Source organism: Cornus florida, unplaced genomic scaffold (genome assembly GCF_030987335.1).
Source record: "Cornus florida cultivar Cherokee Brave unplaced genomic scaffold, ASM3098733v1 CherokeeBrave_3.0.0_Hap2_Chr06, whole genome shotgun sequence".
In the NCBI taxonomy this organism is placed as follows: Eukaryota; Viridiplantae; Streptophyta; class Magnoliopsida; order Cornales; family Cornaceae; genus Cornus; species Cornus florida.
The window spans coordinates 88,143,424-88,287,078 of record NW_026775576.1 but is presented as its reverse complement, the minus strand read 5'-3'; the positions used below and the strand labels follow the sequence as shown (position 1 = coordinate 88,287,078).

At 34.3% G+C, this 143,655-nt stretch overlaps 11 protein-coding genes, 3 non-coding genes and 1 pseudogene across 23 annotated transcripts; 6 read left to right on the top strand and 9 right to left on the bottom strand.

The window, feature by feature from the left end:
* Positions 1-15,573: 15,573 nt before the first annotated feature.
* Positions 15,574-16,197, bottom strand: LOC132312668 (calcium-binding protein CML39-like; annotated as a pseudogene).
* An 11,988-nt stretch (positions 16,198-28,185) lies between these two features.
* Positions 28,186-33,033, top strand: LOC132312667 (protein DETOXIFICATION 35). Its single transcript, XM_059811130.1, has 7 exons — positions 28,186-28,732; positions 29,947-30,572; positions 30,898-30,954; positions 31,113-31,351; positions 31,469-31,587; positions 32,157-32,243; positions 32,676-33,033. Exons 1-7 carry the CDS (start codon positions 28,454-28,456, stop codon positions 32,751-32,753), a joined length of 1,485 nt encoding a protein of 494 aa, XP_059667113.1. The 5' UTR covers positions 28,186-28,453; the 3' UTR covers positions 32,754-33,033.
* An 859-nt stretch (positions 33,034-33,892) lies between these two features.
* TRNAL-CAA (transfer RNA leucine (anticodon CAA)) lies at positions 33,893-33,976 on the top strand. Its single transcript has one exon. It is a non-coding gene; the product is annotated as a tRNA-Leu (tRNA).
* A 3,265-nt stretch (positions 33,977-37,241) lies between these two features.
* Positions 37,242-43,280, bottom strand: LOC132312665 (rRNA 2'-O-methyltransferase fibrillarin 1-like). Its single transcript, XM_059811129.1, has 7 exons — positions 43,126-43,280; positions 42,611-42,939; positions 41,364-41,459; positions 41,136-41,213; positions 40,870-41,046; positions 37,861-37,929; positions 37,242-37,590 (listed from the first exon to the last, which is right to left on the bottom strand). Exons 1-7 carry the CDS (start codon positions 43,148-43,150, stop codon positions 37,414-37,416), a joined length of 951 nt encoding a protein of 316 aa, XP_059667112.1. The 5' UTR covers positions 43,151-43,280; the 3' UTR covers positions 37,242-37,413.
* On the bottom strand, positions 39,869-39,940 carry LOC132315489 (small nucleolar RNA snoR60). Its single transcript, XR_009483676.1, has one exon. It is a non-coding gene; the product is annotated as a small nucleolar RNA snoR60 (small nucleolar RNA).
* On the bottom strand, positions 40,155-40,225 carry LOC132315488 (small nucleolar RNA snoR60). Its single transcript, XR_009483675.1, has one exon. It is a non-coding gene; the product is annotated as a small nucleolar RNA snoR60 (small nucleolar RNA).
* A 1,167-nt stretch (positions 43,281-44,447) lies between the features above and the next one.
* LOC132312664 (small ribosomal subunit protein uS9m) lies at positions 44,448-50,536 on the bottom strand. The gene is made up of 4 exons (XM_059811128.1): positions 49,762-50,536; positions 47,790-48,230; positions 45,336-45,416; positions 44,448-44,999 (listed from the first exon to the last, which is right to left on the bottom strand). The coding sequence occupies exons 1-4, from the start codon at positions 50,444-50,446 to the stop codon at positions 44,908-44,910; spliced, it is 1,299 nt and encodes a 432-aa protein (XP_059667111.1). The 5' UTR covers positions 50,447-50,536; the 3' UTR covers positions 44,448-44,907.
* An 8,627-nt stretch (positions 50,537-59,163) lies between these two features.
* On the top strand, positions 59,164-62,598 carry LOC132312663 (BAHD acyltransferase DCR). Its single transcript, XM_059811127.1, has 2 exons — positions 59,164-59,731; positions 61,408-62,598. The coding sequence occupies exons 1-2, from the start codon at positions 59,294-59,296 to the stop codon at positions 62,302-62,304; spliced, it is 1,335 nt and encodes a 444-aa protein (XP_059667110.1). The 5' UTR covers positions 59,164-59,293; the 3' UTR covers positions 62,305-62,598.
* A 2,048-nt stretch (positions 62,599-64,646) lies between these two features.
* On the top strand, positions 64,647-73,653 carry LOC132312662 (uncharacterized). 4 transcript variants are annotated; one of them, XM_059811126.1, is made up of 10 exons: positions 64,647-64,848; positions 67,474-67,634; positions 67,977-68,113; positions 68,299-68,343; positions 68,420-68,473; positions 69,083-69,187; positions 69,331-69,537; positions 69,913-69,998; positions 71,880-72,901; positions 73,005-73,653. In XM_059811126.1, exons 2-10 carry the CDS (start codon positions 67,496-67,498, stop codon positions 73,277-73,279), a joined length of 2,070 nt encoding a protein of 689 aa, XP_059667109.1. In that variant the 5' UTR covers positions 64,647-64,848; positions 67,474-67,495; the 3' UTR covers positions 73,280-73,653. The 4 variants fall into 4 exon arrangements, with proteins under 4 accessions (XP_059667109.1, XP_059667108.1, XP_059667107.1 ...); XM_059811125.1 differs by having other exon boundaries at positions 67,461-67,634; XM_059811124.1 differs by having other exon boundaries at positions 67,454-67,634.
* Positions 73,654-76,177: 2,524 nt separating this feature from the next.
* LOC132312660 (SKP1-like protein 21) lies at positions 76,178-84,375 on the bottom strand. 3 transcript variants are annotated; one of them, XM_059811121.1, is made up of 10 exons: positions 84,182-84,372; positions 82,570-82,812; positions 81,678-81,893; positions 81,224-81,415; positions 81,033-81,143; positions 80,762-80,840; positions 79,035-79,138; positions 78,745-78,890; positions 77,021-77,154; positions 76,178-76,474 (listed from the first exon to the last, which is right to left on the bottom strand). In XM_059811121.1, exons 2-10 carry the CDS (start codon positions 82,603-82,605, stop codon positions 76,458-76,460), a joined length of 1,035 nt encoding a protein of 344 aa, XP_059667104.1. In that variant the 5' UTR covers positions 82,606-82,812; positions 84,182-84,372; the 3' UTR covers positions 76,178-76,457. The 3 variants fall into 3 exon arrangements, 2 of the variants coding, with proteins under 2 accessions (XP_059667104.1, XP_059667105.1); XR_009483309.1 differs by lacking the exon at positions 76,178-76,474 and adding an exon at positions 77,486-77,615 and having other exon boundaries at positions 77,024-77,154; positions 84,182-84,375; XM_059811122.1 differs by lacking the exon at positions 81,678-81,893 and having other exon boundaries at positions 84,182-84,370.
* Positions 84,376-85,982: 1,607 nt separating this feature from the next.
* LOC132312659 (U-box domain-containing protein 32) lies at positions 85,983-94,975 on the bottom strand. Of its 2 annotated transcripts, none has more exons than XM_059811119.1 (9): positions 94,402-94,975; positions 93,377-93,498; positions 92,860-92,981; positions 92,097-92,201; positions 90,646-90,943; positions 90,193-90,342; positions 89,019-89,546; positions 86,983-87,732; positions 85,983-86,475 (listed from the first exon to the last, which is right to left on the bottom strand). In XM_059811119.1, the coding sequence occupies exons 1-9, from the start codon at positions 94,583-94,585 to the stop codon at positions 86,293-86,295; spliced, it is 2,442 nt and encodes an 813-aa protein (XP_059667102.1). In that variant the 5' UTR covers positions 94,586-94,975; the 3' UTR covers positions 85,983-86,292. The 2 variants fall into 2 exon arrangements, with proteins under 2 accessions (XP_059667102.1, XP_059667103.1); XM_059811120.1 differs by having other exon boundaries at positions 93,383-93,498.
* A 15,858-nt stretch (positions 94,976-110,833) lies between these two features.
* LOC132312658 (uncharacterized protein At3g49055) lies at positions 110,834-117,952 on the top strand. Its single transcript, XM_059811118.1, has 5 exons — positions 110,834-112,186; positions 113,144-113,220; positions 113,437-113,548; positions 113,660-113,776; positions 117,498-117,952. Exons 1-5 carry the CDS (start codon positions 110,987-110,989, stop codon positions 117,849-117,851), a joined length of 1,860 nt encoding a protein of 619 aa, XP_059667101.1. The 5' UTR covers positions 110,834-110,986; the 3' UTR covers positions 117,852-117,952.
* A 1,743-nt stretch (positions 117,953-119,695) lies between these two features.
* LOC132312657 (gibberellin 20-oxidase-like protein) lies at positions 119,696-124,347 on the top strand. 2 transcript variants are annotated; one of them, XM_059811117.1, is made up of 3 exons: positions 119,696-119,861; positions 119,990-122,965; positions 123,505-124,347. In XM_059811117.1, exons 2-3 carry the CDS (start codon positions 122,610-122,612, stop codon positions 124,100-124,102), a joined length of 954 nt encoding a protein of 317 aa, XP_059667100.1. In that variant the 5' UTR covers positions 119,696-119,861; positions 119,990-122,609; the 3' UTR covers positions 124,103-124,347. The 2 variants fall into 2 exon arrangements, 1 of the variants encoding a protein (XP_059667100.1); XR_009483308.1 differs by lacking the exon at positions 123,505-124,347 and having other exon boundaries at positions 119,710-119,861; positions 119,990-121,091; positions 121,190-122,569.
* Positions 124,348-130,436: 6,089 nt separating this feature from the next.
* LOC132312656 (probable prolyl 4-hydroxylase 12) lies at positions 130,437-134,111 on the bottom strand. Of its 3 annotated transcripts, none has more exons than XM_059811115.1 (7): positions 133,874-134,110; positions 132,282-132,430; positions 131,944-132,001; positions 131,814-131,867; positions 131,308-131,365; positions 131,023-131,195; positions 130,437-130,912 (listed from the first exon to the last, which is right to left on the bottom strand). In XM_059811115.1, the coding sequence occupies exons 2-7, from the start codon at positions 132,419-132,421 to the stop codon at positions 130,565-130,567; spliced, it is 831 nt and encodes a 276-aa protein (XP_059667098.1). In that variant the 5' UTR covers positions 132,422-132,430; positions 133,874-134,110; the 3' UTR covers positions 130,437-130,564. The 3 variants fall into 3 exon arrangements, with proteins under 3 accessions (XP_059667098.1, XP_059667096.1, XP_059667099.1); XM_059811113.1 differs by having other exon boundaries at positions 132,282-132,398; XM_059811116.1 differs by lacking the exon at positions 131,814-131,867 and having other exon boundaries at positions 132,282-132,398; positions 133,874-134,111.
* A 980-nt stretch (positions 134,112-135,091) lies between these two features.
* LOC132312655 (uncharacterized) lies at positions 135,092-143,410 on the bottom strand. The gene is made up of 5 exons (XM_059811112.1): positions 141,781-143,410; positions 138,978-139,036; positions 138,372-138,500; positions 137,442-137,577; positions 135,092-135,625 (listed from the first exon to the last, which is right to left on the bottom strand). The coding sequence occupies exons 1-5, from the start codon at positions 142,483-142,485 to the stop codon at positions 135,302-135,304; spliced, it is 1,353 nt and encodes a 450-aa protein (XP_059667095.1). The 5' UTR covers positions 142,486-143,410; the 3' UTR covers positions 135,092-135,301.
* Positions 143,411-143,655: the final 245 nt, after the last annotated feature.

Genomic DNA, 143,655 nt, shown 5'->3' with positions numbered 1-143,655 from the left:
ATATGCAGAATCCACCAGTCCTGTCAGCCCCGGATCCAGAAGAAAAGTTATTTCTATATCTTGGAGTATCTAGTGTTGCGACAAGTGCCGTTCTGATTCGTTGCAAGGAAGGGGTGCAACACCCGGTATTTTATGTCAGTAAAACACTAACCGAGGCAGAACGAAGATACTCGAAGGCTGAACGGGTGATACTTTCACTTGTAAACGCAAAAAGAAAGTTGAGGCATTATTTCGAATCCCACCCTATAGCTGTTCTAACAACTTTTCCAATCAAAGTGCTTATGCACAAGCCAGAACTCTCGGGCAGAATGACAAAGTGGGCCATAGAGTTAAGTTCATTTGACATAACGTATGAGCCGAGAACAGCTGTCAAAGGACAAGCGGTAGCCGATTTCCTGCTAGAATGTGACTCTGAGGATACGGAAGAAGACCTTAGGTGCGGCTCTTGGAAACTTTATGTGGATGGCTCCTCTAACCAGATGGGGGCTGGAATTGGGATTAAACTGCAAACCCCAGAGGGTACTTCTTTGAGTCAAGCACTCAGACTTGAGTTTCGAGCCACCAATAATGAAGCGGAATACGAGGCGTTGCTGAATGGGTTAAAGTTGGCCAGAGAGCTACAGGTCAGAAGTTTGACTGTTTATAGTGACTCACAGTTGATTGTTCGGCAGGTAAATGGTGAGTACGCGACCAAGGATGACACGATGGAGGCATATCGTTCTGCCGTTCTGCATAAAGCCAAGGACTTTGCAAAGATTGAATTCATACAGTTACCGAGGGAACAGAATGCAGATGCGGACCGGTTAGCATGTAGTGCTTCGAGTTCTGGTGAAACATTGGCGAGGGTGATTCCAATAGGAATATTGACCCAGCCATCTATTTTCGAAGAACCTTTGGACTCTGACCCTTGGCAAGTCAATGTCATACCGTATGAACCGAGTTGGATTGATCCCATCATCACCTATATTCGAGATGACGTTTTGCCTATGCAAAAGGATGAAGCTAGGAAAATCAAAAAGAATGCTGCAAAATACGCCATGGTGCATAACCAGCTGTACAGAAGGTCCTACTCTGGCCCATACTTGAAGTGTGTCACCCCCGCAGAGTCGCAGCAAGTGTTGCGAGCTATTCATGAAGGCGTATGTGGCAATCATTCTGGGGGAAGATCGTTAGCGCATAAAGCAATGACACAAGGGTATTTCTGGCCGAACATGTCAAGAGATACGGAGGAGTTCTCTCGAAGGTGCGATAAATGCCAACGATATGGACCATTGATCCACCAACCACCTGAGGAATTGCATGTAATGGCCTCGCCATGGCCTTTCGCGCAATGGGGGATGGATGTGGTTGGTCCTCTGCCAACGGCAAGAGCTCAGAACAAGTATGTGTTACTGGCCACGGATTACTTCACTAAGTGGGTGGAAGCAGAACCATATTCAAGCGTGACTCAGACTCATGTGAAACGATTTATTTGGAGCAATATTATCTGCCGTTTCGGCGTTCCAAGGTCAATAGTCATGGATAATGGCACGAACCTCGACAGCAAGCAAGTAAGAGAGCTGCTGGAGGAATATGGAATTAATCAGAAGTTGGCTGCAGTAAGTCATCCTCAAGCCAATAGACAAGCAGAAATTACAAACAGAACAATTTTCGCCTGCATTAAGAAGAAGCTGGAGGACCATAAAGGGAAGTGGTTGGATGAGCTCCCGAACGTCCTATGGGCTTACAGAACCACCCCAAGGCGGCCGACTGGGGAGAGCCCGTTTGCAATGGCATATGGTACCGAGGCGGTTATACCGGTTGAGCACTTGGTCCCAACTATCAGAAGCTTAGCATGGAGTCGAGATCAGAACGACAGAATGTTAAGATTGAACCTCGATACGATAGACGAAAAGAGGGATGCTGCAGCAATAAGGTTAGCATCATACCAGCAAGTATTGGCGAATAGTCACAACAAAAGAGTGAAACACAGAGATTTTGCCCCTGGTGATCTGGTTCTGAAAAGAAAGGTGGGGATAGTCAAAAAAATGATGCCACCATGGGAAGGCCCATACAGAATTGCAGAAGTCATAGGGAAGGGAGCATATACGTTAGAGACCATGGCGGGAAGGTTGGTCAGCAAGCCCTGGAATGCCACGTCTTGGAAGAGGTACTACCAATAAAAGCTAAGTTTCGGCTTTATTGGGTGTTGTTTGTTGTCAATCAAGTACGTATGAATGTGCAAATTCCTGAAATTTATAAAAATAACTTTCCTTTTCAATGGGTTTTAAAAAAAAAAAAATGAAAAGCCAAGTGGCAAGTGGCGTTCTAGCCGAGCGCCAGGCACTTAAGCAAGATAAGTGGCAGCTGGCACCATAAGCCGAACGCCAGGCACTTGCTAAAAAATAAAAAGCCAAGTGGCAAGTGGCGTTCTAGCCAAGCGCCAGGCACTTAAGCAAGATAAGTGGCAGCTGGCACAATAAGCCGAACGCCAGGCACTTGCTAAAAAATAAAAAGCCAAGTGGCAAGTGGCGTTCTAGCCGAGCGCCAGGCACTTAAGCAAGATAAGTGGCAGCTGGCACCATAAGCCGAATGCCAGGCACTTGCTAAAAAATAAAAAGCCAAGTGGCAAGTGGCATTCTAGCCGAGCGCCAGGCACTTAAGCAAGATAAGTGGCAGCTGGCACCATAAGCCGAACGCCAAGCACTTGCTAAAAAATGAAAAGCCAAGTGGCAAGTGGCATTCTAGTCGAGCGCCAGGCACTTAAGCAAGATAAGTGGCAGCTGGCACCATAAGCCGAACGCCAGGCACTTGCTAAAAAATAAAAAGCCAAGTGGCAAGTGGCATTCTAGCCGAGCGCCAGGCACTTAAGCAAGATAAGTGGCAGCTGGCACCATAAGCCGAACGCCAGGCACTTGCTAAAAAATGAAAAGCCAAGTGGCAAATGGCATTCTAGCCGAGCGCCAGGCACTTAAGCAAGATAAGTGGCAGCTGGCACCATAAGCCGAACGCCAGGCACTTGCTAAAAAATAAAAAGCCAAGTGGCAAGTGGCATTCTAGCCGAGCGCCAGGCACTTAAGCAAGATAAGTGGCAGCTGGCACCATAAGCCGAACGCCAGGCACTTGCCAAAAACACGCACACGACAAAGTTAATATAAAAAAAAAAAAAAAAAGGTATATGTATATATTGAAAATGGGTTTGAACAGAGCGTAACACAAAGAAAAAAGAGAAAAAAGAGTTCTGTCATCTCATTCATGATAAGCATTGGAGTTACAAAAAATGAAGTATTCAAGTCACATTGTTACAAAAAAGTATGGAATCGAAGAGTCTGGAGGAGTCCTAGCTAGCTGCCTCAGTACCGACAGCCTCCTGGTTGTGCCGATCCGCCTCCTCGGTCCCGTCAGCCATCTCACCCTCACGAGGTGGGGAATCAAGATGAATAACAGAGTCATTCTGCTGGGGGCCAACGTCAGCAGTGACTATGGGAGATACCACAGTTGACGAATGAGGAGCGGTTAGAGGCTGAACGGTAGGAGGAGCTGTAGTGATCCTAGAGGAAGCAATCTCCTGACATTCATCAAATATGTGCTCCGCTTCGGTGGGTTCTGGGTCAACATAGACCCCCAGAGGATCAATCCCTAAATCCTTATCAATCTCATCTGGAGTTGAGCTGGTCTGTCCCTCAGCCGGAACTCGGTCGGAGAAACCATCTCGGAATCCCTGAGCATATCTAAGAGCTCCGACTCTTGAGAACCAAGCATGAAGAGCTAGCATTCCACCGTTCACTCTGCTGATGGTGTCAATCAGAGCATTGTGCTCGTCCAGAGCTCTTTTCTCAAAAGCCATCCGAGCAGACTGTTCATCAGCCAGAAGGCACTGGAGCTCTGCCTTTTCGTCTCTGATTGAATCACGTTCAGTCTGCCAGACACTCTTCTCAAGCTGGAGGGCATCCTTCTCATCCTGAAAAGAGTCGTTTTCCTTCTTCAGGACATCTCTTTCTTTTTTGGTTTTTTCAAGCCGAGCCAATACCTCGGTATTCTTGCTGGCGAGAAGGTCGTTTTCCTTATTGGCCACCTCCAGGCTATCAGAGAACTTATGGGCCCTGGCGTTCCCTATTTCCACCTGCTTCTGCATAGCTATCATACCGAACAAAGTCTGCATAGATATACATGAATAATGGTTAAACCGATAGCCTGGTCGGACGAAGGCAAGACCAAATAGTATGAGAGGATTCATGAGTTAGAAAATAAAAGTCACCTCCATGGCAGATTGGGGAAAGCGGCTGAACACATCCTTTTGGGATAGACCTTTCGCCGCCTCAAGGTCTTTCGGAGTCCACATGCTCCTATAATACGCCATGGCAGTCTGGCCATCCTTTAACATGGTCTCATTCGGCTTCACGAACGTCCAATCCGTTCAGGTGTACCGAGGAGCCCATGGTGGTAAAACGGGAAGAGAAGGAGAAGCTGAAGCAGAAGCAGAGGCACCAACTGCAACAGGCCCGGAGGGGGCAGGAGCTCTGACTGGGCGATACAAGAGAGCACTCGGCCCAGAGACTCGGGTCCTTCTTATAAGAGGTTCCTCCTCAGGGTCGACTCCACCGTCAGGATGAGGCCTTTTGCCTCGTTCTTTGTCCCGAGCGCCCCCAGCGACAGCAGGGGTAGTAATGATTTGTGGAGACGCGCTCGGGTTGGTAGCTGGGGTGCTGACAACAGGATCAATAGCCACCGTACTCGGGTTGGTGTCAGAGATGGTGGCTGAGGAAGAGGCTGATGCAGGAGAGGAGGTTGCTCCAGCAGCAGAAGTGGCTGGGGGAGTATTTTCCTCCTACTAAAGGATGGAATCTGAAGCCTGCTCATGGTATAGCCGAGGGATGAGAGCGCTAGAAGGTTGTCTGAAGTGAGGAGGTCTGAGCAAGAAGGAATATCGTTCAGAACGTATTTCTTCAAGTAATTACTCCTATCCCTGCAAACACTGTAGCTCAAGTCATCACAAGGTATGCCTAAGGAGCGACATAAGAAAGTACAAAAGCGAGGAACACATGTTTCGCAGGGACAATCGTTTTTATGAGATTTGAATTTCTTATATGAGGAAACAGAACAGACGCCAAAGGCGCTCGGGATTGGATAATCCTCTGCAGCCGGCGAAGACCAGGCCCCACTAATGCCCACAATGTTATCCCTCCAACCCTTTTCAAATTTGATTGTATCCGTACATATGGACATCTTGTCGATCGGGTAGAGATGGTAGAATGGCTCGTTAGTTCGGATCTTACTGACCTTATAACACAGAAGAAGATCTATGAGGTCAAGGTCCAGACTTCTGTCACGAATCAGCAGTAGCATAACGGATATGATTCTAAAGAAATTGGGGTTTACCTGCAGGGGGGATATCCCCAGTCTATTGAAGACATAATTAAAGAAAGGGTGCAGAGGGAACCTAATGACATTCAGTTGAATGTTTGAAAATAAAACTTCGCTGGGAAGAAGGCCGGCACCGGTCATAATATTAACATCCTTAGGGTAAACCCTAACTTGGATGTTGTCAGGAAGTCTAAGTCTCATACGAAGAACATCTAGATCTACAACCATAGTGGAAGCGATTGAAGGATCTAAAAGGGTAAAAAGAAGCCTGCCGAAAGTAAAAAGGAACAAAACTAACCTCTGAGGTAGAAAGCAACAAAGAGCACTGCAAGATCGCTGGAAGAATGACTCTTGAAGGATTTCACCAGAAGAAATTTAGCACTGTTCTAAAAAGATGAACGAGAGATTTGACTGATGATGGAGACGGTAAAAAGGCATGAAGTGGTATTCTAGAGCCTTATAAAGGCGAGGGGGACCCGAGGGCCGAAGCGTCAGGAAGGCGAGAAAGTCATCGAGCCCCGGAACATTGATTTCGGATCTGACCGTCCGCTCCCCCATATGGGTTTCTCGAGCCGTCAACGTCATGATGAGACGCCTTCAATAATTACCCCCTTATTAAACAAGGGGTAATTATGGGGGCAGTTGAGGAGGCCCAAAGTGACATGGGCCGGATATGACCTGCAAACGCGACATCCGGTCCGTACAGATGGGTCAGGCCCATAGAAAGACACTGTCATATGGGCCGAACGCGAATAGCCCATCAAAGATGACCAAAACTCATAGAGGAACGGGCCTAGATCCAGCAGTCCATCAACATTTGTAAGTATCTATAAATAGGAGAAGTAATGGATAGAGGGAGGGAGATATTTTTTTGGTTGAAATGTAAGAATTCTAGAAAGAGAAAGAAAGGAGGAATTTCTTACATCTTCAATAAGGAATGAAATAACATCACCAATAATGGATGATACATGTGATAACAATTGTTGACCACATGAAATGATATATTGTGATCATCATTGTATCAATCTTCTTAGATTGAAAGACACACCATTAGTTTATATAATTAATCTTCTTTTGCTTTTTAGTTACTATATTCGATCTATTATTATTTATCATCAATGGTAAGCTTTTTATTTTTATTATTATTATTTTCTGGTAAGTATCAATGGTTAGAATTGAACTCTTAATCGCACCCTTTCTTGAATACCTTAGTACCAATATTTTTCACTGCACTAGAATGTCATGTACTGTTTAGTTATATTTTCATTATATTAATATTGTTTCACTTGGATGTTTTTAATTCTTTTTTTTTTTTTTCCTGTTTTCACTTGGATGTTTATGAGTCAAATTGTGTTAACAAACCACCCTTTTTTAAAAAATAAAAAATAAATAAAATCAGAAAAAAATAGTTTGTTACCTATGGGTTTTGTTTGGGTTTCTTTAGCCCAAATGTGATCTTACATATGATTGGGAATGAAAAGCCAGAGTAGCCTGTTTTTTGAATATACCTAAGAGTTGTGTGGGCTTTTCTTTACAGTATGGGCCTGGAATTTTCTGCCAAAATTTGGAAGCAAGAGGTAAAACTATGTGAGCCCAAAATCTGTTGGGTTTTTAAGGACCCCCGCGGATGCAAACTAAGATGCATCAAGTTTATTTCTCTCATCTATATCTCTCTACTCCCATTGAAAGTTTATAGATTTTGTGGTTCATATACATTTTCTTTTTATAATTTTTTGCAAGAAGTTGAATAGCCTAATATTTACAATTGTTGTACAAATAATTACACTTTTGCACCTCTTAGAATTGCCTAACAAAAAATTATTATATAGTTCAGGATTACATGGTCTCGGTCAATTACAACTCGACAAACAAATGTATAAATTTAATTTAATTTTTTATATACGTATTAAGTTGTGATTGGTAAAGATTACATAATTTATACTCTTGTGAATGATGTCTTCCTCTCTCTCTATCTATTGATATCATTTTAGTAGTGAATATTTTTATTTTCTCTTAAAAAAATTTCCCTTTTGAAGTTCCTACTTGCATAATCATATTTTTCTATTCTTGCTTTAGAAAGAAAAGAAACCCGAAAGGAATCATGGCGTGATAACAACTTTGTTCTGGATAAAAATCCCAATTTCTTCTATTTCTCATTCATATGCACATGACATATCTGTGTGTGTGTGTGTCAGTCTTCTTTGTACTTATGTGTGTATACGTGGTATTCTTACAGAGATAAGGTTGTTGCCCATTTGGTGTTGTTGGTAGATAAAAAACGCGATTTTGTCATTAGAGCTGTCAAAAAATTTAGTGAAAAATATGTTATGTTAGGTGTTTGCTGGTATATTATAATAAGTATTTTTTATAATTAACTTATTTTTAAATTAATTTGTTAACAATATTTTTTTTATAGCACTTTTAATGATAATTTTACAATAATAGCATTTAATATAATGTTACTATATTTGATAATAGCAACTTTATAATAGAAGGGTTGAGATTGTCTTTACAAAAAATAAAAAAGAATAAAATTGTCTAAGGTAAAAAATATTTACGTAAAATATACTACACATCTGGTTTAGAAAGGCTTCAAATTCTAACTTCATTCAAAAGCTCTGCTAAACTAAAATTGGTAACTAATAAAAGTGTTTTTAATGATCACCAAACACACACCTAAACACAATTTTTTATAATAAAAGCATTTTTAAGTAGTTGCAAAGCAATCCAAAAAGGGCTCTCAATAGAATTGGCTAGAAGTGTTACAGGCCTTAAAATATTTAATTTTGTATGTAGAATGCCTTTATGTTGAGTTTGGAAGTACATCAATGTTTTTGGAATTAAAATTGGAGAAAATTTAGTTTAATTTTTGAACTAAAATTCTTTAATTTTAACTCCAAAATATTGAGAGAGTATTTTTTAGAGTGAAGTGCATAAAACACTCATATACTATGCTTACAATGCATATTACACCCTTCACGTGCACAAAACACCCTCAAAGTATTGATTTGGTGCAAATAAGTCCCCTGGCACATTTAAGTTAGAATTTGCCTAAATTGCCCTTTATGAGACATTTTATAAATTATTTTAAAATACATTATTTTGTAAAATTGCAGAGAAGGACACAAAAATGAAAAGGACTACTCCATTAGCCCACGTGATAGCAACTTGAGTTTTTTTTTTTTTTTACTGGGGCCTCCTTCTCTCTCCCCTTTCTTGCTCTCTCTAAACCGACGGTGAGTGAAGGAATACTCCGGCAACAACAATGAGACAGTGAAGAAGGGGACAACAGCACTGAAGATGGCAGGATCTGAATATGGACACGCTGAATGGGGTGAGGAATGCTTGACTGTCTTATCACAACTTGGTATTTGAAGAGTTTGGTAGAGTGAAAAATGGATCTTTGAGGAAGATTTTGTTCCCTACGGCAATGTATTGGACTTGATCGGTGACGACGTGGGAAAAATGTTAGATTGAAGCCATTGTAGCGAGGTGCTCACAGTGGGAATCGAATCGGGATTGGTCAAAGACAATCTGGGTCAGTTCGTTGGTGAGTTGAGAATTGGGTTCGATATCGAGTTTGTTTCGATTCATACCTTTGAATTCTTATCGTTCAAAGTCATCGGACTCATAGATGGTGAGAAAACAGTCTTTATTTTTTCTCCGACAATCCAATCAACTGTCGGCGCCGGAATTTTGACTGATATCCAGCGAATTTCACCATTCGTGGTGGTGTACGAGGACAACGAAGGATTAATAGATGGCGGGGTGTTATCGTTCCATAACTGAGTCATAAATAGGCTTGAGTTGTGTTGGGAGTCTCTTAATGGCGGAGGCGGCGGCGACGATCTGGTTAGAAGGATTGAGACGTTTCTGCTGCATCCGAAGATTTTCTCGGCGTGGAGATGGCTGTGAGAAGTAATGCGACGCCGTGGAGGGAGGTGTTTGTCGGCCCGAGAATGAGGCCAGTGGTGTTGGGTCAGTTTCCGGCGACTGTGGTCGCCGGACCTTGATGTGAGAGAGGGAGGGCTCTCTGGTTCGCAAAACAGTTCCCATCTCATGTGGTGAGCCCACTTTGATCTGGGTTTGACCCAGATTGAAATGGGCCAACCCATCAAGATAAAAAAAAATATATACACAACTTTTTTAGGTATTTTTGGAAAATTAAAAGGGCAAAATGGGCATTACAATATAATTTTAGGTCAGATTTTTATTTGAGGGGTGTTTTCGCACAATGTTAAAAAATTAAGGGTGTTATTTGCACACTTTTTCAAATAAGGGATAAAAGTGCTACTAGAAGTATACATTAGGGGTGTTTTTTGCTCTTTACCCTATTTCTTACAAAAAAAAAAAACATGAAAAATACTTTAATGCTTCTAGTATATATTGATGACATGGTATCAACAAATGATTTTTTGTTAAAATGTCAGTGAAATAAATGCATTTTTATTTATGTGACATAATATAATTGATTGATGACATCAATGAGTATGCAATATGGCATCTGATTGCAATGCTAAAATCAGGATATAAATGTGCGTGTAATAACATTTTATTGCCGTATCCCTCTATTCCATATTAGGGCATCTCCAACCAACTGGTGTGTATATTTTTTTGTAGATTTACACAAATTTTAGATTATTTATTTTTAATTCCAGCGATTGTTTTAAACCTTTTGTATAAAAATATATTCCCCAATAATAACCAACTAGTGTCATGATTGGATCCCACAAATTTTTTACAAATTTACTTAATATATGGTTGATTTGTTAATGGATTGAGAAAGATGGAGGAAAAATAAAATATGATGATGTTGCTATGTAAAAATGTTGTATAAAATATATTACACATTGGTGACGTGGCAGTGGAGATAAAAAAAATTTACACATCATACAGTTGTTTGCTAAATTTTTTTTTTATGTAAATTGGATGTGTCAGAGTAGATTTACACAAAAAATTTGTACTAACTATTTTTAGCTCCAGCGGGTGTTTCATACCTTTTTGTGTAAAAAACTATACCCCAATAACAACCAACCATATGTCATACCCAAGGCCCTACATAACTTTTACAAACCTACAGTTTACTTTTTGGCCATTAAACTTTGTCCCAATCCTCCTCAATTAGGAAAAAAATAATAATTTCCTCCTATATTTCACTTTCCCATCTCGCCAATAGCAAACATTTTACGTCATCGCCACTGGAATTCTAACTTATAACAAATAATAAAATAAGGTTTAAGTACGTAGAAAATATGTGATTAAAATATATATCTAATATTTGGTTAGTACATATTTATTTCATTAAAATAGAATGTAAAAGGATAAAAAAAATCTAAAAAAAATCCTATTATTTACAGTATGATTGCAGAAGATAAGATCAAACGAAAGTGATGAATCAAACTATATTTATTGAAAATAAAAAATAAAAGATGGTCGAGCAGTTCTTACCTTGCCGCCAGTTACGAATTATTCTTTATTCTACTCTAGAAAAGTGGGAAACAAAGAGGTGTAAAGAAATGAGAGAGAAAAAAGAGAATTGCGAGTGGGAAAAGAGGGGAGAGAGAAAATATGCTTACATGGCAGTGTAAAATACACAACCCTTTTACACATTAGTGATGTAGCAGTGTATTTTAACAGACTGCTAGAGATGAAATTTTTTTACAAATCACATGTGGCAGTGTATATTTTACACAAAAGTGTTTTTTAACAAACCGCTGGAGATGCTCTAACATACATACTGGTGGAGATATTCTTACTTGTTAACATTTTTCATACTAGGATTTTTAAGGAGACATAAAATTAATACATTTCCCCCTTTTAAAATTATTGAAACGTCCTTTAATATGTACTTATATTACTTGGTGTTATGATTTTGAAAATTTAGATGGTTATTATGGAAAGTAGTGATTTAGGGTCTGAGTTCAACAGTTATCAAATTCAATTGAATTTCGTAACTGACAAATTAGGTCTTAAATCATTATTTATCACGAGGATAAATTGATTTCCGTAACTGTTAAATTCGGTCTTTAAATCATTATTTATTTTGGAAAGATAACATTTGTTTTGCTTTGACTTTTTAAATGAAAAATTAATTTGGACACTCTTAAAAGGAAATGGGGCTACTAATACGGCATCTAGGGAGTAAATAATTGTTTTGCACATTTATGTGGATAGAGATATATTTCAAAATTTGCACATTTATGTAGAGAGAATATTCCACAATGATAAAGTTAATACTCCCCCAAACTCATATTAATTGTCCACTTTTTTTATTAAGACATTTTAATGGGACATGTAACTAATGTATTGTTGTTTAAAACTACCAAATTATCATTTTAAGTTTTAATAGTTATATTATTAGGTTTTGAGATTTTTGAAAACTTAATGGGTAATTATATAAAGATAGCATTATTTTGGACAACTAATCTGGAACATCCCTTGGTGGAAAGATGGACTACTTATTAATTTGAAATGGAGGGAGTATGAATTGCTTATAAATTTAAGAATAAGAATAGTGTTATTGCGCCTCTCGCAAAAAGTCTAATGAGCTCGCGCTTATAAGCCACACTATTTCTATTTTTAGGTATTTGGAAAAGATAGTTAATTAAGAAAGAATCATTTGCAAGTAAAGAAACAAATCAAAGTTTTTTTTCTCTCTTCTCTCCACATTCTCTCTTTCTCTCTCTTGGTTAACCCTAAACCAATCTGTCTGTCTCTCTCTTGGTTAACTCTCAAAGAATCTTTCTTTTTTTCTCTCAAAGTTAACCCTGTCTTTTGATCAAAGAGTCTCTCCACCTCCACCTGCATTAAACAGAATCGTTTCCATTATCTCTTAATGAAGATGAAATTAATATATATATGAAGGAGGGCTGGAGGGGTAGAATGGTGTTTGAATTGTCTTCTTTTGAAATTATTGTCTAAGAATGCTATTTGGGTAAATAATTTAATTAACATAAATTTCTACTATTTGGGTAAATAATTGTATTGCCACATTTATTTATTTACATATATACTTCAAAATTTAGTACTGTATCTGGAAAGAATACTCCGCCAACATTAAATTAACATTGTCTTATAAATTTAGCATAGAGTCTCATTGTTGGAGTATAAAGAGAGAATCATAGATCCCAATCATATCTTACCATTGCAACACTACCAAGACTATGAAGAAAACTTCACCCAAATTGGCTTTCTTTGTGGCAGTCTTGTTTGCTGCATTCGGTAATCTCTTTCCTCCTCTCTCTATATGGATTATAGATATATAGATAAAATGTTGAACATTATACAATAATTGAGTTTCTCATCAACATCATCATCATTTTCTTTTATCTCTTGTTAATTTACTTTTAGAAAAAAATATTCTCACATTTTATACAAACTAATTTTCACGATTATACATGTATATGTCGCCACCTAAACTCACATTTATGTGTCAAGGTCGAGTTACTGATTTTAACTGTCTTTGTGTGATGAAAATTAGCAGTTTTTGGTTTGGAAGCTGAAACAAGAAAGCTAAAAGTGGAGCAATGGGGCCACCCAAACCCATCCAAGTTTGCGGGCTACCCAGCCAAAATCGGACCCTTACCAGACTGTGTGTTTGGGTGGCAATGTGATAATTATTATTGGAGCCATTGTGATCCTAAGAAGTGCATTTCCGTTATTTGTATACAAGGCAAATGCACGTGTAATTGTGTGGAACAAAAATATGTTGGATCACCTGTTATTCTGAATTAAATTTCAGAATAACTGTATAATTAATAAAAGAATGGTCATTAACCAATGATATAATGAGATTAGTGTGTTTGATATTCGTTCATTAAGTTGTGAAATGTATAAAAACATTTTCAGGACTATTTATTTTGTTTAAGAACACTGAATAATCAAGATTAAAAAATAAAAAAATTGTTATCTGGAGACACACCTGTCCTATGGGTTTTGTTTGGGCTTCTTTAGCCCAAATGTGATCTTATATATATAATCGGGAACGAGAAGCCCGAGTAGCCTGTTTTTTGAATCTACCTAGGAGTTGCGTGGGCTGTTCTTTACAGTATGGCCCTGGAATGTTCTGCAAAAATTTGGAAGCAAGAGGTAACAACTATATGAGCCCAAAATCTGTTGGGTTTTTAAGGACGCCTAAGATGCGTCAAATTTATTTTTATTATTTTATATCTATATCTATATTTATCTCTCTACTACTATTAAAAGTTTATAGATTTTGTAGTTTATATACATTTTTTAAAATAATTTTTACAAGTTGAATTGCCTAATATTTACTATTGCTGTATTATAATTACCCTTTTGCATCTTTTAAAATTGCCTAATGAGCAATTATAATATGGTTCAAGATTACATGGTCTCGGTCAATTACAACTCGATATGAAAGTAAATGTATAAAATTTTATTTAATTTTTTACTTATATATTAAATTGTGATAGATCGAGACTGTGTATTTACACTCTAATGAAGAATGTCTTCCTTTCTCGCGTTTTCTATATATCTATATTGTTTTTAGTAGTGAATATTTTTGTGTTTCTCTTTGTTTGAAGTTCCCACTTGCCTAATCACATTTGTCTACTATTGCCTTATGGTGTTTTTGTAGTGATTGGGTTCCTTGGTAGAATTGGCTAAGTGTTATACACCTTTTCAATTTTGTATGTAGAAATTCTTATGTTGGGTTTGGAATCACTAATTCCTGTTTTAGAATTGGAATTGGAAAAAATTCAATTAAAAATTTCTACAAATTCAAGATGTGGATATGATACTGTCAAACATAACTATAATAAAACTTAGTTAAAATTAATGTTCAACTTTTTTTTTTCTTTTCAGTTTCATGCTAAGAATTAAGTTGTTAATTTCTTCTTTTATTTTTGTTATTATTATTTCTACAAAAAAACACTAAAAAATTGTTAAATACGAACCAATCCACAAATTTTAAACTCCACGACAATAAATGAAACTTAGTTTTTTATGTTCAAAGGCGCTTTTAGCTCAAATAGCTAAATGAATTCAATTATATATACGTAGTCGATAATGTATTTGGTTTTTTTGAAAGGTGTTGGAAAAGGAAAGAAATCGGAATTCTTTGTCCTTAAACAATACTTAGTTATTCCTAATTCTTCTTTTGATTACTAAGAAAATGTACAAACATAGAAAAAAATACAACATCGAGCAATTATGGTGAGCTTGGGTAGAATTGTCTTTTGAAGAACTGTTTTTATAGTAATCTTTTTAAAAATAAAAGAAAATAAAAGAATATGGATATTTTCCCATTATTATTAATTTGATATATTTTACTATTGATTAAATTATAAACCAAAACATATTTGAGAAAACCAAATTCATAAAAGGGAACTACGAATATATACTTGTATTTGTTTTTGATTTTTGTAATTTTTTAATAACGATCATACAAAGAGTTTAGTTTTGTAATTTTTAATTAATTTTTTATACCAAATACAATTAAATGAAGAATTTTACTTTCTTATTTATTATATAATTAATTAATTAAAAAAATATATACAAAAATTATTTCTCATATTTTAAACCAGACCTATTCTATTAAATCTTCCTAGTTTATTACCGAATAATTTTTAATTTTTTTTTTTTTGTTATTCGAAATCCAACAACCAGATCATGGAATCGTACACAATTTATCTTCAAAGCATAAAAACAAAAAACAAAAAACAAAAAGACGTGAATTTTAAAAGGTTCATAACTACTCACCCAAAGAAAGAAGAAAGTTACCCGTGATGCATCGAAAAGGACAAGACATAAATCAACCATGTTCAGCTTTTTCCATTACGTCTCTTCTATTTCTATGGACCACAATAACTTCTCTCTCTCTCTCTCTCTCTCTCTCTCTCTATATATATATATATATATATATATTTATTTATTGACTTAAGTCGTACAACTCTCAATATTATTTTATTTTAAGGATTAAATCAAAAAGTTCCTACTACTTTCAAATCATTAAACTCCCAATTTAAAAAAATCTTAGCAATATTATAGATTTGTCATTTTATTCTAAATCTATCAATCAACCATTAAAAGTATATAAAATGATTAAATTATTCTTATGATATTTTATTTTATTTTATTTAAAAATTTAAAAAATTATATTTTTTAAATTACAATAAAATCTTCTTGATTTGGTTTAATTCAGTTGTGTAATTAACAATTATAATTAATAGCTAAAAATAATAATAAATAAAGGCAACTGGGCCCAAAAGCATGATTTTCCAGTAAAATTACAAATAAATGAATGTATTTAGAAGAATCAAAAGTAGAGTACACCTATATATGTGCAAATTATGGTGATTGATGGATCGGTGTATAATGATGGTGAATTCCTCAAAGTTAAGGACACCATCACCATTGATATCAAACATACTGATCATAGCCTTACAATTTTCCACAGTGGATGACTTCCCGAGTCGACTCAGCATCCTCTTCAAGCTCTTGGGTGTAATACACCCAGTGTCATACATCTTAAAGGCCTCTCTCAGCTCCTCCTTCCTCTCATCCTCTCCACCATTCTCCATCAGACTCCTGAAGTCCTCCAACCCCAGCATCCCGTCTCCATCTGAATCCGATGACCGGACAGCCATCTTAGCCTCTTCATCCTACAGCTCCCCTCCCACCGTCCTCACGCAGCTCTGCAACTCCTCCGGTGAGATCTTGTCGTCCCTTTCTCGTCAAAGTACATGAATACCCTTTGCATCTCATGACTGCATTCATCCTCATCATTAGCACCAAAAGTAGTACTGTTTGGGGTATTTTCGAAATAACACATAAATGTACATCACTTGTATGACTTATGTTACACCAGGGTATTTTCATCGTAAAAGTAACATTGGCAAAGCAATTGTTAAGAACCAAAGGGCGTTTGGCCCAATGATATAACCTCCTCATCTTTTAAAAAAAAGGAAAGGGTTCGAATTTGGGCGTAGGCAAAAAAGTGTGTGTGTTTGTTTTATCATCCAAAAAAAAAAAAATAACCATGCACTGACGTTATAATATTGTTGGGGTTTTTTTCAAACGGTATGGTTTAATGATCATTTTTTTAAAGTAGTGGGGGGTTTTTTGATTTAAATCGTTTTTTTTTTTTTTTTTTTTTTTTTTTTTTTATCTTTGAAAAAATCTTAATAGTATTATAAAGTTATCGCTTTATCCCAATTCTTAGTTTGGGATGTTAACCTAGCATGTAATCTTCACATGTATTGACAATCAAATTTTAACGACAAAATTACTTTCAAAATTTTATCATAAAACCTCAACCTATTTTTAAAAACCCCAACACTATTACAAAGTTATCACATTCCCTAATTCTGTCAATGAACAGTTAAAGGCTTGTTAAATGGTTAAGAGCATCTCCAATGCTAAAATGCCAAATTCGGATGTCAAATCTATATTTTGATAGTGCTATAATGTTAAAATGCTACATTTTAGTAATTCTGCTCCAATGATGAAAATGCTATTTTTTAATACAACCACTATTCTTTTTCAACTATTATTCCCACCATCATATTTGCATCAGTAATGTTAATGTTAGGTACATTCTAAGTCAAATTGTAGACATTAGAAGGAAACTAAAATTAAACTTAATTAAAAATAATCAAATATCTAAAATATCTGGTCAAAAAAGGACCAATATATATATATATATATATATATATATATATATATATATTTGATTTTGATTATATTAATATTAAAAATATATATATATTTAGGGCAAATCATTTCAGCCTCACAAATCGTCTCCATCTCTATTCACTCGTTCTCAACTCTGAAATTGCGCCTCTCTCTCTCTGCAACTGCAAACTACAAAATCAACAAGAATCAGAAGTTCAAAACCCAAATCTTTCAGTTTCCATCGCCTACAAGGATTTCCGTATATGGTTTAGGCTGACTGGTGAATGCTGGAAAAGAGATTTGCACATTCCTTATGGCTTCGGATCTTCTCTGAAGTTAGAGATAGAAGTCAACCCTTGGATTCTTACTTTCACTACCGACTGTAAATAAGGCTCTCCTTTGCGCGTTGAGTTTCGGGTTGTACAAGGGTTCATGTTACCTGCAATCGAACACGGCTGCTATGGCCGATTCTCTCTCTTTCCCTGCAATTGCTAACTTGTACGTATGGGTTTTGTCTTAATTTTGTTTTCTAAATCAACTAATCAAGGTCTGTAATTCTTGTTTTGCAAACTAAATCCTATTTGGTGATTTTTAAAGATATGATATATATCTGAACCCATATCGGCATATCATTTCAGATTGTTAAAAATATCAAACCCCCCCCCCCCCCCCCCCCCCCCCTCTCTCTCTCCTGAAATAGCAGTAACTATTTCTTGTGCTAGATTTGGCAAAAAAAATGGCAATTGCTAATTTTGACGGGTAATATAGCTTGACGGGTAATATAGCAGGTGATTGGAGACCACAATTTTAACCCACCTGCTATATTTTGAATTGGCAGCTCAAATGGCAGGTGGGTCGGAGATGCTCTAAATTACCATAATGATATACCACTTTATTTAAAAAAGGAAATTTTGATATTTTACAAATTAAAAAATTACCCTCCGCAAATATTGTAATTTAGTTCAAGTTAAATAAAAAAATCTTTTGTAGAATTCATAATTTGGTAAACAAAAACTAAATAAGTCATTAAAATATCATTATTAATTTTATATTTTTTTAAAATTGAATCATTTTCACACCTAAAAAACATTAACTAATTAATACACAATTTAAATAAAAAATTGACAGCAATTAGGATAGCTAAAATATTTTTTCAAATATTTTTAAATGGCAAACTAATAGATTTTGGATAACCACTAAATTTTGAATAAAACTCTAATTACAAAAGTTTAAATCTTATTTTGAAAAATGATATAAATAAAAAAACGATTGATTCAAAACTCAATTGGAAGAAGATTTTTAATGCTAGATTTATTGTATTTCTAAAAAATAAATAAAAAGAAGACACATATTTTTGCAAGGGTAATTTTGTCACTAAAAATATTTTGCCAATATAAGTGAGTACTTTAACGTCACAAACTAATAGAATTGGGATAATGTGATAACTTTGTAATAGTGTTAGGGTTTTTAGAAATGTTTTATGATCAAAAATTGAAAGTGATGGGGTTTTTATGATTTTAGCCATTTATTTTTTAACATATTATAAAGGTAATTTAGTCATTTAACAAGTTCTTAATGATTTATTGACAGAACTAGGACAAAGTGATAACTTTGTAATACTGTTATACTGCGTTTGGTGTGCAAGAATGAAATGCCCATTCCAACCATTCATTTGTTTGGTATGTAATTTAAAGTGAGAATGGTCATTCCATTAGAATAAAAATCCATTCCACAACTAAACCTATGGAATAACCATTCCATTCCCAGGTAAATTTTTTTTAAAAAATCAACTTCCCAAAAACCCTCATGTCTAAGTCCAAAACCCACCGTTACCTTCCACCACAACCACCTCCGCCTTTCACCACCACCAACACTGATTTCCACCATCGTCGCCGCCTTCCACCACTATCGCCGCCCACTGTTTTCCACCACCACCGCCATCACCTTTCAGTCTTTCACCATAGTCACAACCTTCCACACCACCACTACCACCTTCCATCACCGCCACCGCTTTTCGCCACCGCTTTTCACCACCACTACCACCTTCCATCACCACCACCGCCGTCGTTTATCACCACTACCACGGCTTTCCACCGCCACCGTCTTCCACCATTACCACCACCATTACCGCCTTCCACCGCCGCCGCTGCCATCGTCTTTCACCACCATAGCTGCCACTGCCACTGTCTTCCACCACTACCATCACCGCCTCCCACCACTGCCACCGCCACCGCCACCGCCTTTTACGACCACCACCGCTATCGCATTTCACCACCACTACAACCAATGCCTTCCACCATCGCCATCGCTACCGTCTTCCACCATCGCCACCATCCACCACCTCTACCTCCACCCCTTCTACCACCGCCACCTCCACTGTCTTCCACCACCACCACCGTCACTGTCTTTCACTACCACCACCTCCACTGCCTTCCACAACCACCACAATCACTTATATTGGCTTCCACCACCGTCACCTACACTACTATCTCCTTCTACCACTACCATCACACTATTGCCATCGCCTTCCACCGCCGCCGCCTTCCAACACCACTACCACTTCCCACCTCCACTACCATAGTCACCACCATCCATTACAGCCACTACCACCATTTATTTTAAAAAAATTATACAAAAATGTCATTTTGTTAATTTAATTTATTTGTTACAAAGAGGGATATTTTGGAAAACTCAATTTGAAATTTATTCCATTTTAAATTTTAAATTGGTCCAACCAAACACTAAAATGGTTATTATCGTTTCATTCCTACACATTTCATATTTACAACCAAACAATAGAATAAGAATGACCATTCCATTCCATTCATGCACACCAAACGTAGCATTAGGGTTTTTACAAATAAGTTGGGATTTTATGATATAAAAAATGATAATATTAGAGGTTTTATGATTTAAGTCCATATTTTTTTCTTAGAGTACAATATCACTTCCAGAAAATACGCAACATTTAAGTTAGGAATGCGATTCAAAAGTAAGACATCAAAAACTTACCTTCTGAATCTCTACTATGGTCGTTATGCCCCTAGACCCTGCTAATATATTAGGAACTAAACTTTCTTCAAACATTATCACCCACAATATCATACTTACGTGAACATATATATTATACCAATGATTTGTAAATGTCCAGATCTGATTATTCACCTTGAAATGCCCACATACTTTTGAAATGGTGGAAGAATCAACCATATCATAATCTACGTGGTGGTCAACATAATAATTATGGCGATCATGATGATACAACATTCTACATCATTCTACACATTTTATGTTGACCACTAATTACTAACATCAAATTGCCTAATGTTATTATCCGTTATTTCAAGGAATTGAATTTACTTTTTTATTTTGGCATAAACTTATTAAAGTTTAGGGTAAAGTACATTGACACCCCTTGAGATTTGTCAAAAGGACACTCAGATGAAAGTTGGCCTGTTTTGGGACAATGACACCCCCTCAAGTTTGATATAGCTACCAAAGACACCCCAATGATAATTAATTGACATTTTTGCCTTTTGACTTTTATATTAACCAGTTTAAATGTTGAAATGACAATTATAACCTCATACTCTTAACCATTTGTTTTCTTTTCCTCTGTTATCTCTTCCTCCCAACACCAACACACATATATTGTTACACAGATACACATATACAGATACGTATATATATACACACAAAGCTGATCTTGCTTTTTATAGAGCAGTGAATCCATCATCGCCGAATTTTTCTCTCTGACCGTACTTACTCGCCAGCCACCATCATCCAAAGCTGATCTCGTCGTCGCCACCATCCACGGCAGAGCCATGACAGCACCGTCTTCAGCCTTGCACATCACTGAGCTTGCTACCGCTTCCATTATAGCCGACATCATTCAAGCTGAAGCTCTCCGCCGTCACCCTCATTTGTGCCGCCACCGATTCATTTCTGCCATCACCCATTAGAAGAGGCAAAGTTGGCTTTGGAGCCGAGGATAATAACGATGAACTTGTATCTGCCAGATCCGTCGGGACCCACCTGTTGAAGAAACCGGCGGCGCCTGTCCCCGCCGGCACAGCTCCGGTTCTGCCTATATTCAACTCGATGGCTTCAAAACCGTCCCTAACTCCGGTGCTTGCCCCTGGACCGGGAGGACCTCACAACACTTCACCGCTGATTTTCTTGTCTTCTTCATCGACGGCGTCTTCGATCCGTCGCCGATCTGCTTGTCTTTGATCTACCGGAGATGGTGGCCTTCTTTGAGTTCCCGGCTGTGAAGAAAGAGTTAAGGAAACTCACAATCCTGCTGCCTTGTGTGTGTATATATATATGTGTGTATCTGTATATACATATATATATGTGTGTGTGTGGTTGTGTGTATGCGTGTGTGTATATATATATGTATTTGTATATGTGTATCTATGTAACAATATGTGTGTGTTGGTGTTGGGAGGAAGAGATAACAGAGAGAAGAAGGAAACAAATGGTTAAGGGTGTGAGGTTATAATTGTCATTTCAACATTTAAGTTGGTCAATATAAAAGTCAAAGGGCAAAAATGTCAATTTATTAACATTGGGATGTCTTTGGTAGCTATATCAAACTTGAGGGGGTGTCATTGTCCCAAAATAGGCCAACTTTCATCTGAGTGTCCTTTTGGCAAACCTCAGGGGGTGTCAATGTACTTTACCCTAAAGTTTATGTACTTTAACTTTTGCGGTTATTTGTTTGGTTCAATTTTTTAATCACACACACACACACACACACATATATATAGGCTGACTTGGCCCAAGACATGACCCATAGTTTCAATTGCGGACCCGATAAAAGTGTAACAGTATTGAAATTGACATTATTTAACAAAATCAGAATTTCAATTAGGGTGAACTACATCAAACTCCCTTTTTCTATCTGTGTTTTTCACTAAACCCTCATTTTCTATTTTTTTTTTTTGTCAAAAAACCCCCCTCAACTATTAGAGGGGGGTAATTTAACTAACTTCCGTTAACTAACTATTAGAGGGGGGTGATTTAATTCTCAAATATATATATATATATATATATATATAGCAAATAAATTTTAAGAAAAAAAACTTAGATTTGTATTGGCAAAAAAAAATAAATTAGGCATTATTTCTGGTAGTGTCCCTTTAATAAATCTATATAAAATAAAAATCAATAAAAACCAAATAAATGAACGCACAATATAATTCTCAAATATATATATATAGCAAATAAATTTCAAGAAAAAAACCTAGATTTATATTGGGAAAAAAAAAATTCTCATCATTATAATATTATATATAATTTATATCATAATATAATAGTATATATAATATGTATCATTAAATATTATTTAAATATATTTTCATTTCCATCTAACCTTCAGATCAATATAAATGTAGATTTTTTTTATGCTTTTTTATTTAGGAAAATATATCTTAAAATTTATATATTTGAGAACTATATTGTGCATTCATTTATTTGGTTTTTATTGATTTTCATTTTATATAGATTTATTAAAAGGACACTACCAGAAATAATGCCTAATTATTTTTTTTTCCAATATATATCTAGATTTTTTTTTTCTGAAATTTATTTGCTATATATAGATTTAACTAACTATTAGAGGGCGGTGATTTAATTCTCAAATATATATGGGTGATTTAACTAACTATCAGAGAATTAAATATATATATATATATATATATATATATATATATATATATATATATATATTTAATTCTCTGATAGTTAGTTAAATCACCCCCCCCCTAATGGTTGAGAGGGATTTTTTGACAAAAAAAATAGAAAAAAGGGATTTAATGAAAAACACAGATAGAAAAGAGGGGTTTAATGTAGTTCACCCTTTCAATTATAATTAACAAAATTAGTATCAGAGTTGTATTTCTTTTTGGACCTCCAAGTATGTCAAAAATGCATCAATATACTACTTTTTTTAACCTAATTCAACAAAAGTAAGATTTTAGCGAATTTAATTTGTTGAAAAAAAAAAAAAAATTGCTTCAATAGAGTCCAAATACAATAAATATTATTGTTGGAGTAATATTAACACCTAGTAATATTAAAAAAAACTTCAACTTGGCCATTCACTAATTTGAACTTGCAGACAGCCTCATCAAAAAATATGTTGAGAATATTTTAATAAAAACCTTTTTTTTTTTTTAATTATGGTTCATTATATTTAATTAGTCATTTTCTTAGTATTTTATTACCTATATTATTAGTGAGTTAATTATATCATGATGTGATCAATGGCCGGTACAAGTTGTACAACTATAATATATATACACGTGGTCAATGTGAGATAGAAAAGTACTACGTAACTCTATATTTCTCATTCTCTTTCTCTTCTCTTCTCTTCTCTCTCTTGGGTATTAAGGTGGACGAGTTTATGCATATAATTGAGGTTTATACGTGAGGAAGTATCAACTTTAAAATATTGCATAGCAAGCCTTTGAATGTCAAAGAACAATTTTTCTTACTCTTATTTAATTTAATTTTACTTTATTTATATATAATCATAATCCATTATTTATCATATTTAAATTCAATTTCAGTTTACTTGTATCATTGTTGATCAAATAATATTTAGTGCAAAACTTTATTATTTTTTATTATTATTGTAAAATTGATCTTCATTATATTTGTTATTATTGCTGTATAATTAGTTAAGATTTGAGATAATATTGTATGAGTTATGTATTTTCATTATCTCAATTTATAAATGAGAATTTTTTTTATATATCATCGTGTATGAATGTATGTAACGTATGTTTACAAAATCCGCAACCTAAAACAAGTAATCATTGTTATTGTTGTATAATTAATTAAGATTTGAGATAATATTGTGAGTTATGTATTTTCATTATCTCAATTTATAAATGAGAATTTCTTTTATTTGTATCATTGTGTATGAGTGAATATGTACGTTTACAAAATCCGCAACAAAATATTTACCTAGAGCAACGAATCTGCCTCATGAATTAAAAAAAGTGAATGAAGCTTACACCACTCGAAATCATGTAATAAAACCACGTGAGTGGTCAACCTAAAACTTAGGCTAAAAGTGATTAAAGCAATAAGTATCTATGTTTGCTATGATTTAAGTATCATGAAGAATGGATTAACGACACCACAGCACCCTACGCACTTTAATCCTCACATCAAATTGCCTAATGTTATCCATTATTTTTATTTTTTTTTAACTCCACGGAGTGAATTCACTTTTTTTTTTATTTAGTTTATGCACTTTGATTTTTGTATTTATTTGTTTAGGTAAACTTGACTCACGCCGTCATCTATAGTTTTTAATTATTGATGCGACGAAGTGTATCGGAATTGAGATTAATATTCTGTAACGGATTCGAAATCCCAGTTATAATTAACGAAATCAGTATCCCAATTATAATTTTTTTTTTTTGGACCTCCAAAGTATGTCCAAAATGCATCAATTTGCTACTTTTTCCGGCATAATTCAACAAAAGTAAATTTATAGTGAATTTTATTGAAAAAATAAAAGAATTGCTTCAACAGAGCCCAAATACAATAATATAATATTAATTTTTTTCGGAATATAATAATATAATATTATTGTTGGAGGAATATTAACACCCAGCTAAGCACTTGAAGAGTACAACAAGATGTGATATCGATTTCACGTTTAAGTGGCAAATAACATGTGAGTCCCATTGTGAGATACAAAAATACAAAACTTTTATAGTTTAATTTGTTTTTTTCCCTGGAAGAGCTTTTTTCAGTCATTTTCTTACGATGTTGGATTTTTGACTTTTCTCCAACATATATGTAGGGATGTGTACTTTTCCATTTTTTTCCCTGGTAGAGCTTTTTTCAGTCATTTTACTATATTTTCATTATTTATTTTTTCGTTGAAGTTTTCTATCTCCATTGTGTGTGGCCAAATGGTACAGTTGAAACAACTGACCGATATAATCAGATATGCCAAAGAAAATTAGGGCAAAGATTAAAGTAGAGTTTGAAGGGCCAATACGAGAGATATATTAGTTAGGTGAGATTGCGACGCTGCCGCTTTTACATTCTTCATAAATATGAATAATTAGAATTCTTATTGTATTTTTTTTTATTTAGACATAATAATTGATTTATGTTTTGTTTGATAGGACGAAAGGAAGAAGGATGAAAGGAAAATAAGAGGGAATGAACAAAGTTCCTTCATTTGGTAGGAAGGAGCCAGGGAGAGAAAGGATAATAGGAGGGACCCTCCTCCTCTATAAATTTTAATCTGTCCAAATGTGAGCGGAAGACACAAGAAAAAATAAGTAAAGTTGTTATAAAAATATTAAATTACAATATTATCCTTCAAAATCCCTACACATCTCATCTTGCGCAAAATCTTTCTATCTTGCTCTTGCTACATACATATATAGATTGATTCATGTGTTACAAACTTATTTGATTAATTTGTTATGTATATGTGTATATATATATATATATGTATATGTATGTATATATATATATGTGTGTATATATATATATATGTGTGTGTGTCTGTGTGTGGATTGTTTGTTTTATAATTGCCTTAGTAGTATAAAAAAGGATCAGAGGAAAAAAGTGTAATTATTATTGCTCCTTGACTACTCACCCCATTGTTAATCTGATGACAATGTCTTTCACATTCTCATAAAAATATGATGTCAAGCTAAATTCATATTGGTTAAAATTATCGGAAATAAAATAGGGATAGTGGTCCTTGGAATGCTAGATTTTGTTTTCAATTTAATGTTATATATATATATAAAAGAGGCAAACAACAAATTAGAGTGAAATTAGAGATAAAAAAAATACTGATGGGTATAAGGATAAAAATAATATAAAATTATCATTTCCCCTGTCTCCTAACGAACAAAGGAAGTTGTCAATTTTTTCTCTTCACTTCCACCCAACAAAACAAAAAGAGGGAAATTCATATTCTCTTCTCTAGGGATGTCTCATTTTTCCCTTCTTCCCTTCCTTCCATCCAATTTTTTTCCGTCCTACCGAACGAAGCATTAGTGTAACGTGTGGACTTTTATTTATTTTTTAAAAAATTTAAGTTATTGGGGTAACGCAATATACTCACCTATTTATATTAATTCATTTTTTTATCCGAATTCGAATTAAACGCGGAAAAACTCTCCCTTATAACATTTATTTCGTTAATTTTTTTGATTAATTTATTATTTTTATTTGGACACGGTTATATTTAGACGCAAATTATATCTTTAGTGTGTGTGTATATATATATATATATTTCTCACAGCTTCCACCGAAGCTTGAATCTCTGATCACTCTTTGAAAAGTAAGTGTTTAAAATTGCTAGGTCACTGACCCATTGATTTGGATCTTTAGTACGAAGAATGGGATATGAAAAGTATGACAAATAATAAATTAATAATTGCATCCAACGTTCAAAACTTACTTACAAAATAATATTTAGATAATCTCTTTAAATATTTCCATAAATATATCTTTGAATTTCCTTTTCTTTTTTTTTTTTTTTGGTGAACTTAGTCAAGCCAACAAAGCTGGAGAACCTTCGAAGTCCCCCTATTCCAATCTCATTTTAAATAATTATTGCACTGAAATTTCACAACACAGTTGTCTGTCCTCTCTCTCTCTCCACAATTAAGTCCAACCATTTTTCATGAAATGGACAAACTATTCTTCAACAATAAAGTAGGTATCAACTATCAAGTATAAGCATGCCATCTAACGTTCCTTTTTTCCCTTAATGAATGCCAATTAAAATTTGATACAAAGAATTCGGATCCCTTTTATAGAGAGAATTATATGTCGTGTTCGGTATCAATAATGTAACGTACGTATTACATTATAGTGCAATAATTTTACGAAAGAAAATAATGAAACGATATAGGAAATGACCGGGATGGTGAGTTTTAATTTTTTGTAATTTAATAACGTCGCCTTCGTCGGTGAGAAAACTCAAAACGCGGGCATCTCTAGCCCACTCAGCCTACCAAACTCATTCCATGTCAGTACGTGGACCAAGAAAGCCTTCTGTTCTCAGCCTTTTCTGCCACCTACCTCTCTCTATTGGCCATTGATTGGTAGGAAATATGATCCTTTCATAAACTTGCATGCTACAAAAACTAGTTGTTACAATTTCAATGAATTATAATAAATAACTTTTATTTGCTTAAGAAAATATGTTCTTTTTCTACACACGAAAGAGAAAAACAAAAGTTTCACGATTTTTAAGCTCATCATACTTTTAAAAAGAACTAGAATAAGTCCAACGAAATTGTATATAATTAAGTGACACCGACAATTCTCTAATATATATATATATATATATTGGGCATATTTTTGTCTATGTGCCATCGTCCACTTTAAATCCATGTTGCAATATACATCACTTATGCAACACACTATATTATATATTATAAATGTAAGTGTAATTAAAGATTTGTAAAGAATTTCACATCTAAGGTTCCGGTTATTTAGATGTAAATATATATATATATATATATATATATAATGGTGTTTGATTATTATAAAATATTTACAAAAAAAAATATATAAAAATAATTTATTCATTAATTTTCGATAACTTATTTTACATATCACATTTGATGAACTCGACCTCAATTTCAATCTAAATATTAGTCAAACACCGAAAGATAAAAATAAAATAAATATTTTACCTAAAAAATTCAAAAAAAGATTTAAAAATAATAATAATAATAATTACGATAAAATAAACCTAGTGTAGGTTGAGAATGAAACAACCACAACGTTATGTACCAAGATAAAACTCACTAGATGTAACACTTGCACAACACTTGCATGTCATATAATTAAATTATAATACTCCAATGTTGTTAAATCGAGAATGTAATACAAAGTAATAAATTTATATCGTTGTTGCTTTCAATAATAAAAAATACTTAATTAAATGAATTATAATAATTACATAATATCACTAATTTATTAAATATTGACAACAATTAAAAATTTTTTTTGGAGTAATAACGAGGGGCAACTCCTAATCATACGAGATACAACGCATTTGCTTTTGCACAAGACACTCACCGAGGGGAAAGTTGATTGGTAGTTAGGTGTACAAATCGAAAAACATGACAAACATTGAATTATTTAAATTTTCCAACATGGCACGTATAAATATATACATTATATAACAAATCAAATATACATACAGACTCTTTATAAAATAGTAGTAGACTGAAACACGAAACATTCATGCTCACAACCGCTCTCAAGAAAAGAGCGGAATAGCCAGCCAGTCAACAAACTGAGCTGAGGTGAGATAAGATTACACAAAAATGATGGGATATTATTACTAGTTGCCAAAACGCCGTCGTAGCAGCAGCGTCTTTTCGTCTCCGGTTCACTCCTGCGCCGACGACGCCGACAACCGGAAGCGATCCGGACTGGAGACGTGTCATTTGGCGGGAGAATGGAGACGCCGCTGCTTAACGGCTCCTCCGGTGACACCGACCTGATCGGCGACGACGGAGACTACCGGCCGGTGAAAGGCTACAGACAGATGAGGAGGGTGTTCTGGATTGAGACGGTGAAGCTGTGGAAGATCGCCGGTCCGATAGTGTTCAATATACTTTGTCAGTACGGAACTAACTCAGTGACTACCATATTTGTGGGCCATCTCGGAAATATTGAGCTGTCGTCCGTAGCTATTGCTCTCTCTGTCATCGGTACCTTCTCCTTCGGTTTTCTGGTTAGCAGCCCACCTCTCTCTCTCTCTACCTTCTCTCTCTGCACATTAATACATGCAAACTACTACTTGATGTGATTGATCTTCTTTGTAGTTTGGTTCTTTGTTGGTTTATGTGTTATTTTCTTGGAGTTAATCCCTCTCTCCAACTCTTTCTTAATGACCTGTGTATTTTTATTTCGCCTTTTTAGTTTTATGAGAACAGTTTTCATTTTTAGAAAGCTTAATATAAAAAATCCTACAAAATTATGCTGACAATTTTAGAAAAGTGAAAAACTCAATTAAAAATAGGGCTCTTTTCACATGAGTGCCTTTTATAGTTTGCTTTCTTAAATCTAAGTTCACACCCTTTTTAGAATATTGATTTAATTAATTTCTTATTTACTATTTGGTTGACGTCATATTTGTTGAAATATCTCCATCTTGCTTTTTATAGCAAAAATCAGAGAAGTCTCGTTCTCCAAATCAAGATGTGAAATTTGCAAATTGTTATGCAAAAGGTATCTGAAATACTTAATTTTTCTTTCAAATCTTTATGATGCTTGTTCATATATATATATATATATATATATATTGAACTTGCTTGGTTTGTCTCATAAAAATAATTTATAATAACTAAGAGAGAGAAAAGAAAAAAAAAAAAAAAAACAACCAATTTTCAAATAAGGACAATACTTGAATCCTCACCGGTTGGTACCTACATTACACTGTAAAAGACATTCTTTAAAAATATGTATTTTTTTTTTTTTTAGTGAATTTTTAAAAAATTGAATCAAGTGCGATATAATTCTGAACCGCGCGAGACACTCACAAATTGAAGAGTTGCGGTTCTCTAAAAGAGACACTTTTAAAGAGTCGCTTTTGGAGAACTCCGACTTTTCAATACTCTCAAAAAGAGTGTCTCTTTTGGAGAACCGTAACTCTTCAATTTGTGAGAGTCGTGGTTCCTCAAAAGATAGACTTTTTTTGAAACTGATGAGTATTTTGAATTATCTTATCTACTCATTCTCAAAAAAAGTGTCTCCTTAAAAAAGTCGCGACTCTTCAATTTGTGAGGGTCTCGGTTCCCCCAAAAGGGAGACTTTTTTTTTTTTGAAACAGAGGAGTACTAATTTATGAATAATTTATGAAGCATGCCAGTATTGCATTCAATATCATATAATTTGTGATGGAAATGAATTAACGAGGCTGATTTCCATTTTGCAATGTTGTTGTAGCTTGGCATGGGGAGTGCACTTGAGACACTATGTGGTCAAGCATTTGGCGCCGGACAAGTTTACTTGCTTGGCGTTTACATGCAACGCTCATGGATTATCCTCTGGGTCACCTGCATCATTCTCTTGCCCATCTACTTCTTCACTACCCCAATACTAAAGCTCCTCGGTCAAGAAGATGATATTGCCGATCTTGCCGGAACCTTCACCATCAAAATCATCCCCCAATTGTTCGCACTTGCTATCATTTTCCCCGCCCAAAAGTTCCTTCAGGCACAGAGCAAAGTTAGTGTGATTGCGTGGATCGGTTTTGTGGCACTGCTCATACATGTTGGATTCCTTTGGCTATTCATTTATGTAATAGGCTGGGGTACTAATGGTGCTGCTCTGGCATTCGACCTCTCGAGTTGGATAACTGCAATATCTCAAGTTATTTACGTTGTAGGTTGGTGCAATGAAGGGTGGAAAGGACTGTCATGGTTGGCATTCAAGGAGATATGGTCTTTTGTTCGGCTTTCCCTCGAATCGGCTATAATGCTGTGCCTAGAGGTGTGGTATATGATGAGTATAATTATCCTTACCGGCCATCTTGAGAATCCAGTGATTGCAGTTGGATCCCTTTCTATTTGGTAATATTATTAGCTTTCTTCTACGCATCATTTCTATACAATTCATTGTGTGTTACTATGCAGCAGTATTCACATGGTTTTAGAGCAGGCAAGGTCATGAATTCAAATTTCATCGTCATTGTAATAATTATAAACAGGAATAGGTTAACATTGCCTGAGAATTTTTTGGACCATGCTGTGATTTTTAACAGCATGAGTTGTGGATAATATATGCCCTGTCAATTTATTCATTAATTTGATCTGGAATGTTGTGTTCTTGTTTAATTTACTAGCTATTTTAATGTTTCCTGAGCTGTTTACATATTCTTTTGGTTTTATATTTCAGCATGAACCTTAATGGGTGGGAATTCATGGTGTTCCTTGGAATAAATGCTGCTATAAGGTAAATGGGACTCTGTGTACTCTTGTTTATGATTTTGTTTCCTTCTTCTTTTTGAATATAATTGAAGAATCTTGTCAAAATGGTGTGGTCACGGTTAGCTTTAAGCCAAACTATATCGGATTGATTTCCTTTTAACATTTCGGTTCTTTTCACTCCAGTGTTCGGGTTTCCAATGAGCTTGGATTGGGACATTCTAGAGCCGTCAAATACTCTGTCTATGTCACAATCGTCCAGTCTCTCCTCATTGGGCTAGTCTGCATGGTTGTTGTCATGGGCGCTAGAGACTATTTTGCCATCATTTTCACAAGCAGCAAGGTCCTGCAACAAGCAGTTGCTAAACTTGCATACCTTCTTGGCATCACTATGGTTGTCAACAGTGTCCAGCCAGTGATCTCAGGTATCCTGTTGATTTGCACTTCAAATTACATCTACCTTGTACAATGGATCCCGAGAGCCTCTTCTTAATTTCCTCCTTCCCCTCTCTTTAAATTTGTTTTTTGCATCGATTTTGCAGGCGTTGCTGTTGGAGGTGGATGGCAAGCTTTGGTGGCTTATATAAACTTGGGATGTTATTACGTTTTTGGGCTCCCTCTAGGATTCCTTCTCGGTTACAAAGCAGATATGGGAGTGATGGTAAATATCTATTTTCTAAGTTTGCATAACAAAATTTGATTTATGATTATAAACCTGTCTAATATACATTACAAATTTGGCTCTGTGTTGGTTCTCAGAAGCATTGACCACATTTCCTAATTTTTCAAAGTTACCTTGTTTGGCTTTAGTTTCAAATAGAGTCCTAGCATTCAAATGGTTTGTGGAGTTCAAACCTTCTAATAATTTACTTAGTTGGTGTGCTAGCGCTGTCATTATGTGGTATTGGTGAAGAAATTGAATCATTTACGGGTTAGAATTTGCATTATGTTATATACTCACTTAACTAGTTTTAGTCTCTCCGGTAGATTGGTTAGTGTAAAGATTAGAGTAGAAAGTAGAAGGCCATTTTTATGTCTTCCTGCTGTTTAGAGAAGATTATGGTGTTTGTTTATATTGAAAGACTTTCTTTATCGCCAGCATTTCCAATTTTCCGGATGCTACTTGCTTTTATATCATACGAATATTAGCTGATCTACTTCAAATCTCCATCAGACCTGTTATTTTTTCTTTTCGCGCTAGCTCTTGTTCTGATGGGCTCACATTTGTAGGGAATTTGGCTGGGCATGATATCGGGAACTGCTCTGCAGACAGTGTTCCTTCTGATTATAGTTTACAAAACCAACTGGAACAAGGAGGTATGTAATTTGTCATTAGCAAGTATGTCATTCTTTACGTGGCCTCAATGATATTTGATGTAATGATTGATTAGATGGTGTGATTGGGGTTTTAAATTGTGGTTTTCACATTTCACAATCCTGATTTCGTTGAAACCAGAATTTGGATGAAAAACCAAAATATTTGAAAATCTCCTAAAGCCTTAAAAAGCCTCCTACTGGATTCTCTCTGTACCAACAAACATAAGTTTGAAACTAATGCAATCCTTGGGACATATTTTTTGAACTGAAAAAAAAAATATTCTTGGTAAAACAAACTACATTTCCCTTTTGAAGTCTTGGTCGATAAATTGACAATGTTTGTTTGTGGATGCATTAAAACTTGATAATGACTTTTGCTTTGTGAAAAAGTACAAAAAGTGGTTGTAAATATATTGAGAAATCGGATTGCAGGTGGAGCAGACGACAGATAGGATGAGAAAATGGGGAGGGCAAGACATTGAAACCGAGAAGATAGCCGATAATATATGAAAGGAGGGAGAGTGGAAGACAATGCAACTAAGAAGTGTAGCTGATAAAGAGGAAATCAGCTTTTGATGGCAAATCCTTACAATTTTCATTGTCTTTCTGGTTTTTGTTTCCTCGTGTAATGCTTTTGTATGCCATTGTACTTTTTGCATTTTCAACTAGTTGGCAATTTTGAGCTAACCTTCCTTAGAAACCTCTGGTTCTTCTTTGATTCTCTTGCAACTATAAATAATGGGTGAGGCTTGATTTATAATATAAATTAATAGATTATTAGTTTTTCTCATATTTTCTCTCCCAATAATATATGACTTTTTGAGATTATATTTGGCGTGATGTATTAATATAACATTCAATGTGAGGTAGAGATTGCCCCCAACCCACCCCTCCAAGCGAACCAAAATGCTCTCCGGTACACTTCTTGCGGAATATTGCAGTGCAAATTGAATGATACATCACCCACTTATAAAAATAAATACATGCTATAATTTGAACTTTAGTATTATAATTGTCGCGACCTTGTGGGCGGGTGCAAAGTATTGACAGGCTATCACACTGGACGAGTTACAGGTGCATATTCCCACATCGCCTGGGTATGGGAAAGGTGGTGGAGTGGGTCGTTACAAATATTGTCTCACCTAGCTAGAAGTGTGGTTAACGAGGACGATGGGCCCAAAAGGGATGATTGTGGCAACCTTATGGACGGATACAAGTTATTGGCAAGTTACCACATTGGGTGAGTTATGAGTGCACAATCCGGCATCGCTTATATGCGGTGATGTCATCTCTAATTGGTATACTTTTTGGGATAAAGTCCAAAAGCAAAACTTTGTGGGCTTAGATCCAAAACGACCAATAACATACTATATGATAGAGTGAGTTTTTACAATAGTAGTGGTCCACCACTATACTCCTAAAATTTCAAAGTAAATGTATGAAATTTTGCATCACAGAGAATCAGAGAAAAAGTTTATACAAGTAATTGGCTTTGCCACCAGAAATAAGATTATTATTATTATTATTTTGATATACTGAAATTGTGCATAAACCTGCCGTTTTAGGTGGAGACCTTGTATCATTTATACAGATTCTGAGGTTTGGTCCCATTAAAGTACTTCACTAACAACTATAAACTTGTAACAACTGTCAGGATGGCCGAGTGGTCTAAGGCGCCAGACTCAAGTTCTGGTCTTCAAGAGAGGGCGTGGGTTCAAATCCCACGTCTGACATTTTAAACTTACATATAGAAACAAAAACTATGGACCTTTTTTCAGTAAAGCCAAATCTATGTTTTTCAGAGGAGATTGCTTCTCTTTTCTCTTGTGTTCTGGTTTGCTTGTTGATAAAAGTTTGCTTAGGAAGTTTTTTTTTAAAAAAAAGAAATAAACACCCAGTCTGGCTGTTGAAGCTTATAGACCACAAGGTTTTGGCTCAAATAATTCCCATTTATAAACAAATGAATTTTTTTGTGAGGAGTTTAACTAGCAGCCGCCAATGTGGGCAAACCAGATGCATTTGTCATTAAAGACGCCACTTGTCATTAAGGCTGCCTAAAATATTTTTCTTGGAAAATATATATATATATTTTTTATGTTAGAAATTTGTCTTAAATTCATTTATGACATGACAAAAAAATTTTGGCTAAAAAAGTATGATGGTGAAGCTCCCAAATTAGCTTCGGAAGGAAGCTTTGAAATTCTTGGGCAGCAAGAATTATTCTTGGGCAACAAATGTTATTTGGCTTCCAAAGTAAGCTTTGTAATATACTTGGACACCAAGTATATTTTTGGCTATAAGTAGTCTTGCACTCATTCGATGAAAAGCATCCGAGAGGCATCTAAGAGTAAGATACTATTCGGATCAAGAGAGTATATTGGTTTTGTGTGTGTGAGAAAATCCTTTTGTGTGTACAATCTTCAAGAGAGAGTTGAAGTTTGTATTTGGGTGGGTTTTTTCTCTTTGTATAAACCATATACTATTTGGGGTATTTCTTGTGTTTTGAGTGAGTCTTCTTTGTTGGTAAGTGAGTGAGTGGTGTGAGAAAAGAGATTATTGTGAGGAAGAACCAAAACGTTCTTCAATTTGTAATCTTCTTCTTTATAGTGATACGAATCATCATCGCCCGTGGACGTAACCCTATTTGTGAGGGTGAATCACGTATAAATCATTGTCTCGTTTGTGTGTGCCTATTTATTTTCTTGACATTATTTTTCTCTTATTTTTATAAACTCCTATTCGATCATTATTTCATAACAAATTGGTATCAGAGCTTGTGGGGGAGTTTTTTGAGATGTCGACAAAATTAGAGATTGAGAAATTTGAGAGCAAGATTAGTTTCAGTCTTTGGCGCATTAAGATGTAAGCCCTGCTCACTTAACAAGGTTTTGGTAAAGGAAAAGTTAAAAAGGGGAGTTACGATCCTAATTCTCACAAGGGTTGTGAGGGGACTACACAACATGGTGGGAGAATGAAATCCGTTTTCAGATGGCAACCGAAATTGCAGCAGTCCTTACAGGGAGACAGACCCATTAGGACAGGTGTAATTTTGACTTACAATAATCTTGGTGGCAATGAGATAGTCCATTTGAGTGCCATTAAGATGTATAGGAGGCAAGTAGTTGGTCACAATAGAAATACAAAGAAAAGTCAAGGACGTCCTATTTTCCACAAGAGTGAGAATATGACTTTTCATTACCAACCGGTGGTTAGTGGGCGGTTGGAGAAGGTTGCTGAAGGAGATGTCAAACTTGAAATTTCTGAGGGTGTCTTTGATAAGTGTTTAGAGTTTAACAGAAATACTGAAGGTATGCTTGTGGCTGCACAAGGTATGCATGGGTTGAAGAATGTGAGCCTGGTGGTTAAGTTTGAGGATGACTCAAACTTAACTAAAATTCTTTATTAATTTGTTTTGTGTAGAAGATGATGATGGCGTTATTTTTATTACTCACATTGTGTTGAAGAAAGACTCTTTATGATGTTATCTTATCATTTCTGCTAACGCGAAGAAATTTTTGCTAAGGATGGAGTTTTGTGGCTCATTCGAAATTTTTGCCAAGATGAAGAATTTTAGTCAAGGTGGAGATTCTGTCAGAGAATCTCCACCTTGACTAAAAATAAATGACAAGAAAATAAAAATAGTGCACACACAAATGAGATAAGGATTTGCGTGATTCGGCTGTGCCTACATCCACGGAGAAAAAACAGAGCAATATTTCACTATAGAAATATAGAGATACAAGGCTAAGTGTCTCACACTAAAAACAAAACCCAATTACATCCAAAATTCTCTCACACTTTGTTTTTCTTTACTAAGCAAACTCACTCAATTGTTGAATGCTTTGAACCATGGAGATCAAGGCTATTTATAGCCAAAATATCATCACTATTCATAGACTTGGAGACCAAGCATGGGGATGCTTGCTGGGCACACATTCTTTGAGGCCAAGAATAAACCTTGTTGAACACATATACTTAGAGGCCAAGAAGATGATGTCATGGATGATGATTGAGCCAAAAAATCAACATTTTAGGCAAAAAAATTTATTTTATTTTTATTTTTATTTTTTGGTGTTTGGCAAGGATTTAGGTCAATGTTGAGTCCTTTGGGTGGAACATATAAAATAACTTGTCGAAAATTAATGAATAAAATATTTATTTTAGATTTTAATATATTTTTTTTTTGTAAATATTTTATGAGAAACGAATACCAAAAAATATTTTTTAAAAAAATATTTTATGCATAACCAATTTTTGACAGTTTAAATATCCATTAATCCTTTATTCATTCAGATAGAGAATCAATACCGTGAAATAGACTTTTAATAGTACCAGTGAAATAGCAAAGTTGTACCCGTGAAATGGTAGAAGCGCAGGTCACTCGGGTAATGCTTTGTGCTTTTGTTTTGACCCAATATAGAAGTAATGTTTTTGCTTTAGAGTGTGTTCAACATTATTTAGAAGCTTGTTTGATACAATCTTCAATTTGAAATCGATTCACAACAATTCTTTGATTTTTCATATAAAAAAATAAAGATTCATGTCTTTGATATAATATTTCAGTGAATTTTTTTGCAAACAAAAGCATCATTTTGGGGTTTCCGATTTTGGCCTCAATTTTGAAAGTGCGCGTGCATTTGTTTCGCTACAATTAACTAGCAAAAGCAAAAAAATATTAACCAAACAGGCCCGTAATAATTGAGAAATGCTAATAAGGCCCGGGAGAAAAACAATATTAACATTGAGGATCACACAATAAATTTTTTTAATTTTATTTTTTGCCTAAATCAAGATTGAATTCGAATCCATTGTATAAAATAATTTATAAAAAATTGTGATGAGTAGATTATTTAAGTTAAAATTTAATATTTTTACAATTAAAAACACCAAAAATAAAAATAAAAATAAAAATAAAAATATTTTACCACCAAACAATGGTATCCTGAACAGGTGTAAAATCAAGTTAACACAAACATGTACTTCACAAACTCGTTCAAGTGGCCGACAATAAAACTAATTAATTAAAAATCAAGTTTGACAATACAAATTTCTAAATATTCCAGTCGAGCAAAATAAAAAAGACAAAAAGTAATGTTGACTGATTATTTCCCAAGGATTTATGGCCTCCTTCCTTCCCATGAGCTTCCTCGAGGCAAGTAAAAGTTATTGGCTAAGCAGCAGCTTTTTGTTTCTTCGGCACGCGATATGCACCCACAACACAAGCATGGTCACGTTCAAAAGGTTCCAGAGTGACCTGCTCACTGGGCTTGAACTGGTCTGCCTGCAGCTTCTTAACTTCCTGGGCAAATACTGCCTCTGCGGGAACAGTTGAATCTATGCAGTTTGCCTGAAAAGTAGAACATTATACATTAGCTTCGACAAATTCATTGGGTGTGGCAACAAGGAAAACACAAAAACACCTTTCATAAAGCTGAGGACTACATTACAAATTCATACACTACATAGTTCCACTAGTAGTTTCCACTAATCACAGAAACTAGCTCTTTTTCATTTTAATTATCTACCAATTCATTTGTGATTATTACCAACACCCCTTCAAATTCTTAGTTCATTCGGTCATGTCTACATATAGCAACTACAAATCCACCACACATACCTTGATTGATATAACAAAATGGCCACCAGCTTTCAGGAAATATGAAGCATTCAATGCTAAAATCCTAGCCTGAGAAGTGAGAAGTGCAATCAAATTTCAGAAATTACATCAAACAAAAATGGCTAGTACAAGAAAAGATGCACCATTACATAAATACCGTATTCAATAACAGCAATAATCCACCTCTGGAGAACAGATTCTCAACCAGGAATCACTACATCTACGTAGAAAGGCATATTGCTAACATGAAAAACTTTGAAGAAAATAGCAGCAAAAACTGAGTTGATGGCATATGAACTAAGTTTTTTCTTCATATCAGTAATTAATTTATAATTTCTATGCTAAAGTTAAATAAGTTCGAAGCTGAAGCTATTCAAATATAAAAAAGAATATATTAGATTATATATGATATTACTACTCTATCTCGTCAAAGCAGCAAGTTGAATCAACTGCGTATTAGATTAATGATCAATTGTAACAGAAAGTAAAACATAGGTGTCTAATACTAAAAATAGCTGACCAATGTTTTGCTTTCTGTTACAATAATAGTCCATACCCAAAAACCCATTTCAGAACAACTAACAGTTGGCAATAAACAATACTAGTACGTAAAGTTTGCATTGAAATTTGATCTAAGCCAGCCATGCAATGAATAACCTAACAGTTGGGTGATGCATGACTAATTTAGAACGTAGTTGATTCAAGACATCATGAATTTTTAAAATATCTAGCTTTTATACCAAGAATCAAATGAAGGATTTTGTAAATGGAAGTCAATGAGAAAAATTAATGTTTTTATAAAACTAGAAATCAATAAATTTTCAGGTTCTCCATGATCGTTGGGTACAAGAGGTTAAAACACAAAAATTGTGGACAAAATATGGCAAAGAGCTGGGAAGTAACGAAAAACTACTGAGGAAAATGAATCCAAATCCATTCAGCATCTAGCTAAAAAACCTTCATGAGGATCTAATAATAGAACCTTAGATGATTTAGAAAATTATAAAGATATGCAAAATGACAGGTAATGAACCAGTTAAAAAGTAACTAAAAAGCAAAGAGAGAATGATTTTTAAGGTTTTATTACAAGTTGGCAACCTTATTTTTGGTTTGTGATTGAAGTGCATGGTGTACAGTCTTTTTGACATCAATCCTCAAGGCCTAACCTTGAAATTTTTTATAGATGTTAGGGCGAGTTATAGACACAAGGTAAAATAATAAATGATGTCTGGAACTGGACTGATTATGTGGAGAGGAGCCTTGACAAATTGTATATCAAAAGCACAAAGTCCTGCATTGAAATTTGATCTAAACCAGCCATGCAACGAATAACCTAACAGTTGGCAATCATTTTACTGAAGGATGCGATAGCACTGTCACATGCTAAAAAAACTAGAGTATACATGATCAGTACAAGCATTAAAGTGAACTCAACCATGCATAATCAAGAACTACACATTAAGCTAAAACACAGATGAGCACACAATTATAGTAACCAAGCCCAAGCTCAATACAGTCAACAAGTCCACACCCACAAAAATAATAGAATAAAATAAAATAAACAGCCTAAATCGTTGGGAATAAATGCACAATCAACCAAGGAGTATAAATTTTTGAAGAATCACAAAAATTTCCTCCACAAATGCAATCCCAACTTTTTCAGTACATTATAAAAATTTGATTTAAAAAAAAAATGGGAAATCAAATTTGAAACACAGCAATTAAACACAGGCAACCCTGTGAAACATTTTGCGAATTTTATGGCATGCTCAAGGCTAATCACTAAACAAACGAAATATATATAAATAAATAAATAAAAAATAAAAAGCATGGTAATAAAATTGGGTTCCTCTATGCCATTTCCAGCTTTGACAAATTCATCATAAGAATGAGAAAGAAAAGAGAAGTGTGTGTGTGTGGGTTGGGGGGGTGTGGGGGGGTGTTTACAAAAACTAAGCAATATACATGTCAAATAAATACAAAGAAGCAGCTATAAACAATTTGGAATTGCATCAGAAAACTCGGGTTTGCATCACCCATGATGTCTTGAAGGGGAATCCGAGTAAATCATCATATGCTTGTTTATAAGGCCAAGTCCATGCTAAATTTGTAAAAGCAAAGGAAGAGAGAGAAATAAAATAAAATTGTAAAAGCAAAGGAAGAGAGAAATAAAATTTACTAAACTTCAAAACTTGTAGTCCAAAAGAAAGGAAGTAACATCACACAGGGAACTGCAAACACTGGGTGAGATGTGTCAAATAAATACAGAGAAGTAACTAATGACAATGTGGAATTGCATCAGAAACTCGGGTTTGCATCACCCATGATGTCCTGAAGGGGAATCCGAGTAACTCATCATGTGCTTTGCTTATAAACTCAGTCAAGCTAAATTGGTAAAAGCAAAGAAATAGAGAAAATTGGAACTCTCATACTTCACAACTTTTGGTTCAAGGGCAAGGAAGTATCATCAAGATCCCCAAAAAGAAGAAGAAAAAAACACAAAACACCCAGAAGAAACAATGAAAATTGGATCTCTCAAACTGCAAAACTTTTAGTTTGAAGCAAATGCATAACAACTACATCCCAGACTTATATGATCATCATCAAATTGCTACACAAGAAGCAAATTGAGCAAAACGACCATACCTATAAACCTTAATCACCAAGACAATTCATCCAAAATTAAAGTAGCATCACTCCAGAGCATGGAAGGGCCTCTACTTGGCTAATTTAGTACTATCTTCCAAATAGCTTAAATATCTTTAGGACAAGCGAAGATTCAAAAACATTTTGCAATAACCACATAAGAGAACACTCCTAGCACACACGAATATTGAATCCAATTATAATTGAAAGGAAAAGACCAAACAAATTAAGAAAAAAAAGTGAAAAAAAAATGAATCAAATAAAGCACTCTAACAAGTTTAACCAATCTTCATACCCATCCCATTTTACTTTGTAAATCCTCAGGAGGAAACAATTCAATGCAAAAAATGAAATAAAGAAAACCTGATCAGGCTGAGCAACATCAGAAAAAATCACATCCACCATGCCCACCAACATTCTGTACTTGGCTGGATGTCTAGCATCTTCAATGATAGGTATGACATTTGTTCTCTTCTTTGCCATGTTGACCAAGTCCCTACCACTTCTATGAGAAAATTCCACTGCATAGACCACGCCAGTCTGCCATTAAAAAAAAAAAAATGATGTTACATGAGTCTCACTTCAATTTGAATGGCAAAACCCATAATTTTAGGAGAACAATTACTTACAGGGCCAACTAAGTCAGACACATGAGAGACAGTGGTTCCTGAAGCAGCTCCAAGGTAGAGAACGCGAACCCCAGGTTTCTTGATTAAATATAAGTTAACAAAAAACAAGAAAGCAGCTCTCATAAAATACATGTCATGAGGAAAAACAAGGAAGAAACATCTTTAATAATGCATATATTCGGTTAAAACCCTAATGGGGTCAATAAAGTTTGCAAAGCACACACTTACAATCCAGATTTCATCAACGCCACCAATAATGGCAGCAGCCAACTTTGAACGGAAGGGGTTCCATACCCTGTACTCAACCTTGGTTCCATCTTCTATCTGAGGGGAAAAGAAAATTTCAATATATTCATAAACATGCATGGATAAGTAAAATACACTATAATCCAATATCAACTAGAAAAGAAATAAGGGGCAAAAATGAACTCTGCGACCTACTATCAAATTGTGGATGACAGAGAAAGCAGTTCCCTTTAGCATCATTAAGAAGCAAGAACAACTTCAGAAAAAATTAGGGGCAGAAGTGTAAAACGGGTTCGCATAAAGAGTGGTTTGCTACTTGCAACCGGTATTTACGGGGAATAATGAGTTCTTATGATGTTATGGGAATTGGAAAAATCAAAATCAAAGACAACTGGTAAGAACCCTAACGTTTGTACGTCATATTCCAACCAAGCACAAAGGACACAAAAATGAAATGCAAAATGTTGAAAAAAGATATTATGAACCCCAGACATTAATGCACAGAATATGCAGAAATTTCTTATAACTCACAATATATCAAACCCTTAATAACATAAACTTCACTACTGTTTAAATTATCAGAGTAAATTTGATGCTTTCTATGACAAACAAAACAAGTTCCAAACTGGTAACCAACTTATGCCTTCATATACAGGAGCTCAACAGCGGTTTCCTCATTAACCAATTAAGCTAAATACCAACAAATAAGCTCTATATAGAAACTAAATTCAACAATGAATTTATCCATTGATTACAAAGAGTTCGTTTAGCTTAATACTACAATAATAGCATAGCTTCAACAACAATACTACAATAATAACATGGATTCATCAATGACACAGCAATAAAAATATAGTTTCATCAGAAAGACTGAAGATTAAAAAAGTCCTAAAAGTGAATACAAACTTAATAAGTTTCAGTGATAGGACCTGATGCTCTAATAATTCTTAAAGTACAATTTCCTTGTAATTTTTCCAAGTTAAAACATACAATAGCTGTGGATCTATCATACACACACACACATATATATATCTTAAAAGACTAAGGTTTTGGAATATGCTAATATCAGCCGAGGTCACTCGTCCCCAGGACAATAAAATGCAGATCAGAAGGGAAAGTGCCTCATCTGAATAAGAACACCCTCTAAACAACTTTTAACCACCAGATTAAAACCAAAAATAATAATAAGAATAATTTACATGAAAGTTATTATCAAAGAGGCAAACAACCTGAACAGAGACCCTCTTCTCATTGTACACAGCTTCGCCAGGGACCAAATTCTTGGTGCAAAGAACATCTTCTTTGCCCTTCGCAACAAACACACCCTCGTGTCTATGAGGCTCAACCAGTACTTTACTCCCTCCCTTCATTCCACCACCACGTCCACCGCGGCCGCCTCCGCCTCTGCCCCTTCCTCTCCCTCCATCACCTCTACCGCCCCCACGGGCTTTAAAGCCGCCGCCACCTCTGGGGCCTCCGGGGCTTCTTCCTCCTCCGAAGCCCCTTCCTCCTCTCCCTCCATCACCACGGCCGCCTCTGAACCCTCCACCACCACGACCTACAAATCAATCAACCAAATACAAAGAAGTAAAATTTAGCTTTGTTCGAAGCCCTTAATGATGTTTGTTTCAGCAGAAAAAATAAAGTTCTCCGGAGCAAAAACCGATTTTTAAATCGGATATACGAAGATAGTAAAACGCGAGAGAGATACTGTGAAAGGCTTTGTGATAGAGAGAGAAAGTACCTCCTCCTCTTGAAGGGAATGCCATCTCTGCACAGCTTTTGTGAAGTAACGATAGTGAACAGAGAAGAGAGGCTAAGAAGGCTTTGCGATGGAATGAGTTATGAGCTGCGAAGAGGGGGTTTTTATTGAGGATCTATGGTTTATTTTTAGGGTTTAGGGTTTGTTGTGATTGAGTCGCTGCGTTTTTACCGATATGTCCATCAAATAATTAAGGTATAATTGTGCTAAACTCCCTCGACTTTCAACTTTTTGCACTATATCTGAAACTCTTTATGAATTTTTTTATTAAAGCCCTCAACTAACTAAATTGTATTTTTTTAAAATTGTTGAAAAATTATTACATGGTTTGTTACACCATACAAGCATTACGTGGTTTGTAACACCACGAATGTATCAAAATGTATTCAGGTGTTTGTTTTTTTTCCTTACAGTTCCATTTGCTGTGTCATATTTATAGACAATAAATTTTGTTTTTGTTTTTTTTTTTTTGGGAGGCCATTCAAGTTCTTCATTCTTTTGTTGATCATATAGCATAGTTATACAAAACAATAGTTTCGGTCCAGAGAATAAGATTTTTAAAATGAATTTTAGGCGATCAATTTAGAGATTTGTTTTGCTCGACGGACAAGTTTTGATTGATTATATATGCAAAATATTAGAAAGTGAACCTTCGATTTTTTATATTTCTTATATAAAATCAAGTCCAAATGAAAAATTATTACGTTCTGGCCAATCACAACTCGATAGGTGCCGCAAACAAAAATTTAAATAAAACTGACACATTTACTTATATATCCAGTCTCGGACCATGTAAAAATTTCTCTAGACCAAATCCCCCACTTCATTAAAAAATCAGACAGCACATAGTTCCACTTAATTTGTAGTAATTTAGTTCATTTGTAATTTAGTTCATTTGTGATTATTAGCAGCGCTCCATCAAATTATTAGTTCACTCAGTCATTTATACATAAATATATAGCCATTGTTAAGCATAAACTACCATACATACCTTAATTGATATAACAAAAATAAATAAATTACAATAAAAGAAAGAAGACTCGTTGGTCAAGTAGATTTTCCTTTATTATTTGAAAAGCTAGTTTTTGGTAAATTTAAGTAATTACCAGTTACCAAAATTCAATATCAATGTACTTCTCTCTCTCTCTCTCTCCATTTTGTTTTTGGAATTTGTAACAGATTTTTTTTTTTTTTTTAAAAAAAAACTGAATTTGAGTTCAAAAGCCTGATAATATGGAACTTCGTCCATATTAAACAAGCAATGCAATTCATGGATAAGTTAATGGCAATTTAAGAGTTGGGACTGCCAGAAAAGAAAGGATGTAAGATTGAAACTGTTTTAAATCATGTAAAACTAGTATCATCAGCAAGCAGTTGAAAGAAAATAGCAGTGAGCATTTTGGTATCAGTCCCACCACAATACAAATCTTCACCCAACACACGCACACACACACGCACACCAAAAAAGGCCAAGTTACCGTAAAGGCCCCTACAATCATCACTTGCATTAATGCATTAAAACACAGCTGATAGACGTTTGCTCCGATGAAAAAGAAAAAGGAAAGAAAATTGATTTCGGGTTAACAAAAAATCTTCATGGCTATGCGGCTGCTACTGGTGTGAACGCTGGCTTACAAGCTACATTACAGGAAAGATGCCAGGCCAGCTGAATTTGCATATCAACTTATTTGGAAAGAGAATAATACATAACAATGTCCCTTACAAAAACTTGTGACAATGTAGGAGCCAGCTAGCAATCGTTAATCAACGCTTAACCCACTGGAAACTCTTTCTTGCCTTTGCTTTGCCAGGTTTTTTCCTTTCCACAACTCGTGCATCCCTCGTCAAGAAGCCAACTGGTAGACACACATATTTGGTGAGAAGATCAAGAGATGAGGTATATGACAATTATGTATGATAACAGGCACCGTAGAGAAAGCCAATTCATTAATTCTGGACAACTCAGGTTGAGGAAGAATCAAGGCAAGACATCTCTATACCAATGATACAAAGAGAGTTTTTGCAGGACCAAAAGAATCCAAAGATAATTTTTGCATTACATGCTACCTTCTCTTGAGAAGTGATAGGAAAATATGTGGGTTTTTTTCCCGGGAAGAGGTGCAGATAGTAAGTACTACTATTCAAAGTAAAAATACAAAAATCAACATAAAAAGAAACTTCATGGTAAATACCTGCTTTGAGAGGAGGGCGTAGACCAGGTTCAAAGTTTTGTAAGGCCCTGCTGATTCCCAAACGAATTGCACCAACTTGACCTGTTGTATGCAGATTCAGTTTTAGAAATTCAGGAATACTACCCAAAACAAAAATAGAAGGCAAAAGTTTGAAGTACAATTAACAAAATAGATAAAGCAGGTTTGCTTGCCAACCAGTAATATAGTATTCACATTATAGCTATTTTAATAGTGAAAAATTACATCTTAGAAGCTTAGCTTAAACCACCAACTTCAGCCCACAAGCGCAGCTAACATCACCTTACTTTTGAAATTCATCAAATTGGAAAATCGAACCTCAATGCATAAATTAATGGTTCTCTTGAGATAACGAAGAAGCAAAAACTGAGTGAGTTATTGCATTGGAACAGCTACAAAAGTACTTGAACCTCAATTCATCAAATACTCGAACAAAAGTACTCGTGTATTGCATTGGAGCAGATACAGAGAGAATTTAGTTTGTGGATCAAAGGAGACCATCAGAATCAACTAAAAACTTCAGGAAAGAAAGAATCACAACAGACACATAATTGACCTCAGTCAAGTTCCACATGCAAATATTGGAAAGAACCAACTATTGCACATTCATAAATTCATATTCTATGAAGAATGGCTCAAAATCCTATAACAGTAATGTCAAGAAAACATTAGTATGTGAAATTCGAGAATCAACATATAGTGATAAGTGACTGTAAATGCTCTGGAATTATCCTCCCATTTCTAGCTTGAACCACGTGTCTTTAAGTTCTATCACCAGACAGCATGCAAGCACATAATAATACCATAGACCCCTGCATATGAACTGTGTAAATTGTTTTTGATAAGTAAGATTCATTGAGCATATGAAGTTATGAACCATCTAAATGCCTGATCCAACTTGCAAAAATGAGGTTCCCAACTCTTTGGTGCACATTAAAAGCAATACAAACATTTATAATCCAAAGGCTGATTTATAATCATGAGTACCAGAATTTGAAAGGAAACAAGTGTAGTGCTGGTCACTTTATAAAGACTTGGTTCTCTTATGCTTTTCTGAACTCCTAACGTACGACAATTAGTCTGCACAAAATCAGTCCATTATCCGTGTAGTTTATGGCCTTCTCTAACGAAATGGAATCTAAGTGAACAAGCTGCCCTATGTCAACAGTTATTTAGACCTAAGAAGCCTTCACATATTCTCTTCACCATGTCTCCTATAGGCAAAAGCTTTGTTTGACTGAACTGGGAAAAAAAAATAATCATTTCAAGAGGCAAGGAAAGAAGAGAAGGTTGCCAAAGGTATTACATATTAATTCAAACACAAGTTGATTTTCACAAGTCCAGCACAGACTATAGAGCAATACAAGGAAACCATCAACAATGTTGAGATAGATGACTAAATAAAGCAGATGAAATAGAAATAAAGAAACTCAAGAGATTGAAGGCGGAACTTATTAAGATGGTTATAAAAAGACATAAGAATTTGGAAATCTCTACTTCTAGTGCATACAAGTTTTCAGAAAATAAGCAAAACAGAGAAACTAAACTGTTAGGGTGGTTGGCACGGCAGAAAAGCTCAAAAGTTATAACGCAGGTTCAAGTAATGAGGAAGTCACTTTCTGCAAAGCGTATCTGATGGAAAACAAGATATAAATGACACATGTGATCAATATGTGTGCCAGGCATATCTCGTTTTCCATCAATTACAAAATATTAACCCTAATTATCTATTTTTGCCCCTCCTCCAAAAGTAGATGCAAAACACATGTAGCTCACATGTGCCAGTCATATCTCATTTTCCATCAGTGTCAAAGGTTAGGTATGGCTTTTAGGATAAGGGCTTGTTAAATAAAATCCATATTTTTTAAAATTTAGAACAATTCCACTACAATCTATAATAGGATAACAATAAAGTGCGACAACAAAAAGGTTAAGAGCAAAAATTGTACCATAGAAGTGTTACAGAAATTGGTTATAAAGGTTCAGTATGCAAGAAAGAGACTGAAAATTGTACTTGAGCACGAAAAGAAAATGAATGAGAGAAAGTGAGAGAGAGTGGCCAGTGACAATAAATAAAGTTAGCCCAAAGAAGTTCAGATATCTATAGCTTTCAATGGCTTAAAGTTTAAAAACAAGAACGATGTTCTCAGCATTAATTCCTTGAGAAACAACACCAGATATTATTTGGTTTCGAAAGTATGACCAAGGAGAAACTTAAATATTCAAAGTATTACTTATCAAATATATATATATATATATACACACACACACAAAGTATAAAAAAATAACAAGAGTGAATAAACTTTTAAAGGATTTAAGGACAACTAATACTAAAATATAAAGAGGACAGAAGCTAAATTATGTTTAAAAAGAATAAAAATAAGTTTAACATTAACTGTCATTAACTGTCATGGAAGTCCATAGAGTTATCCTCACCTGAAAAACCACCTCCTTTCACGGTACACTTGACATCCCAATGTCCCAGAGTCTTCGTCTCTGAGAAAGGGCGAAGGAGAGCAGCACGATGATCAAGCATCGGAAAATAGATATCAAACTGTTTGTCATTAACTATAAATTCGCCTTCGCCAGGTTGAATCCAGACACGGGCTATACTGCATTTCCTCTTTCCTGTCCCATATGCCCTTCCCTTTGCATCTACTTTTACCACTCGTGCTTTGGCAACTTCTTCCTGTTTCTGGCGCTCTATTTCACCTTTCGTTGATTTTCTGGTATTTTTCTCATACCGCAGGTCTTCTATTTCACTAAGAGGAGGCAATCCTTGGATATCTTCCACGTCCTTCATAATCATCAAACCGTCCAGCATCTCTTCCGTGATTCCAGAAGCTGCAATGAGGTCACCAAATGCACGATCTGGACCTGCAATCAGAAATATTGGATCAATACTATCTTCAGTTAGAAGCTATTGATTCTATTCAGATGACATGATGAAGCAAAGTTATATTCCAGCCCAACTGCCATAGATTCAGTTAAAATACAGCAAATACAAACTTCAAAAACAAAAAAGGTACTCTATGGACCTGTGAATTCAGTAACAGGTTGCATGGCCAAAATAGGCAGGGTAAAAAACACAAGGAAGCTTGTGATTTGTAATACTTAAGAAACGCCATACTAAGAAGAATTACTGCATCTGAACTTTTGAGGATGTTTATTATTAGATAGGTTCAGAGTGGATCAGTTTGAAATACTCATGACAAGTAGAAGCTGAAATATGACACATGGTTCATCTAATAAACTTATGTGAACTTTGTCAAAAAGGGTTCCGGTCAAGTCCTAACATTTAACAACTCAGCAGTACTCTTCATAGCTTTGTTTCCAAGGAACATGCTTCCCGAGTGATACCTTCAACTTTAAAGGATGAAACTCCTAAATAGTTGCATGTTATTGCATATTCTGATAAGCTAGTATAAAGCACATTTTGAAGGAAAACTTCAGCACTCATTTTAAAGAGTGCCTTGATCTCATAAGATTGTGTTATAGTGTCCATGAATCAGATTACAAACACCAGTAGAAAGAATCACGGACTTCACATTTAAAAGAAAAGTCTGCAAGTTATGCGAACCTGACCATGTAAGTCCTGAATTCTAACACAATTACAGATTAATGTGCCCATAGGAAGACAAATTATCCTGATGAGCAAGCTCAAACTGAACCTACAATCTGAAAGGACTACTTGAGTCGAGTTTACAACCCTATATGACTGGAAGCAGGGAAACACAAGATCAATGTGATATGTATATTCACTTCTGTAACTGGCAACCCTACCTGCCAAAATATAGAACTGCCAACCAGTAAAGTATTTGTCAAATACTTCCCATCATTGGTGACAAATTGACAATCATAAAGCGCTTATGCACCAGTAGCTATTTCGTTTCAGCTACAAATATCGTTATTGGAGAGTGGATGGGAAATAGTCCTAAAAATCAGACAGAAATACACAACGTAAGTGGAGAACCCACTGTTACTGAAAATGGCAAAAACCCATTAAATAGAGAAATGCCGCCTTTTCTATCATTAAATATCTTAGGATAAAATTCCTAGAAAATAAGCCTACTTGTATGTTTCATTCAGTGCTTAATGCTTATATAGCCTATACTAGAACAAAATCTTGATCATGAAAATCGCCCCTCATCAGAAATAACACAGCACTACATTCATTGACTTCATTTCGAACACCTAATCATGAATTTTTCAGTTCATGTTAATCATTGAACCTAATCAAGTCACAACTAAGCACAATAACCAACAATGAAATAAATTAGAACTCTTAAAATGAACTGTTGACTGATAGCATTGACTGGTTTGCTTCTAGTTACCCAATTAGATGCATTTATGTCTCTACATTGATAATTAAGAATTTATAGGAACAATAAGAAGTACTAAGGCTTACCTTTTAGTACAGCAGACAACGCTTTCTCTTCCCTCTCAAGCTCCTTATCATCTTCACTCTTCTGATTCTCCACCCTCTCATCTTCAATCTTCTGATTATCCACCCTCTCGTCTTCACTCTTCTGAGTCTCCAGCCTCTCATCTTCACCAACAACACCACTCACTTCCGATTCTGTGTCTCCGACATTGAACACGTTTTTCTCCTTCTCTTTATCCCCAAAACTCCATGGCCTATTCCCTTCAGCTGTTGCCCAATCATCGACAGTCTTTTCTCCTCCAATCTCCTTATCAACCCCCTTAAATATATCAGCGCCATTTCCTCCCTCGTCCCTCGAATCCTTCAACCACGATTCATCGTTCGGCCTAGTCATCTCGCCGGCGGCGAATCCTTCGAGATTTCCGGTGTCGTCTCCGAACACAGAATCGATGGAATCGTCATTTTCCGTCGAAAGATTCCACAAGTCCGACGTCGATGTCGGTTGATCTCCGCTGTTGTCTCCACTATTGTTGTTGCGATTGCTTGAGAAACGTCGAGAGGTTTCGAAGAAGAAGTTGAAATTGGGGTTTCGAAGTGGAGGGTGTAGAGTGTGGAGAGAATGAGATTTAGGGATTGATGAGTGGTATGGTGATGCGATTAGGGTTAAGAGACGGAGCTGAGAGTGTCTGGAAACAAAACGAGAGAGCATTGTCGATAATACACACAGATAGAGAGGGTTCTCTGTCTGAGGGTTTAGGGTGGGCTGTACCAGAGGACGAAGCACTTTGAAGAGAGCGACCCGAAGGTCAAACGGGCGGGCCTAATATAAAAGTTGGCCCTTCAGAGAACCGGCCGGCTCAATGCTGTAACCGCTTTTTCCTGAAGAAACACGTTCACTTCTCATGTGATTTTTTACTTTTTACTAACTGATACTATGCGTAGGAATCTAAAAGTATTATTTTTAACCAGTTCGCTTTCTGCCATGTGTACGCTATTGCTTTTGATTTCGTGTAATTTATATTTTGTCACTTTCAAGTTTTGGCTTTAGCATTGGCTTTATGTGACTTAGGGTCATTTTTGCATAGTAAATTTGTTGATTTGTTGAACTTTAACCCATGCGGCTAGATTTAAGTCAAATCAAATTATCCAATTCAGCCTTTAGATTCAGTTCACTTAGTCTAAAATCCTATTACTCATATGATTCTAATGAAGCAAATATATAAAATGTTATAAATAATTTTTGAAGAAATTAATTTATCAATACTCAATAAATCACAATTTGAAGAAAAATAAACTAGAAGGAAAAAGATAATTATGATTATGAATATAGATTGTACATTTGCACAACTAATCTCAACAACGGCTGCAATGATTCTATACAGAGTTAATCAATTGACTTGTTTGATCGTGACCAGAGAGTCATGATGAGTTATACGATACGAAGTTTTAATAGTGAAGGTGTAACCTTAGAGGTTTAACTGACTAAATACATGGGAATAAATATAAATGTGAAAATTTTAAGCTGCGTGAGTTGTGTGACTCAATTGTTATGAGAAGCAATAATTGACCTAATAAAATTTGAGCCACCATAGAGATTGTTAGGAATTTAAAATTTTCTTTAGGCAAGTTTTGGGCTGCAATAAATTGTAATAAAAATTGAGTATTAGACTATATAAATAGATATATAAGTCATAGGTTGAGCTTACGAAATTGAGACAGATATTATACATCATGAAGTTGATGAGTAAAGGCCATTTAGGGGTTGGTAGAGGGGAGACCGAAGATAACACAAATGGCGAGATGGAGTCGTGTAGAGCTTTACATAGTGAAGGTGTTAGGTATTGTAATATCCTTACAAAATTATAATGAAACATTTTTTCATCTATAGACGTAGGTCGAATTTAGTTGAATCACGTTATATTTTGCTCTTTTTATTAAGTGAGTTAATGCTATGCTTGGATCACTAAGTACCTCAACATATACACCGCCCAAATAAAGTTCGGGTTATAATTTTTGGTAGGCCCAATCCTTTTTGGTCCAACCCATAAAAAATAAAATATGTTTAGACTAAGTCCACCCATAGCTCCTAGAAAGCCCATTGCTCCTGGGGAAGCCTGATTACAAGATGGGTTGGGATGATTAAGTGGCCCAAACAAATTAAACAAAGAAAGTATGGAACTTTTTACTTTATTAACCTTGTAAAAAATGATATGATTGTACATGAAAGAAACCAAACAAAGCATTCAATACCTTGTGTACGGGTGTCCATTAAAACTAAAACCTCTTGCATCTAACCAACCGTAGACAACTTGAGAAGTTAGAATTTCAAAGAGTTAGTTGGCGCTTGTTTAAGCGGGCTGGGCCGGTTCACGTGCTGGGCCCATATTCCACTTGTTAGTGGGCCCAATTTCGCAAGGTGGTTGATAAATATTAAATGGAGAGTCTATAGAAAGAGGAATAAATGGTACTATGATCTGTTCAGTGCCCTACAGGCTGTAATGTAACATTTATTTAGGCACACACAAATTACTATTCTTTATTTTTTAAACTCACCAATATTTTTAAACACACAAATTGGAGTTGTTGCCTATGGCCAGGTCTCGGGCTCACTTCTGTTGTTGCGTTTCTCCCTTCGTGGGTTTCATGTATCTCATATCTCTCTATGTCAAAATTCATGTAATTTTTTTTATTTTGGGATATTCTAAAATAATGTCTCATTTAAAAAGTAGATGCATTATTTTTTATAAACAGAGGAAGTATGTGTTTTAATCAACTATTAAGGTCGTAGTGGAGTAATGTTATTTAGGCTTATTTGTGTTATTGAATAATGTAATTTATGAAATTCTTATCCACTTGATGTGGTGGATATGTTTAAGTATAAGCTCTATTTACTGCATCAAAGAGGTAGAAACCCTTCACCTATACTTGAGTTTTCATGTGTTTTAGCTAGCTGTTAATGTCTTACTCGAATGTTGAATAACTCGAGTTTTATGCATAAAAGTTATATATCCATGTAATAAAGAGAGAAAAATAGATTAAAGTATAAACATGGGTTAAGTTTGTTATGTACATTGTTAGCCCTACCCAAATAATAGAAATTAAGAATATGGGCTAGTTTATTTTTCCATGTCATTGTCACCCAATTATTCAAATTACAATTTTAAATAAATTAAGCCCTTTGAGGTAGAGCACTCAATTCCTCCCACACAAAATGTTTACCAAATTGAATGTAGTATGATAACTCGGTAGTAGGGCACGTGGCCAAAAGTCCAGTACGTATCCTCACTCCATGGTTAGTTGCTTAAACTTTAAAAAAAAAAAAAAAAAAAATCCACCAAATTAAGCAAGTACACCTCTGGCAGAGCTGGTCCCCTGGCCCTTCATATAAGACTATGGACATGAAAATTGGGTATGTTACATTTTATCATACATCTTCAGGGTGAATGGGGATGTTACATAGTCTTCGAGCATGTTGCAAAATCTGTTTCTTGACCTCTTGCTATGTGTGAAGTAACAAATGTCAACTTTCATTGTGAGGAGACTTCAAAAAATCCGTCAAATTCATAGAGGAATAAACTTGTGATATCCCTCAGATAGTTATTCAATAAACTAAATTTAATCTTCTAGAGAAATTTTTAATAGAGTAATGATGTACAGATTATTTGTGTCGAAAAAATTATAACTGATGATTTTTTTATTCACTTAATATAGTGGATAAGTTCACCCGTGGATCCTATCCACTAAATCGAAAGGATAAAAACCCCCTTACACAAATAAGTTAAGATAAATTGACCGAAGAATCATTTTCTTTCATTCTATTCCAAGTCATTTCTCATCTCTCCATATCTTACCTTCTACGAAAATCAAATTTCCTCTGAAAAATTGTAATTGAGGCAATTGATTTAACTTCTTGCTCCTTTTTCATAATTTAGAGTATATAGCAAGAACTCTATCACCATCATACAAGTTATGGGGGCACCCAACATGATGCAGTAGGTAAGTTCAAATATGAACCTTATCTATTACATCATAAGGTTTTTATTCACTTGAAGTAGCGAATAAATTCAAACGTAAATCCTATCAACTACGAGGATAGAAATCATTCCGCTAAAGAAATCGGCCAAAGTATTATTTTCCTTTCTAATTAGGGATGGCAACGGGGCGGGTTTGGAGCGGGTTTCTCTAAATCCCGCCCCGCCCCTTTTAATTTTTATCAAGTCCATGCCCGTCCCGAGACCCGCGACGGGTTGGATTTTCATATCCAACCCCGCCCCGTTAGGAAATACTGTGCCCCCGTACCCGCCCCACTAACAAATTTTTTTCTCCCACTTTTTGGAACTTAAACTCCTGCTATTTAAATGTGCAAAGCCTAGGAATGACACAACATAAATAAAATTATGTATCCTAATAAATAAATAAAAAATAACATGCACATAACATAATTCAGATAACATAATAAACAAAAATAAAAGTTTAATACAACCAAATCACAAGAAGTTCTAAGCTCCAACTTCCACCATAACCAAAACAAAAGCAAATTTAATACCAAGTTTATATCACAAATTAGGATTATAAGAGATGGGTAATTGGGTAAGCCGCTAAAATAACTTATTAATATATATATATATATATATATATATGCAGGGCGGGGCGGGGCGGGGCCCCTAGGATATGTATATTGAACCCTTACCCGCCCCGTGACCCTCGACGGGTACAAAATTTGTATCCATGTCCGCCCCAACGGTATAACAAGTGTTCCCATATCCATTATTAACGGGGCGGGACGGGGCGGGACCCCGGCGGGACGGTAAAAATTGACATCCCTATTTCTAATAACTTTATCCTATTTCACTTCATTTTGTGTCCTCTCGTCTCTTACCTTTTATATAAAAATTAAATTTTCTCTATGAAAAAATAAAAATAAAAAATGCAATTGAGGCAATTGATTTAACATCTTGATCCAGGACTTATCAATTACTCTATCATTGACAAATCACATTATGCAAGTGGTGAGGCATCCAATAGGAACCAACCTGAATATGTATGGTGTACATTGGCATGGTACTGATTAATTAAATTTCTTAGGGGGGACAGGACCACTCATTGTGACTGTTATAGCCTCTTTTTATATAGACCATCAAAGTGGGGAGACTTCAACTGCATGGATCAAACCAACCTAGCAATTTTTTACCAGCAAGAAAGGGGGAAAGGCTGTAAAGAAGTCGAAATAAATTTTTTTTTTCCCGGAAATTCAAGAAGTCAAAATAATTGTCTTCATGAACATGTTAGGTTTATGATTGGTGTGGAAGTTTCCGTCCCTCGTGATCCACAACATATCTGATCAAAGTGTAGCAGTTAGAAATAATTGCTACAATTAAAAACAAACAACTGATGATGTGATTGAAGTTGGAGAGATTAAGGTTTGTTGAGTCCAGGAGAGAAATATAGGTTTTAGGTGGAGACGATCATTATCCATCTTCGATAGTGTATCAGTTAGAAACAACTAGTACAGTTAAAAACAACTGATGATGTGATTGAAGTTGAAAATACAAGATTAAGGGATGCTAAGGCCAGGAGAGAAATTTAGGTGGAGACAGGGCGGAACGGATTTTAGTTTAGGGGGTACAAAAATTAAGAAAAAAAAATTATTTAAAAGAATAGAAGAGAAAAAAAATTATTTAAAGGAGTCAAAAGAAAAAAAGAAAAATGACAACTTAAAAAAGAAATAATTAAAATTTAATTTTTTTTAAGGAATTTGAAGAGTAAATTAGGAAAAATCTGGAAAAATAAGAAATAATTTTAAAAACTAATAATTTGAGGAGGGCATTGTATAAAAAATTCTATATATACACATATAAAATACAAAAAAAATTCTATATTTATAGTAGGCGGGGTCAAGCCAGAGGGGGCAAGTGCCCCCCGGGCATATACTGGCCCCGCCCTTGAAGGTCATTGTCCGTCTCCAATGTCCATTAGTGAGAGCCATCTCACTGCACTGTGAATTTAAACTTAATCTAAATTTGTTAAGTCGAAATCTCACTGCTAATATTAATTTTGACCATTAATGTGCTAGTGTTACATGAGTAAACTAATAGTAAATTATTTATTTATGTTTTGTGCAAAATATTGTTGTTGGACTTAAATTCGTGTTAATTTAGGTTAAATTTTTCCTGTTGAATTCAACTACTGGAAGAAAAACTGGAAGAAAAACCAAAGTTTGACAAAAGGAAAAAAAAAGAATGTTCAACAAATCCGTCCAACAATTTCAATATGACTCCCTATCATTGACTTTAATTATTTGAAATCACAGCACTTGCCACTTGATAAGATGTTTAGTTAAGTCCGGTTTGAATTTTCCACAATGAAATTGATTTAAGTACCGTCATAATAATTCATTATTTTGTAGGGCTTCATTTACAAAATTTGGATACTATCATTGTTTCAAACAGAAACAAACGTGACTTTTAGACATCATTAATTCAAATAGAAAAACGATAAAAAGTTCAAATTGATATAATAATCGATTTATATGTCTCTCATTCATTTAAAATCTTTCAAAAAAAAAAAAAAAAAAAAATGACTCCATCATTATTCTATCATTAATTAGAAATAAGAGTTTAAAAAATAATGTCTCTAAGAGAGAGACTTTTATCTTTCAACGACAATAATGAATGAAATTGCGGGAATAAACCTACTGTGTAGCATAACTTTAAAAGTCTTTATTAGACAGTAGACATTGACGAGTGAAGTTGAAAAAACAGATGATAGCAACGAAACCTTCAACTTTGAAATCAAATGTCACATCAACTTTCGATGCAGAAGTCAAATTCAAATTCAAACCACATCTTAATTGGGCGTCCTAACCTGACGACATGTGTCACAGCTGTTTTTATGACTCATAAATGGAGCTAATTTTGCAGCTCCATTAATTTGTATAGTTTCAACTTTTAGCTACTCCAATAGGAGGACACCCCCTCTTAAATACTGAGAAATCCAAATTTTAATTTTACTAAAGCAGGAACGAAAGCGAGGACAAATTTAAAAGCAGAAATGAAAGCGAGGACAAATTTAAAAGTAAGAACGTGAGAGTGACTGAATTAAATCATAAGTGATGAAAATTTAAGTTAGAGCGCGCGCGAAACGTGAGAGCAGGAGCACGCTCGGAGCGTAAGAACGACACTTGTTGAGAAGAATTATGTGACTTAGGTTTTACTCCCTCGTCCTAATTTAAGCGTCAATTTTAAAAATTGTGACTCACAATTTTTAAAATTGACGCTTAATTTAAAACGAAAAGAGTATTTATGAATTGAAAATTAAATAAATTAATTACCTCATGTCTTCTCAAGGCCTTTTGGCAAAGTTTAGTAATTGACAGAGATTGGGAAGAAAATCTTAGACTTTGTTTGGATATATGGGAGAAAAAAGAAGAAATAATAATATTTGTTATGACAGAAAATAAATAATAGTAATAATCTTTATTTATGTTTAGATAGATAAAAGAGAAAAAAAAAAAATTATAATATTCTTGTTTGGATATGATAGATTGGAGAAAGGAATAGGAATGATAAAGACCAAATTACTATCATATCCCTTTTATTACCAAAATTACTATCATATCATTTTAAATAAAAAAGATATAAGTAGAATAATCATTTTTTTTTTAATTATTGAGGGCAATTTCGTTATTATGAAAATACTACTTAAACACTGTCATTTCTATCTATATCTTCTCATTTTTTGAGAGATAAAAAATGAGGGATAAGGAGGGCCTTCCCTATCTCTCTTCATTATTTATTTTCTCTATTTTTAAATCACCCAAACACACTTAATCCTATCACTTCTTTTCTTTTCTTTCCCTTCCCTATCTCTGAAAATCATCCCATCCACTCTTAAAGTCTATAGATTTTTTAGATGATATACATTAACATGTCTCTCTCTAATTTTAAGTGTAATTAAAGTGATTTATATTCATTTGGTGAAACAGATGGAATTGATCTCACCTACTTCATAAAATAGATAAAAACTCTGAACTCTCTCAACCTTCAATCATTCTTCTACAGGAACTTTAGTCTATTATATATTTTGGTTTTCACTTCATTAGGTTACGTGTGAACATTAGGTTACAATGGTTAAATGTATACCCAAAGTGAATTAATTTTATAAATGCATTCCGAAAATGTCAAAACCTAACTTCCCCTAAACCATCTCTCTCATTTGGCCTATCACGGTACAAAGAAAATGAGGAAATAAATGAATCTATATGTGTTCATAAAAATTAGTTTCATATGTGGCGCCTGTAGTGACGAATAACAATCTTGTTCAAAGAAATTAAGATAGCGACTGCAAGTTGTTAGCAATTAATGTTGATTGATTGTACCTTTCCCCAAAAATAAAAAATAAAATTTGTTGATTGAATTAAAATCTTCAGGATGCTTACCTTTCAAAAATAATACCAATAATAATAATAATAATAATAATAATAATGTTATTCAGTATTAATGTTAGAAGATAAAATTTAAAAAATTAAAAATATAAAAATATAATGATGTTATTTACTTATTTTAATAATTGTCAAATTTCACAAATTTCTTACTCGCAAATGAGCAAGTGAAGGGTCCTCATATATATACATATACAGGGACAGAGTAATTTCAGAGAGGACAATAATAATATTTTATGAGTGTATTAACAAGGCTAAATTGCCAAAAAGAAAAAATTAAGGGAACTATAAATTCTTATGTGTTACATTTACACATTGAGACTACAGTTTTTACTTGAAATCTTTTATCAATTAATTTTTTTCTTTTTTTCCACCTCTGTATTGGTCTCAAAATTTAAGACCCAAAGCCATTAAAATAAAGATAGACCAATTTTTACCGATTAATTTCATAGTGAAACATCCAACCTTTTTTTTTTTTTTTTTGCTATGTTTTATATGTTTCATTAGCATCATTTGTGAAATGTTAGCTTGAAGCTACTAAAAAAGAAAAAGGATTACCTAAATTAGAGACCTAAAAAAATATAATAATAAATATATATATACATATATATATTCTTATATAAGGTGTATTGATCTATAATATAATAATCTAAAAAAATATAATAATTTATAATACACACACTATTTAAATCAAAAATATAATTTTAAAACGAAATCTTAAAAATTTACCTTTTCAATTTTTACCAACGCTACGGGACAGTTGTAGGTATACATAAATGATCTGCGATAATCCGCTAGGCTATAGGAAGTCTAATAAGAGAGTAATTAATTGGGGTGACAACTGCTTTTCTATTTAGGCTCGAGTGGAGAGAGATAGAGAGAGAAAGGAGAGAGATAGACAGAGAGGGAGCCTTTACTCAACTTCAATCCAAACCCAACAGAAGCAAAGGAGTAATTAATGGGGGTCACAACTGCTCTCATGAACCCCATAAATGCACCCCAACCAGATCAAAATGAACCATTATATATATCCCTTGCACCCATTTTACCAATCCCACAAATTACTCTGAGGTTCTTTTAGCCACCTCTCTCACTCTCTCTCTCTCTCTCTCAACCATGGCACCACACAAATTGTTGAAGGTGGAAGTCCTAAGCAAAACCCATGTCAAGCCCAAAAAGCCACTAGGAAGAAGTGAATGTCAATTGGTCACATTTGATCTTCCTTACCTAGGCTTCTTCTACAACCAAAAGTTTTTACTCTACAAAGGCTCTAACTTCGATGAAATTGTGGAAAAATTGAAGGCTGGTCTAGGGATTGTCCTGGAAGAATTCTATCAACTGGCTGGCAAATTAGGCAAAGATGCGGATGGGGTGTTTCGGGTGGAGTACGACGACCACATGGACGGCGTGGAGGTGATGGTGGCGGCCGCCGCCGAGGAGGTCGGAGTGGCTGATCTAATGGAGGAGATGGGCATGGCCACGTTCAAGGAGTTGCTGCCTTACAATGATATCTTGAACTTGGAGGGCCTTCACCGCCCGCTTTTGGCCGTGCAGGTAATATGCTTTTTACCAATTTTATCTAATTATTTTATTAATTGTGATCTTATTGATTAATTATTTATTGCATGATCGGTTAATAATTAAATATGTAGTAAAATTTAAATTTTTTTTTTAATGTAATAAAATATTACAAGTATTAGGATAAAAAATCCTTTTAAAATACATTATCAGGCATGAAGGTCACACTTGTCGTTACAAATCACCTATCATTTGATGAAGAGTCCATTTACTCATCTGATGTGCCGCTCTGTTGCATAATCGTGGACTCCAAACTAACTTAAACTCTAAATTTTGATAAATCAAACACTGAATATCTTAAATAATGACCGAATAAATTCATGCCCCTACATTGTCTTTGGAATTCTTGACTTACTATATATTTTTAAGGTGAGGATGTATTACTATATATATTTTTGAAGGGGTTGGCGTTTAATAGGTTAATGTTTAAAAGGTTGCATCAATGATTAAGAACGACATTTTAATTGAAAGACAAGTAGGAACAAAGGTCCGAAATTAGACCAATCAAAGGGTGGTCCTACAGATGTTGACCAATCACATCGAAGGATTGAAATTTAATTACAAGACCAAGTTCACGACATTAAAACAATCCCTTTTAGAAAATAATGTTGGAGGAAGTGTTTGGTAACTTAGAAAATAAGATGCTTTTAACTCAAGCACTAATCGATCAATGCAGATATAACCTTAATTATTTTATTTTGGGCTATTTTAATCGCCCGTGTCTAACAATAACTCTTAATTAATGACAAGTGAATGCATATTTTTGTTGTTTTAATGTGTTCAAATCAACTGTGAATATTTTAAAACTAAAAAAAATTTCACACATTTGATACAAGAGAAAATATGGTAAATGGAGAACAATATTCTTAAAGTAATGAGTTTTACATGAATCCTATCAAAATTTATGATACTTTTGAGTTCTTCAAATGGCGGACCAACGGCTATGGTCAAATATATTCGATATTAAAGGCAATTTAAACAACATTAAATATGGATAATAATTGTGTCTATATATATATATATAGATAATAAGTGTGAAATTTACAAAGATTTATTGAACTAGAAATAGATTGTAACAGAAAAATTTACAAAAAAAAAAAAAAAGATTACACAACTAAAAACTTAATTTTGATGTGATCTTGATATAAAAACACAAACACAATCTTTTACTTGGTCTTAATCGAAATCTCAATATTGGTTCTTCTTATCTCTCTATCAACAAACAATGATCCGATAATCAACTTTAAATTTGATAATTTCTTTGGTAATATAGTTATTAGTAGTTAGTACTATTTAATTTTAGTACACTGATTATTATGAATTTTAATACTGATTTTGAGTATCACTTCCATCGTAAAAAAAATATCATTTTTAGAGAACTGTGAAAGTTAAATATATGAGAGTCAAAAAAAAAAAAGGTGTATTTTCTTTTTATCGGGGGAGAGAGAGGGGGAGGGTGTAGTAGTTATTTTATGACTATTACTGTAGTCAACTACTACTCGGGTCAAACAGACTCTGTACCTAAACGTGGGACACACAACATTGAATTGTCGTACCGTCTGATGCAGCTATTACCATCACCACCGTCGCATTTCGTGTTCAATTTTTTATTTTCTGGGCCCACTAATTTGTGATCTAAATAATGTCAACAGCTAACCAAACTGAGAGACGGCTTAGTGATGGGGTGTGCATTCAACCACGCTGTGTTGGATGGAACGTCCACGTGGCACTTCATGAGCTCATGGGCCGAGATATGCCGTGGGTCCCACTCCATCTCGGTCCCACCATTCCTCGACCGCACCAAAGCCAGAGACACACGTGTGAAGCTCAATCTGGAAAAACCATCGGACGCCCCCGAAAAAGCCAAGTCAGCAGAAAACGGCGACGTCACCAAGTCGGACCCACCACTCCAAGAAAAAATCTTCCGCTTCTCCGAGTCCGCAATTGACCAGATCAAGTCAAACCTCAATTCAAACCCATCCAACGGCACAAAACCGTTCTCAACATTCCAATCCCTCTCCACCCACATTTGGCGCGCAGTCACACGTGCCCGCCAACTCAAGCCAGAGGAAATCACAGTCTTCACTGTCTTCGCCGACTGCCGTAAAAGGGTCGACCCTCCAATGCCGGAAAATTACTTCGGAAACCTAATTCAGGCCATATTCACCGGGACCGCAGCCGGATTGCTGTCGGCACACCCACCGGAGTTCGGGGCGAATCTGATACAGAAAAGCATAGAAATGCATGACTCAAAAGCCATCAATGAGCGTAACAAGGATTGGGAGAGCAACCCGAAAATCTTCGCGTACAAGGACGCGGGAACGAACTGCGTTGCAGTGGGGAGCTCGCCGAGGTTCAAGGTTTACGAGGTGGACTTCGGGTGGGGCAAGCCGGAGAGTGTGAGGAGTGGGACCAACAACAGGTTTGATGGTATGGTGTATCTGTATCCGGGGAAGAGTGGAGGTAGGAGTATTGATGTGGAGATCAGTTTGGAGGCTGGTGCTATGGAGAAGTTGGAGAAGGATAAGGAGTTCCTTATGGAGGCTTAGAAGTGATCAATTAATTAAGTGGTTGTTTATTATGGATTTGGAGAGTTTGGCTGGCTTTGGCTTAATTAGGTCTTGTGTTTAATTTGTATCCTTTTAATGTGACAAATGGTATGTGTTGTTGATATATATGGTTTAAGACTTTTAAGAAGATGGTGTCTAGAGCTTTTTGTATCTGTAAGCTAGCTCCTAGCTGGAGTTTGTTTTGTGGTTTTTCTCTTTATGAGAGAGCTTTCCTTCCACTCAACAAAATCGTGGGATAATAATATAATGGGTGGTGATTGATGATTTGTTTCAGTTGAATGCTTTATTTCTTATGGGTTTTTTTTCGGAGTATTGAATCTAAATTTGCTTTTTGAATTTAAAATTGAAAAAAATTTTAATTTTAAATTAAACTAAATTTATTTCAATTCCAATTTCATGATGCATTAAGGCTCTCTTTGGTTGGGTATAAATTTTTTTTTCAGAAAATATTTTTTTGTGTTTTCTGATATTTGGTTGTTGTAAATTATTTATAAAGAAAAAAAATTAAAATGTAATAAAAATAACTTATTCATCAATTTTCGATAAATTATTTTACACGTTCTATCTGATGGACTCGATTTCAATTTCGACTTAGATTTTTGTCAAATACTAAAAAATAAAAATAAAAAAAAATTATTTTACCTCAAAACAAACAGAATTTAAGTGCAAATTTAATTTTTTATAAGACTGTCATTCAGATTGTATATTCTCCATTATAAAAAAAACAAGAGGGAGGATAGGAAATTAATCCAGATGGCAGAATGCCGGTAATTAAGTTCTACATTTCATCTGCAGTGATGCTCAAATTTATGTCAGTTTAATGCTGTTCTACTGTTACAGAACTTCACAAGTTCTATCCAAGAGTGAAATTACATGATTATATATAGAAGTAAAAACAAATTTGATTCTAAAAAGTAAACAAAATTAATCTCATAATTTTAATTAGCATCGTAAATGATATTGCACTATCCCTAGCTCCCAATAAATAAATACACTCGTCGTGAGGTCCATAGTTAGGCCTTTAGTGTGGACTCTGTAGGGTAGAGTACTGAAAAGGGCGATGCTTCTCCTTATCATGAATAAGACCTTGGAATACACACAGCAATACATATTTTGAGAGAAAATGACTGCATTTAAACAACTTAGGTCTATTGCTCGGCCTTTGATGGACCAAAATACTTTCCAAATTGTCCTAGCTGTACTCGATCTATAGTTCTTTAATTTCATTTTTTTTTTATTTAAAATTAGCAAGAAACACACATTCATATATTCTTGTGAGAACTTCAACCCTCGATTTTTTATTTTTAAAAGGAAAAAAATTGCTACCACAGTACAACTTATTACATTTATTTCAGTAAGTCTTGTTACTACAATGTATCAGTATTTAATCAGTGAATAATATCGATACGTATCATTTCAACCCCAACTAACTCCGATGCCTCTCCCTCGATCTCCAAAACTCTTCCATCGTATCTCTTCAAGCAGTATCCACCGTCTTTGGAACCGTATTTGTTTGGTTGCATGTTTTCTTGTTGTCTGGTCTCTGTTGTATGTTTCTCTTGTCCCTTGCCTTTTTGCTAGCTCCTCAATAAGCAACCTTGTTGTGTTATTGTGAGTCTCGCTTGTAACAATCTTGCAAGTGTTTGGGCCCAACACTTGGGCTGAGAACTTGTGTGTAGCATTGTTGTTCTTTAACATTTTGTCTCTCCAACATATTTATCAACTAAAAAGTAAAGGAAAATTGAGTACCCGTAAAGTATCAAATACAGTAATGTATTACTCTCACTTCAAATGACAACTAGAATCCAGCTGTCTATCATCATCCAACTTTCTGGCTATGAAAGAGAAATACCTTTAAAATGTGTTATTTTTTATTTTTTTGGTGGGCAGAGAAAAAAAAAAAAAAAAAAAATGGGTTACTTTTTAGAAGGCTATGTAACATTTTCTTTTCCTACTTTTCAAAATGGATTTTTACATATACATGAAATTTCGGACCTTTATTAACCATTTTATAAAGTCAAAGGGCATGATATTTAAAAAAAATAAAATTAATCAAAATACTGAGGTGAACACGAAAAAACAACAATGTTAATTTGTCGAAACTACTATTTTTTAGCTATTTTGAAGTTGATCCACCTAAAGCCCAAAAGGTTAAGAGGAGAATTCTTTCACTTGATTAACCCAGTTGGATATATGGTCTGGGCCGCTGGGTCGGTGTTACAATCGAGGCCCAAGACTACACGTGCGAGTCACGCGACGTAGACACTCTGGTCTATTAAACTTTTCCTGTCAAATTAAATCTTATATTTCGATGTAAATAACTAAAATATATTTATTCTAGTTTCCTTTCTTACTGGAAAGGGTTCCATTTCAGCCTTTATATACTCCCTCCCCTCTCTCTCTCTCCACTTCGCCGATCGTTCCCCTGCAGCTATTTCCGGTTTCCTTACAATATTTCACCTCGTCTCCGGCGACTTCGAAATCACTCCGGTCGTCTGCGATCTCTCAAACACCTCCATACTGGTATGCGAACTCTCTTCTTCATACCTCTATGTTCTCTATATTGTACAGTCTTGTCACGTGTGATCGCGGATCACGTGACCTCTAACCCTAACAAGCTTTTCTCTTTTCGATTCCATTTCTTTTCAAATCTGATTAGGTTTAATATATGTTCCATGTTTTTTAATCTCATATGCTTTTGTTCTATGATCTGCTTACTAATTGTTTATTTATATTTAGTTTTTTCTGTTTGATTAGTTGTGTTGCTGTCATTTTATATCATGTTTCAATTTTATTTATCTTGTAGATTCAGTGATTAACTATTTGGTTGTTAATTTCCTCCTTGAATTTTGTTGAATGGGCATTATAATGTGTTGATTGGGTGGCTGTTTAGTGAAACATGCTGTGCCTCGTAAATACATATATGTTCAATGTGCCATTGATTGATCTGGTCTTTGCGAATTGTGTTGTATTGGGAGTTTGTTCAGCATTGGTAATCTGAGTTCCTTATTTTTGAGTTTTTCGAAAAACCTAACTGGGTAGATTTGGTATTGTCACATTTGCAATCACTACAATTTATTTTTATGTTATATTCTTCCCTAGGTATGCCTGCAACTTGATAGCAACAACACCAGTGCATGCTCACAAATTAGACATACATACACATATACAAGGAGTGGGATATGTAGTAGTAGTTGACTTTTGTGTAATGTTTGCACTTTGCACATATGACCAATATTGTTTAGTGGGAATTTATCAACTCTTCTGAGAATGGGAAGAGAGGAAGTTCTTATCTTATTGCTGATTTCTTATTTATCCTCTTGGTGGATATCTTATTTTCTAGCAGGCTTATTGATTTTTCGGTTCTTTGATTCCATTTTTGGAATATTTTGAACATGTTTTGTCACTTAAATGCATTTGTTGAGATAATAGTTAACTCTTAATGTGTTGTTGGACGCTCACATTAAAATGAAGTTTTGGACTTGTGTAATTATGTGGCTCTCAGTTGGCAAGTATAAATCGAATTGACAAGTCATATATTTTACTTACTGCATATTGTTGTTTGGCATGCTGATGTTTCATGTTTTATAGCATATATGGGTTTTGTTTCTGAAAATGGACCAGCAAAGGGTTAATTTATATCATTGTTTTATATTAAACTAATTATCATTTTATCTTCCTTTTTTTTTTTTGTTGGTTTGGGAGCAACACCTCCTACCCTTTTTTTTCTTACTGAAATAATGTAATTTTTAATATGTTACTGACAGGATTTTGAAGTTAATTTAGCTGAGGTCCTAATTTTCAAAGATCTTAGGAAAAACAGTAACAATTCTTTAGATGATGGTTTTTTGGAGGTTATTTTTTTGAATTTTGTTGTTTTGATATTTATTGCTTCGTTATAATTGTCTTAGTTTCACCTTAGTTGCAATTTATCAGCATGTTTACATGTGCTTGAGATGCATGGAACATTGAAAGGGAGAGAAAGTGTACACATTCACTGGACCCAGAGGAGTGCAAATAGATCCTCTTAGTTTATTCTTTGCCAACTCTTTGCTAACTGACATAAATGACCAATTTAGTTACCTGCAGTGCAAGAATTAATTAAGTCATGTAATTAAAGCAAACAGTCATGCAGTTACTTAAGACACATGATGTTGTCAATACAAGACTAAACCCTCAAATCTTCAATGGTTGAAATGTTGTTGAATCCCCACAAAATAAAGGCTCAATATGCTATCTCTCAACATACTTATCAAAAAAAAAAAAATGCTATCTGCAACATTAATCCAAACTCCTTTGGATCAAGACACTCAAATATGAGCAACTCCTTTGAATCAGCTTGAAGCTTCAGTCAAGTTGGAGTAGGAAACAACAAGAATTTTGATCAATGCTTGATGCTGGATTGGTCTATCTGAAAGTTGAAATAGACAAACACATACTGGAGTAACTAGGACCTGTCTGCCTTGACCTCAATCAGTCTGACACATATTGGAGCACCCTTGACCGGTCCACCATATTGACTCAATCTATTCAAGGTTGACATGGATCGATCGATCCATAAAAGCGTTCGATCTGTCCACTTACCTCCTAATCAAATTCCAATCATGTTCATCCGTATTCGAAGGTCAATAAAATATCTTTTAGGTCAATCAACTAGCATTAGCAACCGAAAGCCTTATCTACGTCACTTACCATTTATAAAGGGCATGATCAGTGTGTATAATTAGTAATATATTAATTCTTCTTTACCCCAATGCCTTAAATGTTCGTATGTTCGTGCAAAATGGTCAAGAGTTCTACTCTTTCCGTGATTCTTGTGCCTTAGTTTTGGGATTTTGGTTCAGTGAAAATTTTCATGTCACCACTTTCACTTTAGATTAGACTTGCCCCCAAAAAAATTCTTTAATGGTCTTTTGGGCATTGTACATGAGTTTTATGGACCTTTATTAAAGTTGGATCAACTAGCAAATTTTTTTTTTTCTTGGTTTTTGTCATGAATCTGTTATTGAGCTCTTACGGTCCATTATCCATGCTTCATTAGTGTCTTGATATTCTCTTAGTTTGATTTTATAAAAGTTTTCTTCTTCAGTGTCATTTTATGAGCCAGTGATTTCTGAAGCCTGAGTAGATGCCAGTTGCAAAACTCAGGTCTAGCAGCAAAACAGACGCCATGAAATCAGAGGAGGGGAATGATTCCCTTGACACTATCATCAGACAGGCAATTGGAAAAGAGCCTCTGCTTTCTTTCCCAAGGACAGGGGACAGCCCAGTGCAGTGGATCCAATTACTTCATGCCTTAGATCAGCAAGGTACTAGAAAGTTTTCTAATTGTCAAAAGTTTTCAAAAACATGAAATGGATGGAGTGTTCTCTAGGGAATAGCAATGGTCTCAGTTTGTACTCATCTGAATGTGTTTTCACCATTTGAGAAGTGGTGTTCACCCTGTAAGGGGAACAAAACGCTTCTGAAAATTCACAGTCGCTCAAACTCCATGGGCTTTTATTGCCTTAAGTTAGGCGGCTGCTAAAGCCAATGTTAGCCTGAAAACTGTGTTAAATATCATAAACAGGTATCTGGGTTTATTTAGCTATTGGTTTATCTTAATGTTGAAGCCAAGTAATTTCATTCATTTAATCTCATTTCTTATATAGATCTCCCGGGTTGGCCCTTGTTGTCTCCTTTGAAAATTCAAATGCAGAAGTGTGAGAAGTGTTCTCGGGAATTTTGTTCACCCATCAACTACAGGAGACATATACGCGTGCACCGCCGCTCTTTAAATGTTGACAAGGTTTCTTACTGTTTTGAGATTTTAATTTTGGGACTATATGTGCAAATTGCTTGTGTGGCCAATTTGAAGTTTAATTATTTGTTTAAATGTGTAACCCAATCGCCGGCTTCCTTTCTTTTAATGGATTTCATTTTCTTCTGATTAGTTCTCTCTGTGCTGTGGCTGATGCTACTTACATTTTGTAGGAATCTACAAAAAATAGGGATTTATTAGGAGCATTTTGGGATAAGGTAATGATTTTTCTAGTTTTTTGAGTGTAGGCCTTCCGCTATTAGCACCGTGCTCATATTTTTGTTTTGAGTGCAGCTGTCTTTGGATGAGGCCAAGGAAACTGCGTCATTTAAGGATGTCACTCTAGAGGTAGTAATCTCATCTTTATCTCTCCTGCTGTAAATCTATCTGTTGCTCGTCTATTAAGTTCCAGCATGCCTATGTTGATATTTTACAAGTTAGTTTTATGATGTTCGCCTCTCTAAACCAATGGGTTTGGAAAATTGTTCTCTCGTGAAAAAAAAAATGAGTTTAGAGTTTTTCTATCCATGGTACTTTAGAAGCAATGTTGGGATTGCATTATCTTGTACTCTCTCTCTATCTCTGTGTGTGTGTCTTTTCATCTCTCATTTTTTGGAAAATTCAGAATATCTAATTTTTAAATATAGTAAAAGCTTGAGGTTATCTATTGATTATTATCTGATGTATCACCCTCTCTCCTTTGGCGGCCCTTTTTCTTTGTTCAATATTTTTTAGAAATCAGAAGGTAGTAGTGATATTCCCCCCCCACCCCTTCTCTCCATATAAATATATCTGTTTCGCCCTATCTCTTTCAGGGACAAAAACACGCAGTGACAAAATCCATCTTGTGCACATTTACATTTTCTACATTTTTCTTGAGAAAATATGTTTCTCCATTTATGTCTTTGTTCTCTTATTGTTTCTTAATAGTTGTTGCTCATTGAATTTACCTTTTAGGATGTTCCTGGGTCTTCAATCATAAGAGCTTTGACATCATTTATCCGCAAACCAGGATTTTGCATGCTTCCACAAGTTTATGTGAAGGCTGGCTCTGCACTTTTGGTAATGGGAGCTTTATTGATATTTTTTCTATTATTATGCTTTTATGAGTTTCTTTCCATTTTTTTTTTCCAGCTGGTATCGTCCTTTTTTTCTTTTGGTTATTATTCTCATAGCCTAATGTACTAATGATGTACCATCCACAGGATATCGTCCAAGCTAGACCTTCCAGACTTCCAATATCTTCCCAGGAATTATTCAGTATCCTTGACGATGCAAGTGAGAGAACATTCTTATGTGCTGGCACAGCTGAATCGATGCAAAAATTTGTTTTTGATGGGGAAGCTGGGAAAATTGGTCTTGAGATGAAGAACTTGGTTGCTTGCACCAGCTTCCTTGTTGAACAGAAACTGGTACCAACTTTTTCCCTATATTATTATTTTCTGATGGGGGTATTTAGTTGTTAATATAGAGTAGGGGTGTTTGTAGTTATTCTTAGTATGTGATATCCATGATCTCTCTCTGTTTAACTAGTGTGTGTGTGTGTGTGTGAGAGAGAGAGAGAGAGAGATGTTTTTATGCGTTTGCGTGCGAATGTCCATAATATAGATGCAGATGTTATTTGTCATTGTCTTACTTGGAAAGCAGCCCCAATGTCATTGACTGAGATGTGCACAAACATACTATATATCTAGTTATTCACTCTGGAAGAACATCACTTTTTTCTCTTTCTTTCTGTTATAAGAAAATGATGATTGAATTTTGAGTTATTATCCTTTTGTGCTCAGGTCAGAGCATGGCTTGCTGATAAGGACGCTGAAGCTTTAAGATGCCAAAAGTTGCTTGTGGAGGAGGAAGAAGCTGCTCAGAAAAGGTAAATTGCATCTATTGGTGCACACAATTTCAATCATGTGTGTTTGTTCCTGCTAACTTGTCCAAGTCCAACAGTGCAATCCCCTTGTGCCTGTGACATTTCATTTATGTTTTTCCTGTGATATCAGCAACCGATAAACAACTAGAGATAACTTTCATCAATTAGGTAATAACATATTATTTCCAAGTTCCTCAAGGAGTGAATTGAAGTCCTAGAAAATAACAAGAAGATATGCACTTCACTTGCTTTTCAAGGGGAATATCTTGTGCAAAGTGGTTCGATATAATTACCTAAGCATGAAGCCTTTTATTATTATTATTATATTTTTTTTTAGTTATAATCATGTCTATCTGGATTCTTTTCGACCTTTCACAAGTGAGTTTAACTTCACGCCAATATAACTTGCTCATTTTGAAACCAGCAGTTAATTGATGATGTATGATAATTATCTAAAAGGCCCTCAGTATGGTGTTCATTAGTTGACGGTGCTGGGTGGGACCTTTGGCATTATTCACTCAAAAAGGTTGTTCTCAGACCTAAATACAAGAAATTAGACAAACTATTAGGAATTAGAGCTAGAGAATTAACTGTGTTAAGTAATAGCAAATTTTACATTTCATTGAAGTTTTAATTTCAGAATTACTTAAAAGGTTTAAAATTAAGTTTTTGGGTTATATGTAATTTAAGGAAGAGCTTCTTTAGCTCTACTCTTATTTCCTTTAGTGGATATTTTGTATTGGGAATTTCTACAAAAGTGCCTATAACTTCTAGGTTATTGTTTTTGATGTTATTTGTATTAGTTGTCCTTTTGTTTTGGTACATTTAGGGTTAGAATTAAGCCTATGTAGAGGTTCAAAGTAGGGTTGTGAATGACTGATATTTTGTTAATAAAATTTATGCAACTGTGGTCACTTTATCTCTCCTCTTTTTCTTCTATTTCTTCTCATTCTTCTTTTTCATCATCAGGAGGCTTGGAAGTCAATTTTGTGTCCCAAACTCGCAGAGTTGTTTTTTGATTTCTCTCTTGACTTGATTTTCTCTTCTCATTTTTCTTTTTTGTTTATTACTTCGAAAACCTTAATTCAGGTTACATAGGTTTAGTAAGAACCGAGATCCATAAAGGACATTAAGGTGGTGAATAGATGATTATCTCAATTTGAAGAATTAGAAAACCTATGGTTGAAGTCTATGCTACAAGAGGGGAGGACATGATCAAATAGTTGTGCAGCCCACAGGAATATATGTCAATTGATACAAGTTAGTCATTAGTTTTAATAGGAGTCCTTTAAGAATAAGATTGCTGATTTTTAAAACTTTATAGGACTTCTAATGGTTTCAAAAATGAAATTTGAGCATTTAATGATCATCATGCGGACTGATATTGGAAAAAAATTGAAGTTGCTCTATATTTGTGTGTTTGTTCCCCTTTCTCCATTTTGTCTTCTCTTATCCTTCCCTAATTTACTTCTCTTTTCTATAAATACTGAGAGGTTTCGAAGTCATCTTTTCACCCACCTTTGCCTTCTTACATTTCTGTATATTTTTTCTTAATTTTCTTTCTTGTTAACAAGATGTTTGGATGATGCAATGTGCACCCTCTCTCCCTTTTTTTTTGGTGGTTTAGTCTGTCCTCATCATGTTATACATGTACAAGAAATCAGTAAGTTTTACTCATCACATGTCCAATGAAATTGGTGGCAAGAACCAGGTTACATCAACCACCAAAGATACAATAGTGTAGATTTCGGCATTCCTTCAAAAGTCCTCTCAAGCGCCACAGTTACCTGATACCGAATTTCTGCATGTCAATATGTTTCGCTATGCATATAGTTTAGCTATGAAATTAATGTCTTGTTTCATCTTTTATCTAAATCTTAATAGGCAGGCTGAGCTGTTGGAAAGGAAAAAACAGAAGAAGCTTCGGCAGAAGGAGCAGAGAGCAAAGGAGCAAGCAATTGCAGAGAAGGCAGATTTAAATGTCACTATTGATACATTTGAGAGTCCTCCTGCAGAAATATCCAGCCCTACAGCTGCATATGAATCCAGTTCAGATGCTGTAGATGCTTCATCTGATCATGTTCCCTCACTCCTTGAACCTGTCTCATTTTCAAACATTGAAGAAGATGCAGATACTGAAGCTCAGTGTGGAATTAGCATTGAACATTCTGATTCTGCAACTTGTCAGAATATTGAACGACAAATTGTTCAGGGATATGGTCGTCGGCATTTAGTTATTGCTCGATGGCAGGTGCAGAAACCACAAAGGAATGGAAGAAATGGCTTCCATGCAATTCAGAATCAAATATCGAAACTTGAGCCGGCAAGAAAGCACGGTGCTCCCAGGGATCTAAGGGCTACTCCAGCAGTCAATTGCAATAAGGTTTGGACGAGGAAACCTAAATCAGAAAATGATGGGGAGACTTCAAGAACCAGATTACAGGGAGAGACAATAAACCAAACAGATACAATAAAGAACTGTGAGGTGATGATTGGTTCTATAACTGTGACACTAGGAAATTGTACTGCTCAGAAACTGGTCCATGACAGAAATAGTAGCGTAGAGCATGCAATGCCAAGGAAGAATAATGTTCAGGAGAAACACATAAAGGCTGATTCTGTTCAGAACGGCACAAGCCGATCCTTGGTTAAACGTTGGAGGCAAGTGAGTCGGCATGATTCTGGAGGTGCAGTGCCTGTTCAAAGTGGCAATCAAGAATTTGAAGGGGATGTGATAAATGGAGAGAGCAATTGTAGAACACTGCCCAGTGAAAGCTGTCTAAGGTCTTCTGCTGTAGACAGTGGTAGTGAGAGTGGCACCAATTCTCACTCACTATCAGAAGAAGATGCGCAGCCAGAGGGCCTGCTGTTCTCCAGCCGTGCTGCAAAAGATTTTCTTGCACAGAGTAAGTTTGTTTTTTGTCACACTGAAGTGCATGTATATTGTTAGTATATCAAACGTGTTGGTCCATTGATTCTAGTTTCTGATTTGTTACAAATCACATGTAGGATGGAAGGAGGCTATCATGGCAGACCACGTAAAATTAGTCCTATCCCCAGAATCTGAACCTCCAGGATGCCCCAACAACCATGATGATATTCAAGTAGTAGCCTCATCATCATCAGATCGCAAAGGTAAAATTCCTGACAATGCAGAGAACCGGGTGGCTGATGCGGGGGATCTTGAGTATTTAACCACCGGAACTACCAAATTTGAGTGTCGGTTGAAGCCTGAGAAGGGCATTAAGATAAAGTACATTCCAAAACAGAGAACAGTCGCCTGAAAAAGAAGGAAAGATACAAATTTTTTTTTTTTTTTTTGGTTATACCAAGTTTGACCCAACAGCATGGTTACATTGTTAGCAGAGGTTCCAGTTTTACCAATGGTCTTCTGTCAGAAGAAAATTGAAGAAAGGTTTTTCCGGAAAGTAATTTATAGTTCCGTCCTTTTTTCTTTCTTGGGCTGTCATGACATTCTGGTTGGTGAGGTTTTTGCTCATTGTCTAGATATTCTGTAATAAATTGAGGTATTAGGTTCATTTGCAGATGTCCGCCCAAGCTATCTATTTTAGCCATTTGTGATCTCTTATGTTTTGCCAATCAAACAGTGCATGAATATGATCATTGATGATTCAAAATATTTTTTTCAGCTGATGAACTTGTGTGTGTCTGTCTCTGGTAAAAGTGGATTTGTATCGCTTTAATATTTTACCTTTGCTTGTGAGACCCATGGGAACGGTGCCCATTTTTTTATTTTTTATTTTAAAAATCATTAGAATAATCAAACACTCCCATTCGGTTAATTTACTTTGTTCATTTTTCATTCAAGTTTTCTTTGTTATTCCTTCGCAGTGAATTAACGGAAGACTCTCCTGGCGCCACTAATTGCAGTTAGAAACTGGTAATTCAAGCGATAGAGAAATTTAAGTGTCTAAAATTAGGTTATTTGTATTTATATAATGGATAAATAATCAATCTACTATTATAGTAACCATAAAGAGTAGCATTAAAAGTGTTACTATCAATTATTGCAATTCGGCCAGTAACAGAAACGGACCTTGTTAAAATTTGATAATCAACGTCTTTTAGAGATGAAAGTGAGTGTATAGATATGATTATATGGGCTTAATTATTATAGAATGCTTTGACCTGGCCGCTTCCCATTTTCTGGGATGACAAGGTCGTTTGGTATCTCATCTCAAACTTGTAGTGACTCCCTGCACCACAAATCTTCCCGCAAACTAAAACATCGGTTTGGCATTACAACTGCGAATCACATGCCTGTTGAGTAGCTTCAGACATTTTACTAACCCACAAGCCACTAACACTGATTGCCACTTGTACACCCATTTCAACTTAACCTCATCATTTATCTCTCCTCTCCCAAAATTCTCTCTCTCTCTCTCTCTCTTCCCCAATATGAGCAATCTACATTCTTTCCCAGAGAGAACATATAAGCACAAAGTTCGGGGTTGTTTAGGCCATTTTGTCTCCAACTCATATAAAAAATTTCCCTTCCATGCAAGAAAATTCTCAATCCAAATCCCTTTTCTTAGACACCAAAAAAAAAAAAAAAGCCTCATTAACCATGGAAACAAAATTTGGGGTAGGGTGGGTTTATGAAATGATGTACACCTCCCATATGAACAACCTGAGCAATTCCACCCTTCCATCCCAAAGAAAAACAATCAAGATTCTAACATTCACAAGAGCTTCTCCACCTTCCCCCAGCTAACATTCTAGCTGCTGTTGTCATCCTCGCCACCAGAGGCATTGTAAGACTTCACATTCTACGTGTATTTCATATCAAAACTTGCATTTACATTTTTTGTCCTTTTCATGGATCCCGCCTCTTTTTTTTACCAAAATAACAGGGGCTTGTTTGGTTTAGTTCCTTTTTTTCGTTTCTGTTTTTAACTCTATTTTCAGAACACATCTTTTAAAAACTTAAAAAAGAGTCTTTTTTCCCTCAGTTGACAACTTTTTTTGCCTCAATTGACAATAAGACAATGCTGCTTTCCAACTTAGAGGAAACTAACTTTTCAAGGAATATATACGGGTGAGAGATTTATTATGGTCCCTTGGCTAAACTAACTTTTCAAGAAATACAGAGGTTGATAAAAAAATTATGAGTAGTGATGCTTACACCGAACACTTGTATCGTCTAATCGGATAATTTTTAATTAGTTATTTATACTACATATAACTAAATGGAGAGCTCTACTCCCTTGTTTTTTGCACACTTGGCTAATTTAAAAAGTAGGTCTAGCAATTCACTGCATTGGTTATTTATACTACATATAACTAAATGGAGAGCTCCACTTCCTTATTTATTGCACACTTGGCTAATTAAAAGAGTAGGTCTAGCAATTCACTGCGTTGGTTATTTATACTACATACAACTAAATACATACAACTAAATAGAGAGCTCCACTTCCTTGTTTATTGCACATTTGGCCAATTAAAAGAGTAGGTCTTGCAATTTACTGCAACTATTCAGTGCAAGAATCACATTGTCGTCCACTTCGGATATGGCCCAGCGGTTTACTCGCTTGACTTTGGAGCTTAACAAGCCCAAGGTCTGTGAAATTCGAGTTCCGCTAGGTGTTGTTTGTGGTTAGTATATCCACTATCCCTGCAGTGACTTACCCGGCCTGGATGGAAAGGCGCCCTTCTAGGTCCTCAGGAATTAGTCGGGTTATTGAAGAGCTCTAAGAGATTGTGCCATCCCGAGTTAATAAAAAAAAAAAAAAAAGTTTTAACATTGTCATCGTCTTTCTTTTCTTTTTTTGTTCTGAGCGATGAGAATTAACATTGTTAACAATATCCTTTCCTCTTTTCACTTATCCAAACACCCTCTAATTTCAGTTCTAGAATCTAAACCCTAGTTTCAGAAGGGGAAAAAAAATGCAATTTTTTCCAAGTAGAGGGAGTTTTAGAGATGCAGATGCAAGTAAAGCGGGGGAAGAAACCAAAAGCCATGGTGGTGGTCTGGATCTCACAACTCTTAATTCTTACAAATAACACTCAATGGGGCAATGTATCAACTTTAAAGACGAAATATGAAAACCTAGTAAAACAGTTAAATAAACACCTATACCCTTTAGGTAGCAATTTAAAACAATTGAAGGTTCACAAAACTTCTACAATAAGTGCCACATGCAATATCAGACAACTGCGCAGCGTTGAAAATTTCATGTTAAGATTAAGCATAACGAAAATGGCTGATAGTTACAAACAACTGGGAAACAAAAAACTCTTCTCTATTTGTTTTTCTTCAAGCTTTTTGCAGCAAAGAAAACATCCTCAAGAACAATTAAGACGAAAAAAATAAACTCATGCAGCCCGTACATAACAAATCACCACTGTCCTAGGTTCTGATAACAGCAAAGCCATTCTGCATATCATCCAAGTTGTTCAGGCTGCACCTTGCGAGATTCATGCCATCTGCACACTGGATATTTATCTTAGATCCATACCTGCTCAGGAATCCAATATTTTATGATTAATTTGAAGAAAATCAATATTAGTCTAATAATATAATTATCACATACATAAAAAATATTATTTATTATTCGCCGTGTCCATTTTTAATTTTTTAAGATTTGTCGTGCCGTCCTGTCCATGTCATTTTATATCAGTGTATGTGCTTCTTAGGTCAGAAGCAAGAACCACATCGACCAGAAGTCGAGGGCACCTCAAAAGAGAGGATGAAAAAGGCCACAATTTCAATCTGCTCCATGATAAAGAAAGTCACTAAATAAAGTAAACAGCATAGAGGTCTGATTAGAAAAGGCAAAAAGCTAACATCCAACTTAAGGTTAAAAAGAAATTTTTTCCCTTTTATGTATAAAGCCATAAACACATTACTATGGAATGAGCAAGGTAAGTAATACCACTAGGATAGTGCAAAAAAAAAAAGTACAACTATTTGAGTAGATTCTGAGCTATAAACATATAAAAATAGTACAGTAATTAACAGGTATACCGCCTCAATGAAGTATTAACTTCAAGAAAGAGCAGACCTGCATATCTCTCCAAGGAACCATTGCCATTCATGGATATTGGTAGAAGCCTCCTTTCTTGACCCAAAGATAGAATCTCCTGCATTCTTTCTGGCCAAACAGAGTTTAATCTTCGAGCAAAATCCTCAACTTCCCTACAATTAGAATATAAACATAAAAGTAATATAAAAGTATAAAAGCATCCCTTGAGAGACTAATTTTGCAAAAATTGTGTTGGGTATCATAATATTACAAAGCTCGAAGCCCCAAAGCTCAATGGTTCTACATACTTTCTATTCATAATTGAACAATTTGTTCTCTTCTGTTGCTTAAAACTTCTTTTATTTAAATTCCTCTATTTGAATTTAATTTACACAAACATATCTGGACATATCTTTATTCTCTAATGCACTCTCACCAACTACAAGTTAGCAGATGAAAAGTATTAAATTCCAACCAATGTATTAAAAGACATGTGATGCATACATCTTTAGGAATCCCAGAAAGTGAGGCTCTAGGAAAACTGTGTAGCACTCCGTAGGAGCTTAAATCCCATTGGCTAACACCTATTTGTACATCTTAGAGATTGAGTCTCTCCAAATGCCTGAGGCATACACTGCTTAACAGAAAAGAAAAAAAAAATGTCGGTGTCATACGATTGCCTTCCTTTCTAGTAAATTTCCATTCATAATGTAAATAATACGATGTTGTGAATTTGACACACACTCTTGCATATCAGAAAACAAACTTCTCTAACATTTTGGAAACTAATCAATGGTTCCATAAGAAGATCACCGCTATGGGCATGTTCTAGAGCTAATAACAAACTTAAAACTTGAGGGCAAACAATATGGTGTGGCTGAATGTCATCTGTGTCAGTATCTTATGGTTGTTTTGAAAGGAAAAAGAACAAAAAATCATAGAACGACAGCAGCAAATTTCCATTTGATAGTTGAGACTGATTTAACTTTTCAAACAGCAATGTTGTTTTAACCTTTCAGCCCTTGGTCCATGGTGCATTGATCATTCTCCAGATATAGATGCGAGCTACCAATACCATTTTCCTGAACATATATATGTGTCTATTTATAAACACATTAGAGAGTGTATTATAAATCATTCATCTTAACACACAATAATAGATTACCTACACTTCACCGGTGTCAGCCAAGGTAGAGACTTGGTCGTGACGTATAAACATGCAATAGAATTAGTATTTAGCCACTCAGCTTCTTCAATGTTTTTGACTCAGAATATGAAAAGCTAGCAGCCCTTTTTTTTCCTTTCCTTTTCTTTAGTGCCTTTATAGGCATGACGCACAAAACCACTGTCCCATTGGGATTCAAATCCCAACCTCCCTTTTGGTAGAGGAGGAGATACAGTGATCAGCTAGCAGAGATCAACAATCAGGAGAACTTTAAACATAGTAGATTTTGTCCAGTCTACCCAATCTCAAGAATGTGCTACCATGCATCTGCCATCAGGTTGTGCTTTCATCACCCATTGCAGAGAATTTGACTTTTATAAGCCAGCTACATGACTTCTTTCTATTGCAAATTGAGAAACAATAGACAGAAGGCTTGATAAAGAGTCAATGAGTTGGCACCATTATTAGACCCCCCGACCATCAAAGGGATCCTTTATTTTAACTACAGACCTCCAGGGGAAAAAAAGTTTTAACTACATAATGTGAAGTCAATATATCATATATCCAAAAGGACAAATGTTTGGCAAAACCATCAAACCTGTCAAGCTCTTCCTTCATTGCAGGATCTAACTCGTCATCAATATCACCATCATCAAACTCAAGCTTAAGTGAAAACGGAACAGATGCATAGTCTTGCAACTTCGAAGTTTTACTTGAAGTATGCACATCGTCAGCTTCACCACTCTGGCAGAACCAAGACCATTTAAATTCTTAAAACATAAAAATCCATCAGCAAATAACAACTGAGTAAAATATTACTCTCCTAAGATGCATTATAAAATAAAGAGATAGAAAGACAGGCAACAAATAGAAGAAGGTGGTGCCCACCATCTTATGGTTTCCATTTGAATTGTCAGCAGAGAAGTCCCTTGGCTGATCTTTTCTCCTCCTATTTTTCTTTTTATTCTTAGTAGCTCTAACCCCTTTCGAATCTGTGAAGTAAAATACAATAAATCATCCAAGAAAATAAGGAGATTTTTATAAATACTAGAAATATCCAATCTGTAGAATAAAACGCAGGTACATATAATCCTTATCCATTCCAGCCCATAAAAATCGATTTGCAATTTAACTAACCTATAAGCCACTGAATCAAGGATGATGAGAAGGAAATATGTAGATAGGCTGGATAAAAAGCCACCGATTAGGAAGAATTTACCTCCCAAAGATAAACAGTGTGACCTTCATGTGGCAAACTCCTTTTGGCTTTTCAGAATGACCAATAATGGTCATAGAGGGGCTATATCTAATATCTTATTAATCATGGTAATTGAGCGGTTCGATCTTATTAATCGAAAAGCCTAGCAGACCACACTATAACACACAATGGATTAAATATAATTAAACTGAAGCACAGGTTCAATGCATTATAAGTTGAAATCTATGTAATACTTCTCACCATCACAGTAAAATTCAGTAAATTGACACAACTACTACTGAACTGACTCAAAAATGGTTCAGAATAGCAAATTCTGTAGATGGAGTTAAATATGGAGTATGGACCAAACTAACCCAAATTTTGTTACAGCGGCCTCCATGCAAATAGGAGTGCCATTGATCAAACAGGTTCGGTATCAGTATCCCTTAATTGTAAGGGTAGTGGAAGAAAAGGGTAGGTTAGTGGGCGGAGAAGGAAGATGTGCCCAAGGATTGGGAGAATGAGTTTGTCATTCCATGGCGCATCAGGTTCGAATCATCTCTTTATGAGTCAAATTTTTATTTTTTTGCCACTTAGGCTTAGGTTAGAAATGGCAGAGTGAGGTCAGAGATGAATAAATTACAATTACAAGAAAGGTGGAATAAGAAACTATTGTGTCCACAAGAAGCTCAATGGTTTATCCATCTGAGATAAATTGAGGGAAGCTTTTTAAGATTGTTTGGCCATGTGCAACAAAAGCTAGCTAAGTACAAGTTACAAGTGATTTAATTTAGGTCGACATCATTGCGAGGAAGGGAGCACCGGATCATAGGCCTAGGCAGTGAGACAAGAAATCATGGCTCGTGACTTGATCCAGAACATGATAGAGCTAGATGGCAATAAACAATTCTTGTATTGACATCAAGCAAGTACGATTTAAGAATTCACTGAGTTAAACTCAGTTTTAAGTTCAAGAAATCTAGAAAGTTTATGAGCTCATCGAGAAGAATTAGGAACTATAACAAATTCATGTCATTGTTATACAAGCTTGATTTATATTTTATAACATACATTCAAAATTCTGTTTTTACTTTCTTGATGACATTTTGCTAGTTCGAAGTTAAATGAATTCATTCTAAAATATCACATCGTCAGGTGTACTCCTTGTCTTCCTGCAACTGGACTTTGAATTAAAGTCACATCCTACAAGGAAGACTTGGCTTCAGAAACTTGCATAGCTGCAACATCATGGTTAAAAACATTATTCTATATAACTATTTTCTATTTTTCTTTTTGCCTACCACAATTCAAGATGTTCACAAACAGCTGAATGAATCGCAAAAACATTCTACCATGTAAAAGAAAGATAAAATCAAGCAATCAGCAAACACGATGGAGAAATATTTCCCAAACACACCTCCATCTCCACCATTTATGAACGATAAGAGATCATCAACTGAGCGTTCATCCACGCGCTCTTCTTCAACATCAACATTCTGAAATATATGAAAAAACCCACTTGTGATAACAGCAAACATGTATTTCCATGTTTGAGAGATTTGATGCCACGTAGCTCTATCAAATCTTTGCAACTGATTCAAATTCTCATTTACCAGAAAAAAAACAGTTGGCAACAGACATTCAATAAGACAATGAATGCTGAAAACAAGAGAGGTAGATGTAACCACCTTCAATTTATTCCTTTCTTTTAATTCTTTCCTCTTTCTTGCATATAACCGATTCAAAAGCCGTATGCGTGGATCATCAGTCATGTTTCTCAAGGGCTCCAACTTCTCCTCCTGCAATGAATCAAATCTACTTGAGAACCAACAAAGAAAGACTGAATTTAATATATTGATCTCTTTCTGGCAACACACACCTCGGTAAGATCATCAGGTAAATGAAATGTCTCGCGTATCTCTTCAGGAGTTTTGCCTTCGATCATTCGAGCAAGTGCACGGCTGGTGAGGTCAACCAAAGGCCTCAATTGGAGGCTATCCGCAGCAGACGTTAACTCGCATAACTTTTTTGTATCTAACCTGATGTACTTTTCATCAAAAGTCTTGCGCTCCTAGATACACGGGAAATGGAAATCAAATAAAGTCAAACTAAGCATGGTAAAGAAGAAGAACATTCTTCCAACCTCAATAAGTTATTGTATTTATACATAGTACTCTGTCATTCCTCTGACGCACATAAACTTGAGTATAATTAGATAACTTGTTATAAAAATATTACGAATATTCTATCATGGATTATAATCATCAACATCTTATCTCCCAAGTTCCAACATGAACTGGAAATTTCAGAAGAGAACCAAAAACATGTCAGACCTTATTAGAGCGACCTGGTACTTGATGAAATCGACAGTAATCAAGTATTGAGCCCAAGATAGCAGGATTGACTCGTTGAGGAAGTGATATAGCATAATTTTTGGAAGATCCCATGCCTGTTTTAAGTACTTCACGACATATCATGGGGCAAAACATGGCAACTTCTTCCTCCACTTGTTGAATTGAACCATCAGCAGTTTGAAGCCAGATGTAAGACTTCATTTTGATAAAAATAAGAATAAAAATAGAGAAAAAGATAAGAAAAGTTAAGCAGAGGCCACAACTGAAAGACAAAAGACTAAACAAAAGTGACCCCAATGACAACAGAAATAGATAAAAGATTTAAGCCCAAACCTCAAATCACATATCCCTAACCCCAGCCCTCAAAGTTCTAATGTCGAACAAGTTGAACTATGACCACCATAGATGCTGGTTAATAAATCATCGGTTTTTAAAATGGAAAACTATAACACTTCAAAGCAATTTGCTCTATGCCTAATCCATCCATCTTGGTTTACAAGCAACATTACAGTATTTCACAGCGAAAAAATTAGGCTCAATATAATATCCTCTCTACATACCTGGGAAAGGAGGAATAAAAACCACGATGATAATATATTAAAACTTATCGGAAGAAATATTATAAACTGCCAAGCAAAGTCCTTATACCCTTCAAACAATTTTCAACATCAATTGCCATAGCATCATATCCAGGTAATCCCCCCTTTTCCCCATTGAACCCAGACACAAAATAAAAAAAGGGCCCCAATCAACCAATTACAATCAGGAAAACTGAGTAATTTAACTCGTTTAATCTCCATCCTCCAATTGAAAATGCTGAAACAATTGAAAATAAACAAATAAGACATCCTAATGCATCTATCTAACATACCTCTTTTTTTGCAACTGCCATAGCACCTTCTGACATCAGCTGATCACGGTAGGGTAGATTTCTTTGCCAAAAAGGAAGATTGAAATTAACAAATGAAATGGAAGCTTTCCCTTCTTCAAAAGATGAACCTTGTGAACTGAGTATAGGCTCTCTAACAGTGAATTCAAAAGGGAAACATTTCCATATTCACTAATGGAAGTACAAACATTTTCTCAAAAAAGAAAGCTCATCAGATCTGTCACCCTGCTCAGAAGTAAAGAGGAAAAAGAAAAAAAAAAAAAAGAAGGAAAAAAAAGAGAGAGAGAGAGAGATGGTTGAGAAACCATGAGATGCTACTCTTGAAAATGAAACAAAGAGATTATAGAGTTTGAGCTTTGTTGACACTATGATGCTAATACCGTTTCTTTTTTCTTTTTCTTTTTTGACAAGTAAAAATGTATTAGAAATCATTCAAAAGGGGGACGCTTCCCAAGAGCTGTACAAAAACCAGAAAAAAGAAAGGGGGAAAGACACTATGATGCTAATACCTATAAAATAAATACATTTAAAAAATAAAATTAGTGCCCTCTCTATTCAAAATTAATAAATTCAATACCACTTATAAAATAAAACTAAGAAGTGAAAAAGAAAACCAAAATTTTCCAGGAATACCAAAAGCAAACCAAAGTCCTAAAATTCACAAAATCAGTTCTCCATGGACATCAAAGCAAATAACAGTTATATACAGACCACTAGCTCAACATAACTATAATCATAGTTGTGCTCCATCTTAAGAAACTTCAAATTTTGACAATTAAAACACACACACACACACACACAAATAATAATAAATAAATAAATAACTATTCAAATCCACAGATGGAGACTTGAAACCACAACTTAATCAAACTATGAACCATGGTCCTTACTACAGTTTATGTCTAGGATATTAGAAACCAAAACAACCTCACTCCTATGACATCAGAACCCGCGGATAATATTAACCAAACAGCAAAGTAACTTTAAATATATATTATACATATTAAATATGATTTGACACAATCTAAAAATTGATTAAAAGAGGCCTCAAGCAAGCCCTTTTTTAAAATTCCAAAGTTTATCCCATCTTTAAATTTGCTCTTTCTTGAGTTATTATGGACTGCTCATGGCACAGATCAGTTGATTTGATTGTTATGAAGAGGAGCCAATTCCAATCAATTTATGAAATTACATATCTGGTAATCCAATGGCCCAATTCTTAATCCAGTATTATTCAGAACATGGATTGTAAGTTCTATAAAACAGTCTACTAAGCTCATGTGCAAGTTCTACTCTTAGATTTGATCAGAGAAAATTATACATAACAATTCTCTTTAAAAGTAACCAGAAAACAAACATTAATAATGACGATGATTGGGGTAATTATGGAGATGGTGATGAACTCTAGTTAAATAACAAAGCATATATATATATATATATATATATATATATATATATATATAAAATAGACTCGCAATCAAAGAACTCCGCGAAGAACCAATCTTAGACTAAACAAGGCAAAATGATGAATAAAAAGCTGTGATCCAATTTAATATGATTAAATTTTGAGGGTAAAAATGAGAACTTTGCTTACCTAAAAGATGAAGTGAAACTGAAATTTCAGGATTTATATGAAGAACAGAGAGGGAAAGGGATAGGAGGGATACTGCAGAGAGAGCGAGTGTGTGGTTTTAGAGAGAGGGAGAGATGGAGAGGAAAATGTTAGTGAAAATGGGGACAAAGACTGCTGTTAGGGTTTGCAAAAGCCTCCAATCTCTATCGTCGCTTCGTTTATGATTTGGTTCACTGCTGTGTCTGCACGTGACCCTCGATCACCTTAACAACTCACACGTGTTGGGGGTAAGGGATTAGTTGGGACTTTGGATAGACTATGGATATCCGGCGGGTCGGATCCAACTAATTATGAGTTTTACTTAGAACTTGTCACACGCTAATAGAACGATTAAAAGTATGTTAAAATTTATTTTTAACACTTTCATGATACCATGTGATTTTATGATTTTTCTTTTTATAGAAGAATGGATTTTAAAGTAATTTTATATTATTATCGGTTAATTAAAAAATTAATATAAAATTAAAAAAAATCTAATTCTAAACTCCAAATTAAAGATTTTATTAATGATTATATTGATAAAATGACAAGATATATATATATATTATGGAGTATATACATATATATTTTTTAATCTATGCATATCATATTTGTGTCATATTTTTTAAAATTTATCACATCATTATATTTTTGTCGTCGTATCCGTGTCTGTATTCGTGTTTTTTAATTTTTACTACTTACACAAAACCCGGACGTGAGGAGAAGACTACACCCGGTAAGCCACTAACCCACCCGTATATTGCTATGCCCCCGTGGACCCTGTCTTGTGTTAATAAATAAAAGGTCAGTGTAAATAAATCACGATGGGGAGAGTGTATCATTGTTTATGTGTTGTTGGATAGACCTGAATTTGGTAAGGAAAAATTATTGTCGTTAAAAATATAAATTTCAGAAGGTCTATATTTTTAGTAAAATGTATAGTATATTACTAGATGTAAAATGTGTTGATTTTTATTTTATTTTATTTTATGACAAGAAACTCCCACAATACTAGATTGGAACATTCCTTTTGCTTTGAAGGTGATTTTGCTCTCTGAAAATGTATTTAAAATTAAGAGATGGAACCACCCTAATTTCAAACTGCCTAATGCATTAAAATTGGATTACTGTAAATCAAAACCCTAATCCCACACTACTAGAAAAATAATGTTACTACATGGGAAAAAGTTAAAATGATTTTTCATAAATAAAAACCCTAGAATTGTGACCAGAATATGACTTTACGACTTCCATCAACTTTTATCAAAGATTTGGTTTGTAAGTTTGTAACTAGGTCATGAACACTAGGTAGTAATAGCATTTGTCGACTGCCAGTCTGCCAATATACAACTAACTAAAACTATACAGTTTTTCTTATGATTGAGAAGAATGAGCTCACATGGCAGCAAATGTTATCATATAAGCAAGCAGTTTATATGTCCTTGTAGAGCCTTGTCTCAAGGAAGTATATAAATTGGGTGGGTGCAAGCAAAAGTTTATTTGAGCCGTAAGTATTGTGCACGCGTAAGCGCTTGTTGTGCACGTACGGTTCGAATGAACCCGGCGCATGGTGCGTCTTCGAAGAAAACCTTGACGAGGCCAACCTCTATATTCCAATACATTACGCATTACACATCTTCTGAACAGGTTCACTTGCTAGCAAATGAAATAGCACCATAGACAAAACCAATCAAACCAGTCAAGAATGATCACACTGGAATTTTTTTTTTCTTTTTTTTTTTTTTTTGTGTGGGTGTGTAAATAATTACAAGAAGGGATGTTGTTGCGGTCATCAGTGAACATGGAACCCGAATATTAACACAAATAATAGTCTATACAAAGTTGTAGCTACATAATGCATTTAATTGTAACTTTTCTTGCTTTACAATGTAAATGGAATTATAACTCCGTTTCAGACAATAATTTTCATCTCATATTGTAAAGATCAAAAATTGGACAATAACACAGCTCATTGAGTGTTCATTTGCTCACCAATCTGACATTTGAGCCTTCTGTGGAGCATAAACGTGGGTGAAGACACTCCGATGTAGTATGACAAATGGGCGGCAAAGTAACTAAAACATGAGAAGGTTTCAGGACTGTTGCAGCCACTCTTGAATTGTGTTGTAAAGGGCAAAATTGGGGAGTAGATCGCAGTGCTCAAGCTTTAGGTTTGTCATCGGTGAAGTCTTGTGGCCACTATTCAACCATCCTTTTATCGCGTCTGCTTCATACGTAAAACCATCTGCTGCTATGTGTGGATCATTCATGATGTCCTGCAAATTCAAGTAAAATAGCACTGGTCATAAGAACATTAAAGAAAATTATTAAAATGACAGTTTGCCTATAACTCATATTCATGCATAGCCATTTCCATGTTCAAGTTAACCACTACTACAGATCAGTACACTTCCTCCCTAAGCTCCCTTCAAGTAGTCGCGTCATTAACCATAGCACATCACAACGAATTTACAGAGCAAACTCATTGTTTCAAAGGAAAAAACAGGAGCAATTTTTTATTATTCAACTTTTGTTGGCTCTTTCCGCTGAATTGACGACAATTGCATATGGTCATCAAAGAAGCAGCATGTTCTAATTGTTGGTGACAAAAAAAACAGGAGATGTACCACTATAGTAACCAAATTCTAATGTTAACCCCCCACCGTCAGCACCACCACCAAGAAAAAGTAACCTCACTCTATAATGACAAATAGTGACACTTCCATAAAGAAAATTTGAACTGTCCTGATACAAAACACATTCATAGTTCAATTATTATTTACCTGGAAAATGGGACAGACAAAATGAGATGGAACTCGGCGATGCTCCTTGGAATCCAGGTATGATAAGGTGCATAAATCCCTCATCGGCTCAATCACACCCCATACATCTGACACAAGGTCTGGTCGATCCAACCGTTTCCTCTCACAGCACCTTAATGCCAAGTGAGCCAACTGTTGAGCTTGCTCAAGTGGCCAAGGCCCAGCCGAAAAGTCCAACACTGTCTTTAAATTATCCCTTTCAAGTGCACATTTCACATCCTTCACTATCCCCAAGGCTGGTCTCCCAGTCAAAAGCCGTAACAGTATAATCCCAAATGAGTACACATCAGATTCTGCAGTAAGCTCTCTGGTCTCAAGAAATTCTGGGTCCATATACACAGATACTTCTGGGTTAGTTTTATTACACAAGGTTGACGTGTAAGTTAGATTTCCATCTTGGGCAATCAAATGACAGATGCCCAAGTCACTAAGTTTGCTGACAAATTTGGAATCAAGGAGGATTTTTGTGGGTTTTAAATTTCCATGGATGATACAAGGGTTGTCGGAGTGGAGGAAAATAAGGGCAGAGCATATTTCACTTGCAATTTTAGTTCGAGTTTGCCATGGAAGAGGAGGAGTTTTGCCGCAGCAGGCAAGACGATCTTCAAGGCTGCCATTTTCGAGGTACTCATAGATAAGTGACCGAGATTCTGGACAGGTTCCTATCAGTGTTACAATGTTTGGATGCCTCACCCTACTCAGAAGCCCCGCCTGTATCAAACCCAACACAAGTTTGCACAATCAAATATAGCTGACAATTTTCTCAAGAAAAACACAAGCGATCAAGGATCCATATTGGAATATTATTATTGAGAAATGTTTAACAAGCTAGTACATCAAGCAAACTCTAAACCTGGTCCTTAAATATTAAAATTTAAATGTCATTATATTAACCAGTCCAATTTAAACCCAAAAAAAAGTCATACAAAAAAATAGTAAGAAAATTCAAGTAACGTAACTGATCAACATAAGTTCATTATCACCCAGGATAGTCGTCTTTAAACATTTCATGCCCGGATAAATTTGTTCATGCTTAGAGATTGTGATCTTAGACTCAGCATGACGGTTTTTTTTTTTTTTTTTTGATAAGTAGCATGACAGTTGTTTTGTTCAATTCTAAAACTACATAGAGCTTAAATAATTCCCCATCAACATTAGAAAAAGCATTCTAAAAGATCAATCAACATTAAACACCACAACAGCACACACGCCACCCCCCCCCTCTTCTTCCTCCTTTCCAAATAAACAGGGAGAGGAGGAGGGGGGGAGAAATTCAAGAGATCTGAATTAAAATTATTAGTTTTTAGGTACTGGTAACAACATGGGCAAATAATTTGCAATCTATAAGAGAAAACAAGCCTAATAATTTATTATAACCAGCTACAATGTTAGCAGCATCTATATGTATTATAAGATCTCTCATGCAGGAAACATGATATGTAAGCAATAACACGAATATGTTTCACATAACAATAACTCAAACTTTTTTTCCGAGCGGCCAGTGTTGTCTCCATTAATCAGATGGTGCTGGGAAGGGCGTAATTGATAGAAATCCCTAACCTTTGACATTATTTGTGCAAACTAACTGCCCTCATGTAGTTCTCATGCTTTCACAACCCGAGCTTTTACCACTTCACCAAGCCATGGCCCGTACATATCAATAACTCAATCTGGACAACAGTTGAGCATTGATCTGAACAGGATTGACAGTCAACCTTTTGAAGCTACTGCAATAGGTTTCAGTGCTTTACATATGCTTGGCAAAGTCGCCATACTACAGATGACACTAATTAATGCCAATCTATTGGTGATTAAAAACTTTAAACCTGTATTTCTACCCATTAATTGCTGATTTTTTGTCACAGGAAAAGTTATTAACTAATGCTTCTATGGAAATACTCCTGTTAGAGGGATCTTGAGCCTCTAGTTCACCACAATGTATAATTCGGATTAGTGATCTGGCAGACAGATTCATTAAAATTGAGATAAAAATTTACCTCCTGTTCAAATTCCATATGGCCTTGTGAGCCACGAGAGGGCAACATCTTAATGGCAACCTTCATATGGTGAAGGAAGCCCTTATAAACACTCCCATATCTTCCATCTCCAATCTTCCAGGATGGGTCAAAATTATGTGTTGCCTCATTTATCTCCAAGAAAGACAATGAAAGGAACTGCGACCTGCATAAGCTTGCAGCATCTTCTGCTACCAAATTCCTTAGTGCATTGACTTCTCTAATTGCATTGGCATGCTCTATCTGCATCTCATCCCTTCTTCCCTTGAAAGTCACCAATAGATCCACAGCTTGAATGATCTTCTCCTCCAACTCCTCTTCCGTACGATGAGACTCTGTAACTCGGCTCTCTAGCACCAGCTTCTGTTCCTGGACCATCTGCAGTTGTTTTACAAATTGATCATGCTGATTCTTCATAGTTTCTAATTCTTGCCTTTGTCTAGCGAGCACTTCCTCCAATTCTTTTCTCTGGTTTATCTCCTTCATGCATAAACTTTCGGATGCTTCAGCCTGTAACAAGACACAGCAAAAGGAAGCTACTTAAGGAAAAAGTGGGCTATTTCACAACATCCATTACAAGGCCAGAGATGCTAAACTAAATCAGGATCCTGATCTTTTTTTTAATAAATTCCTATATTTGATGTGCGTATTAATGTAGACCTGACTTGAACATGTAACAAGGTAATGTTTAAATTACATAATAGGTTTGTTTGATGATGATAATAACGATAAACTTAAATTAGAAGGGAAGGAAAGCACAGCATGATATGAAACTCTATTTTGAAGCTCAGCTGTATGGTTAAACTTAACTCTTCTTTTGTTTTGTTTTGTTTTCTTTTTAATTACATTTCCAGAAAGTAACACTACTGTTTATTTTGGAGGGCCACAAAATTGAACTTCGAATATCAAGTTAAAGTTTAATGCATCTGTTATTCCAATGCATCCATAAGGTAATAAAATTGAGTAAGATTTCTAGAACAATTAAACTGCATGGGATGCAGAAGCATACTTGATTCGCTTATCCACAGTTGTTTACTCTAAAGAAGGAATTTATACAGAATAGCATTTTTATCATGCTACAGCAACAGCCAAAAAGAGCCAAAAAATAAATAGAAAAAACGAATTTAAAGAGAGATTAATGAAAGATAAAGTTTACCTTGTGCATAGCTTCCATGGCATCTTCTTCAGCTTTCCATCGCCTCACTGATTCTTCAAATGCTTTCTGCTTTGAGTTTTCGGCATCTAACATGGCGTGCTCTAGTTTATCATAAATTTCACAGGCCGCTTTTTCTTGAGATTTTTCCTCCTGGAAAGTCAATGGACCACTACAACCTAATCAAAACATAAAATCGGGAAGACTTGGATAATGAACTTGCGGGAATAAAATCAAGTCCAGAGTTCTAGATATATATATATATATATATTTTTGGTAAATAGAGTTCTAGATATATATGATTTATCTGAGACAGAAAAAACTCTTTCATCTCTTGTAACAAGAAAATTAAAGTAAGTTCTCTATCTTCTAATTTACTAATAGCAAGCAAGAAAAGTTTCAAGAGTTCCAATATTATTAAGTAAATAATTTTCCATTGAAAAATGGTGTAGATACCAGTAAAATAGCAGACGACAACTGATGAAGGTTATCCTGGGACTTGTACAACAAAGGAAATGGTAAACAATCTCCGCTCATTACGTCCATCGGCAAGGGGGCTGGTTCAAGATTACCAACTACTTTGTCCGTTGACCTAATTGAGTGCACCATACATTGAAAAGTGAACCTCCTTGATACTCCCTCCAGTTCATCGTCATCTACATCTGCACAACTTTGTAGCAATGATTTTCCACCAGTATTTGTAGGAGAAGACAATGCAACGATGCTCCCCACACAAGAGCTAGCGTTCACAGACCTTGCTCAGAAAAAGGAAATATGATCTATGTTAGTAAGCTTCAATAAAGATTCCTATAGTCCAACAGATTCTGATCTTAATAATTCAGCAATGCAAGACCAATTTCTGGATCAGTGTCAAGTTCTCTGTGTTCCCTGACTTTTCTTCTGTGCTCCTTGTATAAAGAGCAGTGCAATAATATAACCGTACGTGCAATGTGATAGTCACCTTTTGTTACAGCATCACCCATTGTCATAATTATTAATCGAGGGCAGTAAGAGGGGCAGACTCAGTATAGATACAACCTTTAGTATTATTTTCACAAAGTGACTGTCCTTAAACTCAAATCCAATTTCTCTTGCTTGGCATCTCAAATTTTTACCTCTACAACTAGCAATGGTGCTCTTAGTGTAACAATCGGTTACTCTACAACAATGACTGAAGAAACTAAGATGGAAACTAATGCAGTAATCAAAACTCGAGATCCCAAGATACTACAACTTGGAAATTGGAAAGCCAAGGAATATATTAAGTCTACAAAACTAATAAGAGAACATGCTGTTTCTCTAGAAGCTTCACAAGTCTACAGGGAAGCAACCAAATGGCCAGAAGATTAGCCAAAAATGATATAAAATGAACAAGAAGGTATCATATACTAGATTGTCCCAAAATATCTCATTCTAATGTGAACGGTAATAGATTGAGTGTGTGATGACTTCAACTTACAGAAGACTTTGACGTACTAATGCACATTGTAGAAAAAAGGGTGCATCATCTAATTCGTGTGTGCTCTTCCAACTGAATCCTAATGTCAGTAATTTTAATTCCTCTAGTTCAAACTACAGAGTTAAGGATTTCATTAAGGACTTGATGGAGTTTAGGCCCGTAGGCTTGATATATACAGTACATGTGACCAGGCCAATTAACTGGTCCTGAATGGATCCAATTGGCCAACTACTGAGCTGATCATAGATTTTTTTCAGCCAGAATCAGGTACATATTAACAACCACAAAACTTAAAATCTCCAGTCCAACTAGCTGGGTCAACTACAGGAATGCTTTTTCACCATTCAACTCTCCTTTGGGGCTACATTATCTTTTCCATCATTTGCCAACCAAATAAATATATGCAATAACAAAGTTGAAAAATAAACTAATCAAAAGTTGAATATACCTTGTATAAATGAGGCTACTCTTGCAAACAAACCAAATATGACAGGAAGCTGGCGCTTGTTGGCACACAAATAATGCTTTCCTGGATTTGAGCTTCAACAGCTTCCTGCAATCTCAATAAGTTTGGGTTAGCAGATATAGAACATATAAATCTGAAAAATAAATACAAATTTTTGGAAGAACATTCAAATTAACCAAATAATCTAGCAAGCTAATTCTAATGTAACAAATGCACTGCATGAATCGCAATATCTACAGGACTTACTTTGTTATGCTACCATTTAAGGCCTCAAGCTTTTAGACATGCTCCTTATACCCCTCTATTTAACTCATTGAACCTGACTCTTTTAAGCAATATTCACCTGTTGGGTCATGGGTGGATTATATAAGGAAAAAAGACTACAAGTCTATAAGTGGGCATCTAACAGCTTATAACTTACAGGCTTCTTTCCAATCTGTCAGGCTATGCCCTCTATCAGTTGACATTTTAGCTACCCATAACCCAATGCAATATACCTCCCATTCGAATTCCTATTATTCTAATTTTTGTCATTACTTCTTCAGTTCGTGGATCAGGATCAAACAATTTTGGCAGTTTATATATGGGTACGTAACAGGACATCATCAAAAGACCTTGAGAGTGCTTCCCATATTAATAGTCCCTTTTCGGAGGGTGTAATGTATTTGAGCAATCCATTACATAAAACCAACAACAACATCACAATAATAAAAAGAACAGAGGAACTGTAGTGGACGTTTCATACTTTGAATAGTTTTTATCTGCTGCTGCTCCCATGACAAGCCATCTAATATTATGCTGTGATATAATATGTACAATCCCTTTCTCAACATTGTCCATTTCAATCCAAACTTTACCTGCCTGCACCTGTAGAGGGACACTGTAGTCGATCATTTTGAAAGAACTAAAAGATTATATCAGATCGTCTTTTAGAAGGAAATTCAATGTGTAATATGGTTGACATTGGAAGCTTACACAATAAATAAAATAAAATAAAATAAAATAAAGAACATCCAACCATGAAAAGTCAATAACAATTTATTTTATAATACATATTTCCATAACCTTAATATATATATCACCAACACACAGTTAATGCTAATGTATATGTTTCAGAACAAAGCCAAAATGGTAGAAGAGATTTATTTTATAATACATATTTCCATAACCTTAATATATATATCACCAACACACAGTTAATGCTAATGTATATGTTTCAGAACAAAGCCAAAATGGTAGAAGAGAATGGAAAGGAACAGTACCCCTACTTGGGTAAGAATGAGAATATATTGATTTAGAACTTCGTGCATTTTTTGCAATTCAAGATCCCGGCAGGAATTAACTGCATGTTGCGTCAGTTTCTTAACTGAAAACTTTCCATCCACTGCAAATAGACAAAGAAAAGGAGAAGCATAACTATCTTACAAATTGAAATGCAGGTAAAAGATTTAGAAAAATAAGACAGAAATAAAAATTGTCTGTTTTTAGCCGTAAAGATCTGTTTCTAATTTTTAATTAAAAAAGCTGTGAAACAAGGAAAAAAAAAATGGAAAATTGGTGGCCTAAACAACTGTTCTCACTCAAAAATGCATCTTTTGTTTAAATTCATTCTGTTATTGAATTCAAGCTGGAACACAAAAGTGCTACAACAGTAAACAAGATGGTAATTGCTGATTTTTGTTATCACATGTCCCTACATGCAAGATTGCAAACAATAAGGATGGTACATCTGTAGCTGATTCTTTATTTTAGAAATCATCAATAATTTCTACCAAAATTCTAAATATCATATTGTAACAAATAAATAACTAGTTTTACTCTTCCATACGTATCAATTACTGATCAATGGCTATTAATAATTAAATACATGGAATGCAAACTTAAGTTTTCATCTTTCCTATAACTACCCAAAGTCTGGCATATAATGGTTATTTATATTATAGGTAAAACCATAATTTCGAACTAATTAAGATAAAATGGCTATATATATTATAGGTAAAAACATAATTTTGAACCAAGGAAGATTAAATAAATAAATAAATATATATATATATGATCTTGTAAAAGCACTGATTTTTGAAACCAATCAAGTAATAGGAATTGCTATTAAGCCAATTAAACTGTCAAGACATGTGTCTCAATTCAACTTATAGGACACCCAAATAGCTAAATACCTCATCAGTCCCATAAATTCCCAAAAAAAACCCATCAATCACTTAATCAAAACAACTAAAACTTGATTCAAATGGTAAATTCCCGTGGTTCACAAGTCAACAAACGAACTTACTTAGTGACACTAAATGTGCAGGTTGATGAACATGAAGAAGACATAGGTTCTTCCCAGCAAAGCTCTGCAATGCCCACAACAGTGTCGATTTGCTCTCCTTCACATTCTTCCCCACCGCGACGAACACCGTTTTTTCGACGTCGCAACAAAACCCTTCCGTCTCAATCTCTCTCTCGCCGCCCATCAATCCTAACCTTCCAAAATCTCACACACACGAAATCCCCAGAGCATTGATTGAATTCGATTATGGGTTGTAGAGTATTGAAACTCTTAGCTTTTGTGGAGACTGAAGTTTAAAGGGGTTGATCAAGGTTTGAAGAGCAATTGCTTGATCAAGTGATTCGAACAGTATGTGAATCGATGGAATCGAGAGAGATCGAATGGCTTTGATTGATTTCAAAGGTCATTTACTAGGAATCAGTTTTCTTCCACTTTTGGCAAAAAAAAATTGCTTTTGAGTTTGTGATGGCACTCAAGAGATGAAAAGGCAGAGAAAATAAAAAGCAACTCAACCATGGTCCTTTCCTGCACTTTCTCTCTCTTTCTCTTTCACTCTCTCTCTCTCTAGAATTCGTTTTAATTCCCTTTCATACCTTAAAAATGGGGTGGTAGTATTCACACGGTCTAACGTATAATAAGCTTATGCACGTGTAATGAAAAGATTGGTTTGATCAAGTCAGGGAGGACAGAAAACTCATATATGTGAACCAAGATGATCATGGATGGAATGTTACACAATAATCTATGGTGGGCTTAAGCGTAGGCAATCGGACCCCTCGCGTAGCTTTAGCTGTAAGTAAGAACTAATAAACGTACGCGGGCCGGCGAGAAGGCTAGAAAAGTAGTACAAAGTGACGTTGGAGTTCAATAGGGTTGGTCGTGTTGGTTATCAACTTAATTTGAATTATTAATTTCAAATTGAATTATGTAAAACTCAATGCAACTTCATTTTATTTTATTTTTGTCGTAAAATTGTTTTTCTAATTTTTGTATGGTTTGATTTAATTATGTTTTTTTTTAAGCACGACTTAATTATGTGGAATAGTATGAATTGTGTTTGGGGAGCTTCCAAGTTCCAACATCAAAAGGCCTTTCTTAAACCTTGTCGTGTTGTTCCTAAGTTACAATACTGAAGAATAAACATAAATATCAGTTTTGAATTAATCAAATTTTAAATTGATAATAAATTAATTAATAAATAAATACCCAATCGAGTGAAAATCAGCTTTCCTAAGAATTGTCCCGTGACACCCCCTTTTGAAGCCCCAAAATGTACGTACGCGTTCTTTAAAGAAGTAAACACCATTCTACGCGCCCCATAACCCGTTCTTTAGAAAAGTAAAACACCATTCTATGCACCCCCGTGACCCCCGTAGAGTACCATATACACAACCAAAAAACCATATGTTTTCTTCTCTTCTTTGCAAGTCATTTTAACTTGGGGGAGCCCGTTCACCGATCTTGCTTACTATATTATTATAGTTATATTCTTAATTTTTTTGCATATATATGAAAATTTATTTATAATGCCTTCTTAAATTATTTTAGTTTCTAAAGTTCTCTTTAATTTTTCCTTGCTTTCCTCCTCTCTTTAAATTCCTTAAAAAAGTTAAAAAATTTATTCTTCAAACTCTAATTATCTTTCTTTCTAAAGTTACGCCATTTTTCTTTTCTTTTTCTTCCTCTTCTACTACCTAAAATTCTTCTTAAATTCTTCTTATTTTTATTCGCCCCCCCCATCCCAAAAATTGAAATCTTGGCTCCGCTTGTCCACAAAGCTTCTTCAAATCTCATCCTCTACAAACATGTTGGGGTGGGGGTTGTGAATTTTTTTTATTAATTTCAGGGAAGCAACAATATATTTTTATAGGTATATATATCAAAATTTTAAAAGTATTAGGGTATATAATACTAAAAATATATATATATAATATTGGGTCCGTGTCAGCCCGGACTCGGACACGACTAAAAGTGACTTAAAAAATATATATATATATGTACATGTGTGTGTGTGTGATATATATATATATATTCGAGACATGACATAGACACCACATTCATGACATGACAAGGTAATTTTGTATTTATTATATTTAAAAAAAAAATAATATTTAATATAATTTTAAATATATAATGGGTCAACTAGAAAAATAATATAAATTACTAAAACAAAAATAACATACATCTAGCTCCAAATTATAAATTTTTAGTAAAATTATTAGTATTAGTTTATATACAATAATATATTATATTTATTTTTCTTTGATGTATTTGTGCCTTATTTATGTCTTATGTCTTATTATTATTATAATTATTTTGACATTTTTCTATAGTGAACACGTACTCGGTGTTTGTATCTGTATTTCCCTACATGTTCATTGATGGGAGATGCCACATAACAAATACTTTGGGGTTTGCAGACTTGCCCTGGCTCTGTGTTAGGGCAATTGGGACCATCCCTCTCCACAGTTGCACCTAGAATTTATTGTTGAACCAAGTGCAATACTTACTTTAAAATACATTAATTACTTATTTATGGACTCTAATACCCTTTTAAGACTTTCTTCTCTCTTCTCTCTTGTGCTTCGTCCGGTGGAAAGGAAAAAAATTGAATAGAAGGGAGAAAATAAAGGATGACTCAGACTATGCATTTTCTTCGGTTAGATGGAAGAGAATGAAAAAAATTGACAATTTAATTTAATCTGTAGAATAAAAAAGAAAGATAAAATTTTAAATTATTTTTACCATTAAACGATGTAGTAATTTAAAACTTCTATAATAAACTTACTTGTTTCTTTCATATCTTCGCCAAAATATGAGCAGATGAAAATTTGTTAAGAAGGAAGAATAGACTTATCCCTTCTTTTTTTAGTATTCAACTACTCTTTGATGAACAAGGTATCAGTATACTCACTTTTAATCATGTCTTTTGAATCTAATCTTACGACAATTAGTTAATCAATTTTTTCTCTCTTATATTTTAAGAAACTTATCTTTTTTCAATTACCATTATATATTATTAACAAAAAAATGACAAAACTAGACATACTTTTACTGGAAACTAAACTAAAACCAATTTGGCTACGTTTTTCTTCTATACTACTTGCCTTCTGGAGAAAAGAAAATATATATATATATTGTCCTTGCCTTCAACCGTACCAAACTAATTAAGAAATTTTCAAAGCATAACAAATAAATCCTTCCCATTTGTTCAACCATAGAAGGAAATTCGCAAAGCATAAGGAAGAAAAGAAAAAAAATTCCCATCCGATCGACCACAGAGGGTAGTGGGCAGTTCAAACATAGAAGGCAATGGAGTCTGGAAAATAAAAAATAAAAAAATCAGTCATAATGGCGATCTTATTTTTCGCAATCAAAACGAAAAAAAGTTAATTAAATCATTTTTGAGTGGTTAATTTACAGTAACATTATCATTCGATGTACAGTTTTTATTGAAATGATTTAATCATGTTTTGAAATTATTTCATTTCACTATCTACATTTACACTATCATTTTGTTTGGGATCCAATTATTTACATTCCTCCCTCAAGCATAAGCTACAATGTTAAATAATAGTCACTTCGTGCAAGATTTAATTTTGATTTTCTTCAACCGATATTGTCTATTCAAATAGATTTCTATTTATTGTTCCATGCCCTCTCTAGCTACTTGAAGTACTAAGAGAATTAATTTTTTTTCATGTTAAATATATTCATACTAAATTGATTCATTTCATCTCCAAGTGTGTATTCATACAAGAAAGATTTACCTTGATGATTATTTAACATTGTCTTAGTTCCTTCAATGTCTATTGAACACATTCATACTTGAGTATTATTTTATTGGCTTGGCCGTAGAAAAGGTAGGAATTTTTTTTATTTTTTTCAGACGCTACTGCTGCTACTCATTTATTTTTTATTTTATTATTATTATTTTTAGACGCCACCTTATGTGTTTCAATGGGCCACTGCCCTCTATGGTTGAACGGATGGATTTTTTTTTATTTATTTGTTATGTTTTGAGAATTTCTTAATTAGAATGGTATGATTGAATGACATGAACAAGTTTTTTATTTTATTTTATTTTATTTTATCGGAAATGAACCACACGTAGTATACTAGTATATAAGAAAAACATAACCAAATTGGTTTTAGTTTAATTTCCATTAAAAACATTGCTAGTAATTGTCATTTCTCATTAATAATATATAATGGTAGTAGAAAAAATTGTAAGTTTCTTAAAGTATAAAAAAGAAAAACTGATTAACTAATTAAATATAAAAGCGAAAGTGGGTATACTACTCCCTGTTCACCGGGAGCAGTTGAACACCACTTATGATGTACATATATATCAAATATTATCTAGACGAGTGAATAGATTAACCTTGAAACAACAACGATTAATTACTATTGCTATAAAACAAGCTCGTATTTTATCTTCGTTACCTTTTCTTAATAATGAGAAACAATTTAAAAGAACCGAGTCGACCGCTAGAACTACCGGTCTTAAAACCAGAAAAAGTGGGTATACTACTCCCTGTTCACCGGGAGCAGTTGAACACCACTTATGATGTACATATATATCTATATCTATCTATACTATTATAAAAGTGTAGAGAATTTTTTAAGATTTTTAGATTTTTTTAAAATACAAAATGATTTCATTAAATACTTTACATTATAATATATACTTATATACTATTTAGAATTTCAATAGCCACATATGATTAAATGAGTCATCTCTGAATTCCAATAGTCACATTTGATTAATGATGTATATATATTTTTATTATTTCTATACATTTTTAACAATTTTGAATTAGAGTATTTATTTAATGGTTAAAATAAAGAGTTAATAAAAGTACTTTTTATAACTAAATACACGGAATCAATATCCAGAAAAAAGGGAAAAAAATAAAAGAAAAACATTTTTTATCCCACTTCTTAAAAAGCAACCCATTTTCCTTCCCCAAAAATTTCATGCCCTAATCCACAATATTAAAAAAATAAATAAATAAATAAATACTAAAAGTGCAAAGAATTTCTTAACATTTTTTAATTTCAAATTTTAATGTGTAAAGCACTTTCTCTACTTCTTAATTTTTTTAATTTTTTTTTTCATAAAAATGTCTCATTAAATTATATAATTATTCATACCATAATGATGTATTTTTTTGACTGTTGCAATTATTGAACTTCTAACACGATAGTATGGAGCTATTCAAGTTCTCATTAAATCATGTAATAATTCAGACCATAATGAGACTTTTTTTTTTTTTTTTTGTTGAAATGTATTTTTTGGTTACATATATTTATACCTAAAATAATTTATTTTTTATTCTAAAAATGTAAAGAATTTTTTGGTTTTCTAAATGTTTTTCATATTTGTTAAATAAAATAATTTTGTTAAATGTATCTTTTTGGTTATATATCTATACCTAAAATAATATATTTTTTATTCTAAAAGTGTAAAGAATTTTTTTAATTTCTAAACTTTTTTCATATTTTTTAAAATTAAAAAAATAAGGTTTTTGATTTGATTCAAAGTGTTCAAAATATTTTCTAATACAATTTATTATTTGATTAAATATAGTTTTTGTCATAATAATTGCAATTCAATTGCTCTTAATTACTATTTAACATTTGTGCCTTTTGATATATTTTTTTTCACTGTTTTAACTGAAAAGTGGTAGTATACCATTTTCATTTCTCGCTTTATTTCTTGCACTGAACCAAAGAAGCTGTAAATAGTCCGCTAGCTTGAATTACACAAAATTGTTTCTAAATTTGAGAGATTCTCTGGAGTTGCATTAATGGAGAATTATCTATATCTTTTGATTGGCCGAAAAGGAAAGCAAAGCTTCTCTCTTTGATATTTTATTTGTTTCCCTCGATGTTTTATAGCTATGGTATTTTATAGCTATGGTATTTCTTGCACTGAACCAAAGAAGCTGTAAATAGTCCGCTAGCTTGAATTACACAAAATTGTTTCTAAATTTGAGAGATTCTCTGGAGTTGCATTAATGGAGAATTATCTATATCTTTTGATTGGCCGAAAAGGAAAGCAAAGCTTCTCTCTTTGATATTTTATTTGTTTCCCTCGATGTTTTATAGCTATGGTATTTTTATCCAATTATTCATTACCAATTCTTTATTGCTTTGAGACTTGCATATTCTTTCTTGTACATGGTAACAATATATTCTAACATTTATACTTTTAACTTTCAGGAGACATTGCTTCAACAAATAAATATGGACCTTGTTGACCAACCCTCAAGGTTTTGGTTGGAATTTTGCAGGGGAGGTGGATAATGAACATTAACGGTTAGTACATGTTTTTTAATCATGACAAATTTATAATCAAATATTAGCATTTTAAGCTTTTTTCCATGTAAATCTTTTAATTAATCTTTTGTTTGCACTTGACTATTTATTTATTTTCTTTTTTTCTTAGTCCCTTTTTATGGTTTTGCATGAATTATGGCTTGCATGAAAGCCATGGAACCTATTGATGGAAGGATTATGAATCTAATACATCCATGGAATCTGAATTGTCCTCCTCAACTTGAAAGATTTAAAATCTTAAACAGGTCACTCAATATCTAGAATTTTACTAAAAGATTAAAAAATTATAGGAACTAAATTTGACATTTGATTTATGATGTATAAACTCACGAGGAAATCCCATAATAATTACAATTGATGTTGTATAAGTTTTTAGGTATATATATATATATACTATTTTTCTATTCTAAAAGTGTAGAGAATTTCCTAAAAATTTTTTTTTTCTCTCATTAAAAAGTTCATTAAAGTATAATAATTAATGCCTCATTAATAGTATAGATTATAAATGTATATATTATGTACGACCTAATAATTTATGAAAAATGGTTTTTTTTTTTTTTTGGATGGTAAAGTGAACACACACACTTTTTTGCCCACGCTAGGACTCGAACCCCTCCCCTCTTCTTTGAAGATGGGGGATTATACCATTGGGCCAAAGGCCCTTTGGTATGAAAAATGTTGAGGAAGGCCAAAATAACATGTTTTTAATCCGATTAATTATACTATTTGATTGTTCAGATTCTTTAACTCTTTTTACATATGTATGTATTTAAACTATAATTTTTATATTAAAAGAATATTAAAAGTATTTTAAAATCAAATTAATTATACTTTTTATTCTTCATATTCTCAAATATAAAAAGGAAAAAAAAAATATATTCCAACAAAAAGACATGAAAAAAGTTTAGAAATTCAAAAAATTCTTTAAATAAAAAATATATTATTTTAGGTATAGATGTATAACCAAAAAGATACATTTAACAAAATTATTTTATTTAACAAATATGAAAAACGTTTAGAAATTCAAAAAATTCTTTACATTTTTAAAATAAAAAATAAATTATTTTAGGTATAAATATATGTAACCAAAAAATACATTTCAACAAAAAAAAAAAAAAAAAAAAAAAAAAAAAAAAGGCTCATTATGGTACGAATTATTACATGATTTAATGAGAACTTGAATATCTCCATACTATTGTGTTAGAAGTGCAACCAAAAAAATGTATCATTATGGTATGAATAATTACATAATTTAATGAGATATTTAAAAAAAAAAACAAATTAAAAATATTAATGTAATGTCGGTGTCTTATTTATATATATATATATAATTATGGTGTGTATATATATTTGTATGTGTGGTGAGAATTTAAAACAAAAGAAAAAAAGAGAAAAGAAATTAAAAAAAAAAAGGTGGGGCTCACGCCCCTTTTAAGTGGTTATGAGACCACCTTTGGTTTCTGCTTTCTCACACTCTTTCTCTTCCGTCTCTGTGTTCCTCTCGGCTTTTGTTTCTTTTTTTTTTTTTTTTTTTTCCTTTTTTTCACTTCAAGCTTTCATTATTGATTCCTCTCTTAATTCTTGGTCTTTTTAAGTGCCGTTTACGGCAAATCGAAGCCCACGGCGAGGCCTACAAGTTGATAGGAGCAATTCCTTGGTTGGTGCACCATAGGAAATTCAAAAATTCTAGGGTTTAAGGTGAAGAAAATTGGGGGTTTTGCATAAAAGTGAGGTAGGGGTTCCTAATCTATGAGATTCTTGCTCCCTTGTGAATTATTCTTTGTTAATTATACTTAAACATGCTTAATTTGAAACGAATGCCTCTAAAATGATTTGGTTTTGTATATGGAATTCATGATTATGTGTATATGTGGATTTGTGTGAAAAATATGTTTAAAATGTTGATTTTATATGCTGGTGTGTTTGATAACTTGTTAAAACTTACTATGTGGAAAGCATTTATACGTGTTAATTTTTCATGCCTATGGTGTTAGTAACTTATTAGAAATTGTTAAATGGAAGCATGTTAAATTGTATAGTATAAAAGTCTTTTATTTGTCATGGCATTTGAGAAAGTATGTAATGTTCATGCATGTCATTGGGCATGAAAATGGGGAAAATTATTTTGAAATGAAAGAGGCAATTTTGGGGAAGAAGCGTTGATTAAAATATTTTAGGAAAACCCGGTCGCCGCGGGGTACCAAAAGGCCGGTGTGTTAATATAACCTAGAGGGAATTAGGGAGATTGCCCTAGCGTGGATGAGCTATTTAAGCCCAAAATGACGCGGCGGGGTACCAAGGGTCAGGAACACTAACCAATCCTTCTTTCGTGTCGCTGCTGGGTCATCAAAGGGCGGGTTATATTAACAGTTTGAAAGTGATGGATTTGAATGTTGAAAATGGGGAGCGATATCGGCATGCATTGCATTTCATAGCATCATATTGTGTATATTGAGATTGGATTTAATGTTGTACTTTCCCGACATAGTATGACCCCGATTCCTATTGTCTTATTCTTGTTTGGATTCACGGAGATACAAGAGGTCTGTCTTAGGCACCACCTACTGAGCAATTTTGCTCACCCCTTTTATTTAACATTTTTTTTCAAGAAACAGGAAAGAAGTTGCGAATGACAATCCCCCGCAAGCTTGAAGAATATTAGGAGTTGTATTTTGTTATTGTATCTTAGCCCATTTTTTTTTTTTTTTTTTTGTATAGTCTCAAATTATGTAAAAGAGTATTCATTTTTGCAAATTATGGCCCTGTAACATAACTAAGATCCTTGATTATTTTTGTTGTAAACTGAGACTATGTAAATGCTTAAGTTGAATGGGATGACAATTATGGGCTAACTTGGGGAGGTTGTTGACGTTGTGGTATTGGAAAATGTATTATATTTCTTTTGTATTGTGTGTTGGGACAGGTTGGATAGGTCTTGAAAGGCCGTTGCATTGTTTTCATTTAAACAGGTTGTTGTAGGACTATTTTAAGCGGAGGTCATGCCAAATTTTTTTTTATAAATATTTTCAGTTTTGGGGTCGTTACAATTAAGAAATAGAGAAAGTGCTTTACACATTAAAATTTGAAATTAAAAAATGTTAAGAAATTCTTTACACTTTTAGTATTTTTATTTTTTATTTTTTTAATATTGTGGATTAGGGCATGAAATTTTTGGGGAAGGAAAATGGGTGTTTTACGAAGTGGGATGAAAAATGCTTTTCTTTCTTTTTTTCCCTTTTTTTTAATATTGATTCCGGTGTGTGTGTATTTAGTTATAAAAAGTATTTTTATTAAGTCTTTATTTTAACCATTAAATAAATACTCTAATTCAAAATTGTTAAAAATGATAAGAAATAATAAAAATATATATACACTCATTAATTGTGACTATTGGAATTTAGAGATTAATCATATTTAAAAGCAAACCCGTTCCTTCCCACATAAAACCTTGTTTTTTTTTTTTTAGAAAAAAAAAAAAAAAATGCACAACAAACAAAAACAGAAAATGTAAAAGGGAAAGGAAAAAATGTACCATATTTTGTTTTTAAAACACACGTCTACCCAACTTCAGACATTTTCTCTATTTCCAAATATTTTTTGTTATTTTAAATTTAGAAATTTTATTAACATATATATCAACTATATATAATGGTTTAAAATGCCTCTAGAAAGGTTAAAAAAAAAAAAAAATGATTAAAGCATAATGAATCATGCCTCATTAATAATATAGATTATAAATGTCTATATTATATATGACCTAATATTTTATGAAAAAAGTTGAGGAAAACCAAAAAAACATGTTTTTAATCTGAATAAAAGTGAAATGGTACTCTTGAAATTTTCAACCTTAAATTTTATTAAAACTGTATTATTTTTATTTTGATACTTAAATTCTCCAACCAAGTATTTCTTAACTCTTTTTTTTTTTTTTTTTACTTTAAATTAAATCCAATTTCATTAAAAGTATTAGTGGACATTAATTATTTGAATTTCATTTCATGTTTTTAATGGTCGATAACCTTTGGGATTTTCAACCAAAAAAAATGTCATTAAAAGTGGACTACAAAACGTGTACAACCTCTTGAAATTTTTAACCTTAAATTTAATTAAAAGTTTATTATTTTTATGTTTAATGCAAAACTTTTGTAATTCTTGAAATTTGCAACTTTAATAGTATTTGATGTCTCTTAAAATTTTGAACAATAACATTTATTATATAAATAGAGGTAAAAATTACAAGATCAAGCTCCAATATTGAGGGAGCAGCAAGATTAGATGTCAACAAGAGCATTACAAGTAGGGATCACAAGAAGAAGAAGTATCAAGGAGCATATTTCATCAATTAGCTTTGGTAGTGAGGATGAGAATTCATTTGTGACAAATCAGGAGCATCAATTAGCTTGGTTAAGTTGTTTGCTTGTTTTGAATCCTCTACTCAGTTTAACTCATAGTGATGAATTCATATTAAATTGTTTTAATAGTAGCCGTAGTGATGATAAAATAATTGTTAGGTTTCATTCAACAAATTAATAATTATTGAGTTTTCTTGTACTCATGTTGAAGTACTTTTTTGAATATGAGTATTTTGTTGTATTCTTCCTTTGGATTATATGTACCTTTTTTTTTTTTTCCCCTAATGAGGACTTGAGTTTGATTGTTCATGTTATCCAAAGCCTTCAATTGTTTTGGTTTTCATTTGATTTGCATTTGTTAATTCAATTTTTAAAACATTTTTGCTTAATCTTCCTTGGTCCCGTTTCTTGAAAAAATTTAGATAATATTTGTATGTCAACTTGTTTCTGTGAGCTTTGGATTGCTATTTTTTTCTTTTTTCTTTCTCCATTGTATTTGTTTTTTGAAAGTTTGTTCATCTCGAGAAACTTGAGTCCATGAAAGGAAAGTCTTAACAAAAATGTTATAATGTTGTAGAAAGAAGAAGTGTCTTCTCTCTTACAATGCAAAATGCTAGAAGGTTATTCCTTTTGTGCTTGATCCATGTGGATTACAAAATAATAATTATATATATATAAACAATTATATTTTAGCGATGATCAAATGATTGGTAGATTTCGTTCAACAAATTAATAATTATTGAGTTTTCTTATACTCATGTTGAAGTACTTCTTTGAATATGAGTATTTTGTTGTATTCTTCCTTTGGATTATATGTACTTTTTTTTTCCTCCTCCTTTTCTTTCTTCTTCTTCTTCTTCTTCTTTTTTTTTTTTTTTTTTTTTTTTTTTTTTTTTTTTTATCTAATGAGGACTTGAGTTTGATTGTTCATGTTATCCAAAGCCTTCAATTGTTTTGGTTTTCATTTCATTTGCATTTGTTGATTCAATTTTTAAAACATTTTTGCTTAATCTTCCTTGGTCCTGTTTCTTGAAAAAATTTAGATGGTATTTGTATGTCAACTTGTTTCTGTGAGTTTTGGATTGCTATTTTTTCTTTTTTCTTTCTCCATTGTATTTGTTTTTTGAAAGTTTGTTCATCTCGAGAAACTTGAGTCCATGAAAGGAAAGTCTTAACAAAAATGTTATAATGTTAATGAAAGAAGAAGTGTCTTTTTTCTTACAATGCAAAATGCTGGAAGGTTATTCCTTTTGTGCTTGATCCATGTGGATTACAAAATGATAATTATATATATATAAACAATTATATTTTAGTGATGATCAAATGATTGTTAGGTTTCGTTCAACAAATTAACAATTATTGAGTTTTCTTGTACTCATGTTGAAGTACTTATTTGAATATGCGTATTTTGTTGTATTCTTCCTTTGGATTATATGTACCTTCTTTTTTATTTTTTTTCCCTCCCTCTAATGAGGACTTGAGTTTGGTTGCTCATGTTATTCAAAGCCTTCAATTGTTTTGGTTTTCATTTGATTTGCATTTGTTAATTCAATTTTTAAAACATTTTTACTTAATCTTCCTTGGTCCTATTTCTTGAAAAAATTTAGATGGTATTTGTATGTCAACTTGTTTTTGTAAGTTTTGGATTGCTATTTTTACTTTTTTCTTTCTCTATTGTATTTATTTTTTTAAAGTTCGTTCATGTCGAGAAACTTGAGTCCATGAAAGGAAAGTCTTAACAAAAATGTTATAATGATGTTATTCCTTTTGTGTTTGATCATGTGAATTACAAAATGATTATATATATACATAAACAATTATATTTTAGTGATGATCAAAGGATTGTTGGGTTTCGTTCAACAAATTAACAATTATTGAGTTTTCTTGTACTCATGTTGAAGTACTTATTTGAATATGAGTATTTTGTTATATTCTTCATTTGGATTACGTGTACTTTTTATTTTATTTTATTTTTTATTTCCTAATGAGGACTTGAGTTTAGTTGTTCATGTTATCCAGAGCCTTTAATTATTTTGGTTTTCATTTGATTTGCATTTGTTAATTCAATTTTAAAAACATTATTACTTAATTTAGATAGTATTTGTATGTCAACTTGTTTCAGTGAGTTTGGATTGCTATTTTTTCTTTTTTCTTTTTTCTTTTTTATTTCTCCGTTGTATTTATTTTTTGAAAGTTCATTTATCTTGAGAAACTTGAGTCTATGAAAGTAAATACTTAGCAAATATGTTATAATGTTATAGAAAGAAGAAGTGTATTCTTTCTTATAATGCAAAATGCTGGAAGATTATTTGTTTTGTGTTTGATTCATGTGGATTACAAAATGATAATTATACATATATATATTTGATTAGAATCTATATTTTAGAATTTATCTTAATATACATGGTTTTGAGTTTAAAGCCCAAGAAACGAAATAAGATATCTTTTGATGCATGATGATCATTTAAAATATTTGAACGTGAAAATATATGAGAATTGCTCTACTGAGAGATTTATACATAGAATGATTATAAATAGAAGTGTGATAAAACTAAAAAAATATTTAATACAAGTAACAAAAACACAAATTAAAAATAGAAGCTCATTTGTGATATAAATGACATATGAAGATATATTTTCATATTCCTGTTGGGATTTACATGTCATGACATAGCAAATTTCTATTTGGATTAAAGTGACATATGTTCCTGACGTATTTGAAATATTTATACTTTATACAATTGGTGAATTCAATGTATTATGTTTCGATTTATTATGGAATTGATAGTGTCCACTTGATTACAAGAGATATTTATATATGTATGTGATGACGATCAATACATGAATATAAATAGTAATCATAAATTGTTCATAGTCGGTAATTATGGATGGACTCATAATTAATTAAGACTTGAACTGGATCCGCGTTAGGTTGAGATATATTGCGAGAGCCGTTGTATGCAATTGCTCCCTATCACTGTCATGACATTTGACTATTAAACATGAGAGAAATATAGACTCTTTTATTAATTAGTAATTACTTTGATTTGTTCAGCGGAATCCTTAGGCCACTTTGGGTAATTATGCAATTAATAGTTAGAGGATTATATTTTCAATATTTGCATCATTGCTACTTGTATTTATTTTGTATCGATTATGGTTGATCACAAAGTAAATTCGAAGGCCTTCGTGTGTTTTTAGACAAAATGATTTATTATATATTTATTTATTTAAATTATTATTTTTGTCAAACAAATATTTTATTGTGATTGAGTTAGAAATAATCAAAGGTAACAAAATAAATATATTAAATAAGTAGTCGGATTGATGACTTTATTTATCCGATAACCAATTATGCATAGAGGAGTCAAAGTGCAACATTGACTTAGAGGTTATTTATTATTTAATTGGAGTTCAATTAATTTCTTTTAGTGGAGTAGATATTAATTAATAAATTAATTTAATTGGGTTTATGGACCGGGCTAATTATTAATTCATTGTTGCCAAGAAAATAATAAGCCCAATAGGATTCTCACTCATAACCCAACTTGATATTAGAATCCTATTAGATTTGAGATATGTAAATTAGAGATGGAGAATGGTTTATCGCTTTCTTTTTTGATTTTTATGTTGCCTATATATACATGGGTTCATGTATATTTTAGAAGAGACTTTTGGAAAAGAAAAAGGAATATATATTTTTTCTCTCTCTAGATTTTAGGGTTTACTTTCTCATATAATGAAGCCTATTTTTTCCAAGGTCACTCATGGAGGCTTATGAGTGATTCCTAAATGCAAGACCATTATCAAGAAGATGAAAATCCATGAAAAAGGTATCTAACAAAGGAATCTACAATAAGTGAGAACATTCACTTTAGAGGAGAGATCTAAGGTTTACTCAAACCTTAAATGTAAGTATTCAATTTATTAATTGAATGATACATCATATTTTATTTTTGCATAAAACTTGTCTCTATGTAATAAATCAAAATTTATGAATCAAAATCTTTCGAAAAGTTTTTAAAATTTGCACGTTTCCTAACAATTCCTTACTTCACATTGAAAAGCATCAAATTAATCAAATAAATTATAGTTTATCAACTTAATCATTGATCAAATAATTTTTTTTAAAAATTTATTATAATCTTATTAATAACTTGGATTTACACCAAGTGCACAACTAACTTGTGTAAATATTTACAGAAAAAAAACTTGTGTGAATGGTGTAGAATAAAAATAAATAAATGGATTTAGAAAAAAAAAAAAAAGGAAAAGAAAAGGAAAGGAAAGAATCCATTAGTTATAAAAAGAAATATAAATATATATATATATATATATATATATATATATATATATATTTATAAATAACTACCCTTGTTCTTTTTTTTTTTTATTTTTTATTTTTAAAATCTCATTCCATCTTGTGTGAATGGATTCTTTTGCCGCGTTTCAGACCATAGTAATCTTATTTTTTGCCTGACCATGATGCGTGTTAAAACTCCGAACACGAGAATTAGGTACAATTCAAAATCTCAACACGGCCTCTCCGTCTTAATTACATGGCTTTCTGCCAAAGTCACTCTAAGAAACAAGAATTTTGGGCATTACAAGTATGACAATGCCACGATGAGTATAACCTAGCTATGTGGACGCAATTGTTGGCAGTGGTTTGATACCAAAGGGTAATGCTAAGGCTAAGAAGACTGTAAGAGTGACTAAATTACTCTAACTACACGAGTTAATTTAAAGTACTTGTGAATATGTTGGGTGTGAATCAAATTATACCGGAAGAATCTGACCGTCTAACCGGTCTAACTAAGTTGATTGGTTGCGCTTGTGAAAACAACAAATATTGAATTATCGAGTGGTATTGCATTATATGTGTATAATTTGTTTACTCATTTTAAATTTTATTTTTCTAAAGACTGTAGACTATTGATATTGGTTTGATTCCAAAGGCTAAGAAGATCAGAAGAGTGACTATATTACTCTAACTGTATGAGTTAATCTAAAGCATTTATGAATATGTTAGGGTATGATTCAAATTATACCGGAGGAATCTAATTGTCTAACGGGCTTGTGAAAACTGTGAACATTGAATTACCCATTGCAATGTTTCGACCGGTGGCATTGCGTGATATGTGTATAATTTGTTTGCTTATTAGAGATTTATTTTTTTAAAGACTAGTAGGACACTAGTAAGGGAAATAGAGACGATTTTATTTTCCTAAACACTGTAGTAGGACAGTAGTAAGACTAGAGACTTTATTTATAAATTGAAGAATTTATAAATAGAGGCGATGGAGTTCAAGAGTTGGGTGGAGAAAATAAAAAACATTTGTGTGGGTGGATGAAAAGAGGAGAAGAGATAGGAGATCGTTATAATATGTTGTTTTTATTAATGAAAGGGGATTTAATTCAGGTAATACTCCTAACTTTTAAATCTTGCCGTGATTATTTGTTTTATGTGATACACATAAATCTTGTTGGAAAACAATTTTAATAGTAAATAAATAATTAATTAGTGTTTTAGGCTTGACTTATGGGCTCAAATATATTGATGAAATTTCTTTTATTTCTTTCATTTCTAAACTGAGATGTCCTATTTATTTATTTTTAAGGTTTAGTAGTTTTTTTTTTTTTTTTAATTAAAAAAATAGAGTAAATAAATCCATCAAATTATGGATATTTATACTCCGCGCGCCAAATTTTACACTTCCATGATATCATTATTCCGCATCTCCCAAGTCCTAACTAAACGTTCTTCCCTCGTTTTATTCTTGACTGGTAGCTAGGGTTTCTTCTCTCTCTCCTAACTCATTTCTGTGTCTCTCTCTCACTCATATCCTCATTATGAAAATCTTCGAGTTTCTAATCCTATACAGATCATGGACACCATCGAAACTTCTTCAGATAATCACATCGACAGTGAAGATTTACCGATTGGAAACCATATATTCTCTGATGAAGATAATCACATCGACGGTGAAGATTTTCTGATTGGAAACGATAAAATATCCGATGAAGATAATTATATAGACGGTGAAGATTTATCGATTGGAAACGATGAATTTTCCGATGATCTTCGCGAATTACAGATTAAAAACGACTCTCTTGTTGCGGAGCTCGAAGCTCTTCGCACATCGTACCATAGCCTCCAATCGAAAACGACGGTCACGGATGAAAACTTAGCCCTACTCCAGCAGCAAAAAGACGAAGCTGTGAAGCACAATGTCGATCTTGCAAAGGTTATTGAGGAAGTCTCGAGAGAAAGAGACACTCTTCGCGACGAGCTTGGTGGACTCGAGGTGTCTTCGAGAGAGCGAGAGGATGAGTTGGTGAGAAAGTTTGATGAGCAATTAAGGGAAAAGGAAGATGTTCTGAACGAGCTCGGAGCTTCTAGAGAGACAATTAAGGAGTTGTTTGACGAGAAGAGTGAGTTAGTGAGAAAGTTTGACGATGAATTGAGGGAAAAAGAAGATGTTCTGATCGAGCTTGGAGCTTCTAGAGAGAGAACCAAGGAGTTGCTTGACGAGAAGAGTGAGAAAGTTAGGGTTTTATTGGAGAATTTGGAATCCCTTAAATCGGTCAAGGAGTGTCTGATAAGGGTAATTGACAGCATGGATGAAGATGAAGTTGGAGTTACTATTGATGAAGGAGAGGAAATGAGAGAAGAATCGGAAGTAGATGAAGAATTGAGGGCATTTTTGGTAGAATCAAAGGCGGTTTCAAAGTTTGCGAGCTTGGTGGAGTTGAAGTTGATTGCAAATCAGGAGATGAGGAAGAAAGAGAAGAGGGAGTTGGAGAACAGTGTAGTGAGTTTGACAGAGGAGAATCGGGACATCAATAGCTTGCTTAGGATTGCTTTGGTGGAAAAAGACGCAGTTGAGAAGAGTTTGAATAGGCTAAAAGGAAACAGTGAACAGAAGAAGGGGGCGATTTTGCAGATTGCTGAGAGAGGGTTGCAGAGGGTGGGGTTTGGATTCATGATGGGGGCTGGAACCAATGAGACATCATTGGATAATATGGGAGCTAATACGGTCGGAAAATCAGATGGCAGTGAAGGCGAAGAGGAGGGTGTTAGCCTGGTATGACTCTGCTTCTCTTTATCTGTTCTGGAACTCAACGTAGTCTATTACTTTATGTACTGTGTGTATATGTGTGAGCATTAGCCTATATTAATGCCTAAATTTTGTGACTCAGTTGGCATGATATTCTGACCCCTACATGGCATCTCAGAGACTGCACACAAACTCTGGGTTGCATCATTGAGAAAGTGGTTCTTGAACAAAATTAAAAAGAGTGAGCCGTAATGGTAACATGATTTTTCTAACAAATAGGAAGAGAGGCATTAGTAAGATATTCTTCAATCACTACTGCAAGATACCCCAATTCCCTGTTGCATGACATCCAACGACCTGCCATTTGGACGGATTTGAACTGAAAAACCTTAATTTTTTTACATCAGACACTTCATTTAAATTTTTTACCCCTATTACTTTCACTGATGACAAACTGCCCTAGCACAATTACAGGGAAATTGAAGATATTTATAGCCTTATTGTGGCGCTACTTTTTGGTTGTTCATTTCGTAAACTCTTTGATGAAATTTCTCAATAGATCCTCGTATCACACCTGATAACCTCTATTCTGAAAAGTAATTCAATCGATGATGATTATCTTAGAAGTTTCTGCTGCTGCTATATGGATTTCAAATTGGCAGGCAGTCAAACTTTGCACTTTTTGCAAATTTTATGTGATCGTGTTTTCAAATTAGAATATGATTGGATCATAACTCTTTCCTCTTTCGGGTAAGTAAGTAGATGGCAAATTTTCTCATAGAAAAACCATGAAATAAATTTTATAATGCGACTTCATTAATATAAAATTCTTATGCAGTCTGGGTTCATGTATTACCGTTGTGCAATATAAACATTTATATGGTTTCTGTATTGTCTGAAACTGCTGATGGTTCATTATGTCAATACATTATTATCATTGTGCAATATAAGCATTTATATGGTTTCTGTAATTGTTCTTGCCAGGCCTCAACTGTGGAGAGGATAATGAAGAATCTACGACTTGAAATCACCCAATTAAGGAGATCATTGGAGGATTCTAGGTAATTCACAATCACAAGGCAGCAAATACTGTATAGGTTACATTCATGTCTCAGCCTATTTAAAAAAAAAAAAAAATGTTAGTGTCTCGTGATGTTTTGGGTTGTGTACTTGTTATCCCTCTCTCCCAACAAGAGAGGAAAATGAAAAAAAATTCCTTAACTAGGTTGAGTTTCACTTACTTGGTTATGGATTCTTAATTACCTATTCTTTGCCAGGTCAGACACTGAGCGCCTACAGAGTCTCACAGAGAAACAAGCTCAAATAATTGCAGAAAACACATCATACATAAAAGAGATGGAAGATAGAGAGATAATAGTAGCTCAAAATGTGAGTTTCTGTTTTATATAGGGAGGAGGAGATGCTACTATATTTTCATTCCTAAGCATATACCTTGTAACTTTTTATTGATGACATTTTCTTTTCTCCTTTGTCTATAAGATTGAGGAACTCCTGATGGAAATAAAAGAAACTGAAGAAGAAGTTGCTAGATGGAGGGAAGCTTGTGAGTTGGAAGTGGAAGCTGGAAAGAATGTCATTGAAGAACGTGACAAAGTGGTATAGTTTATTCCTCTCTTCTCTCTCTCTCTCTCTCTCTCTCTCTTAAATGTGTGTGTGTGGGTGGGGGGAATCAACTGGTTTGTCATGTTACTGCTTTATTTGATGTGCGCTTTTTCTTGATTTACCATTAGTATCAACTGATTTAAAGCTTTCTCTCTTTCTTTCTTTCTTTGATTTTGTAACTTTTTATATTAAAACGTTTTTCTTCAAAGCATCTTCTTTTGTTGAAGATCATTATAAAGCCTTTTGGGAATTTACCTTTTCTGATGGCAAAAATGGCATGGCCGACCCTATCAATATGGGACAAAGGCAAGATGATAATGACAAAAACGGAAATATGATATTGGCTGTACAATCCATCTTGATTATAGCAACTCCGTGCTAGGGATGTTCACTCTTGAACTAAGTTAGTGATTAGAAGCTAATAAAACTTATGAAGTGGTTTGTGGCTTATAGGACTTACGGTGTGGCTTGAGACATGAATTCTCTACATAATGTTTCAGTTGGTAATTTTATTCACCTTGTAAATATTTAGTAATACTTGAAAAAGAAAAGAGTACGCTATTTGCCAATAATATTGTTTTAGTCGATGAGACTAGAGAAGGGATTAATAATACCAAATTGGAGGTTTGGAGAGAACCTTCAGAACTAAAAGGGTTTAAGATAAGTAGAAATGAAATTGATTATATGGAATATTTAATTTTAGTAAATCTAAAAATACAAATGAGGATGTAGTGAGGATTCAGAATCAAGAGGTACAAAAAAGTGAACGTTTTCACTATTTAGGCTCAATTATTCATAATGAAGGAGACATTGGAGAGGACGTCAATCATAGAATCAAGGCAGGATGAGTAAAATGGAAGAGTGCATTGAGTATATTGTGTGATGGGCGTATCCCCTTATGATTGAAAGGGAAGTTCTATCGAACAACTATTAGACCAACCATACTTTATGGCACAGAGTATTGGGCAACTAGGAAACAACATATGCATAAAGTGGGTGTGATAGAAACGTGAATGTTGAGATAGACGTGAAATAAGATTATAAAGAATATAATTAGAAATGATCACATTCGGGAGATGGTTGGAGTAGTACAAATTGGAGATAAAATGAGAGAAAATCGGTTAAGATGGTTTGGGCATGTGCAAAGAAGATCTTTAAGTTTGAAGAGACATAGTCCACATTGAGGATAATACTAGGGGAAGAGCAGAACCAAAGTTAACGTGGGTAGAGTTAGTAAGGAAGGATGGTAGCATTGGATGGAGCGAGGCTATGACCTTAAATAGAGCGGAATGGAAATATAGGATTCATGTAGCTGACCCCAAGTAGTTGGGAAGAAGGCTTGATTGTTGTTGTACTTGAAAAGGAAAAGAAGTTTTGAATATGCTCAATACAGTTCCAAATTAGGAAGGCCGAAGCTGTTGTATCATTCTAGTCAAGTGCTGGCATGACATTGAAACTTTAAAGGTAATGGGTGGTTTAGGCCGTTTGATTCTTAGCATTGATCCAGGAAAAAGTTAGAAATATGATTCAGCGTTTGATGAATCTTCATGCAAACCAGAAGAAAGAAAAATTAAAAGGCACCTTGAAAGGGTGGGATAACTTTTATCTACAGTATACAGTTACAAGTCATTTCACCCTTCTATTGATGATTTTATATGCATGTGATGTTGGTTATTATAGAATCTATCACTGATATCTATTTATTTATAGGGACATGCATTTTTAGGACAGTGGTCTTTGAACTCAACGTTGTAGGACATCATTTTTTAGCTGCCAGGCTCGTTCATGACTGAAGCTGTTGTATTTGTATATATGTGTGGGAGGAGGTGGAGGATGTGTGGGGTTAGCGATTGGGGTAAGGGATGGTAATAAATGTCATTTGCATGTAAAAGAAGTGCTTGGAGTATAATTGGGTGCAAATCTAATAGAGGAGCAAGGCCGAACATAGTCACATTTTTGTCTGATCATTTGGTAATGTTGAAACTAAATTTGGCATAAATTTGGGTTGCCTTGGTTGAGCAAGATTTACATACAATCCCTTTCACCAACCTGAGATCACCTATATGTATTAAAAAAAAAATATTACAAATATCTTTGGAAGATAGTGGATTAGAGTTGTATCAATAAGGTCTGGGTAATATAACCCAACCTTGACTTTACAGCAAGTCTGTTTCTTTGACTCCTATTGTCTATACGTCTGTTGAAGGTTCATATAATGTAGAAATCAGATTTGGTGATGCATCAATATCGGATTGTTTTGGTTTGGGTAAGTTTAAACAGATTTATCTCCAATTCCAATTCAAGGCACTAATTCCATGCAACCAAACATAGCATGAAAGTAATTGAGCTAGACTTGGATAAATTTAGCCGTGGAGCCAGAATCTCACTTGTAGTGCGATATATCTAGAAACCTGAGATTTCTATATGTTGTTGGTTACTTTTATGTACTTGTGAAGCTCATTCTTGTTGAAAACTTTTTTTATTTTTTTAAAACATTAATTGTGAATAATTATATATCTTTTTGAACGTTTGGTGTGCAGGAATGGAATGGAATGCCCATTCCAACCATTTATTTGTTTGGTATGCAATTTAAAGTGGGAATGGCTATTCCATTGGAATGAAAATCCATTCCACAACTAAATCTATGGAATGACCATTCCATTCCCAAGTAAATTTTTAAAAGAAATCAACTTCTCAAAAAATCCGTCATGTTCAAGTCCAAACCACCTCCGCCTTTCACCACCACAACCACTGACTTCTACCACTACCACCGCCTTCCACCACCACCACCACCGCCACCGACTTTCACCATCGCCAACCGCTTTCCACCGACACCGCCTTCCTTTGCTGCAACCACCGCTACCGTCATCGCCTTTCACCACCGCCACCACCACCTACGCCACCGCCTTTCACTACCACTACCGTCTTCCACCGCCACTGCCTTCCGCTACTACCACCTTTCACAATAGCCACAATCACCACCGCCACCGCCACCGCCTTTCACCACCGCCACCGCCACTGCCTTCCACCGACTTCCATCACCATTGCTGCCATCGCCACCGCCACCGCCACCGCCACCGCCATCGCCACCGCCACCGCCTTCCACCACATTCCACCACCACCGTCACCTTCCACCACCACCACAGCCAACTTCATTAGCTTTCACCACTGCCACCTACACCACTATCTCCTTTCGCCACCACCACCGCCGCCGCCTTCCACCATTGTCACCTACACCACTACTGTTTTCCCCACCTCTACCACCATCCACCACTGCCGCTGCCACCATTTATTTTTTTAAAATTATAGAAGAATGTTATTTTGTTAATTTAATTTATTTGTTATTAAGAGGGATATTTTGGAGAACTCAATTTGAAATTTATTCCATTCTAAATTTTAAATTGGTCCAACCAAACACTACAATGATTATTATCATTCCATTCACATTCTCATTCCATTCCCTCTTGCATTCCATTCTTGCACACCAAACGCAGCATAAAGGTCTAATTATCACTTGGATACGGCATTAACTAATAATCGCTTCAGAAGAATCTGGATTTAAATATACGTGGTTCATATATACAACAGCAATGCCTGGAATCTAATGCTCAAAATTCTCTTAAAGATCTTGTTAGTTTATCCCCTCTCTATCTCTCTGCTATTTTCCCCCTTAAGGTGTGCTGTAACTTATGCTAAAAGATTGCATCTCTATTAGGCTTTTATTCTGAAACAAGAATTGGAAAAAACAAAGGCTGCTTTAGAAGTATCAAATGGCAAACTAAAGCTGAAAGATGAACTAGCTGCCGCTGCCATGGCTGCCCAAGCAGCAGCAGAGAGGTCTCTCCAGCTGGCTGACAGCAGGGCTGCTGGACTGCGTGAGCGGATTGAGGAGCTAACAAGACAATTAGAAGAAGCAGAAAGCAGGGAGCGAAGTAACCGTAAGGTTAGGTACATTTGTTGGCCATGGCGAGCCCCCAAAGAGAACCCTGCTAATGATACAAACACTAGATTTCAGAATGTGAGACGGATGCTACCAGAAATGCAAGCCTTGCTTCATTCTAACGTGTGACATCTTAATATCTTTTCTCAACCTTGTTAAATGTTATTTGTTCTCAAATTGCTTGATTTACTGTATAATCCACTTATCAATAATTTTTGCTTTTCAATTTCCCTCTACTGTTTATATTTCTTATTATCCTTCCCCAGCTCTAATTATCTAAAATCTATATATGGCTTGTTTGTTCCTTTTAAAAAGATGTACTCTGTAGTATCTAGTTATTATTGTGTTGCAAGTATAACGAATGCCTGCACACTACCGTTACTATTTTTTCAAGTGTAACAAATGTTCTTCTACTCCTTGTTATGAGAATTCAATCTTGTGAATTTCTGTATTTTCCTGATTATATATATTACAAATTTAGATGACCAAATCTTTAGATTCATAACCGTGAGTCTCAGCGGTAGAATATGGATTTGCAAAGGTTTTTAATGCGATTGCTCCTACTTATCAGTGGTAGAACATTTGCAAAGGTTTTTAATGCGATTGCTTCTGCTTATCGTTTTTGCAGTAACATATCCATGTGCTGGAAATATTAAATTGGTTGTATGCCAGTATCAAGGTATTATATGAACAAAATGTAATTAAGGGTGGGACAAACTTTTTCTTTATTATAACTTTAACGTTACCCATGGTTTGAACACTTATTCAACATTGGTTTGAAAAATAAAAAAGGAGCATACAGAATAATTGTGTGAAAGAAGTGAATTTATCCGGTTGTACAATTTTTTTTACCAGAAACATTCGAAAAATGTAAAATATAATTTAATCATAGTAAATTATGACACACTCTCCCCAATACCAATGAAAATTCCAGTCTTCATATAGGCATATTTGACGGTTAGGATACATTACAATCAATTAATAAAATTTATATAAACTCTTATATAATTTTTTATATAATTATAATTTACAAACATGTTATACAAACAACTTGCACAGTTTTGTTCATTACCGGCGTGTTGCTTGCGTGACGCAATTTTTTCCGTTTATTGCTTGCGTGGCGTAATTTTCTCCGTACCGACCGAGTGTAACATTGTGCATATATATATATATATATATATATATATATATATATATTATTTTCAAAGAGAAAAATAATGATCTCTTTAAAATGAATGATATCAACGTTTTAGGAAAAAAAAGAAAAAAAAATGATATCTCACGTGTTTCTAATTTGCGTTTGGACAATAACATATGCACGTATCAAAATCTTACCCTAATCCCGGGATATATATATGAGATGAGAAACGAAAACGAACTTCAGAGCCAAACTATTCCCCGCCATTCCTATCATTTTGTTGCATCCATGTTCTATATTGCTGTTTTAGTTAAATTTGATGTTTTTCTGTCTACTTGTAAAATAATAGTAATGCAATAAAAAACAATGACATTTGCAATCTAGCTTATGTTTAAAACTTATTCAGTTGGCTTTTACATATTCATATATTGAATTTTGAAAGAGTAAAGATGGAAAGTCTCACAGTTGTAATCATCGCTATTTGAATTTATTTATTTCTTTTTGTTGTTGTTGTCATTAATAAAAATTTTACAGACCTCCTTTATTTTTTTGGAGTCTCAAATTTTTACCATATATTTTGAAAAGTAGTGGAGATATGACTGAGACACGATACTTGCTATTTGATTCAGACTTGTTCTAAAAATTTACAGAGTATTTGTTCACACGAACAAAGGTTAAAAAAAAACTCCTAAAATTATTTCAATAAACCTTGCCCTTTTTTACCTGCATTTCGAAAGATATGAAAGATCTTCGTCCAAGCGCATTCAGTTGGGCTAACTATTTATGTGGGCTTGTGCTAGTCATTTAATGTTGGGCTTGTGCTTGTCTTCATGATTACCCAACCCAGCCTATTCGCGGTTCCGCTGAAGCTTGGAAGGTTTTTAACTAGGGTTTTCTAAAACCCGATATCTGCTAACTATTTTTCTCCTCTGTTTCATTATTCTTTCATCGTTAAAATCACAAAATTTCTTCTTTCTGAAACAATCCCATTGCAGAAACGAGTAAGTTGATCAATTAATTTCGTTAATTTATAAGTTTTCTGATATATACATGTGTATTTGTAGATAAATACGACTTCGTTTAGAACTGAAATTTGTCCACCGATTCCTGGCTTTTTATGTTGGAGCAGGTGTTTCCTTCAGGATTTTTTATTTCTGAAGCTCAGTTATATATAAATCAATCGGTTGGAGATAAATTAATGGATGAGAAGGGAGGAAATAATAGTGTGAAGAAGATAATGTCACCTTGTGATGTTGAGGCTCTCAAGAAATGCTTGGAAGAGAACAAAGGGGACTACGTTAAATGCCAATCACAGATTGAAGCTTTTAAGTCTTCATGCTCTATCAAGAAACCGAATTCGGAACCGAAGCTCAAGACTGGTGTGGTCTCTGATCTCTGAATTTGCAGTTGTTGAATTTGAACTTGAACTGTAACCCATTTGTATTATCTTAAATTAATTTTCTTTCATATTTGGAAATTGAATTTGGAGGAAGCTGTGGAGTAGTACAAGTCTACTTCTATTTGATGTCAATAAGTGTAGTAGCTGAGCTCTAAAGAATTAAATATGTTGTTTTAAAGTTGTTTTTTATTAATGAAATAAAAAAAGTTTACCCCATTTACTAGCTTAATGTAATTGGTTTTGTTCCATTCAATGAGATTTTATATTCTGATATTGTGTTGGCTTGGCCCTAATAGGGTTATTGTTTGTTGTAATGGTAAAAGATCAGGCTGCCAAGTTTACGATAAGAACCGAGCTAGTTTGTTCCATTTTTTTTTTCTTTAATAAAGGCTATACATGGAATAACAGGGACCTTATGGAGTCTAATTTGGGGTTTCTATGAACTAAGCTTTCAAATGATCCAAGTTAGTTCTATCGATTGAGGATCTTAGTGCTTTTATTCTAAACAGCACAAAAAGTGACATTGAGGTTTGTTTGGCCATATAAAGCAATATTAATTTCACAGAAATGAGTTTCCATTTATCAATTGAATGTGTTATCTCTATTGTTGCATCCATCATTCAACATTTTAAAGAATTGAAACTCAACAATGGATGCTGCTATGTTACACCACCTCTGGCTCTAAACAAAGCAGTTTAGTTTAAACATTGTTAACATATAAATTAATATCACCTTCCATATTACCCACTGGGCCATATATTTTGATACTCAGATAACCACGAGCACTGTGCAAACAACAATATCTGATTTGTGATTCTCCAAGATACCTGAGGTTCACCCTTATCATCTTTGTGTTCCCTTTTTGTTTTTATCTTCACTCAGTTACTCCATAAAAATGCCATTTACTTTTGATTTTATCTTTCTTTGCAGTTGTGCAAGTACACAATGAAGTTAACAGCTACATAGACAGCCATGTGGTTAGGTTCTATACAGGCAATTTTTGTGACCTCTTGGGTTACAGTTGAAAAAACTCAACAGGATTAAATTGTTGTGTTCGCTTTCTCTGCACAATTCTTAGTTTTTGCATATACAGTAATTGAATTAATTCATGTTGCTAGAGAATGTTGTTAAGTGATTTGAAGGTTGGTATGAGTCTTTTATCATAATTTTAATTTGTTTGAGTTTCCTTTTTTTGGCAATTCAGTAGATTTAATTTAACATTAAATTGTTCACTTTCCTCATATAATGGTGATTTGAAGTTCGTGGCATATGTGTATGCAAAAACTGAGATTGGCCGTTTATTTATGGTTTTATTTTTTAAGATACAAAATCTGCAACCAAGTAATAATGTTGCAGATCTACCATTAATTCTAAAAAAGTGTATGTTTGTATTTGATGAACATTTCTAACAAATATCGGGTGTATGTCCTCCTGCCCACTGCAAATTGAATGTAGGCAATGCAGGAACAGCTGTGGTTTCATTAGTTTACTTGTGGGGACTGTTGATTCTTTCTTTTTCTTTTTCCTTTCTAGATTGGAGTAAACACTAATTTAATTTGTCTTAGTGAGACAACCATGAAAACAGGAATTTTTTTCCTCTATTACCTGAATTTGTTTGTATAAAAAATAGCTTACCTAAAAGTCATACTTGTTTGACATAGTGATGGGGTTAGCAAAGACTTCCTCTGGAAGAATCTAAGCTCAAGAGCCTATGAGTAACAGAATTGACAAAGGACAGATGACCAGCACACTTCCATCATTCCTGCCTGTTGCCGCCCATTTGCTTACAAATTAACAAATCCAAGCATCCTCCTCACTGACCTTCTTCACACACAAATCCAAGAAAAAAGAATATTCCTTCCAGAAGTAGCAAAATTGTAGTGTCAACCTTTACATTAATGCCTTTCTATGATATTTGTACTTGAAAACTATAAACTTGCCCCAAAGCCTTGGTCACATCAATATAGTAATCAGTACTGATAATATATAAATACCATTTATTTATGGTTGCCTCATAATTCATATATCATTGTATTGGTGTGTATGCTTTTATATCCGTTGATCTGTTCGAGTGAGTTACTTGTTTCTCATCTCATTTGTGCTTTTGAGTTGATCCTGATCGAGATTTTCATAAATGCATATCATATGATACAATTCCCTGATATTAAACTATACTAGTAGAATTCTGTAATTGCATATAAATGTATTTATTATTAATCTATAGTTTTATGCATTGAATATTTGTATGTCTATATGTATAATGCATTTCTCTATATATCTAACCAACTAGCTTCTTTAACAGCCTAACCCAACTGAACAAACTGACTTATATCTCATATTTTAAACAATAATGTCTGGATCTCAGACTTCCATAGCACTTCCTGTTTTTGACATCTCGCAGCCCTTTAACCCATCCTTGCTCTCCTCCCTCTTTCTAGCCTGCAAAGAATGGGGTTTCTTTCACATCATCAACCATGGAATCTCCAAGGAGCTTTACAGTAAACTCTGTTCCCTTTCAAACCATCTTTTCAACCTCCCTGCCGAGATGAAACTCAAAGCTGGTCCCTCATCAACAATCAAAACCTATACTCCTCATTTCATTGCCTCCCCTTTCTTCGAGAGTCTAAGGGTATCTGGACCCAACTTTTTTGCCTCTGCCAAGAGTTCCGTTGAAGTCCTCCTTAATGAGCCAGATTCAGAATTCAGGTACAGAAAACAACATATTAAACTTATGAACCTTTTTTACCACCCATGAATTTGTTTTGTCATGGCATTTGAAGAAAAAAACGTCTCCTTTAGAATGGAGATATTACTAAAAGTGGAATTATTACCACAACGATACTTAGAAGTTGTAATTACGTTTTTATTTTCTTCTTAAAATAGAAGGATGGTTTTCACAATTTCAAGAAGAGGATATCTCGAAAGCTATCTTTACATTGTAGACTTGATTCATAGCTAGTGCTCCTCACTGCATTATGTTTCTTCCTTTATTTATCCAGTTATTTTCCACATACTCAAATTTCCGTTGCCGTTCAGATTTGTTTTTAGCCATCATTACATCTTTTAGGTTCCCAATTGGCAAAATTTCACATTTATTTGCTGGTCTTAATAGGATATTGTAAATGTCATATAAAGTAGAAACAAATGGTTATGTTTTTACGTAGTTTGCATTACCCTTTTACTATTTGTATGCATCTCAAACTTTATCTTGTTTTTGTTAGTTATCTACTTGTTTCTTTTGCTAGTGAGATATCAAAAGAGTACGGGGACCAGATGACAAAGCTATCAAAAAGAATTGTGGAGCTTGTACTGATGTGTTTGGGGAATGATTTTGAGAGGAAATTTGAATCTGAATTCAGTGGCTGTCATGGTTATTTGAGAATTATCAACTACTCGCCACCCGAGTTCGTTATGGAAAAAGAAGTTGAGGGTCTTGGCATGCACACTGACATGAGCTGTGTAACAATTGTCTATCAAGATGAGATTGGTGGTCTCCAGGTGAGGTCAAAGGAAGGGAAGTGGATGGATATAAATCCGTGTGAAGACACTCTTGTGGTGAACATAGGGGACTTAATGCAGGCCTGGAGCAATGGGAAGTTGAGATCTTCTGAGCACAGAGTCGTTTTAAAGCGATCTGTTAATCGATTTTCTCTTGCTTTCTTTTGGTGCTTCGAAGATGACAAGCTGATATCTGCACCTGAGGAAGTAGTGGGTTACGGGAATTTGAGGCTCTACAACCCGTTTGTTTGTGCTAATTATTTGAAATTTCGAGAGAGCAGTGAGAAAGGGCAGTTCGAAAAAGTTGGGTTTACAGTGAAAGATTTTGCAGGAACTGGAGGATGAAAGCTTTCAATATATTATGGTACATTATTATTCATTGATTGATTGTGTGTGTGAAGGTGTTCTGATTGACGGAAAATAAGAGATTGAGAATTAAACAAGACAGTTAATTGTGTCTGCTAAGTGGGATTTGGAGTCCAGGTACTTTTAATCAGTAGTTCCTTGGGATTGTTCATGAATTATAGCATTCATCGAATTTGGTGGCTCATTTGTTTATTTGTTCCTATTAATGACAACCTCTTAAGATTTTTTTGACCTTTTGTGCTTGTTAATGAATGATGTGTATATGTATGCATGCATGAGTTAGTTTAGTAATTGAATATATAAGATTTTTTAAGGTAAGGAACTGGAAGAGAGCAAAGATAAACCATATGACATCTTTTGCATTCCTCTCACAAATCTAGTGAATATAATAAGAAAATGATATACAATATAGTTAAAGGAGGAGAAAGTATTCAATATCCTGGGTATTTACTGTGTAGTATTCTCGGCCAATCAACTTCATGCACGACAAATTTGACTCATGAGGTTAGTTGTGGGTTCAAGTTCTTATTAAATGCCGAACAGGTAGAGAAATTTTTAGATGGTTTGGAACCAACGGTCTCAACCAATCACGCATAAACAAAAACCTGAAAAAAGAAATTTATACATTTCTGACACAATTATTTACACGATTAATGGTGACTAGACCGATTGGTTCAGGACCAATGGTTCTTGAACTGATAGTGTTAAGCTGATAGTGTTAAGGTATGTTCAATTTGTCAATTTTTTATGGAGAAAAACTTAGATGCTCTAGTTATAAGTTTTTCTCCTTCAGTAGCCAAAAATTGGGAGAGGAGGGCTTTCAACAATACTCAAGAAAGCTACTAATGCACAAAATAGGGGAGTTTTATAAAAAATTCAGTGGGAGTGTTGCTACAATTTTAGAAAAAAATTAGGTGTTTAATATAAATGAAACATTAGTACCAACAAACCACTGAACTAGCGGCAGAAAAAAAATAATAATAATAATAAAATAAAACATCAGTGCTCAGCCCGGCATAGCTCCGTCCAAGGTTGTAGTCAACTGCCAAGAAAAAAAAATTGTTAATTTATATTTAGAAAAAAAAATAAAATAATAGAAGGAGTATCTGAGTAGTATTTTATTTGGATTGATTATATTTGTGATTATGGTTGGCCACAAAGTTTTGGTGTTGATTAAATTGACAGTCAACGAATCAAGCGTTAATTAATTCATGGGGACGGTCCATCCAACAGTGCACCTCTGGAGGTCAAATTATACTTCAACATTGTCTGGCAGCATTTGATGACACCTTGCATAACATTCAATGTTCACTGCCACTTCTTATGGACGGACCAAATTAATTGGAATGAGAAATATAATTTATATAATGGAGTTTTTTATTATTTTTTTTAGAGGAAGACTTTAAAGACCATATACAAATTAGGTGAATATTAGAACATATCACATGGAATGAATTTTATTTATGTTGCAATAAGATTCTTGCAAAATACATTTTGACTATATTAAACCAAGAATTTCAAGTAAGCCAAGATGATTATATAATTTTGAGCAGGCTTAGAAATATAGTCAAACAACATGAAAATATAGTTATTATTTCATGCTTGAATTAATTGATTTTTTGATTATGCTTGGCGACAAAGCCTCTTAAATGACCATAATTAATATAGTAAAAGAATCAAGCGTTAATTTAATGAAAAGTTATAATTGACCACATATTACTCTGACTTTAAAATCATATTTATTTATTTATTTATTATTTTTTTATCATACGACATCTACAAAGAGTGTAAAAAATGACTCCAGATTTGCTGAGACAACAGCGGAAACCACCAATGGAGGAAAGCAGTAACGGCAGTGACCCACAGGTCAGACCATTATCAAGGCAGTTGCTCCAAAACTGCATCCACAAGACGCCACCGACAGGTCCCCCAAACCCAGCACTCAAACCCCACACAAGAGGCGGGGACAACAAAACTGTGATACCCCCAGATTTCCGAATGCGGGTTGGCCAGGCCCACGCCCGAATACCCTAGGATATCAAAACAAATTGATAATAAACGAATACAGAGTACAAAAAAATAAAGAAGAATAAATAAAATGCTGACAAGAAACTAAAATGATAATTTAATAATAAACCTCAGAATATATTTCCATTAATTAATAAACTCTTCTGATACAACTGATCCTCCAAAATACGACTCGGGAATCCATACTGTGTGGATCCCTAGAAAATCCAAACTAAACAAATGACAGTAATAACTGTCTAAATCAGGAAACTGAATCATAAAGGAACTCCTATGTAACATCGGAAGAATGAAGTAGACTGATCCTCGCTCAGCACGAACAACCTCTACTCCTGACGAACACCTGAAAAATAATGGTGGGTCAGGCACACAAACAAGTTCTACTCTACTACAGTCCAAGCAGAAATCCGATACACGTATACATCCTAGTCAATCCAACAGTAACTAGTAGTCCGTATATATATATATATATATATATATATATATACACACACTAAAGGAACCTCATTAGACCATAGGGTTGTCTCAACTTGAATAGTAGGCAACATGCAAAACGCACATATAGTGGGCATGAATACCTAGACCTACCAGTGTACACAACTACACTATATCTAGCTACACATTCCTGGCGATATACGCACCCTAACCACTGATCTTGAGACTCAAGCTCATATCATGACACCATACTTATGTATATAAAATCTAGTAATCATCCTATTCAGTATAAATTAATCCTCTATAAGTCATTCAACTTGTTCAGCTGACCTAACTTGAATATAAGTAGGACTTAACATTTTAGTTAATCCATTCCCTTATATAATAAATTAATCCTCCATAAGTCATTCAACTTGTTCAGCTGACTTGACTTGAATATAAGTAGGACTTAACATTTTAGTTAATCCATTCCCTTATATAAAATAGGTAGGACTTAACTGATAAGTTAATCCGTCCCTAGAATGCCACCGTCCCATACCGGTGCATTAAATCACACAATTCAACAATTGATGTAACGATTAAGGAAATAAATCAAACAATCCAGAAATAACTATGATAATATGATATCAAGTTATTACAAAATATGAATGACTTATTATTTATTTAAGCTTCCTATATCATATGTCCTAACCAAACTGAATCTTATATATGATGATATTTTATTATACCGTCAAATAAGCATTCTCCATATCCAATTCATCCTACACATTTAATCTTAATTGCTAAAACATTTTAAAAGATTAAATCCATTTGTTTATTTAAAACATTCAAATAGTGAGCATCATTTTGATTGAGTCTATTTAAATTTATTTAAACCCAAACCTAGTTCCTATTTAATGTTTAGGAATCATAGACATGTTTCTACGTTCCATCATTCCACAGATATGAAAAATACATAATGTAAACATATAAAAATTCACACCGGAAATCAAATCAAAATCATGTATTCATCAATTCATAACACAAGAACAGATATGAACCAATTTCATAAAACCTATGTTCTAATCCAATTTAACATGCATTATTATTTAATTTTATGTGTTTAATAAATCCTGAAATTTCCTAGGCATGTATAGAAACACGAATCAAAGGGAAAGAGATAGAATAAGAACTTGTCTTAAACTTTCGAATTGAAAGTTAAACTTTTTCTTCCTTGATCTTCTCTCTAAAGGGTTTTCTCCTCCTTCCTTCCTCTTTCTCCTTCTCTCTCTAGAATATATTACGTGATATATTTTCACTCCTTTTTCAACATATAGTTGTGTATTTATAGGCTAAATAATAATCCTATTTCTTTTCCCAATCCAAGTCAACTTAATAAAGAAAAATAAAAATGAAAATATTAAAAAGGTAACTTAAAATATGTTACGTATATAATCTATGTATATCCTTATTAATTAAATAAAATATATACATTAGATTATTTATTAATACTAAAGTTACCATAATATTAAAAGGTAACTTAAAACATGTTAAGCATATAATCTATCTATATCCTCATTAAATAAATAAAATATATACATCAGATTATTTATTTATACTAAAGTTACCATAATATTAAAAAGGGAACTTAAAACATGTTACGTATCCTTATTATATAAATTTATAAAATATATACATTAGATTATTTATTAATACTAAAGTTACTATAATATTAATAAATTACTTTCCTTTTTATATATACGTATATACATATATATCTATATATATACATATAGAACTATCATTGGGTAATTATCCATACCCATCCAACCTCCTATCCAAGTAGTCCATGGGACCCAATTAGTTAGCCTATTACCACTAACCATAACCATAAAATAAAATAAAATAAAATAAAACATTTAATCATTTAATTTACAATTAATTACAATTAATCAAATACATCATTTAAGCACACAATCTAATTAAACAAATAATACAAATAACATGTAGACAAAATACAAATAACACATAAATAAGTAGCCAATTAATCAAGTAACACTTAATTCAATTAAACGCATAAACAATTAGTCAAATAATCAATTAAACAATTAAAAAAAATATAATAAAAATAAATAAATAAATATCGAGACTATCCTTTTAAAATTAGGGGTATTACAAAAACCCACACAGAGACGGGGACAACAAAATCCGACATAGATCGGAGATCTAGACGGAGACAAAAAAACAGATCTACCCCGTCAAGCCAGAAACAAGCCTAACAGGAGCAGATTTAACAAAACAATAACAAAACGGTGTAAAAACCTATCCACCAAATGACTAATTATAACACGCCGAGTTTATTAAGCAGTGGGAGGCGAGGATCGAAAGTGAATTCGAGAGCAGGATTGTGAGAGCGACAGAATTAAGTCATAAGTAGTGAGAATTTAAACGAGAGCGTGTACGGACACCTCCCTACCCTCATGGGAGAGGGTGGGGAGCAAACAGAGGAAGAGAACGAAGGGGGCAGCTGAGGGTTAGAGAGAGGTGAGAGAAAAAGTTGAGATAGAGAAAGAAGGGGTCTTCAGGAACACTCTAAAGTCATGTGAAAGACTAATGTAGTTGTACAAGTGATCATAAAATTCCAACTCAATTTACCTTTAAAATATACACACGCGCGCGCGCACACACACACACGGAGTCAGACAATGAAAAACGCCACAGAGGACACAGTGAGATTTATGTTCGGTTCGGTAGGAAGAAAAAAAATTGAATGAAAGGGAGAAAATAAAAGATGATTGAGACATCCCTAAGGATGAGATTAAGCGTTTCTCTCTTTTTGTTTGGTTGAATGGAAGAGAATGAAAAAAAGGGAACAATTTAATTTGATCTTTAGGATAAAAGGAAAGAATGGAAGAGAATGAAAAAAAATTAACAATTTAATTTGATCGGTAGGATAAAAGGAAAGATAAATTTTTAAGTTATTTTTATCATTAAATCCATCCCTTACTTTATTTATGTGATTTATTAAATATTTATTAAAGGTGATGTAGTAATTTAAAATCTCTTATTTTTCTGGGAGGATGAAAATTTGTGAAGGAGTTTCTATCATCATTTTTTTCCTTATATCATCTATACCGAATGAAGGAAATTTGTTCTTTCCTTCCTATTTTCCTTCCACCCCTTTTCTATCCTTTCAACCGAAGATAACATTAGATTCGATAGCATTAGAGTTTTTCCTATTTTCTTTCTACCCATCTTCTTTCCTTCCAATCGAAGATAGCGTTAGGATTTTGAAAGGTACTCATTGGGATGGAGTTGGAAGGAGAAGAGATGACCCATGAGAAGTAAAAGCGGATAAAGAGATTAAAGATGAGATTGGGGATTTAAATCCAGGATTTCCATAAGAGGTGTAGCTTTTTCCGGCCATTTGCACAGTGAAAATTGATAGTATAGAAGCCTCAAATCTTCATAATATATATATATATATATATATATATATATATATATTATGAAGATTTGAGGCTTCTATTCTAATCTTGTTTCTTGTTCAATATAGTCAGATTAATTTGATCTATTTGTAAAAGTGAATTAATTAGAGCTATTAATGATATAAAATGAAACCATTTTATACCCATCAATGACTTCATTGTCTCACTTTCATTCCTCTATAAGATTTTCTCATATAAAACTCCCTTTAATTCCCTTGATTAAAGATAGGTCAAACTTTGACTGACCAATCTTTAATTCTTTCTCGAGGCAAACATCGTCCATTGTCGTTATAGGACATAAACCTCACCCCAGATTGGTAAAGAGTAGAATCAAACCCAAACGTTAAAAAGCACTTATTAGTGTGCAGACTTCTCAAGCAACAATAAATAAAAACTCAGCTAAGTATAGAATGAATGACCAGTAATTATGATAGCTACACTTTCCTCTTCCTAAAGAAGGGAGAAAAAAAATAAGAAATATAGAAGAAAGTTGGGGAAATATTAAGGTTACCCATCAGCATGCGTTACAACTCTTTTTACACGTCCCATAATAATCAGGAGAACCAATCATGAAAACTGGATTCCTTTGACACTCTCCAAGCGAAGCCCACTGGGGACATCTTTCATCTTCGTCAGTGCACTCGCTGTTGTCTGATTTGAGTAGGACCTCCTCCCCGGGAATGGCTCTCACATGGAAGAATTTGGTGGCAAACCACATTTCCCCCTCAAGGACAGGGCATCTGGCATGGGAGCTAGTCATGTCAGGAGACGCATTGGGTCGGAGATTGAAGAATAGAATTGCATTCCCTTTTGAGGGGTTAAGGATGTTACTGCTTTTTACGCAATCAGACCAAATTTTGTTCTGCATTTGAGAGTTTACTGTGTTACCAATTGAAATTTGAGTAATAGGTTATATCCTAGTGAAAATGGCAATAACTTAAACATAGATAACTAAAATGGTTTCTCTCTCACCTCTGACTTGGGGAAGAGGATCCGACCACCCTGACTGACATTCGAAAGATACAGAATAACAGTTGCCATTAGAGGCTCACCGCGCACCAATGTGGAACTGTCACCAAAGTAGTCATATTTCTGTTTGCCCACTTCAGCCCCAAAATGCAGAACCTGTAAAGTCTTGCTGTTACCTGGACAGAAGGTGAAATTAAAAGATGACACAAAAATAACATACTAAAAGATGACACAAAAATAACATACTAAAAGGTAAACCACAGTTAGGAAACCAAGGAGGAGAAGAACCTTTGGGAAGAAAAGTCCAAGCTGAAATCCTTTCCTCAATCCTTGCAATTATATCATCCTAAACAAACCACAAAGATAATAACTATACAACAATAAATTATTTAATTCTGCCCAGTGCCCACCTCTATTTCAGATGGCAGCACCTATAACATGTCTTTTAATAAGTTTCACCAGCTTACAACTCGATAGTAACTTTCAAACCAGCTTCTGGTCACTAAAGCTCTATCCCCCTCCCCAGGGACAAGTCCAAATTTTTTATTTTTTTTAACTCCGCAATTTTCTAAATACACACACACAAACATGTAATTTATAAGCATGAAGCACAGACCCGTGTCTCAACCGAGCCTTGAATGCTGCACCTCCCTACATCTGGGGTAGTAGAATTGAGGTTTTTTTTTTTTTTTTTTTTTCTTTTTTTGAAAGTTTAGTAGAATTGAGGTTATATTATGGTTTGATGTACACTAAAGCCTGAAACCATAAGTTGAGAAAAACATAAAAACTCGCACCTTGTTTGTACCAACCTTTGTTGGATCACTAGAACTCCCTTTCTTGTCCTGTGCCTAGACCCAATATGCATATTTAAGAAATTAGTCAAAACATAAAGAAAAGTGTATAAAGTAGGAGAACAGACTTTACCTGAGAAATGAGGCTGTCACATTCTTCATCCGATAAAAATCCTTTATATAGAAAGACCCTGTCCCAAGAAAAATGATGGAATTCTCTACAGTTAATAAGACAATGAACATACATATTTTTCATGGTATCCTTTTAATTGTTCCTCCATAAAGACCTAATTGGAAAACATTAATTTTTTGTGAAATTGTAATTATCATTTACAATTTCTCTTTTCAAAAAATATATCCATAATTAATTAATTGAATAGTTCATCAAAACCATACAATCCTTAAGTGTTCCATCTCCCACAAGGGACATAGAAGAAGCTATGAAATAATAAATATATCGGAGTACCTGACCTTGGTCGCCAAGACAGTTGGATAACTCTTGATGGGTCAATTCTGTTGGATTGAACGGGATGACTCAATTGTATGATATCTTCTTGGTCTACCTCCTTAGTTCTCAGTTCCTTCCGGCTAATGCAGTGAAATGGTTGCATATGAAATGGCTATATTAGAAACAGTTTTAACACATTAAAGACATTTCTTCACTTGTTAGTGAGACAAATTTCTCTATGTTTAGTAACTTATAAAGTCACCAAACAGAGCTTAAAATCATGGATACAACAGAACGCATAACAATTAGTTAAGATTTGAATCCTTAGTATACAAGTAGTGAATAGATGGAAATATTATTGGATCAATCCTTAGGGAGTCCAAATATCCAGAACATCCACAATAATGAAAAAATATAGTAACCAGCTTTCAGTTTGGCTTAGTTTTACAGCAGGCCAAGGCTACACAACTTCTGATTATACGATTCTTACCTTAAAAAAGAGAAAAAAAAAAACTTCCGATTATATGAACTTGAAAGAACTGCAATCTACCTTTCTTCTCGTAACTTGGTATTAACTTATCAGTCTTCACTGCTACATGACTTGCGGGAACAAAATTTTTGGTAAAGTTGTACAAGCCCAAACTGTCTAAATATTTAATCAGATTAAATCCAAGTCTTGGCAGGTAACCTATTCTGCTTAGTCTTCATTTGGCATCTAAAAAGAGTTGACCCCTGAAAATTGTACTCAGTAACATCATGTACTAATGTTATAGCAGCAAAATGAATAGGTTCTTCATTGAGAAAATTTCTTTTATAAAAGGCTTCTTTTTTATTTTCTTCTTCCATTTCTTTTTCCCTCGCGGTGCTGATTTCCAGTAAATATGGTAGGCAAATGCTGCAAATCACTTCCATGCTAGGTAATTTTCAACAACATACCTCAGTACTCCCACAATCCCAACGGCCAGCAGCCTCATCTCTTACAAAAAATACATTATCAATCCCGATTCTCTTACCCAACAAGGAAGAGCAAAGTCATAACACCTTCTGTGTTTGCTATATAAGGTATTGAAATTATACATGTTAATTGAAACTATACATTTTAATTGAAATTATCATTTTACCCATGCAATCTCCCATTCTAGATGTTCTAAGAACCAAGGCCAAACTCCACATACAATTGACACTACAATATTCTCTCTTTAACGATTAATGCCTAAATTTTGGTTTTCATTCTGAAAATCGAAACCCATTTCAAATATTTCGTAGTGATAGCTAGACTATTAATCCAAAAAGAAATAAATAGATGAATATTATTTAGCCCATAAACCTCTCTTCACACAAATTTGTTTCTTCTTCTTTTATTCCATTGAACCTGCGTTACTAGTGTCCATAATCCATCATTATATATCAATATATTGATTACTAAATGGAAACAAACACACACATACACACTCAAGCAATGCATTTCAAGAACAACCGTGATCAGGCACCATATGAAATCGAAATCTATAGCTAGAATTGCTAATATGACCAAACAATACAACAATTAATGATACCCATCAATATAGATCAAACGAAATCAAATAAGATGCGAAAATTGAGATGGGTGTCTTACATTTCTGCATTAAGGCTCGAGAAAGAAGATGTAAACACCAAAAGAAGCAAAATTGAGAGATGGGTCGCCATCGATGACCGTAAAGATGAGAGTGAGACCCCAATTGACAAACAGAGGTTTGTATTATATTATTTTAACTAAAAGAGAATTTGAAAAGAGAAATCATGATGAATTCATGATAACTTCGTGAATTTGTTGTTCAGATGTTGCGGCGGAGCATGGACGTTCATGCAATTCATGATAATTTCGTGAATTTGATTGTCCATTTTCATAACAGAGATTTCCTATTTTTGATTTTTTTAATGCAATTAGTTGAATTTAGAACAACAAATCAGAGTGGCGCAGCGGAAGCGTGGTGGGCCCATAACCCACAGGTCCCAGGATCGAAACCTGGCTCTGATACAAGAGTAGCTTCCATTGTTGTCCTCTTTTTCCAATTTTTATTACCAATGCCAATACATACCAATCCCAATATATAACAAAACTGGTAAATAGAAATCAATTTCACTATGTCCCATTCACCAAGTCAATTTTTGAAACTTGTTAAAAGAAATTTGTGAAAAATCAAATAAATCATGTCTTTCGAGCTCTTAATCTTATTAACTTTACAAATATTTTTTACATGTAATAATAATAAAAATTAAATAATCTTATACCAGTCTAATTTCTATATTAGTGTAATACTTAACATTTGCATTGATTAATCAGTTGAAAATTTTATTTTGTTTTTGAAATTAACACAAGTTTTAGTACAAGGATAATTAACATGCATACTTAAATGTATACCCCAATATGTGTCATTGATAAAAATCATATAATTGTTATGACTTAGGTCATGACTCAATTAGTACCATTTTATGTTCTAAATGTAACCTTTTAACAATTTTGGTGAAGCCTTTATTTAGTTATTTTATTTTTATGTTATGGGCCATTGTTGTTATTTATATGTAATCTACTAGTAATACATAGAAAATTATTGAAGTAACTTAAAATTGAGGAGTTTGGAAAATTATGACGATAATTGGAATAGAAGTGCCTGGTCAATGAGTGAAGTTGGATTTGGAGATAGCTTAAGAATTGATGGTCAATGCGACGAATATCTAAATACAAGGATTTAATATATAAAACTTATATATAAGGATTTAATATATTATACCAAAATGCAAGGGTTTATTATATAAAAAGCAATAGTAGAGGGGTTTCAGGACTCCTAAATCATTTCAACCATAACAACATAATATTTGCCTCTCCACCCCGTCTTTTTTAAATTCTGCTACACTGTTAAGGAATCTAAAAACCAATTTCATCCATGCCCTCCTAAGGCTATTACCATCAAACAAAAGAAACACAATTTTTTTACAAATGAATGAATGGATGAATATTCACCACAAATATATTCATTTACACAGCTATCCTTGGATTACAACATCAATCAGCAGTATGTGATTTCTTGAGGACCATGTGACCCGACTCATCCTTGTCAAAAAGCCGTTCTATCAATTCGTCCCAGCTCTCTCTCTTTGGGCTTTTCTTCAATGATCCGGCGGAACTTGATTTGACTGAATTCTCCCCTTCCTCATGCTCGTCGAAGGTTCCATATTGAGACGGTGAATACGCATGGGGCACAGCCAATGTAACAGCCCTCTGTAGTGCAGCCTTGTACTCCTCACTGTGTTCTCTGGCTAAAGTCTCCTGCCGCTCCATCTTCTGCTTTGCCGGAATCTCCATGCTATGATCTTTCTCTAGCATTAACTGAATCACAAGAAAGAAATGAAAACATCAAAACAAAGTCTATTTTCTGAGGTAGGACTTCAATTCCTCAAGCTCTTCCATTTTTATGGATGGACAGTATAAATCAGGAATAGGAAAATTTGTATATATTTTCAGACGTTAAATTTACACATTCATGCCCAAAGCTCTCTCCTTTTGCGGTTGGTAAAAATTAATGAAGAATATGTAGCATCATTGAAATGTTAAAACTATGTGTTTCTTTGTGTTACACATTTTGGGTAACAAACATCAAACAGGAGAACACGAGATTATCTCTCTTCTACTGTTATCACAAGGAGGGAAAAAAAACAGCAGTTGCAAAGTAGTTCTTTTTTTTTTTTTTTAAATCTTCATCTGACAGAAAAAGAGGTCATGTTAAGAATTATTAAACGAAAAACTTTGAAAATGATAATATAACAGTGAACTGATTTATAGTCTCAGTTGTATAGGTAATATACTTAATCGTGGCTAATCCAAATAGTGCACAGCTCAGGCACAAAGGACTTCAGGTAGGAGGGAGAAGCAGTTCAACCGATGAGATATTGACCACAAAATTGTCTTAAGAGGTAACTTAAGCGTATCTCTTACCTCACAAATGCATATGCTTCACACCAATTTTAACACTAACTAGGAGTACTGATCTTTCATCTCTGGCTAAAATTTAGCTATCCTTACCTCAGAAAGCTTTGGTAGTCTTTGAAACATCTTAAACCACATAAAGAGAGACAAAAACTTTAAATTCCATCGGAGTACGTTAATTTAGAGTGACCGCTAAAATGAATTCAAGAGATTAATCTGAAAATAGTTGTGCTATTTGAATTGAATCAATCACATTCTTTGATAGGTCCAAATTGGGAAAGAATAACAGTTCAACTTAAGGAAAGCAACATATCGGTCAGCTCAATTTATTAAAAATGAAGTACTACAAACTTAATACCGTTTATTAAGGGAACACATGTATGGTGGTCGGGAAAATGGAATCTGGTCTACTTTTATACTAACGGAAATCTGGTCTCCGAGCGGGAGCGAAAGCGGTTGCGATAGCGGGAACGCAAAAGCAACAAAATCTAAAATTTAGTCAGAGCGGGAGTGCCTGTACACTTGTATAGTATTATGTGTATAAAATAAAAAAAAATGTGTTTGAACCGTAAGTAACCTTAAGTCTTTAATATTAAAAGATATATAATATTAATAATAATTAAAATACCAAATTCATATCATATTTTTTATTTTTAAAGAAATGCGACCTGAGAAATGCATAAATTTATTCTAGATTATTTTCATACATTGAATGATTACTTTAAAGAATTATAAAACAATAAACATCTTAACTAATAAAAGTAAAAGTATCTATATATTTTGTTTGCAAATATATAGGTGTCTATACAATGTACACACACGTTTAACATTTTTAGACTTAAATAAGAAAACAAAAATGAGCAATATGGTAATGATATTCTTTTTTAAGCATGTAGGTTTATTCTTCACATTTCTAACCTTTTTTATTCAGTATTAGACACATTTGGTTATTGCGATCAATAATAAATGTCACATTTGGTTGTCCATAATTCAATGAATGAGAAATCGTTATGAATTCATGAATTGAAAAAATTGAATTCGCGAATTATAGAAGAATTTGCTCTTAGAGCGCCAATTCGCGCACGGAGCGCGTGAGCGACACCACTTCAGAAGGATTGTGTGACTTAGCTATAGACATCATAACTTTTGTCAGCCAACAAGGTGACATTTTGCTATTACTCATTAACTACTACAAACAGTAAAGAAAAATAGAACTCACATCCAAAGCCCTATGGGCTTCTCTCTCTATCCAAATGATGGCGTGGTCAGAAGTTGCATTACAAGAGAGAACTATGTGCTCAAATCTCCCATCCACAGGCACTGCGGTCCTCACAACTGGGGGAAACCTTCCACACCTGAACACAGAAAATGCACAGGGATTGGTCAGACTGGTCAAATGTTGACTTATTCCCTCACCTCAAATTATGTTACATGGACTCGGGATGTATGTTGGCGTGTTTATGTGTTTAACTGTCAGAAATATCAAATTCCAAACAAAAGGACACAGATAAACTGCTAAATATTCATATATATATATATATATATATATATATATATATATATTTTCAGAACAAAATAATGTTTTTTTTTATGCAATATAGTGTTCAATATAGGTATTTCACTCATTTGGTAATAAAATTAAATTACTGGATATATTTTTTAGGTGCATGTCCAACCAAATGCGTCAGACAAATGTGACATACTCATATCTGAGTGATGTGTGTCTGACACGGGTACTTCATGTACTTTTGAAAAGTCCATGTACCATAGCCTTAAAGATGATCAACATAATTTTGGAATTAAAAAACTGGTTGTAGTTCAATGTGACAAAACCAATGAAAGCATCCATTCAAACACGGGAAATGGGGGACTTCCCATAGATCAGAAGACTATGACAATAGATGACATTATATTACAGAAAAGGAAAGTGAACATGTGCCACTCAATATCACTTTGTACTAGCTTACATGGGATACCAATTGAATCAATCCTTATAAACATTGTTACTGATAAACAAAACCAACCCATTCGGTTGAATGAACGTTTGACCAAGCTCTGTGTTATGAGTTGTAGTTATGAGTTATGATCTGATTTTGGTCTCATGTCATCTCTTAGATCGTGACACTACTTTTAATGCCTTTAAAGGTACCTGAATGGCTTTCTCTCAACAATGTGATAGAGACGACCGGGTGCATACAGCCTCCTTGGATCTTTGAGCATCTTCTCATCTGGTATACACGTGTCTCTCATGCACCTCAGGCATAGTATGCATGGCAAACTGCTCAAAATAATTTTTACAGGAAAGCCTCTCATCAAATGAATTGAAAATTAAAAGGTAAAAAAGGAAATAAAATATTAGAACAGCTAAAATTTGGTGATATTGCCTAGCTAAATTCTCAGATACCTATGAAGCCCTTTACAGAAACAATTGTAAGCCCTTTGATCAACCAGCTTCCCCTGGTTAGAGGGAAAATATATTTGTGTTTCTTCTCCTCAATGTCTTTTTGGTGGAGGGAAGAAGAAGGGCTATATTTTTTACCCGCTTAGAGAAAAAGAGGGAACGAAATTCTGGATAACACAAATAGTCTAACATTTAAAAAGCTGTAAGAGTAACTTCTCTCTCTCTCTGTCCCCCCCTTCCTGGCTTGGGCTGTTGGAGTACATTTTTAAGAGCCTTCAATTATTACTTATCAAAAAAAAAAAAACCAAAAAAGCAAAAATTGAACATTTGAAGTGATGAAGCCCAATCTTTTACCAGAAAAGCGACTTGAAAATGTCTTCCAAGGGGGTGGCTGTTCGGGGCAAGAAGTCATCCTATTTCAATTAAAAAAACAACATTAGAACAAAAAAGCATATCATCAGCATTAATATATATATATATATGTATATATAGATATATAAAACAATTAAAGGCAACAAGTAGGTGAAACATCCAGATATTTCATGACATTGAACAAGAAAAAAAGACAAGTTCTGCACATATATGATCTCTTTTCCTCCAAGTAAACACAACTTGTGCCAGCAAAAGGAGTACCTTACTGTGCTCATGTAAGAACATGCCCACGGATTTGTGGGCTGCACTAAGCCAAAATAATGATACAAAAAGGGCAAAATGTTATTCAGAAACCCAGACAAAATTTAGAGAAGATGACATCTATGTTTGCAATCATTGCAAGGCTCTGAACAACTAGTTAATCATTAAACATTGATCACAAAGTTTCATCTCAAGCACAACTTTGACATGTGATCATATTGGTTCTTAATTGAATTGCATTAACATAAATTTTAATTATTTTCCCCAAATTAGGAGGATCTCACTCTTGACCATTGTCAGTCAAAACTAAAGAATGCATGCAGTAGCTTACAGTGACTATGAACTTGCCAGGACATGCATGAGTTTGGTGCAATGCGCAATGGCAGGCCAAAGTATTTTTACTTTAAATGGTTCAAAGTGCTCTTGCTCTTGCTTCTTTCCTAGGACAAATGCTACCAATCAAAAACTTAGGGGGAAAAAATGCTGCCAATTGAAAGAAAGAGGAAGGAAACAAATTGCTTTGTTTTCAGAAAGATAAGGAATTTTAATTTATTTTTTATTTTTTATTTTTTTAAATTGGTACTCACACACACATGCCTCCACTGAGGCTCGAACCCCTGACCTCCCTTTGGGAAGTAGGAGCCTGGTACCGCTAAGCCACTAGCCTGTTGGTAGAAAGATAAGGAATTTAGTTATTTTATTTCTAAATTATAAGTAAAGCAAAAGATGCCTATCCTTTTGGATTGGCTTGGAAAAGAATACTTCTAAACAAATGCATTTTGCCAATTTTTTTTCCTGAATCAATGCATTTTGCTATTTTCTTGTTAAGCTGAAGAAAAATTTTCATGCTAGAGTGGACGAATAAATTACTCAAACATTCATAATTTATATAGAAATCATACTCTTGTTTATATACTATAAAAGCGTTAAGATAGCATACTTTCAAGTAAAGTTTTTTAAAAAAGGCTTGGCTGGATTGTCTACTGTCAATGGTATTTCAACTTTTTTCACCTGGCCAAGAGGCACTCATAGGCTATACAATGAGTGTGGCCTTCTCCATACCATGATCTCCTCCAAACCAAAGGCAAAATTTGATCTCAATCCCCTATTACAAATTTACAATTACTAAGAGACTTTACCATCCAGGGCAACTGGCACATTTTAATGCTATTCATTGAAGCAAAGCTGAGAAAACTGCCTTTGGAGTAAACACAAGTTCTTAGAGGACTATAGATGGACTTAACCAGTTGTATCAGTTCACATGCAGACACTTCAAAAATGAAAGATGTTGATCATTCAAGTATATTTATATTAAATACCTGATAAAACAGGGAATCCAGTTTTACACTGTTGATCATCTAACTATATTTATATTAAATACCTGATAAAACAGGGAATCCAGTTAACACAGATTAATATGCAAAGGCACTATTCAACAAGCTCTGTCCATGTAAACCTATAGAAGTACATGCACTCTCTACCATGTAAAACTATAGAAGTATATGTACTCTCTTTACCAGATAATAAGGTATCTGGTACAATTATTGACCATTTAGAACAAATCCCAATGAGAATGAAACTTCTCTCATACAGTTTACCAGTTACTGTAACTCGGTGCACCATACAGTTTACCATTCACTATCTTGAACATGTTCTCTTCATTTTGGTTTTAGGAACTTCATTGCGCATCGAACTCTCATTATACTAGAATAAAAATGCCTGCAGTCATTATACATGTTTCTTTTTTCATGCAAAATTTAATTGTCTCCAAGTCAACCAGGGTGACATTCAACAAGATATGCATGTGTGCTAATGGGCTATTAACCTCATTATTCTCTTTCACAGGCAAATTTAGTGAAACTTGTCCACATAATAACCCTCCAGCCTGTATCCCCCAGATAATTAGAAACAAGGTTATTATGCAAGTACCATAACCAAACCCTGAAATAAGATAAACTTATGGATGAATTTGTTCACTTATTCTGTGAGCTTGCTGGAGTATCCTGCCACGTGCTTTATGTATATAAATCATTTCGACTTCATTGTCTTAACACGTATCAATGCAATTGATTAGGATAAAGACAATCAAATCTTACAAGAGCCCCACGATTGCTCACTCCCTTTAGCAAATCCAAATCCTATTACCCAAACAAAGACGGTTTAAACAAAGCATTGGATATTTTTGTTTGCTGGCTTCCTATCGAATGAAAGTTGAAACATAGACATGCTGCACATTACTTCCTATGAGATACATAATAACTAAGAAAGAAATCCCTTATTTTTGGAGTAAACGCAATTACAAGCAGCATTATATGTTAAATAGAAAATAAAGCAGGGTGCAATCCGTGTCAATGCAAAAGGAACTACTCGAAATATAGTAATGGCTTCACAAGATGCATATCCATTACAAATCACAAATGGAAAAGTTGTTATAGATTCACAATATGCATATCCATAGGATTGGTTGTCCAAAGCACTTAAAACCAGAATAAAGGCATCAAATAACAAGACCATAATAACTTGCCTGAAGAACAACCGAATTGATAACATCTGCATATCTCACAGCCAAATTTAGTGACATGCATCTGGCAGGTGCTATAGCATAGCACCTGACCTTCTTCCTCTCAATATTCCCCAATCTATCACGATTCTGCACCACCACCATTGTCAATAATGCTGCCACACCTGACCCAAGGGAATGCCCCGTAAAAGTCAGGGTATAATTTGGATATTTCTCCACCAGATCCTTCAAAATGTCGCACTCTGCATCCAAAACCAACCCGGCTGCCTTCAACAGCCCATTGTGAACATACCCACCATCGAACTTCCTTTGACCCAGCTTATTATCTAGTAAAACTGCATAATCACTCTCCTTTGCTAAATTAAGGCCTCTAATAGCAAGAACTATATCGGCATGCTCATGATCTAGATATAATATATATGGAGGGGCTCGACCCTGGGTATCCTCGTAAGTCTTTTTCAAAATTAAACAATCGTGCTTAATTCCATACCCTCCAGGAGGTTCCCAGAGGGGGTGCTTAAGATCATCTTCATACACGGCCAGTATGTACCGGCAAAGCCGAGGGACAGGCTCGAATTCTTCAGCCGTAGCAAGACCCCACGTCTCACTGTCATGGCCTGCAGTGTGTAGACACCTTTTCCATGCCCAGCGGGCACATGCCAGACAGTAAACACACTCGAGTAGAGGGAGGCCACAGATGATTGACATTGTCGCCCAAGGTCAAAAAATCTTAACATAGATCTAGAAACAAAGGTTTTCAACCAGATTCCAAAGCAGAGTAGATGAGAACGGTTGCCCAATGAACAAAATAGGATGGATATGGAAATCCAAAGAAAGGAATCCAAGTATGATGGAAAATATCAAATGGGTATCTAATTTTGGTAAACTACCATGATTTCTGTTCCTTTATAAATTTTTTTTTTTTTTTTTGGGTATGATGACAATATCAAACCGGGTGCCCAAGCTAGCCAGATATGTATATCGCAATCAATGTTGCAAAATCTCAATAAAATTCATAACAAATATGATATACTAATAGAAAATCAAAGTAAAGCATCAAGATGATAAAAACAGCGAACTGAGCTTCTTGTACTGAGAAAATATCAAATGGGAATACCCAACTGCCTAGGAAACGATTAACCAACAATAGCGAGCTCACCTGCAATGAACTACTCGAAGAACACAAACAGATGATCGCAAAAATCGTACAGTAACAATCACAAACTGGTTTAAACGTTGAATTGCCAATAATTAGGGTTTTAGAGTAGGAAAAAGTAATGTGATAGCAAAATCTCACTATATATGTAAAAGAAAAAGGACGAAAGACCCAAGTTCCAGATTTCAGTTTTAATCAGATAAAAGGAAAATCCAAGGATCAGAGGGCGATTTCTGTACGGAATTTTTATTTAAAAAAATAAAAAAAAAAAAAGGTATTGCGAATTGCGATCGTGATTTCTCAATTTTGTTTTATGAGAGAGAAGGTAGTGCCGAGTTGTAACAAAATTGAGAATGATAGGTACAGAGGAGGATTGATTACCTGCAAGTCAACTCAAGCCTTCCGGCCAACTCCTCTCTTATTTCTTCAAAATTTTCATTTATTGAACCAGTAGAAGCCACACTGGTTTCTGGAGACAAGAATAAATAAATAATAATATATAAATTTTCCCAATCATTTGGTCTGATGAACACATATTAACCTGTGGCATTCTGTAAATTTGTTTAGTTTTTAGTGGTATTTTGGTCGTACTACAGTAGTCACTACTTCTAATGGTTTTGCTTCCTTCAAATGCCTTTTTTTTTTTAACCTCCTTGATTTGCATGATATTCCTACTACTGTAATCACACAACGATCTTCAGTGTTGATGATGGATTCTGCGC

Bases quoted from the DNA above. Each gene is read 5' to 3' on its own strand.
- LOC132312667 (XM_059811130.1), top strand. From the start codon at position 28,454: ATGGAGACGCCGCTGCTTAACGGCTCCTCCGGTGACACCGACCTGATC. The intron at 28,733-29,946 runs GTTAGCAGCCCA...ATGTTGTTGTAG, and splicing joins CCTTCTCCTTCGGTTTTCTG to CTTGGCATGGGGAGTGCACT. The intron at 31,588-32,156 runs GTAAATATCTAT...TCACATTTGTAG, and splicing joins AAGCAGATATGGGAGTGATG to GGAATTTGGCTGGGCATGAT.
- LOC132312665 (XM_059811129.1), bottom strand. From the start codon at position 43,150: ATGGCATTCCCTTCAAGAGGAGGAG. The intron at 37,930-40,869 runs GTTTTCTTTATT...CTCACTTCTCAG, and splicing joins ATGTTGCTCAGCCTGATCAG to GCTAGGATTTTAGCATTGAA. The intron at 37,591-37,860 runs GTATGTGTGGTG...TCTACTTTTCAG, and splicing joins ATTTTGTTATATCAATCAAG to GCAAACTGCATAGATTCAAC.
- LOC132312664 (XM_059811128.1), bottom strand. From the start codon at position 50,446: ATGCTCTCTCGTTTTGTTTCCAGACACTCTCAGCTCCGTCTCTTAACC. The intron at 45,417-47,789 runs GTGAGGATAACT...TGCATACAACAG, and splicing joins GAAAGGAGGTGGTTTTTCAG to GTCAAGTTGGTGCAATTCGT. The intron at 45,000-45,335 runs GTATTTACCATG...TGTGTCTACCAG, and splicing joins ACGCCCTCCTCTCAAAGCAG to TTGGCTTCTTGACGAGGGAT.
- LOC132312663 (XM_059811127.1), top strand. From the start codon at position 59,294: ATGGCACCACACAAATTGTTGAAGGTGGAAGTCCTAAGCAAAACCCAT. The intron at 59,732-61,407 runs GTAATATGCTTT...TAATGTCAACAG, and splicing joins GCCCGCTTTTGGCCGTGCAG to CTAACCAAACTGAGAGACGG.
- LOC132312662 (XM_059811124.1), top strand. From the start codon at position 67,454: ATGCCAGTTGCAAAACTCAGGTCTAGCAGCAAAACAGACGCCATGAAA. The intron at 68,114-68,298 runs GTTTCTTACTGT...TACATTTTGTAG, and splicing joins GCTCTTTAAATGTTGACAAG to GAATCTACAAAAAATAGGGA. The intron at 69,188-69,330 runs GTAATGGGAGCT...TACCATCCACAG, and splicing joins AGGCTGGCTCTGCACTTTTG to GATATCGTCCAAGCTAGACC.
- LOC132312660 (XM_059811121.1), bottom strand. From the start codon at position 82,605: ATGTCAGAAGGTGCTATGGCAGTTGCAAAAAAAGAG. The intron at 80,841-81,032 runs GTGGTTACATCT...CATATATTTCAG, and splicing joins AAGAAAGGAATAAATTGAAG to AATGTTGATGTTGAAGAAGA. The intron at 77,155-78,744 runs GTTTGATGGTTT...TTCTAATTGTAG, and splicing joins ATGAAGGAAGAGCTTGACAG to GGAAGTTGAGGATTTTGCTC.
- LOC132312659 (XM_059811119.1), bottom strand. From the start codon at position 94,585: ATGGGCGGCGAGAGAGAGATTGAGACGGAAGGGTTTTGTTGCGACGTC. The intron at 92,202-92,859 runs GTATGAAACGTC...TTGAGATTGCAG, and splicing joins GCAGATAAAAACTATTCAAA to GAAGCTGTTGAAGCTCAAAT. The intron at 89,547-90,192 runs GTAAACTTTATC...GTCTTGTTACAG, and splicing joins CCATGGAAGCTATGCACAAG to GCTGAAGCATCCGAAAGTTT.
- LOC132312658 (XM_059811118.1), top strand. From the start codon at position 110,987: ATGGACACCATCGAAACTTCTTCAGATAATCACATCGACAGTGAAGAT. The intron at 113,221-113,436 runs GTAATTCACAAT...ATTCTTTGCCAG, and splicing joins AGATCATTGGAGGATTCTAG to GTCAGACACTGAGCGCCTAC. The intron at 113,549-113,659 runs GTGAGTTTCTGT...TTTGTCTATAAG, and splicing joins AGATAATAGTAGCTCAAAAT to ATTGAGGAACTCCTGATGGA.
- LOC132312657 (XM_059811117.1), top strand. From the start codon at position 122,610: ATGTCTGGATCTCAGACTTCCATAGCACTTCCTGTTTTTGACATCTCG. The intron at 122,966-123,504 runs GTACAGAAAACA...TTCTTTTGCTAG, and splicing joins GAGCCAGATTCAGAATTCAG to TGAGATATCAAAAGAGTACG.
- LOC132312656 (XM_059811113.1), bottom strand. From the start codon at position 133,944: ATGGCGACCCATCTCTCAATTTTGCTTCTTTTGGTGTTTACATCTTCT. The intron at 132,002-132,281 runs GTCAGGTACTCC...TTCTTGGGACAG, and splicing joins CAACTGTCTTGGCGACCAAG to GGTCTTTCTATATAAAGGAT. The intron at 131,868-131,943 runs GTAAAGTCTGTT...TATTGGGTCTAG, and splicing joins GTGACAGCCTCATTTCTCAG to GCACAGGACAAGAAAGGGAG.
- LOC132312655 (XM_059811112.1), bottom strand. From the start codon at position 142,485: ATGTCAATCATCTGTGGCCTCCCTCTACTCGAGTGTGTTTACTGTCTG. The intron at 139,037-141,780 runs GCAAGTTATTAT...TAATTGAAATAG, and splicing joins TCAATTCGGTTGTTCTTCAG to GATGACTTCTTGCCCCGAAC. The intron at 137,578-138,371 runs GTACCTTTAAAG...TTCTGTGTTCAG, and splicing joins GTTGAGAGAAAGCCATTCAG to GTGTGGAAGGTTTCCCCCAG.